Genomic DNA, 144,179 nt, shown 5'->3' with positions numbered 1-144,179 from the left:
TGCTTGTCTGCATGGAACAGCTTCAATCCACTTAGTAAAGTAGTCTGTAGCTGTTAGAATCCATCTATGTTGGCCTGAAGATGAAGGGTGAATCTCCCCAATGAAATCCAAGCCCCATTGTTGAAAAGGTCTCTCTGTTGCAATAGGCCTCAAGGGAAGTGGTAGTAACTTTCTCTTTCCCTCAAACACTTGACATTTATGACATGATGTGGTGAATTTCTTGACATCAGAGAAAACAGTGGGCCAATAATAACCAGCCCTCAAAATCTTATCCACAGTGGACTTCCAATACAAGTGTCCACCACAGTCACCTGCATGAAATTCTTTGGTGATTTTGTTAGCTTCATTTTCAATCAAGCAGTTTAACAGTATACCCTCATGGTTTTTCCAAAGCAAATTGCCATCCATGACACAAAATCTTGAAGCTTTCATTTTTAAGAACCTACATTTAGTTCTGGACAATCCTGGGGGAGCACACAGGTTTTGTAATACATAACATATATCAGAGTACCAAGGGGATTGTTCAAAGGCTACATTGATCTTTGGAGTCGCCAGCTCCGGTTTATTGTCCAGTTGGTTTATGTCTAAGGCTTGAAAGTTTGCTTCTGTCATTAGTTTGGCCAAACCTTGCCCTTTTATCAGTTTTGTAGGTTTTATCTCAATATCAAATTCCAAAATGTTGGCAATCCACTTTCCTCTTCTGCCCTCTAAATTTTCTTGAGTGAGAATGTCTTTAACAATGGGACTTGGCACATAAGCTATAACATGGGAATAAAGGATGTAAATCCTAAAGTCTTTAATGGCCTTAACCAAAGCATAAGCTTGCTTCTCCATGATCTGATATTTCAGAGGTGCATCTCTAAGAGCTCTACTAAAGAAAGCAATGGGCTTCTCATTTCCTTGGTCATCTTTCTGTAATAAAACAGCAGCAATAGTATGCTGGGAGGCAAAAGAGAAAATGATGAATTCTCTATCAAACTGAGGATTTGTTAAGACTGGGGTCTGGGTAAGGGCCAATTTTATACCTTCAAAGGCTTGATTTGCTTCAACTGTCCATTTCACTTTTGAATCCTTCTTTAGCATGTTATTCAGTAATCTGATCAGTTCTGCTAAGTTTGGGATAAACCGTCTCAAGAAATTGATCTTCCCCAAGAATGCTTGCAATTCTTTGATATTTCTTGGGTGAGGCATTTGTAAGATAGCTTGTATTCTATCTGGGTCAATTCTTATGCCATCCTTTGAAATGATGTGTCCTAACAGCTTACCTTCTTCCAAACCAAACAGGGATTTCTTGGGATTCAAGGAAATTCCATATTTCCTGCATGTTAAGAAGATCTGCCTTAGATGTTTCAAATGTTCTTGATCTGATTTTGAGAAAGGTGTGAGGTCATCTAAGTAAATGACTAGAAAGTCATGAATCTCCTTGGCAAAAGCAATATCCATTGCTCTTTGAAATGTTGCCCCTGCATTTTTCAATCCAAAAGGCATTTTTACATATTTGAAAGTTCCCCATGGGGTTGTAAATGCAGTTTTGTCTTGATCATCAGGGTGTACTAAGATTTGATTAAAACCTGAGAATCCATCAAGTAATGAGATCCTTGAGGCACCTACCACTCTTTGGAGGATGTGATCCATCTTAGGTAAGGGATAGTTATCTTTGAGGGATACTTGATTCAAGTTCCTAAGATCCACACAAAGCCTTATTTCACCAGTTTTCTTTCTTGTGGGTACCAAATTTGAAATCCAATCAGAAAACCTGATTGGTGCTATGATGCCAGCTTTGAACATCTTTTGCAGTTCCTTTTCAATTGAAGGGAGAAGCATGGGATTGATCCTTCTCAATTTCTGTTTGAATGGCTTTTGATTGGGCTTGAGAGGGATAGTATGCTGGATAACAGAGGTGTCATAGGATTTTAAATCCTCATAACCCCATGCAAAGACATCTTGAAACTCTTTGAAGAGGTCAATGTATTTGGGTTTTTGATCAGGAGGTAAGGATGCAGACAATTTTATTATTTTGGGCTTCTCAACAGTTCCAATGTTGCATTCTTCAATGGCAGAGTTAAGGGGCTGCATTTTCGGTTTCCTAGGGATGTCATTTGAGTCAAAGATATCCTCTAATGGAGTTAGGCCTGTTGGAAGAAAATTGTCCTTCAGCTCTATGATTTCAGCCTCTGTGGTAGCTATTTCTTCATAACTGATTTGTTGAATTTGTTGTATGTTCTCCTTGTTGAAAATGGTTGGATTTAGCATTTGTTTTGCTGTTTTGGGTGATATTGGGTGGTTAGTCTGTTCAAACTGTATTTGTGATTGACTTGCTCTTTCAAGTATTTGTGATTGACTTGCTCTTTCAAGTATTTGTGATTGACTTGCTCTTTCAGTGTCAATATTTAGTCGTGCAAATTCTTGTTGCAAGGTCAGGAAATTGTTTATTTGTGCATCATCTTCAAATACTTGCCAGTATTTGACATTGTTTGGGACAGAGGGTCTGTGTTTTACCTCAGCTGTAAAGCAATGATGGGGCTCAAAAGGCAGCTTGCAGGTACTTGCAAATGTGGCCAAACTGTGAGCATGAAGATTATGGGTTCTGGGAATCTTGGTAATGTGAAATTCAGTGAAGGACTGTAATAGTTCAGCAGCAGCAGATCTATAAGATCTCAATCTTTTGTCATTAGTAACGAAATTTCCCTTTACTTGTTGGATAACTAGGTCTGAGTCTCCTAGAATTGACACTTTTATGGCTTGTAAGGATTTTACTAGTTTGAGACCTAGTAAGAGAGCTTCATATTCTGCCATGTTATTAGTACACTTGAAATTCAGTCTATAGGCTCGGCCTTCTGCATGACTGTCTTGTTTATTATGTATCCAAACTCTAGCCCCTGCCCCTAATTTGTTGACTGACCCATCAAATTCAAGGAACCATAGGATATCTTGTTCTAGGGAGACTTCATGAGCTGGAATTGTAAGTTGAAGTCCTGGTTTGTCATCTGGTATGTTTTCTAGGACAATCTCATCACTTAATTGAATGTGCTTGATTAATAGAGCAGCAGCTGTGTTTAGTGATTGTTTAACTGTTGTTTCTGGGGTAGCATTATGTTCATTGGTGCCCTGCTCTTGTTTGGATGTCTTGGTTTCAACATCATTGTTTGAGAGACCTGTATTATTGAAGAGAATGTATGAGTCTATGTCTGAATGGACAACATATATGGGAAAGTTTTGAGGCTTTTCTTCACTGCTGACCATGTATTTCATTAGTGTTTCTCTGTATAGTCTTTTTGGTTGCCCAAAGACAGAGATGGTTGCATATGACATGTCTAGTTGTAGGGAACCTTGGAGTTTAGCCCCCCATGATCTTGATAACAACATCCCATATTTAGGTGGGATATCAGCAACCACAACATCCATGAGAATGGTTTTATTTGGGTACTGAACAAGGGACACACATAAGTCTTTGATCAAGCCTAGACACTTGACTTGGCTGGAGTCAAATGAAAATAGGTCCTTATATGGTCTTGTAATATCTAGATTCAACCTTTCCATGACTGATTTCGGCATCAGGTTATGAGAGGCACCTGAGTCAAACATTGCATTGTGTAGTATCTTATCATGAACATGTAAACTGACATAAAAAGGTAAGATACCTGCAACGGCTATTTTTCCATCAACTTCTGGACCGAAAAGCAATTCTGGGGTGTCATCTAACACATTTACATTATCTTTATTACGAGTTAGCTGAAGGGACTTCTTGATTTGTTGTCTATAAATGTCATGCTTGGCTAGTTCTGAAAGAGGAACAGCTACCTTCAATTTGCCAACTTCAGCTTCTAAGTCAAAGGGTTTTTCAGATTGGATTTTGGGGTTGTGGATGACAGTCTTTTCCTTGTTCACTAAGTCATCTTCTTGATTTTTATCTTGATCTGGAGGCCTGTCCTTCTTACTCATTTCTTGAGAAGTGTTGCTTGGATTGGGCTGCAAGGGTGATGTAGCTATAGGCTGCTGTTTTGAAGGCAATGGTTCAGTGATTTCTTCAACTGTCACCTCATCTGTAATTGGACCAGTTTTGTCACTTGTTTCTGTGACAATAGCTTCCTTAGGCTGTTGGTTATCCTTTGTTTTTTCAGGCTGTGTTACATTTATAGTTCTGCTTCTTAGCTTATATTGCTTATGAACTTCATAAACAGCTGTGTCATATCCTTGCTTAAAGTCAAATGACTCACCTGACCTGGTGTGGAATTGCTGAATGTCATCATCCTTATGATCCTCTTGACTTAGAAAAACTTGCTGCTCATCATTTAGGCCCATTAGGTTAATGTGGGTGTCATCTGTTTGCTCATTTGAAGTAGATGCCTCAGTATAGTTTTCCTGGAAAGGAGGTCTTATGTCTGGGTCAGAACCGGTCTTGCCAACGTTTGGGTTTTGATTTCTCCTAAAGTTTGGATTCCTGTTAGGGTTATTTTGTGGTGCTTCCCATGATGACTTTCTCTCAACTGATTCTACTCTGTCACCCAATCTCTTCATACCAGTGAGTATTGCATCCAGTTTTTGGTCAAAGGCTGAGGGTTCTTCCTTGAAGGTGGTTCTCTTTTCCAATCTTGCCCTGTTTCTTTTGGCAATCAGGTTAGCCTCTACTGTGACAGCAACCTTTTGAGCATCTTCAAGGGTTTCAGGGGCTCTTTCCTTCAATTGATATGCCATGTCAGGGTCAAAACCATCAGGAAATTTGTACAAGGCTAAATCAGGGGGGGGTCTTAAATTCTGTGGTATTGCGTTATATACATTGTTGAATCTTGCACAATACTCCAGGACAATCTCTTGGGGACCTCTTTTGATGGTATCATACTCACCAAGTATGTGCAAGGGATCTTTCTTCTTCTCCCATCTGTTAGTAAAGGCTTGATAAAGCTCATCAGGAGTTGTGATGGTATTTACAGTCAGGGATCTAAACCAAGTTCTTACATCCCCTGTGAGGCTCTGAACAAAGATTCTCATTCTCACATTGTCATTATCTATTTCATAGTTCTCAAAGTGGTCTTGCATCCTTCTAGCATGTTGAATTGCTGTGAAAGGGCCAATGGAGTCAAAATATGAGATCTTGGATTGGTAGTCTTGAGGTAAAGCTGGAGCATTAGCAGGTAACTGCAAGGGTGCATACCTATTGGCCATATTTGCAGGGTTTATGGGATTGATAGGGACAAATGGGATAACAGGGACGATTGGTACAACAGGGGTAGTGGGAAAGGTGGACCCTAGAGTGTTGGTCAAGGGAATATGTGCAGTGGATGAAGGTGTGAAAGGAGGGGTTTGAGATGTAGATGGTGAACTGGGGGAGACAGGGGTAGACCTAAATAGAACCTTGATTGGGGTTGGAACTAGTTCAAGGTGGGCTGTCTCGGGAGTCAAATCAGTAGGATTTTCCTGCCTTTGCTGCTTCCTAATGATTTTAGGGATTATATTAGGATTTTCAAAAACAGCTGGTGGATTTGGGTCAGGATTTGACCTAGTGTGTCTAGTTTCCCTTTTAGGAGCCAGCTTCTGAACCTCTTTTGGTATTTTCTAAGATATTTTTAGGATTGTTTTAAGGGACTGTTCAAGCTTTTAGAACCACTGTCTATGGACAGACAATGGTTTGAAAAATATGCTTGTCCCCAGTGGAGTCGCCAATTATGTTAACACCCAGGTTGTTCCCTATGACTCCCAAGGGAATATGGCCGGGGTAACCACTAACCAATCTTTGGATTACAGCTTCTAGCCAAGCTGTAATCAGAGAGGGCTCTCTCTTTAAGGTTTAGCTCTGTTTATGTATAAATTTTAGGCTAGCTATGATGTTCAAGATTTGTTTTTGTATTTGGTTGGAGAATGTTTCAGTCAGGATATGTATGCTCTCACTAGAATGTTATATGTCATTGGGCAATGGAGTCAGTGGTCCTTTAGTTGTTTGAGGTGCTGTGTAATACAGTAGTGATGCTGCAGAGCCAGATTAGTGTCTGAGGAACAACGTTTATAATAGTGATTGAGTGGGGTGTGTCCACTTTATGCAAGGCAATTAAGAATCTTGCAATAAACCGCTAAAGAAAGACAGTGAGAATGTTATTCTAGAAGCAATGAAGAATTTCTAGGTAACATTCAGACATATAGAATTAATAGACACATGAGCAATTAAGAATTCATGTCCATGGTTAATCCTGAAGACAAACATTTACAGCAGTAAAAATTGAGTACAAGGTGTAATAAGACAAATCCTGCACTATTCTTTTTCTTTACTGCTAGTTTAGTGCAACATAAGTATGATTTGATAAACATAAGAAAACAAGAATAGAGATTGAGGAAAACTTGTTATTTCATCAGACAGCACAGGAATTCTGCATCAGCACACAGGTCATCAGCAAGACATCAAACTTTCAGGAAATCACTGAGCTGATCCAGCCCTCTGTATTAAATGATTCTGAAAGTGTACAATACATTTGCCTCAGAGAGAAAATTACCAACCCCTTATGCGTTACTAAGGGGGGTATATATACAAAATTTACATGAAAAATATCAGAGAATGAGTTAATGTCTCATTTATGATATGCCAACTCCTGGAGCGTAATAGCTGAGGGAGTGAATGCCGCAATAACTCTTTAGTGCCTTTAGCTGTCAAAAATGGTCAGAAGAGATTGGCTTTATGGCTGTTGGAGTCGGCTGAGGATGCGCTGTCCAAAACTTGCATAATTTTTATCCTTTAGGCTAGCTGTCGTTGTTCCATGTGCTGAGTCACCTTTTAGCCGCCTTTAATGCTGACTTTGTCATGCTGTTTGCTTTGTAGTGACCTGGAGCTGGCAGTGGCCGAACAACTGAGGCTATCGTGGCAGAATTTGAAGCATTGCTTGCCACCAATCCTCCTTAGGCATTTGATGTCTCCGCATCTTTATCAAGGTCTCCTCGGCCTCTGTATATCTATAAAAGTTAGGAGGGGTTTCAAAAAGATGATTTACCTCATTCTCAATGAAGAACAGGCCTTCAAGTTTGTCATATAAGCTCTGTCCTGTGGGAGGTCCTGTTTGTTCTGATGTACTGCCAGATGCAGTGATCTGATTTTCAATGTAGGTTGCCATTCTGTTGGCAAATTGATCTCGGGAGATCAGTCTTCCTGCACCGCTTAGGAGGCTGGGCAGGCCTTTTGCTTGCAGCATTGCCATCTTAACTTTGTATTCCTCCACATCAGCTTGTATCTCATAGCACTTCCTCTCCACAGTTTGTACATAGTTCCTGAGAGTCAGTACCTTCTTGGCAGTGAGGACGGCCTCTGTTCTGTTGGGAATGCCTATAGCCACCAATTCCTCCCTTTCTTGCCTGTTCAGGAAGTCTATCATTCTGTTGGCCTGTTCAGGTCTGTCTCCCAGTAATGTTTTGGCCTTATGGATTTCTGCTTGTGCTTGGCCCATCAAGTCCATTTGCTCATGAATTGTTTTGATTGACCTCCATTGTTGAGTGATGGATTGGCCAATTTTGGCCCATAGGATCCTTTTTATGTCGGCCATGGCAGTCTCTAGATTCAGCTCTTTCTCTAAGGCCTTTATCTTGTCTTTTAGGGCCTTTATTTCTCTGCCCTGCTCTGCTACAGTTACTTTTGATTTGTCATACTTGGCATCCAGTTCTGCCAATTTTTCCTTGGCCTTCTTTATTTCATTTGCCTGGAGCTCCATTGCCTTGATGGCCTTTGTCAATTCTTCTACACTTGTGCTGGCATCTGGAGCTGTTGTTGTTCCTACTGCTTCTGTTGTGGGGGCCACTGCTGCCTCTGTAGTTGGTGCTGTTGTTGAAGTAGTTGGAGGAGCTTGGGATGTGGATTCTCCCTGTTTGTCTTGTAATGTCCCTTCAAGCTCTTTCTCCAAGTCAAGGACCCTCTGGTTTAGCTGCATTATGAGGTCCAGCTGGTCATTGATCTGCTTTTCTTTCTGTAGCTCTGCTGTCTGAGGATGCTCTGTAGGCTGCAGCTTTAACCTCTTTTTTAAGGCATTGAGGTCATCCTCCTTTTTCTTCATAAGGGCCCTTACACCCTTTGGATCCTTAGGATCATGCCCTAGGTCAACAATAATGTCCTCAAGTGACTTTATTCTGTTATCTTTGGCTAGGGAGGACATTCTCTCAAAATCCAACTGAGTGTTGGTATTTTTGAGTGACTCTTTCAGTTCATGGGCCATGGTTGCCTTCTCCACCAAGGTTGCATAGACCATTTCTCCAGTCTGTTTGTGGAGTTCAATCTGGTCCATGGGATGTATGTCTCTGGCTAGGACCTCCACCCTTGTCTTCACATAATCTACTGCTGATTTTGGATGGGGCACTTTAGGCTTGAAATGGCTGAGGAGCATTTTCTCCTCTTGAATGTCATATACCGACATTAGCCTTTCCTTTTGGGCTGGTGTTGCATCCATAAATTGTTTATAGACCTCTACCCTCAGCAGATCATTCTGAGCCTTTATTTGTTTGAAAGAAGCCTTAGTGCTCTTGGGCTTCTTGCTCTGCTGGGAAGAGGAGGACACCTCCAAACCAAGTTGTAAGCCTTGCTCCTGCTGAAAGGAGCTTGTACCTGTATGCTGACTGCCCTCCCTGTCTTTCCTTGCACTGTCCAAGACATCTTCAGTGATGTCTTCTACCTCTGGGGAGTCTGCTCTTTGCCTTTTGGCTTCTGGTTGCTGGGAGGATCCACTAAGAGGAGTGGACTCTTCTCTATCTCTTTTTGTACCCCTTTCCTCATGTGCTGGGGTCTGCAAAATTGGGGCAGTCAATGGGTCAGTTTGTGGGGGTGGAATTTGCATTTTTGGAGCTGCTGGTAGCTCAGTCTGTGGTAGGACAGTTTGCCCTTGCTGCTGTTCTGGTAGCTGCCCTTGTTGCTGCTCATGTTGCTGCTCATGTTGCTGCTCACCTGAAGGGGCAGGCTTTTCTTTCAATGTTTCTTCTTCAACACCCATTATCCCTTTCCCCTTGTCTGTAGCCGGTGCTGATGTAGAGGGTGCCTATGTGGCTGGTGCAGTCCTTGTGGCCGAGGTCCCTTCTCCTGCTGAGTGAGGCCGTTTGAAGGGTACCTGCTGCACAGAATCTAGGTCAAGAGTCTTTTCAAGTTCCTTGACATTCTTCGGCATTGTCTCTTCTTCAGTTAATTTTTCAATTAAAGTATCCTGCTGCCATTCTTGCTGGTTGGCATATTTTTCAATGTGGGGATATTTGCAATGCTTATAGCCTATTAGCCTGTACTTGACTCTCCTAGCAGTTATGAAGCCTTCAAGGTCATAAGGAACCCACCGAAAATTATATGATAGCTTGTATTTGTCTTTGAGGATGAGGTCAGCATCTTCCAATCCTTCTTTTTTATTCATGATGAAGGGGCCCAAGTGATGTTTGAACTTGAGATGGGCTTTCTTTCTGGAGCTGTGGAAATGGGTGAGGTCAGACTGAATCAACTGCCTATAATATTCCAAGGCAAATATCCTCATGGGTACATACTTTGGGAGTCTGTAAGGACAGAGTTCATAGCCATAGACTCTGATGACTGTGTGATCCTCATATAGGTACCAATCACCTATTTTATACTTCTTGGAAAGCTGCAGAGCTTTCTGTATCTCAGTTGATATTCTGGGAGGAGGGGACCTCATCAATAGGCAAGACACAGGGTATACAAATTGGTCAATAAATTCACAATAGGAGTAGGGTGAATTTGAGACATTGTGATAGACAGATGTCCAGAAGATCACCGATCTTCTTTCTCCTCTATAATCTAGCTTTTTGATGTAGCAAGGAAAAATCTCAGACCGATAATACATGAATAGGTGGTAAATATAGGCCGAGTACTTGAAGACACCTTGTCTGTCCACTTTGCTCAACTGATCATGAATATTGTTAGCAATGAACTTGGAAAAGTGATATTTGCGGGCAGGGGGTTGGCCTGGGCTGTAAACAGCTGGCAACACCAGCATTGTTGCATCCACATGCTCACTGGTTCTGTATCCCAACACATAAGCAATCATGTCTAGCAACAATCTGCCCACCTCAGTGAAAAAGACATCCAAGTAGGGAGGTGGCCCTGCAGGCTGGCATTCAGGTCTCATAAATGTCCTGGTGACCTTCTGAATCTCCTCACTAGTCATCTTGGCACCAGTGTCCAGCAGATAATTCATGGAAAATGGGAACAGCAGCTCAGTTTGATCAAAGTGGAGCATTTTATTGATGGTTTCAGGATTGATGTGAAAGAGGATGCTCCCAAATGGAGACTTAATAGCTCTTTGCTGCACATCATAGTTTTCAGCACAAAGGCGAATGACCTCAGGAAAAACATTGACAGAGGGGAGACAGTAGTATGGCAGATTTGATTCCCATATCCCATATGTGTCCTTGCCATTTAAATAGTCCTCTCTTAACTGCCTGTAGGTCTGCAAGAAGTCCCTGTTACCCACAAAGTCTTCAATGAGATAGTCTCTGTCAGCAAGAGGCAAGGACTCCAGGTCTTTGTTTGGTGGATTTAGTGGAGAAACACTGAGGGCTGAGGGTGCAGGGGCAGCCATTGTATAACCTGATTTTGAACAAGGTGAGTGCAATGGTTTGGAAGGTTGCTCAGAGCTTAAGTGATAGGCTCACTGGAGACAATGCTTGAAATATTCTTCACAGTGGAAAAGGCAGGCTTGGCAAGCTTGCTTCTGCAGTTTTTAGTAAATTCACAGGGATTGTGAATTGCTAGGGGTAAATTGCAGAGGGTATGTGAGGTCTACTTAGGAAAGCAGCTGCAGCTGGTCTACACCCGGCAAAAGGGAACAATGTCGGGCCCCTCGAGGACAAATTTAGAATTTTGGTCCGCGATTTAACTGTTTTAGTGTTGAATTATGGTTCTGGGGTAATGCAGGTTACCTTAGCTCACTTTTAGGTAGTAGACAGAGCTTGTATGGAATTTGACAAGTTCTTTAATGGTGAATTTACAGAGAAATGGTATGCATGGGCCAAATGGAAGAATTACGGTGAATACCTGGATAAAAACGCTTGAAAAGCCTGCGGGCCGAACTGTGGAGGCACACGGTAGCTGAGTTTATAAGCTCGGGCGGCACAAATTCGAATTTTGGAGGTTCAGGAACAATCTGGCGCGGAAGCAACAACAAGAGCTCTGTGTATTTTCGCTCGAAAATGACACAAAACGGCTATTTCGGGCGTTAATAACGGCAATTTTGGCAAAAACGGGTTATTGGCGCTTTTCCGCCAATGACGTCACGGCGGGCCCGGGTACGGAGGTGACGTGGACTGTGAGGTGGCGGCCAGAGTAGTAGACGCGGTGGCAGACAGATGCGGTGGCCGACCACGTGGAGGGCCACGGGCGCAGGGGTGGGAGATGGTCCGACGTCATGATGACGTGTAGGTGACGTAGGAGGGAAGGCGGTAACGGGGATGGTGGTAAGCGGTTTCCCCGCACCACCTTTGGGCAAAGGCGGTATCGGGGAGGGGGGCTCCGAACAACCCCGTCGCCTGCCACGCGTCCCTTGTACGGGGCGGAAAACCACCGTTCCCTGGACGCTAAAGGTCGGTAGATCCGAAACCGAAAATGCCCGCCCATCGTTGGATCGGGGGTGGCAGATGATGGACGGCTGGCGGGCCTTCCGACGGATCGTGCATGTTGGGGAGGGACCCGCCAGCATATTAAAATATTTGATTTAATATTTGGGCGGAGAACTTTAGGTTTAGTGCTTTTTGTGGGTTTTTCGGGGCAAGGGTTAATCCAAGGGGGGAAAAAGGGTTAAAAAGTGGGTTTTAAGCAGAGGGAAGGGGTTCTTGTGGAATTTATTGAACAGAGGTGAGGTGATGGCTTAGGGGGAGGCTGTTACTCCAACCTGAGGTCAGAGCAATCCCATGACAGGGTTGACCATAGTCCCTGGTGGACTAATGTCTCCCTTAACAAACTTATTTAGCTATAGTGCTAAAGGGAGGATATTTATACAATGCTGGGGATTTATACACCATGGTGTTACAATAGTAGGGGGAAGGGAAAAATAAGGGACTTAGATAATAGAAGTTAGGGGTTAATATGGATGGAAGAAGTGAATGAGGAGCGAAATCACTAAGTTTATGTGAAGATAACTTAGCTTAGGGAGTAGATCAAAATGAAAAGAATTTTAGACAAGAAATGTGGCTTATAAGGGAATAAGAAGCATCATAAAACCTCAAATTCTTCCATGAATGTCAACTGATGAAGGGATGTTAGTAATGAATCTGAAAGGGGAAAAATGGGAAGTTAGACATGCTCCTTTGCTTTGCTGCAACCTGATGGAGAAGAGGACCTTCTCAATCCATTGATATTCCTCTGTAACTATGCTATCAAACACTCATTTGAAAGGAATGATATTTCTGCAACCCCATCTGCTTACCCATCTATTTGCCTAGCATTTTTTGTTTCTTCATGGAGGGTGCACTTAGACTTGCAGACCCTTATTTGCCTTTTCTTTTCTCTTGGCCTTTTCTTTTGACTTCGTATCTAGAACTACCCTTATTGCTTCCAAGGTCCCAGATTAAGCAGTTGGAAACCTTAATTCTCTACCTAAGCTACTGGCCTGCCAAGATTAAACAGTTTGGACAGACTTCTTTCTCTATTCTACAACAGAAAATTGAAACATGGCATGATCCAGATTAGGCTTTTGGACCATCCATCAAAATTGAGTCAACATAAAGCTATATACACACAGTGTCTTCTCTTGGAAATATGGGATCTTTGCATCATCAAAGCAGAACATATTTGGAACTTTCTTTTCCAATCATGAAATATGAAACCTATTGGTATAGGTAGCTAACACCTTCCACAACCTACAAGTCTGACACCACAAAAATTGGAAGAAAAAAGAGCAAAATGGCTTTGTTACAGTTGTGATAGTAAATACACTAAAGGTCATAAGTGTGCCAAGAAGAAATTATTTTACATAGATTGTGAAGAGGAGGAAGGAAAGGAAAAAGAAACTTTAAAAGAAGAGGATATACACCAGGAACCAACCCTAGAGAAAGAAGAAATGAATCTGACCATATCTTGTAATGCATTGGCAGGAATTACCACTCCTCAAACTCTCAAGATAGAAGGACATATCAAGAAGAAAAGGGTAATAGTGTTGATTGATTTAGGTAGTACCCATAATTTTATTCATTATAAGATAGCCAAGGAATTGAATTGCTTCCTATATGCAGCACCAAAGTGTCAACTGATGGTTGAAAATGGAGGAACTATAAATTGCTCTAGAAAGTTCCATAATATCATGCTAACCATGGGGAAATATGTATTGAATAGTCCAATGTTTTCCATTCTAATGGGTGGTGTTGATGTTGTACTAGGAGTTCAATGATTGCAATCTTTGGGTACGACAGCTTTTAATTTTCAAGAACTTTTCTTGAATTTTTTTTTAGGAAGGAAAAGAAGTTGAATTAAGGGTATCATAGGGAAACCATGAAAGATAATCATCTCTAATGGCATGAAAAAACTTTTAAAGAAATAACAACGTGGCGTAATTTCACAATTATTCTCACTATAGGTTCAAACATCGAAATCATCTATTTCTCTCTCCAAAAAGCCTTGGACAATCATTACAATGTATTTGAGACTCCCAAAGGCCTCCCACCTATTTGTGATCACGATCATGCTATTCATTTGATTTCACGAAGTGTTCCTCCAAACATCATGCCTTACAGATATCCCTATGCCCAAAAGAGTGAAATTTTACATATGGTTGCAAAAATGTTAGAGGATGATATAATTCAACCTAGTCAAATTTATTTCTATGCTCTAGTAGTATTGGTGGACAAGAAGGATGGATCATGGTGCATGTGTCCGGATTATAGGGAGCTCAACAATCTCACTATTAAAGATAAATTTCCCATTCCTATCATTGATGAATTATATGGATGAATTACATGGAGAAATTTACTTCACCAAGTTGGATATTTGTTCAAGATATCATCAAATTAGAATGAAGACTGAAGACATTTTGAAAACAACATTTAGAACTCATGAGGGTCGTTATGAATTTTTGGTCCTACCTTTTGGCCTTACTAATGCACCTTCTACATTTCAAGATTTGATAAATTCCATTTTCAAACCCTTCCTTAGAAAATTTGTGTTAGCATTTTTGATGATATACTAATCTACAAAATGTCTTGGAAGGATTGTGTTCAACATGTTGACAGGGTGCTCAAATTATTGGAGGAGAAACAATTATATGCAAAAACCTCCAAATGTTTCTTTGGAGTACAGGAGGTGGAATATTTGGGTCATATTGTATCTCATGATGGTGTTAAGGTAGACCCTAACAAAATTAAAGCCATTAAGGAATGGAACATACTCACAACCATAAAGCATCTGCGAGGATTTCTCGAGTTTGTAGGTTTTAATCTTGTATGGAAATTACCTGCAAATGAATTTTAAAAAATTAGAAAATATACAATGGCAAGAAACACAAAATAAATACATAGATATTTTCCTCTAGATCCCAAAACCGGGACTACCAGATTGATTTTTCATTCTATTCCTTTCAATGTTACAACACATATATATACATGTTGAAGCATTCATAAACCCCAATGCATTAACCCTAGATTAGAAAATAATCGTAGTTCCCTTGACTGGATCTACAGGATACCATGGGCAGAAAACCATCATGGCCAAAACCATGTGCAAAAAACCATGCACAAAACCATAGGCAGGTCCACCCACCTAATATAGGGTCTAAAACAAAATTCTTTGGGCGTTGCCCCGGACCCTGTAGAGGGGGGCTACCATCCCCCCGCTACACCCGGCTAGTTGTGGAAATAATATAACACACACCCAACAAGGTTGACAAGGTATTATCACAAGTTTGTTAAGAATTATCAGAGAATAATAGCACCTCTAACAACATTACTGAAGAAAGATGCATTTTCTTGGACTCCGGAAGAAATTAAGGCCTTTAAACATCTTAAAGAGATAATGTGCCAAGCATCGGTATTAGATACACCAGACTTCACAAAAACCTTTATTATGGAATGTGCTGCTTCAGGAAATGGAATTGGTGTTGTTTTAATGCAAGAAGGGAGACCCATTGCTTTTGAAAACCTTCCATTCAAAGGAAAGTATTTACACAAACCAATTTATGAGAAGGAAATGTTGGCAATACTACATGCACTAAACCAATGGCGACCTTACCTAATGGGAATACACTTCAAGGTAAAAACAAATCATGATAGCCTTAAATACTTTTTGGAACAAATATTATCTTCAGAAGAGCAACAAAAATGTGTCACAAAGATGTTGGGTTATGACTTTGAAATCCTCTACAAAAAAGGGAAGCAAAATGTTGTTGCAGATTCACTCTCGAGAAAGGATGAGGATGTGGAAGCATTGCTTTGTGCCATTTCTATTATCCAACTAGATTAGATAACCGAAGCAATGGATGAATGGAAGAATGACGAAGAAGCGTGGACACTCATTCAAAAGTTGCAGCAAGATCCCAATACATCTGATATATTTAGCTGGAAAAACGATTCATTATGGTACAAAGACCACTTATATATTTGTAATAATTCCCAACTCAAACAAAATATTCTTTTGGAATTGCACACCTATCCCTTAGGAGGGCACTCAAGATTTTTAAAAACTTACCACTGTTAGAAAATTATATATTACGGAACAATGGAACACATAAAATATTGCAGAGATGTAAACACAGAAAACGCATAAAACAAGAGAGACACAGATATGCGTGGTTCACCCAGTTTGGGCTACGTCCATCCCGAACATCCAGTCCTTCCTTTCTATTATCCAGCAAAATCAAGAGACACAACCTACAGCAGATCCGCTGTAATATTATATGTTTTCTCTCACAGTCTCACCTTTATGCTTCTCACTCAGAGAATACACATATATTACACAGACTCAATACAATGCCCTCTTACAAAGAGAGGGGTTGCCTTCTAGGGCAAAAAACCCTAAACTAAACATAAGTTCTACTGTCAGATCATCTGCCTAATGAACAACCCAGATGGACTAGAAATTACTATACTTTTACAAGGCAATTTTACATTTGTTTTTAGCTTCGGGGGCGCTGTCCCCGAAACCCCCCGCCAGGGGGGGCTCCCCAAAGGTCGCAGCCGCCCCCCCTGGACCCCCCTGCAGTGAATATTTTACGGGCGGCGTTGCCGCCCCATTTCGAACTGGGGTCCAATGTGGTGATACCTTTGAATACTGAAGATAATCAGGCTCCACACCCAACAACCATAGGGTCAAGAAGGAATTTTTTTGGGATGGCATTAAATCTGATATTCACATGTTTGTGGCGGAATGTTTGATTTTCCAACAAAATAAAATTGAGACAATTAAGACCTTGGCTCTGTCATAACCTTTATCTATTCCAAGTCAATGTTGGGAGGAGATTTCAATGGATTTTATCACAGGTTTACCCATGTCTGAAGGAAAGAGTGTCATCATGGTGGTAATTGATAGACTTACCAATTATGCACACTTTTGTGCATTATCTAATCCATTTAGAACCAATACGATTGCTACTGCATTTATGGAAATAATTTAAAAGATACATTGGAACCCAAAGATTATTGTAAGCAACAGAGATCCCATTTTCACTGAAATTTTTGGACAAAATTATTTTCTTGTTTAGGTACTCAATTATCTCATAGCTCATCTTATCATCCTCAGTATAATGGGCAAACTGAGATAGTGAACGAATGCTTGGAAGGATATCTTTGTTACTTTGTATCTGATAAACAAACACAATGGGTCAAGTGGTTACCTCTGGTTGAATGGTGGTATAACACTTCCCTGCATGCTACAACAAAAATGACCCCATTTATGGCACTTTATGGATATCATCCACCGTCCATCATGTCATGTTTAAGGGAACATTCCAAGGTTCAAGCATTGGAATATCACATCAAGCATCAACAACAAGTTCTCCAACTCTTAAAGGATAACCTCACTTTGGCCTAGAATTTAATGAAACAAGAGGTAGATCAGCATCACAGTGAAAGAAGTTTTGATTTAGGCAACTGGGTATTTTTATGACTACAAGCATACAAACAAATGTCCCTCAAGCAAGCTAAGAAGCATAATAAATTATCACCAAAGTACTATGTTCCTTACAAGGTGTTGCAAAATATTGGTAATATGGCATACAAATTGGAGCTTCCTACATCTTCCTGAGTGCACCCATTTTTCCATGTTTCATGCTTAAAGAAGGTTATAGGTGACAAGCTCCTACTTCAAACAATATTTCCAAAACTTGACAAGGAAGGAAAAATCATATTGGAACCTGAAGACATCACGGAAAGGAGTACTCGACAATGATGAAATCGATTAATTTCAGAGTATCTCATATAGTGGAAGAACTTACCCACTGAAGATTCCACATGGGAGGATGAGAATTTTATACAGAAGCATCCATAACTACTCAAGCATTGAGTACAACACTTTCTTGAAGGAGAGGGGCATGTTAGGTTGCTATAACACTAATGTAGACCCTTATTGTTATTGTTAGTGTAGCCCCCTTATTGTTATTGTTGTGCCCATGTAGTCCCCATATTGTTATTATTCTGCCACATAGAAGCCCACTATTGTTATTATTGTGCCCTTACATTATTGTTTTGTTGGCTTTGATTATATTGTGACCCCTTAGGCTCCTATATATAAAAATGAGGTGTTTTTCATTTAAATCATCCAAGAATTGTTCATTTATGTGACATAAAGGAGGTTTCCCCCTCGAAGAGGCTATTTTTCAAGTCGTTGATCTATCTTTTATTCTGTTTTGTGAGTTGGTTGCATAACATACTCATGCATCAAAACTTAAAAAATTGAAAAGTTTTTTGTTTACTGAATTGTTTCTAAAGCTTGGATTAGGACATCCAAACTAGTAGATCCCCTTTAACTGTTAACATTGAGTGCTAGTATTGACTTCCTCATTAAGATCCTTCCCTGCAGTCCTTTGATTTTGTTCCTGAGAATCTTGTTGTTGACTTTGAGGTTCTTTTTCTTCTTACACCAATGGCATAGTTTTAACAACATATTGTCATCTTGAGCCCTCAAAATTTCATGTTTAATTTTACTGCTTCATTTTCTTCTGTGAGATGCCTATTCAATGTTTCCAACTCATCGATATCTTGCTTCTGAGTATCTACAATTCTTTGTTCTTCCTGAGGAATGGTGTTAGTCAAAGGGACTTATTCATGAAAATTATCCTCATATTTGGTTTAGAGAGGATAATTTACCTTGTTTTGTGCCCTTTGTTCCAATGTTTCCATGTAGTCGTAAATTTGTTGTTGGATAGGGTCAATTTATGGTGTTTTCCTGCCGAGTCTTGGAGCTTGATCAAATGAATATTATGTTGTTGCTTCTACTTCGACCTCATCTTCTTCTTCATGATTAACAGTGTATGGAGGATGTTGTCGTAGTTATTCATTTAAGCATTCAAAAATGTGCATACTCCTCTTCAATTTTGGCTCTAATTTTGTTGTTTCTTGTGTAAACTTTATCTTATTGCATGACCTCTGCATTTTCCCTTGTTCCTTATTCAATGTATTTGTTCCTTTGACTGCTCCTGGTTGCTTGATATTTGAATTTATTTCTTCCAACATTTTGTTTTTCATTTTTCTACTTAACTTTCTCAAAAACTGACTAAGGGGTGTGTTATCCTTCAACTCATTTGGTAGATTTTCCTTTGCTTCTGGCTTATTGACAGTCAAACCCTCTTCTTCATTGACTGGTTCAGGGTTAGGGTTTTGAACTTTCCCGTGCTGACTTCTTTTAGATTTTATCATTTCTTCCTCTTATGGAACTTCTATAAAATGATTTCGAACTGAAAATTTTTGTCAATTATCTCCCTTAGTTTTCAAATGAGCCTCAATAAGAATTTTGGTTAATGCATGATGATATAGGGAACTATCAAGATTTTTAGAGTCTCGTTGTATACTAGAAGCCATTTTCTTAAGACTACACAGTAGAAAATATGGTAAATTCAACTCGTTTCCTACAATGAAGTGCATCGAGAGTTAAGCATGATAGAAGAACATTGGGCCATGTCAAGCTTCAAAATTAAAAAAAAATTGAATGACTAACAAAAGATTTCTACACTTGGTTTTCAGTGTAGTTACAGATATTCCTTTCTTGAAGATAGAAGTATCCATACCTAGGTTTTGGAGGAAGAATTTCCATTATTTTTCTTTGATCTTCCTATTTTTGAATGAGCTTTCTCCATTTCTTGATAAGCTTGTTGCCTCTACCACTATCGATTCTGTAAGTATCAACTTGACATCCCCAATATCAGCCTCTACTCTATTGGTTTCCTGAGTGAATGCCCATGTAACTTACACCTCATATCCATTGATTTTTTCAAAAAAACCAAGCCATTCAATTTTCTGTAATTGATCCCAAACTCGTGCATATGCTTGAAGAAACTTAACTATGTTGGGCTCAAAACTAACGATGACACCCATGGTGAAAGGGAAATTTTGATCCTAAATTGAGTCTTACGACAAGGGTGAGATGGGGGCAATGAATGCCTTTGATAGTGAAGAAGTTGGAGGATTGATGATGGGGTAGAATGGTGAAAGGTTCAAAGTAAAAAAGGTTGCTCTTAGGGCGGTGTTTGATTCCCAATGGAATTATATCTCTTTCATAAATGATTTACCACGATTCGAAGACCCACTTCTATATGACCTTTAAAATAGCTATAATTTTGAATACAATGAAAAGATCTTGACGTGATGGATAGGGTTATGATTATATATAATGGAATAGGACTGTCATAAGGTTAGGAATAACTCATTTATGTAAAATTGTATCATTATCATTAAATAAGTTTACAAGTCTATCATTTCTAAATGAAAAATAATCTAACATTCTATATGCATAATTGTCACACAGACCTTTGATAATGATACTTTTTTTCTTTCTTATAGATCCAAAGTAATTTGGAGGGTTGATAATTCCATAGGTTCAAAGTATTTGCGAATTTCATATTGGCTATAAAATTTGAAACTAGCTGCAGAATGTCATAGGTTTTGTAGTTATTTTCTCAAAATCTTTATTGTTGTTGATGTAGTTGATCCTAATGATTCCTAAGAATACTTGGAGAAAGCCATGTCTCAAAGGCTTTATTAGACCTGGAAAAAATTATTAGAAGAAAAGGGACAAAATAAGACAAGGGGTTGTGAAAATCTAAACCGCCAAGAATTCTTCGTTTTCAGTTAAGATTTTCTGTATAGACATGCCAACATTGTTGGTTTTCATGTCTATACTTATTATTGTTGTTGTTATTATTATTATTATCATTATTTCTTATTTTTATTTGTTATTTTTCAATTTAAGGAAAGAAATTACCATCTAGTTGGAGAATGAAGAGAAGGGTCTACTTTTTCAACCAACTTGAAATCATAATTATTTTACAAATATTTAACAATTTTTTCTCTTATCAAGGGCTTATGTTATAGCTTTAATCTATGGCCCTTAAAGAATAAAGGTAATCTTTTCTTCATCAATAGTCTTGATTCTAACTACTCCATTCTCAAAGAAAATATACATGTCATAGGGACCAAGCCAGTGAGTTTGAAATTTTCCTTATAAATATTTGAATTTAGAGTAAAAAAGAAGAGCCCAGTCACCTGGCTTGAATTTCTTAACTTTAATGAATTTTTCATGCCATCTCAATCTTTGCTACTGGACTATGTTAGTTCTTTGGATAACATCTTGTCGGATCTCATCTAGTTGTGCTAACTGTTGTTTTTGAGCTTTAGATATATCAAGGCCCAACTTTATTGTTGTTATTAGAGTCTTTACTTAGAATTCAATTGGAAGTAAAACTTGCTTCCCATAGACAAGCTCATATGGTGCTTGTCCAATAGTATTTCTCAATGTAGTACGGTATGCCCAAAGAGCCTCTGGAAGCCTTTCTACATAATCTCTTATGTGCAAGTTTACACTCTTGGTTAGGATTGCTTCAAGTACCTTATTGGTATATTTCACTTGTCTATTGTCTTGTGGATGATATGGAGTAGACTTCCGATGTTTAATCTTATATTGCTCCATAATTTTCTACACCAACTTGGATGTGAATTAAGTACCTTGATCATTCACAATTTCCCTTGGGACACCAAATGAGTAAAAATATCCTCAAAGAAAAATGTAACTATAACATTTTCAATACAAAAGGAAGTGTTTTAGCTTCTACCAATTTTGTAACATAATCCATACAAATAAGTATATACCTTTTCTGTTTTAATGGATGATTGATTGGAACAACAAAATTTAGAGCCCACTTTTCTAAAGGCTCTACAAGTACTTGAGGTTGTACAGGCATCTCGTAAGATGGAATAGGTTTTCCCATTCTTTGGCAACTATCACATCTTTTGACATATTCCTTAGCATCTCTAAAAAGTGAAGGCCAATAATATCCGAAAAGAAGGACTTTGTAAGAAGTTCTTTTATCAGAAAAGTGTCCTCCACATGGTTCATCAAGGCAAGATTTTAATATCTTTGGTACTTCATCATCTCTAACACATCTCAGGAGGATCAGATTAGGTCCAGTTTAGTACAATTCTCCCTCTATCCATGAATAAGGTGCACCAGATTTTATGACTTTATGATTTTCTTTGGTTGATAATTGTGGAGGCAACTTTCTTGTGGCCAGATAGTTAGAAAAATATGCAAACCAAGGAGTTTTAGTAGACACTGCAAAAAGACATTCATTAGGAAAATTATCTTTCACTGGGTTATCATTATTCCATTCTGCACCCGGAAAAGGAAATCATCGACTGTGTTTTTCTTTCATGGTCTATTCAGAATGGTAATATTGAATTCCTGTAATAATAACAACCATCTAGTAATCTCGCAATTAGTAATCAGTTTATTCATTAAATATCTAATAGCAAAATGACTTGTATGAATGCAAGTTTCAGGACCAATGATATAGTATCAACTCTACAAGAGTCAAATTTTTACTTGTGTAATAAATGGCATAAGGAGTTATATCTTTTTCTCCCAACACAGCTCCTAAAGTTGTATCTGAAGCATCAATTGAAATATAAAAATGGAGAGACTAATTAGGTCCTCTTAAGATTGGTGCTTCAATAATTTTCATCTTCAATGATTCAAATGCTTTATGGCGGTCAAAATTCCAAACAAAATCACAGTGTTTTGTAAGAATTTTAAAGAGTGGAGAAGCTATTCTTGTAAAGTTTTCTATGAATCTTCTGTAATATCCTGTAAAACCAGGAAAAATTCTAGCATCTCTGTGACAAGTGGCAACCAAAATTTTAGAATTTACCTCTACTTTAGATGCATCCACCTTAATTCCATCACCTGAAATATGGTGGCCTAAAACAATTCCGTTATTAAACATCATAAAACATTTCTCATGACTTAATGAAAGATTTGCTTCCTTACATATAATGAGATTTTTTTCTAATTTTTCAAGGGCTTCTTCAAAAGTATTTCCATATATAGTGATATCATCCATGTAATCTTCTACAATCATGAATTATATCATAAAAAGATACCTAAAACTACTCTTTGAAATGTTGCAGGTACATTACATAACCCAAAAGGAAGTACCCTGTAAGCATATGTACCCCATGGGCATGTAAAGGTTGTTTTATCTTGATCTTCTGGTGCTAATTGCATTTGGTTATATCCACTGAAACCATCAAGAAATTAAAAGTATTTCTTCCCTAATAAGGTATCTAGTACTTGATCAATGAAAGGTAGTGTAAAGTGATATTTTAAAGTAGCCTTATTCAGTTCCCTATAATCAATGCACACTCTCCATTTTCCATTCTTCTTAGGAACAATCACTAAAGATGAGACCCATTAACTATCTGATATTGGATAAATGAAATTCACATTGAGTAATTTTTGTAGTTCCTCCTTAATAATTTCTCTCATTTTTGGATTCATCCTTCTTTAAGGTTGTACAACTAGCTTGGAATTTTCTTGAATGTAAATATGAGACATACATGATTTAGGATCAATTCCTTTCATATCAGTGTATTCCCATGCATATGAAGAAGAATGTTTTTGTAGCATCTTTATCAGTTGTCTCTTTTAAAATTCTTCCAATTTATTATTAATGTTTAATGTCTTACCTAGAAAAAAGTTTATCAAAGAATTGCCAAACTTTTCCATAGAATGCAAAGCTACTTTAGGTTAACGAGATGATAAATATTCAATATTACATTGCTCATGAAAACTTTGATCTTATTCACAATATGAAGAAGAATTATTATTATTCATCAAATTTATCAATTGATCCTCTTCATCTATTTGTGAAAGAGTAAATATTGGTTGAATGTCCTCGAAATATTCATTATCATCATCAATCCGTACTTCACTTTCTACTTCAATTATTGTTTTTGTAGGTGGATGCAATGTGAATCTCTTAGTAGAGCTACCATCAAGAATGTACATGTCACCAGATCTACAACTTATGAGCATCAATTGTAGCTAGCCAAGGTCTACTAAGGATATATGGATGGTCTCCTAGATTATTTTTTGGAGTTAAAATCATAAAATCAACAAGATACTCCCATGAATCTAAAGATACAGACACATCTTCTAATATACCATCTGGTTTGATAACATATCTATATGCTAACTGTAATAGGGTTGGGATATATTGAAGATTAGGAAGTTTTAATCGATCCATAGTTTGTTTGCTCATAATATTAATGGCTGCTCCTAAATCAATCAAAGTGCTTGGAATCTTAATACCATTGATGTGAATTTTTAGTATAGGGTTACCAAGATCTATATATTTTTGAATACTGGTTTCCCCATCATAATGTTTGCAATCTTTCCTACCAATTGAATCTTTGTAACATTTTTTTTCTTCCTGGTTTTTTAATGCACAACTCCTTTATTGTTTTTGCAAATATAGGTATTTCCTTTATAGCTTGGAGTAAAGGAATTTTGATGCAAATATTTGTCAATTCACCTAGCATATCATATCCAAGTAAAACAATTTGTCTTTCTATTCCCTTATCAATTTTGAGCCTTTCAAGAAAAGGAGGATTTTTTTGATAATTAGAAGGTTGTTCTACTAGAGGAATTGTATGAGTTGAATTTATTTGGTTGTCATTTAATTGTGTAGGAACATCTTCCTTTGGAGTATTTTCTTGATCAAGAGATGCCTCTTTTTCAAGAATTTTATCCTCTTTAAATTCTTGGATAACAAATGGTGGTGATTTCTTTTGAAAAACCCTACAATATCTATGTTGGATATCATTTAGACCTAGGGGGATATCAAGCAAGCTTGAAAGTTTTTACCCTCAACATTATAAATGGGTTGTTGAGCATTTTTATCTTTTGGATTCGGAAGTGGTTGAGCAGGTAGTTGATTGGATTTCTATGGGAATGGAGTGGATGGTAATGGAAGTGGTTGATTTGATGGTTGAGTTTGGAACTGTGTTTGAGTACGTTAAGGAGGATTGTTGGAATTGAGGATAGTGGGGATTTATACCGTAAGAGTTTTGCCAACCTTGTGCCCAAGATGGGTTTTGAGGTTGGGGTGGCCAAGGTTTCCAAGGCATGGATTTGAAAAATGGCACATCCAATTGCATTATTTGGCTCCTTAAACAAGTTCACTGGCTGAATAGAAATCTAAATCCTTCGAAGTAGAATTTGAATTCATGCAACATTCATCTTTTGCACCTATATAATCTTTATTCCCAAAATATTTGATCGACAAAAAGCAGCACACAATGCTTATTTTTCTTGAATATTTTAATGCACCCTTGGAGGAGGAAAGACAAGTCTTTGAAATAAATGGCCCATGAAGTTAAGGAGGAGTAATCTTCTTCCTTCAGATTCCCTGTTAGAGAATTGGAAGAGAATACCAAGTTGAAAAACATTCCACATTCAACCTTGCCAAATTTTCATGGTCTATCAAAAGAAGATCATGAAACCTTTCTCTTTGAGTTCAACGCGCTTTTTAGAAGCTACAGCTATGTCTCTAACGGGTAGAAATTTAAATTATTTCCTTCTACCCTTAAATGCACCACACTATGTTGGTTCATGGGCTTGGGTTAAGATAACATCAAGAGGCTACTAAAAATTATTTGTGATTTATTTTCTGCGCTGCGTGACCTAGCTCCCCAGAGCTTCTGCGCCGCGCCAGCGCTGCGCACGCCTGCTACAGAGCAGCTGCGGCCCTCCTGGCAGCCATGCCCAGCGATGGGGGTTCAGAACCCCCCCCCTCTCCCTCCTGAAGTCCTCGATTTTCAAAAAATGGTAGATGCATGCAGCAAACGTCCTCCCTCTGCACAACAACATAAATTTGTCAAGAAAAAAGACTGCATTCCCACGGTGGCCCTCCCTGAGGAAGAAACTTGTCGCTCTGCATTGAATCTAGCCGATAGAGGGCTCATTGGGCAGTTCACCGGCCTCTGGCCATCACCCAAATCTGTTGAAGACTGGATCAAGAGAAACTGGTCCCCTCTGGTCAAGGAAGGAATCAAATCATACTTTGTAGGTAAAGGCTTCTTTGTATTCATGTTTGAATCAGCAGAAGACCGGAGTCTCATCTTCAGGAACGGGCCATATTTCATGGGGCCGTAGGGCTTATATTTAAATAAATGGTCTCCAGATTTTGATCTGACCCAGGATGTTCCTACTGCGGTTCCAGTGTGGGTGCGGCTTCCCCATCTTCCCCTACACTGCTGGAGCCAAAAATCTCTCCAAATTATCGGCAACTCCCCTGGTAAATTCATTGATCAGGCCGTAAGGAAACATCAGTACTCCTGTGCCCGAATATGCGTGGAAGTAGATCTGGAAGAAGGATTACCTGAAGCAATAAAACTCACAGTTGCTGGATGGTCCCATATTCAAGAGTTGGATTACGAGCAGATCCCCTTTAAATGTAGACACTGCCATGGCTATGGACACTTTGCAAAATATTGCAAGAAAAAAGCTGAAGAGCAGAGTCACATCCCCAAGGGAGATCAATGGATCTCAGTCCAAAAAACTGGCCATGCAAAAGTAGTCGGGAAAGGATCCACAAAGGGGAATAACCAAGAAGAACCCAGCAATGATAATAGAACCCCTCAGGACCTGGACGAGATCCCAATCCCCAAAGGAACCTCTCCACCAGATCCCCCAGAAACTGATCTGACTACTCCAGCACAGGTCGAAGATCCACATGCAAATAAAGACAGAGGCGGAGCTGCCTTGTCTAGTTCTCCTTAGGGCAGCCCCTCCATGCCTTTGTATGCAGATATAACAAAGAATAAAAAAGTGCCAAAGCCCTCAAACTCCTCAGAGGATGAGACCCATGAGAGACCCTCAAAGAAAACAGGCAGGAAGACCCACAAAGCAGGCAGGGAGGAGGAGGCAGAATGCCAAAAATGCAAGGCAGCCAGTCCACAATAGAGATGATTATCGGTAGAAATACTAGAGGAAGATCCACCAAGGAAGGAATCCCAAATCCCTCGCCAGGTAAATAATGCGTATAGTCTCTTGGAACTGTAGAGGCCTAGGGACCTAACCAAAAATTGAAGTGGTCAAAGATCTGATGAAAATAGAGCCCTCAGATATCCTCTTGCTCCAAGAGACCAAAATCGAAGGGCAAGCCCTTATGGATATCAGCAAGTCTAATTGGAAGAAGAACGAAGGCATAGCAGTCAGCTCAAGGGGAACTTTGGGAGGTGTTGCAACTCTTTGGTCTGAAGATCAGTTCCATCTGTTGAACTCCCATGAGACCCAACATTGGATCTTCACTGAGCTCAAGCACCTCGAAAGTAAGTTAACTATAGCCTTATTCAATCTCTATGTTCCTGTCATTTATGCTGAAAAAATAGAATGCTGGAATACTCTCTCTGATTTCTTAGATCTCCACTCCCTAAACAACATCATCCTAGGAGGAGATCTCAACTTAGCCATGAATCCAAAGGAAAAAAGGGGGGGAAACAGTAGCAGAGATCAGCTGTTGCCTTTGGTAGAGGAATTAATGCAGCAGAGGGACCTGCTAGATTTTGCCCCGGTGAGAGGCAAATATACTTGGACCAATAATAGAATTGGGCCTGATCATATTGCTGCCCGGTTGGATAGATTTCTAATCCAAAGCTCCCTGCTGCTGGAAAACCTCCTTATCTCATAAAAAATTCTCCCCAAACTTTCCTCGGACCATAAGCCAATTCAACTCATTATGGCCCCTGAGGAAGACCTTGGCCCTATTCCCTTTAAATTCAGTCCTCTCTGGATTGAAAAAGCAGGTTTTCTGGACACTATCCAATCGGCTTGGGATATCCCCATCAACGGATCCCCAAGCTATGTGTGGGAGCAAAAATTAAAAGCCACCAAAAAAGCCTTAAAAGAGTGGCTAAGGAAACTCCCCAATCCCTCTTCTCAGCAGAGAAAAGATGAAGTTCAGCAGCTGGAAACTTTACAAATTGGAATGGAAGGTCTCCACATTACCCCTGAAATTTTAAACAAAGAGGCAGCTTATCAAAGAAATATCCATCAAGCATTCAGAAGGGAAGAAGAGTACTGGAGGCTCAAATCTCGCAGTCTATGGCTCAAGGCAGGAGATCGAAACACCTCATTCTTCCATCGCCAGTATAAAGCCCGCCTATCTCGAAACCACATCACTGAGATCAAGAATGAAGAAGGACAGATCTGCAACAAATTTGACCAAATTAAAACAGCAGCTGAAAACCATTTTAAAAACCTCTATGGTCCAGGGAATGAAGGCAGCATAGAAGACACTGAAGATCTCCTCTCCTATATTCCCCACCTCATCACCCATGAGGACAATCAGGCTTTACTGAAACCCTTATCTGAAGAAGAAATCATCAAGGTCATATGGGCAATGGAATCAGATAAGGCCCCTGGGCCAGACGGATTTACAATACACTTCTACAAAGTCTACTGGGACATCATCAAAACAGATCTGCTGAAAATGATACAAGGTTTTTTTGGAAAAGCCAAGGTTGGGGGAGGCATCAACTCCACCTTTCTTGCTTTAATTCCAAAAGAGGCTAACCCAGAAACTTTCGGCAGGTTTAGGCCCATCTCTCTATGCAACGCCTCCTACAAAATCTCGTCCAAAATCATTGCAAACATAATCAAACCCCTACTTGACAAACTAATATCCAGCTCCCAAGGGGGGTTCGTCAAAGGCAGACACATCTTGGACAACGTCATTCAAGTGCAGGAAGCTATCCACTCTAGCAAACAGAGGAAAGAGAAGGGGATGCTGATCAAGCTTGACATGGCTAATGCCTTCGATAGAGTCAACCACTCCTTTCTTCTCCAAGTTCTCCGATCCTTCGGCTTCCCTACTCAGTTTATCAATCTCATTAAAGCATGCATCTCAAACCCTTGGATAGCTCCCATGGTCAATGGCCGCCCAACATCCTTCTTCCAAGCCCATCGTGGACTAAGGCAAGGTTGTCCGCTCTCGCCTTTTCTGTATATACTCATGGCAGATACTCTCAGCAGGAAGCTGGCTGCAGAAATGAACACTGGTGGACTCCCAGGAATTCGAACTGCAAATGCTCTCAAGCCTATAAATCATGCTCTCTTTGCAGACGACTCCCTACTTCTAGGCGGAGCCTCTATTAGAATAGCAGCTAATTTCGACTCTGTTCTAAAAAGTTATTGCAGAGCCTCAGGAGCTGTGATAAATGACAGAAAGAGTTCGATCTATGGATGGAATGTAAGTCAACACAATCTCAACACCATAGCCCAGATTCTTGGTTTTGAGTGCTTCGCCCATTGGGACAGCATCAAATACCTCGGCTTACCTCTCACATCTGGAGTCAACAACAGATCTCTGTGGCATGGCATCATTAGCAAAATTAAAGACAAGATCACCTCCTGGGGAGGTTACTGGCTCACCAAGGGAGGAAAAATTATCTTACTTAAATATGTCTTATCTGCTCTCCCCATTTATCAAGCCTCTTTCCTTCTTGCTCCGAAACACATAATGGAGCAGATCTCTTGTCTCCTGAGAGACTTTCTCTGGAAAGGAGGTAGAGGCAATCACAGTAAATTGCATTTGGCAAACTGGGATCTTGTCAAGCGGCCAATATTGGACGGAGGTCTACAGATTAGAGACCCTGCTTTATCTAATCTGGCACTTGGATGCAAGCTCCTTTGGAAAATCTATTCAGACCCCACACATCCTGTCAGTGAAACGCTCACCTCCAAATATGCACAGGGGATCTCTCTCAGGCATCTATCAGCGAATAATACTCCCGCAGGCACACATACTTGGAATCTCTGTAGGAAATGTATCAGCAGCTTCAGGAATCACTTGTATCGCATACCTGGCAACGGGGAGAAAATCTTACTCTGGAAAGACCGCATTATGAACAACCCCCCTCTTAACTCCCACGAAGAAATTCGCGAGCTAAGAGAATGGCTCCACAGCGCAGGTATACGAAAGTTGAATGACATCTCCGCGTGGGACAGTAAAGGGAACTGGGTTGACTGGGTATTCCCTCCCGTGCCGGCGCAGCTCCACAATCATCTCGCACTGCTCAAAACGCTGCTCTCAAATGCAGCGCCGGTCCATCGCAACAACACAGACAGATGGGGGTGGGGTGACTCCGGATCTTATGCTTCAGCTTTGGGTTACATTGCCCTGCAGCCCAAAAAAGACAGACTTAGATCTCCAGCGTTATGGAAACAGGTTTGGAACACCAATGGGTTACCCAAAGTCAACTTCTTTTTTTGGATTCTTATGCAGAATAAACAGCTCACAGGGGACAATCTGTCAAAACGAAATATCGCTGGGCCACATAGATGCGTAATGTGCAGAAACTCTGGAGAAACAGCCTCTCATCTGTTCATTGATTGTGATTTTGCCAAAGAAGTTTGGAAATTAACTCTTCTTGGATTGCACGCCTCCCCTCCCCAGCACAGTTCCGTGGCAGATCTCTTTACTGATTGGTTTCAATGTTATCCTCATAATATCCCCAACAATTCACTCTGGTTTCACATTTGGCTCTCCATCCCCAAATTTGTATGTTGGGAAATCTGGCTTGCCCGGAATGACTCGATCTTCAACAACTCTACTCGCTCTCCTGCTAAATCTGCCTCTATTGCAAAAGCTTTTCTTCTTGAAACTATCCTCCTGCATTCCAAAAAATCAAACTCCTCCCTCCTCCCCACAGAAAAGGCATGGCTGAACCTTCATAGCCCTCATCCCAAAAGCAAAGCCCATTCCCTCCCCCTTCCCCTCCCCAATCCATCTTGGAAAATTAGAGAACCTGAAGCTTCCTTTCAAGCTTGGTGGAAGACCCAAAACACAACTTCAATCTTTTTCGACGGTGCCTCCAAGGGAAATCCTGGGGCTGCGGGAGCTGGAGGAGTCATCTACTTCTCAGACAATCCCAGAAAAGTTCGCTTTTGCTGGGGGCTTGGTATTCGCACAAACAATCAGGCAGAGCTCCTTGCTCTCACAAAAGCCTGCCAAATTGTCCATGATAAAGGCATCAAAGAATGCCAAGCATTCGGAGATTCCGAAATCCTCATTAAGAAGATCACCTCGGACGACCAGTTCAACAACGCCATTCTCAACAAGTCTCTGAAAAGGTTAAAGATAATTCTGCAAGATTTCACTTCCTTCAAAATATATCATATTCTCAGAAGTTTGAATAGTGAGGCGGATGAAATGGCAAACAAAGGATGTCTCTTAGCACCGGGAGCTCTCAACATCAATGATAAAAGCTCTATCCCATATTGTATTCCTTAATTCAAGCGCAAAATTGAACAAGAAGCATTTAGATGCAAGGAAAAGCTGTGTAAAGACGGTTGATTAGGCTTAGGCCCAACCATACTTCAAATAATAAATTATACCCGTTACAGTTAAAAAAAAAAGATTCAAGAAATGGGTGCAAATGAAAAATAAGTTCTTGTAGAAATAACATGATTACTGCTAGGACAAGGAATGAAGAGAAGAAGTTTTCTTAAAGATACAACATGAAGATGAAAGCCAACAAGACTATGTTGAGAGATTCCACTACAATTTGCAAAGAGCAAGGTAAATAACCTAGCTGTAGACTCAATTTGTGTCTTATTATTACGAGGGATGAGAGATGACTATATAGAGCTCCTCAAACTAATGAGCGGAGGAGATATCTCGTAGCAAAATTTTGATGAAATTATGGAACCTTGACAATGATATTCATAAGGAACCTATAAAGCTAGTAGAGGACCTTGAGATATTATGGCTAGGATCAATAGGATTGTTGGTGGAGGAATCACTAGAGAAAGACGTAACAACATGTTGGAGAACTTCAAAATTTATATATTAAGCACACTAAGCTCCCATATAGAAAACTTTTAGGTGAAGGAGGAGGAGGAGGAAAAAATAGCATTAGCAATCTTCTACCCAAAATTTAGAAGAAAGAAAGCACTAAATTAATGTCTATTAGGTTATATTGAAATTTTTTCCATATGTGAAAAAGAGCATCCTACAAGTAGCTTCTCATCTCTACTAAGATTGAAAGTTTTCTATCAAGAAGCATAAGAATCAGAAACAACTTTTTTTGTTGCACAAAAATGACTGAGACCACAAAAGCTGCAAGGTGTAATCCAAGATCCATCTCAAAATTTTGAATTCTTATTGGACTAACCCTTTTGTGCAATATTCCTCTCAACAACGGTGCTTACCTTCTCAATTGTGGATGGATTCTCCTCCTCCCCCTCATAAATTTTGGTAACAAGGGTGGATAAATCTTTCACATGGAGGCCTTCAATAGGTTATTATGCAACCACTTATGCATATCCTTCATTCTCCTCAAATGCAAGCATCTTCATCTACCCCTCCATGACTACAATAACCTACACAACACATAGTTAACCCCAATAATGGTAGGTTGGCTCAACTAGCACAAGTTTTAGGATTGCAACCTTTAGAACTTGCTCTATATCTTCTTTGGACTAATATGACATCCACCTTTGATCTAGGGAGACATTAACAAAATATAATCTTCCCATGCATATTGAAGATCTTAATGAGGAAGCTCAAAATTAAAAACTTCAGTGAGATTCATCTCCTAAATCTTTAATAGTCAAGCATGTAATTCATAAACTTCAAGAACTACCTTACCTTGAAAGACTAAATCAAGAAAAGCATATACCCCAACCATAATTTGATTTCTTGGGTGAGCTTAAGAATGTGTGTCAAGAACCTACTTTTCCAAGCTATTATAGACGTGCCAATTTACTCAAAAGTGGCGAGGTAATTATGTTTGAGGAGGCCTAAGAAGGAAATATCCCAAAATAGTTTATGTTATGAGAAAATTATTAGATCTTATGATGGGGTTGGGGGCTCATCAAAGCAAAATATTCCAATCCCATTATTGTCGTTGTCACAACGACCCTCCAAAATTTTTGCCTAAGTCAATTTTGGAGCCTACATGAACTGTCGTTTCAAGCCCCTTAGTGTTGCGTTGTTTGTTTTGTTATTCTTATGTTTTCTCCTAGTGTCACATCCTCCTAAGTCAATGTTTCCTAAGTGTCGTCACCTAACCCTTAGAAGCACTTGTGTTATCTAGCCCATGGTTAGGTGGACTTATGACTTTTCTTGACTTAGAAACTATCCTTTTCACCATGAACACACTCGGAAAGCACATGAAAAGTACACAAAAGCAAGGAAAAGGCATCTTCTAAGGTAAAAGTGCACTTCTAATTGACAAAGACACGCTCTTGTGTTGAGTGCACTCCTTCAGGTCAAAGAAGTGTGCACTCCTCCTTGCTATGCAAATGCATCCTCATTGAGCGCATCCTTCGTGTTGAAGACATGTGCCCTTCTTGAATGCATGCATGAGATTCTTGTTACATGTGGGCGCAGTCCTAGAAAATAGGAGCCCACATAACTTCCCTTAACTAACTCATTCATTGGTCGACAAGTGCCAATAATTCATGAAACTAATTTGCATGTCATTTCTTTTAAATAAACCCAGATAATCATTCATTTTAAAATCATTCTCATATGGGTTTGGCGCACATCTATGGATCAAGAAACTCTTTGTCGAGCTATGTTACAAGTAAGTCTTGCATGTTGAATCTATTGATTTCCATTCATGATTTCACTATCGATCTTGCTTTCCTTGTTCGCATTTCTTTATTTTTCAGTTTATTTACTAACATTTCCATTCAATATTGTTTCTACAAGTGTTAATTTGTCGTTGTATGCTAGAACTCTACACATTCCTCAACTTTTCACATTCTCACCATGATTGTGATAACATCCATAAAAGCTTGTAGATCCTTCTTCTTCTCATTTCTATCATGAAATATTACTGCCAGACTTGTTCTTAAGCCATCCTCAGGCAGAGCACACTTTTGGAACCCGAAGCTTGATCAACTTTGAAAATTGCACCTAGATTAGACTAATTTACCTCTTGAACGCACTCCTTCACCAAGAAGGACTACACCCTCCTTGAGTGCATGAGCACACCCTAAAGGCTTAAGTGATTTCCTTCATCCCTTCGTCCCTTAGAAGTGCACCGGTGTGCCCTCTCTCTCTCCTTGAGCACATAAGTGAACCATGAAGGCCCGAAACCTCATCCTTTGTCCCTTCGGAGTGCACCAGTGCACCCTTGATGTTTTTCCTTCTCTTGCTTGAGCACATGAGTGCACAATAAAGGCCAAAATGACCCTTGAGCCCCCTTCTGCTTTCAAAGTGCACCCTCCTTATCTGAATTTCTTACGCATGCAAGTGATTATGCATTATCATTCATATATTTACATTCTCAGTTACATCTAATGCCTCTCATTCATATAGTTACATTCTTAGTTACATCTAATGCCTCTCATTCATATATTTACATTCTCAGTTACATCTAATGTCTCTCATTCATATATTTAAATTCTCAGTTACATCTAATGCCTCTTTGAATATGATTTTTTGAGATATTGCTACATAGTTAGTTTCATAAAGCTAATATTTTCATCATGAATGTGTTGCTACGAACAGATGTTCGAGCTACAAGTATTGTCACTCTTTCATCATCTGTTGGAGCCATGCCTCTTGCTAAACGTAAAGTGGCCTCTAAAGAAGCTTTAGAGGCAAGCACTGAGGAAGTAGTTGAAGTAACAAAGCTAAACACTCTCATATATGCTAGCACATTGTGCTTCATTGATAAGTCTAAAAAGATCACATGAAGCGGCATAAAAGACACATTCATGAAGAAAAGGTTTCCTAATAACTTGGAGGACTTGGAGGACTTGGAAGTTTACATCATTATCAAGCAGTCTAAGATGCTTAGGATCGCATGCATATTCCCGGTCATCCCTTGTGTCAAAGTGATTGAGTGGATTATCACACACATGGATGACTCTCATCTCATGCTTCGTAGTGAAAGTGATGGTCAGATCACCACCTATTATGGAGAAGACATGCAGACTTACTACAAGATGCTTAGGCCCACCGAATATGCAAATAATGACTTCTACATCATATGGGTCGACCTCGACACAACTAACATTTCCAAATCTTGGTGTTGAGAGCCTGCTGAGTTTCGGCACTGCCCATCCATAGTTGATTAGACCAATACTCTCATAGATGTATATTAGTGTCTGATTCTTATGTGTTTTTGGTTGCATGGGAAGAAGAATGTTGAGGTGTTTGAGGAGAACTGGATATATATGCTCAATATGGTGGTAACCCGTGGTAAAGTTTTCAATTGGGCAGATATATTGTCATTTGAGTTGTAGTGTCATGCGGGGCAGGAAGAATCATGCCCCAAAATTCTATATGTTTGCATCTACTAGATGGAATCTATGCACAATATTAATTTCCAGGAATGTACTAGAACTGAACCCCTTAGGACAAGTTCCCAGTTTACTTTCACTACAGAGTGTTGTCAGAATCAAGTTTTAGAGGTGCATATGTCTGATTGGCTGAGCGCTTATTTTTCATATGATATTCAAGATTGATCCTCCTTGTATGATCGTTCAGGTCAAGGAGTCACTACGAGATATCGCAGATTACTTTGCAGCACCTAAGCTTATGTTGTGATATTTAACCAATAAGGAGGTCATGCAAGAAGTAGAAAATCAGTTGGATAAGGGACTGTCAAGAGTTCTTCACATGAGGAAGAAATCCCCTTGGCCCACCTTCCCTTTGAGGATCAGACTATATGATTTCAAGAGCCACAAGGCGGTAGCTACAAAAATACAAGAGTTGGACCACTCACAGTTCACAACTAAAGACTTTCACATATATTATCCTGAAAGTGTGTGCAGGCAACATTGTGAAATGATCGGTTTCAAATCAGGTATTCATTAATGTCCACAACAGAAAATGAGAAGGTGAAGAACTGGTATAATGTAGTTATAAAGACACACCCAACAATGGAAACTAATTCACCCCAAGATCCACCAACTCAAGACATGCAGGTGCAGGATGAAGAACAAATAACCCCTAAAGCATGGACAATAGCTCCTAAAAATACGATCATGTATGATTTGATAGGCGAGAGCAACAAAAAATGGTAATTTGATCCTTTGAACATGATAGTTACTCAAGCATAATAGGAGAGGAGAGAAGTAGAAGAAGAGGAGATTAGGAAGCAAGATGAGTTGCTTGAGAATCAATGATAATAAGAAGAAGAAAGGAGAAGAATAGAAGAGGAACAACAAAGGCAATCACAAGAGGAAGAAGAAACATAGAGATTGGAAGAAGAAAAGTTGACTCAAGAGATAGAAGAGGAAGAGTTGGAGGAAGAGGATACCATCCAACCCATGGATGATGAACCAAGTTCTCTAGAAGAACCTCCTCTCACAGGTGGTCATCTTCCATTTGGAGAAATGGGAATCACACCTCCACTGACAGACAAAGTCATGGACATGTGTAGTGTCACATTTGATAAGCTTAAGAAGAGGATCATGTAGCAGAGGCATAGATACTTCCCGAATGATCCTCATAATTCAGTCTCAGTTTTTATAGAAAAGGTGATAACTGCCAATACTAGAAGGAATATTAGGGCAATGATGGAGGAAAATGTTGTTTTTGCCACAACAACGCAGGACAACTCTGAATATTTGTTGAATAAGAATGAAATATTAAGGAGATAACTTGTTACATTGAAGCAATAGGCGAACATCTTGCGGTTGAGAATCAACGATTATCTTCATAGAGCTTTAACATTGTAGAATGACAATCAGACATGCAAGAGGAACTGGGACCAACGGAGGACACCGTGGCATGGATATATGATGATATGATACTTCTACATTAGGTGGTGACTCCTCTCATTGGCATTCAGAAGAAAGCACAAGAAGTGGTGAAACTCCTGAAAGTAGCAAACAGAGCAGTTGACCAACTTCAGGAGTGGACTGCCAAGTATCTGGATGCTCCGCAACATTTGGAAAGAAAAGACAAGATTGTCGTAGAGATAGACAGAGTTTAGTTGAGACTCCACCATCAGAATTATACGTGTCTTGGGGAACAATTTATTGGTACTATTGTTTCTTATAATTGAATGCACAATGGTTTCAAATCTCTAGGACGGAAACATGGGATGCCTTCAATAGGAACACTTGAAATAGTCAGAGAAAGAGAAATCATCTTCTAGGAGATCAAGCAATACATTGAATAGATCAAGCAAGCAACAAAACAGGAAGGCTTGGAGGTCACCAAAGACATTATTATACAATACACCATTGCACCAGTCAAATATCATATGAAAGTTTCATGGCTATGGAATAATGTACAGTCAAGCTCCAAGACCATATTGATGGAGGCACTGGAGGTGAAGATGCATTATGTAGGGGACTTGCCAGTTCAAGTCAAAGCCATCTCAATGGAGTTCAGAGCATGGCACACATACATTACAAATGAGCTCCATGAGGAAGCAAATGATTTGTCAATTTGATGAGACTTTGTCCCATTATCAATTTTGTCTTATATAGCCACCGTCTCATATGTAATTTTTCTTTTGTAATAAATGATATGTAATGAAATCAAAAAGACGTGTGGAATGTGAATAGCCACATATGGAATGTAATAAGTCATGTATAGAATATGAAAAGTCATAGGAGTTGAAGAGTCATGAGGAAGCTCAAAGGTCATTGTTATTTGTTATAAATAACTCCTCATAACTCAAGTGAAGGGCTTGGATTATTGGAGTCTTGCCTTGGCTTCTCTTGTAGTGCATAGGAGATAAATCATTCTTTAGAGAATCAAGTTATGGCTTCATGTTCCACTACTAGATATAGTGTTTCATTTATGTAACAATGTACTTGGGATCTTCCATTCTTAATCAAAATCTCTATGAGTCGACACTTCTTCATACATGTATCATAGATATAGTAGGACTATTCTTGTTATGTTTATGATATATGTTTCTTTAGTTACATACTAAGTTAATGAACTAATTCGTTGCTTAGATATGGTTATTATTGAATAAGTGTTATTATGCTTTCATGATTATTTTTTATTATGTGGACTAATTTGCAAGTAATCAACAAGCCTTTATCTTCCTTCTCATGTCCCCCTTTAGGATAGTACTACTACTTTTCTAACCGGAGGTTTGTTTTCCTTTTAGTAGTCATGGATGTTCCCTCGTGCACCTTACATTGGGTGTCTCACAAAGCTTACATACTTGCTTCCCTGAAGAGGTGTTGCGTTCTCTTGTGTGTTTGTAACCAAGGCATATCTTTGAAACCTTTCTGACAGTGGCCAAATCGTATAACCGAATGGGTTTCCTACACCAAATGGTGTAAGGTCTATTTGGGACTTCACATTAGGGAGATCCCCTTACATGTTGGAGACATCCAACACCGTCAACACCCGGTAGCCCAGTTTTTAACATGCATATCAATAATATTATTATTCCAAACACGTTAATCAACTTGGATGTTGAACATTAATGTTATGAAACAAGAAACCATGGAGGCCCTAGGACTCTTTAACCTTAGACAAACCCCCACTATGCTTCAACGCACTGATAGGTCAACAATTAAACTAAAAGGAATTATGGAGGAAATAATGATATATGTAGAATCATGCGAACATCTGGTTGAATTCATGGTTCTCTAGCCTAAATCCTCTTTATAAGGATACCTTCTAATCCTTGGGTGGTTATTTCTAGCCACTATAGATGCATATATCAGCTACAAATCTAAGAATGTGACAATCTCACATGGCACCTCCACTAAAAAATTGACCTTATATCCTCCCGTCAATCCTAGTGTATATTTTGAAACACCTTTATAGGTTGATGGGGAGGATAGTGACAAGGAAGAGGTGCTCATCAAGCGCTCGTTATCAACCAATATCTCGCCACTGGGGCTAAAATTAAGGACAATGAAATAGTGATTTCATTGCCTCATCCTCCTCGTCCTCGAGCACACATTCTCTTGACCGCATAATGCAACTTGATGTTTAGGCCTCTCTAGCATCAAAAAATGCTTCACCTCTTAAACACAAGACCTCGACTTAAGAAGACCAAGATTCAACTTCAGAGATAAGTGAAATCATCCCTAGAAAAACCTTAAAGATTGATCAATGGTTGATAGAAGAGCAAAAAGAATGATCAATTAATTGTTGTAAAAGCACAATGATTCTTTTTCTTGCCCTTATTTAGACATGAAGGGGATCCATCTTGAATTGTGTACACATCACATTTACATTAAGGAAGGAGCTCGACCCATTTGATAACCTCAACATAGGATGGACCCCACATTAAGAGACATAGTAAAAGAAAAGCTGCAAATGTTGCTCATGACTGGCTTTATCTACCCAATTTCTGATAGCCAATAGGTCTCCCCTATTTTCATAGTCCCAAAAAAGGATGGTAAGTGGAGGATCAATGTGAATTACAAATAACTAAATAAAACAACACACAAGGATCATTTCCTTCTCCATTCTTCGACCAAGTATTGGATACACTTGCAGAGAATAAGTACTTTCATTTCCTCGATGGATTTACAATTACAATAAAATCAAAAATCCTAAGGACCGGGATATAGCAACATTCACTTGTCCAGGGAGGACCTTTGCCTATCGAGTCTTGCCATATGGATTATGCAGTGCTCCAACTACCTTTCAAAGAGTGGCAATAAGAAGACTTTATGACATTATCCATGAGTGTGTTGAGGTATACATGGATGGTTTTACCACTTATGGCAATAAGTTTGATAAAGCCCTTGATAATCTAGAGAAAAATTTAATAAGGTGTAAGGAAAATAATGTTTCCCTCAATAATGCGAAGTGTGTGATGATGTTGACTGAAGACATTTTATTAGGGCATCATATATTAGCTAAAGGCATCCGACAAAGATTAAAATAATACTCAACCCACTCATTCCACAATCATAGTGAGAGTATGCAATTTCATAAGTCATGTTGGTTAATATTGTCACTTTATTGAAGACTTCTCACATATAGCTCATTTGATTTTTTCTTTACTTAACAAAAATGTCAAGTTTTTGTGGATAGTAAGCTTCACGCACGCCTTTAAGGAACTAAAGTCGAAAGTATTACAAGCTCTTATTTTGAGAGCACCTAAATGGTCCCTACTCTTTCATGTCTCTATAGATGCATCAGATATTGCCATTGGAGCTATTTTAGGAAAACAAGAAGAGAACAACCTGTATGTTATGTAATTCATCAACATAAATCACTCACTTATATAATTGAACTCCATAGTGATTGAAAAAGATTTTATTGTCATTATTCATGCAATAAATAAATTCAAACATTATATTATAGGATATCCAATAATCTTACATACTGATCATGTTGTTATTAAATACTTAATGAACAAACCAATCACTAATGACATAATTACCAGAGGGTTGCTTTTATTGCAAGAGTTTAATATTACCATATTAAATAAACATAGAAAGGATAATGTAGTGATTGATTTCCTTTATACATTAACATCTATCGAAAATGGTACCTTGGTATAAGATTCCTTTCCTTATGGACATATCTTTGCAATTTCCATTAACCCTCAATGGTTCACAAGCATTGCTAACTACTTTGTTCAAAGTAGACTTCCGCGTCACCTTACTCCAAAAGAGTGACAAAGGATTATAAAAGAAAGTGGGAGATTTTCATGGATCGATGACTATCTTTTCTACACAGGACTTGATTTGATTATCAAAAGATGTGTACGAGAATACAAGGTCTACAAGATATTGAAATCTTACCATGATAGCCCATGTGGGGGACCACTTTGCCAACAAAATAACAGGGTATATGGTATGCCATTATGGGTATTATGTCCCCTCTTGTAACATCCCTGGTGAAAATTCCATGTAAAAATATATAAATACCACGGATGATGGGACACGTATTCCAAGTTGAATGTTGAGAAAGACATCCTAGGGGGTGTTGATTTGTTGTTTATGGCTAAGGAAATTGGCAAAGGCAATGGCTAAGGCTTTGGAAAGGCAAAATGGCATTTTGGAACAATTATTTATGAAACTAATGGAAATTAGGAGAAAAGGAAGGTGAAAGGTCACACGTTGCATGTGAGGAGGAAAATAATGGAAAATGAAGAAAATAGAAGCCTCATTAATAAAAAGGCTTATGAGGATTAGTGGGCAAGGCTTGGTCATTGTAACCTTTTGTTAGTTGAGTTTTGGAGCTCTCTCATTACTCTCTCTCTCTCTCTCTTACTCTTGGACACTTAGAGTTTTCTTGGAGCATTTTGGAATTGGAGCAAGAAAGGAAAAGAAGGCAAGAGGAAACAACGATCAAGCAAGGAAAGGTAGGATCAAGCAGCTACAACAAGATTCATTACAGGTGTCAATTTGCATGTGTGTTTACATTGCTATATTTGGCATGCATGGCATTGCATGTGGTTATTTTCTATCATGGCATGGGTTTTTCCAGGTGTGATGGTGTTTTCAGCCTAGCCTTGCCATTTCCGGATAGCCATGGTGTGATGTGGTTCTCATGTTTTGGTTGAGTTGGATTGTCAGATAGATGTGAAGCTAAGTGGGGTGGTCTTTGAATGATAGAGCACATGGACTAGTGGTCCCTAAATCATACTATTGATCACGGTAAAGCCACTGGCCTAGTGACCCCTTAGCTAGATTGTGGGTTGCGATAAAGCCAGGATTGTGTTGCCTCAGTGGGCCTAGGAATCCTTGTCGTTGAATGGTAGGATATATGATAAAGCCAAAAGGTGGTTTGCTCTCCGTTGGGCCTAGTAATCCCGAGTTTGGGATATGCGGTAAAGACTGGAGAGTGGGTCTCAGTTTAGGGCCTAATGATCCAGGTTTGGATTGCGATAAAGCCTAAGAGACTAGGAGACAAGAAAATTCCTCATGGTGTAGGTGGATAATTACGGTGGCATCCATGCTTGTTTGGCCTAGTGATCAGGTGGTGATCACGGTAAAGCCTGGTATGGTGTGTTCATTGTGTTGGCGTAGTGATCCGGGATGGATTATGGTAAAGCATGGTTTCTATTGATGAGGGTGAGGTGGTTTAGCCTTGGTATGCCCCAGTTGGTTCTTTTTGTTTGAGTCCCACATTCAAGCTTGGAATATGGCACAGGGGTGAATGGTTGAAGAGAGATTTGGCTCAACCATTCTATGGTCCGATGGAACATGGTAGTGCCATCTCTGATTGGTTCATTGCATTCATTAATGAGAATTTCATTCCCTTTATTTCTATTTGCAAATGTATTGATGTATATGTGGAATTTGATGGATCATATGTTTATGGTAATTATATTCCTATTATTCTGGTTATATGTATATTTTATGACAACAACTATGTATGCCTCTTAACATGTTTTTACTTGTAAACGAATGCATAGTGTATCTATGGCCTAATAGATGATAATGCTACAAATGACATGAGGGAACAATGATTCATAGCGATTCTCAAATAAGTATGAGATCCCTACACTTAATTTTGTTGTTTACGCTTGTAGGTTACATATTGATGACTTGTTTGACAAAATGCCTTTCATGGCTAGTAGGGGTCTGGTTATGGACTTGTTCAGCTTATTGTGTTTGCATCATTGTTTCCCTATACTTTTACTAATTTCAAGCTATCACTTCATTCTAGGCAGTGGGTTGGGCTATGGGCTTGAAAAAGTGACTTAAATCCCAGAGTCTTTGGCACAAAACTGATAATTTTGGTCTTTGGTCACTAGCAGGCAAGCCTGTGAGAGCAACTTTAGGTTGTTGGTCGCTCCTATTCCCATAGCACGAGAATGACTATGGCCTAAAAGATCCAAAACAATACTAGGACCCAGGGATAGGCTGTCTGAGTGGTTGACTTGTCTCCTGAGGGTTATGTTAATGATGTTGGATGACTACGTGTGATGTTTCCATCGATTCCACTTCCTTAAAGTGACATTGGAGATCGAATCTGATCATAGTCGCCTCTCGTCTCATGTTTACCTAGGTTGGCATGGTTACTTAGGTGGATGTGGGAGGAGGGCATTACAAAGTGGTATCAGAGCATGTTTCACCCCTCAGACTAGATGGGTGGTGTGTGTTGGTCATGCATGCAAGTCAGTTGCATGTGTGTCTCTTACACTTGCATTTCATATGCTTGTTACATTTGTTTAATGTTGATCATGAGGATAATAAGGCTGTCATGAGGAACTTGATGATTGATTTCATGAAATGTATTTTTCATGAGTATGTGACTGGTTGCATATGGATTATATGTCACTTACATGTTTAGTTTAGGTCTCCTACTTACATCCTTGTATGTTAGCTTACATTCTTAAATATTTTGATTACTTTTATTAGTCTTGTAGGTTGATTACAAGAATTGATCGCTTATGCTTGACTACATGCATTCATGTGTATGTGTAGTTCATGTTATGCATTTCATATGCATGTGGGAATGCATACATTGGAGTAATGGTTGTTGCCATGCATGAAGTCATGGTTTGTGAAGTTTATATGGTCATGCATTGATGGATGGACTCTAGCTAGAAGGATGTGTATATGGTTTTATACTCATGTACTATATGTCTATATGCAATCATTATGCATGTATGGTATTGGTTATAGTTATGCATGAATAGTAGGTCAAACATGTCCTGCGAAGTCATGGTATGCAAGTTAGGGCATCATGGTGTTATTGGTTGTTATGATGCTAATATGTTGGATGAGATAGAGTGGGAGATGCAGATCATCATAACGAGGTTGTAGCATTAGACTTTGGGGTAAGAGAGGATCATCATATAGGTATTGCATGTTGACATGCAAGTATGCAAGTTAAGAATATTTATATGAATTAAGGTTATATACATTAGGTTTATGTACATGTCTTTTGATGCTATGGTTATATTCATGATAGATGTTAGTTGATTAGTGTAGTTATATGCACATGTGTTGGATAATCAAGAATGATAGTAACCTATGGTTTTATGCATTACTATTGTTGTTTTATGTTCAATAAATTGATGATTAGATTATATGTTGTTGATGAGCATGATATATAGCTTATTGTTGTTATATGCTACTAAATTGATGATTAGGTTTATTTCATTGAGATCTTGATGTTGTATTTTGGATTAGTCATATGCGTGATGGTTATGTTAATTACATTGAAGATTTTGATGTTATATGTATTGTGTTAACCTGGTTTTACCTATGGAGATGGTTATGGTTGCAATATTCATGTATGAGCCAACATATGTGATTTTTATGCATGAACAACAAATGCTTATGAGCTTATGATGTGAACATGTTAGTTAGTTACTATTGTGGATATCATGATTTATGTTTGAGTTGATATGTTATGAATTTGTATCGTGCTAACTTGGATTGATTGTGTAAACAAGATCGCCTCCCTTGAGATACATTAAGGTATGAGTTTGCTTATGTCGTATATTTGGTACTTGACTATTTGATTACGTTGTCTAGTTGATTTATTTAACATGGTATGGTTGCAAGTTGGTTGAGTGTTTGATGAATTGCATAATATGAGTATGTGTTCAAATGATATTGTTTTAAGATGGTTGTACTTATACATATGTGTTGAGACAGTTGATATGTACTTGAGTGTAGTAGTTGGCAGTTGTGGCGTTATGTCTAATGACTATGAGTTGGGATTATGAAATGATTGTTGGTCCTGCTAAATGTTGATTTCAAATTGATAGATTGTCTTGATATTTGGAACATGTGGTTGACATGTGTGAGAAGTTACAAGAATCATGTTGATATTACCCTAATAAGGTAATAGTGGATGTGTTTATATCACTAACAATCAAGTGATGTGACAATGCATAGTAACACTCAATTGCAGCAAGGAAAAGGTCAAAGAAAGGAATTGGGCAAGAATTCCTTTGGCTATGTTTGGAAATCCTAATTCCAAACGAATGAGTGCTTTGCCTACAGGAAGTCTTTTTAACCTTAATCTTGTCGAACATTATGTGGATACATGCTATATTCATGAACATGTACTTGACAGGTATATTAGTTATTCTTTAGTTACAGGTGGATCTGTCAAAAGATTGGAGTCCCTTGACAGATGGCATGGACGTGTTCAGCTACAAGGCAACATGCTTTGCACAACAAGATGAGGTAATTGGTGTATTGTTATGTTTATTTATGCACTAACAATTATGTGTTAATGATAACATGATGCAGGGAGTTGCATTGCAAGAGAGGTTGCCATGAAATCTTGAAGAAGGCTCAGGTTGAGCTTTCCTTGGGAACCATGGGGATTGAGTCATGGTGTTTATGGTTAGTCTTGTTCTTTTAGGCTTTTGCGATTGTTGTGCTTGATTTTAGATTTTGCGTCTGTATGGAGCATAGATATGCCACTTTATTACGGTGTCGTGTTCTTAGTGGTTTTCATGGTTTTCTTCTTGGTTGTTTCTTGGTATTGCCTTCTATGTTTTGAGTCTTGGGAATTGTTTAGGAAAGAGGAAAGTTGACGGAGCTCAGGGAAAGTTGTGCGGTACCCGACAGGTGATGTAAGACTCAGATGAAGCTCGGTGCATGAGTAAGCGCAACAGAAGGTAAGACTATGACAATTGATTGGACTGGTTGGGTCCATTATGCTAAATGGACGATGGGAGTACAGACATGAGAAGGGTGACCATAAAAGGTAAAGTAAATGGATCTGTGGTATTGGATGCCTTGGCTATGTTGGGCACTGTTGTTCTCAATGTCGTGCATGTTGAGCATGCATAAGGAATTTCTCTTAACCTTGACCTTGATATCTAGTAATTGTGTTATGATCATGATTATGCTGACATTTATATATGTATACATGTATGTGTGTATCTATGTAGTTGTCTGACAGGATGATGATTGTTTTATGCTAATGATTATATATGTATGTATGTATGTATCAATGTCATTGTCTGACAGGGTCATTAGGAATTGTCCTTGTGAAAGAATGATTGCTTATGCAAGCAAATGGCAGGAAGAGGTTCCTAGTATTATGAGGAATCAATTGGGAAGAGCAGTCATGAAAAATATATGAGGTCAGTATCATGTGGATATGAATTGATATTGTATGCTTGTATTATGCCTATGTTTATGTTATGACAGGTAATGTTGAGGGATACATCAATGAAATAAAGCAGTATGGTTGCAACATGTTTGGACAAGCATGGCTAAGACACTGAAAGCAAGGTTGCTTGGTAGAGTCAGTGTGGTTTCGAATGTGTGGTATTATTGTTGTGCATATGTCGTACATGTTGTACATGTTGCATCTGTGATGATTGTGCGCATGCAATATTGTGCATATGTAGTGTGTGTACATGTTGTTTATGCAATATTATGTACAAGGTGTTAGTATAGATAGTGTTGTATGAATGTTGCATATTCAGTGTTGGGTATAGATGGTGCTATGTACATGTTGGATATACGGTGTTGTGTACATATTATACTGTGTGCATGATGGATATGCGGTGTTGTATGCATATGGTGCTCTGCACGTGTTGGATATGTGGTGCTATGTACAAATGAGGCTATGTACATGTTGGATATGCAGTTCTATGTACGTGTGGTGTTACGTGCATGTTGTACATGTGGTGCTATGTACATATGGTGTGGTGTGCATGATAGTACAAGAGGTGTTGTGTACATGTTGTACAAGTGGCATTGTGTGCAGGTGGTGATGTGTACATGTCGTGCATGTGGCGTTGTGTACATGTGGTGTTGTGTACATGTCGTGTGTGTGGTACTGTGTAGATGTGGTATTGTGTACACATTGTACAGTGGTGCAGTGTACATATGGCGTTTTGTACATCTTGTGTAGGTGGTGCCATGTACATGTGATGATGTGCACACATTGTGCAAGTGGTGCTTGGTACATGTGGCACTGGTGTATGTGTGGGATTGAGTGCATGTCATACATGCTGTGCTACGGGCATGCAATACTATGTATGTGCATTGTGTAGTCACGATATCGTGACATGTGTATTCATTATGTTGTACTCTATGTGGGTACATGTATTTTGGGGCGTTGTACATCAGGTATAGATGTATGAGTTGTGTTGTATATCAGATGTATGTGCATGCATTTTGTGATGTTGCACATTGTGTGGATGTATGTCTTGTGATGTACATCGTACATGTATAAGTGTTGTGCTATGTCATACACCGGACGTAGGAGTATGTATTGTCTTATATTGTACACAGGGTGTGGGTGTATGTATGTATAGTGTTGTGTTGTACACTGGGTGTAGGTGTATGTGTTTTATGTCAGGTGTAGGTGCATGTATTGCTTGGTGTTGTATGCAGTGTGTGATGCACACTATGTGTATGTGCACATGGTTGAGGAGAAATTATTGGGTGATTGTCGGATGTGGAAACCAATCCGGAGTGCGTACAAGATAAAGACAATGGTAGAAGCTAAAGATAAGTATCAACAATTTATTTTAGTTTTATTATGCATGTGATTTATGATTATGGTATATAATGATTACATGTGTTCTATCAGGTATAGATGTATGAGTTGTGTTGTATATCAAATGTATGTGCATGCATTTTGTGATGTTGCACATTGTGTGGATGTATGTCTTGTGATGTACATCGTACATGTATAAGTGTTGTGCTATGTCATACACCGGACGTAGGAGTATGTATTGTCTTATATTGTACACAGGGTGTGGATGTATGTATGTATAGTGTTGTGTTGTACACTGGGTGTAGGTGTATGTGTTTTATGTCAGGTGTAGGTGCATGTATTGCATGGTGTTGTATGCAGTGTGTGATGCACACTATGTGTATGTGCACATGGTTGAGGAGAAATTATTGGGTGATTATCGGATGTGGAAACCAATCCGGAGTGTGTACAAGATAAAGACAATGGTAGAAGCTAAAGATAAGTATCAACAATTTATTTTAGTTTTATTATGCATGTCATTTATGATTATGGTATATAATGATTACATGTGTTCTATGATTTTGTTTATGATGGTTACATGTGATTTATTATTTTGATCTATGATGGTTGTGTTTCGAGCTCACTTGATGTGATATGTTATACATGATGATTCGGTCAAAGATGCTAGTTTGACTTGTTATGACAAGAAGCAAACAAGATTGCAAGTGTACCTTATTGACGAGCTACCAATGAGGTATGATTTGAGGTTATTTCAATATATTTGAATTTAATGGAAATTATGTGCGTCGAACATGAATGCATGAACATTCCCGGTTGGATAGTTGAAATCAACAGCAAGAATTGGCACCAACAACAAAAGAAATTCGAAAATGCAACAATATGTTGGTAGAGTACTTCATGAGCAGGGTCATTGTGGGACATTGGTACCAAATAATGCCCATTGATTTCCATGAGCATGCTATGGCCGGTGTGATGGTTGAAGCATGTATATGCCTTGGGTTTTGTATCCTCTAATGCGAGGAATCCTTCCCAAGGGATGGATCACCCGGGGTATGGGATTCTGGGGAACTTGGAAGGTGAGTTATTACACAGAAGGGGTGATCGAATTTCCCGAGGGACTATGTAGCAGAGAAGGGAAGGTCGCAGATATATTGGCTTTGATCATTAGCATTGCCAGATGGAATCAAATGCACATTGGGAGAGCGCCCTGGAACAATGAACCGATAACTGTTCACTGAGAGGACAAGTGGCGTAGGATTATAGTGCTAGACATTGGATGCAGATTTGAATTTGCTGCGGATTCTAGACTTCCTGAGAAGGAGGTGAATCCTGGTATTACTTTGAGGGAGGAAGTGTGAGCCTATGGATTCCCTTGTTGTGGATGCAGGCATCATATCCTTTTGTTTGCTGGTTGAAGTAAATGTGTATGTGCATATGTGGTTATTGTAAATACCGTAATGAGCTATGTTATTAGGCTCTAGTATGAAATATGGTTGTAATCTAGTCATGTTGTTTTGTTTTAGCAGATGATCATTATAAATACTGCAACGAACTATGTTATAAAACTCCATGGGCAGTATGTTTTGTTTTTAGTAGTTTTGTTGGTTATAGGTGTCATTGAACATCGAGGATGGTGTTCCCCCAAGGGGGAGGGTTCTGTAACAACCCTCGTGAAAATTCCATGTAAAAATATATAAATACTATGGATGATAGGACATGTATTCCAAGTTGAATGTTGGGCAGTACATCCCAGGGTGTGTTGATTTGGTTGTTTATGGCTAAAGAAATTGGCAAAGGAAATGGCTAAGGCTTTGGAAAGGCAAAATGGCATTTTAGCACAATTATTTATGAAAATAATGGAAATTAGGAGAAAAGGAAGGTGAAAGGTCACAGGTTGCATGTGAGGAGGAAAATGAAGGAAAATAATGGAAAATGAAGACAATAGAGGTCTCATTAATAAAAAGGCTTACGAGGATCAATGGGCAAGGCTTGGTCAGTGTAACCTTTTATCAGTTGAGTTTTGGAGCTCTCTCATTATTCTCTCTCTCTCTCTCTTACTCTTGGACACTTAGAGTTTTATTGGAGCATTTTGGCATTGGAGAAAAAAAGGCAATGAAGGCAAGAGGAAGCAAAGATCAAGTAGGGAAAGGCAGGATCAAGTAGTTACAATAGGATTCATTGCAGGTGTCGATTTGCATGTGTATTTTCCTTTCTAGATTTGGCATGCATGGCATTGCATGTGGTTCTTTTCTATCATGACATGGTTTTTTCAAGTGCGACAGTGTTTTCATCCTAGCCTTGCCATTTCCCGATAGACATGGTGTGACGGGATTCTCATGTTTTAGTTGAGCTGGATTGTCGGATGGATTCGAAGCTGAGTGGGGTGGATCTCTGAATGATAGAGCACATGGCCTAGTGGTCCCTGAACCGGATTGTGGATCACAGTAAAGCCACTAGCCTAGTGACCCTTGAGCCAGACTGTGGGTTGCGGTAAATCCAGGATTGTGTTACCTCGGTGGGCCTAGGAATCCTTGTTGGTGAATGACAGGATATACGGTAAATCCAAGAGGTGTTTTGCTCTCCATTGGGCCTAGTAATCCAGGGTTTGGGATACGTGGTAAAGCCTGGAGAATGGGTCTCAGTTTAGGGCCTAGTGATCTGGGGTTGGATTGCAGTAGAGCCTGAGAGACTGGGAGATAGGAAAATTCCACATGGTGTAGGTGGAGAAATTTGGTGGCATCCATGCTTGTTTGGCCTAGCGATCGGGTGGAGATCACGGTAAAACCTGTTATGATGTGTTCATTATGTTGGCCTAGTGAACCGAGATGGATTACGATAAATCCTAGTATTTATTGATGAGGGTGAGGTGGTTTAACCTTGGTATGCCCTAGTTGGTTCTTTTGGTTTGAGTCACACATTCATGTTTGGAATATGGCACGAGAGTGAATGGCTGAAGAGAGTTTTGGCTCAGCCATTCTATGGTCGAGTGGAACGTGATAGTCCCATCTCCGATTGGTTCATTGCATTCATTAATGAGAAATTCATTCCATTGATTTATATGTGCAAATGTATTGATGTATATGTGGATTTTGATGGCTGATATGTTTATGGTAATTATGTTCCTATTATGTTGGTTATATGTATATTTTATGACAGCAGTTATGTATGGCTCTTAGCATGTTTTTACTTGTAAATAAATGGATAATGTATCTATGGCCTAATAGATGATAATGCAGCAAATGACATGAGGGAACAATGGTTCATAGCAATTCTCAGATAAGTATGAGATCCCTACACTTAATTTTGTTGTTTACACCTATAGGTTACATGTTGATGACTTGTTTGATGAAATGCCTGTCATGGCTAGTAGGGGTCTGGTTATGGACTTGTTCAGCTTATTGCTTTTGCATCATTGTTTCCCTGTACTTTTATTGATTTCAAGCTACCACTTCATTATTGTGGCTTAAATCTCGGGATCGTTGTCATAGAACTGACAATTTTAGTCTCTGGTCGCTAGCAGGAAAGCCTGTGAGAGCAACTTTAGGTTGTTGTTCGCTCCCTTGCCCATAACATGGGAGTGACTATGGCCTAAGAGATCCAAAACAGTAGTGGGACCCAGGGATAGGCTGTCTGAGTGGCTGACTTGTCTCTTGAGGGTTATGTTGATGATGTTGGATGACTTTGTGTGATGTTTCCGTCGATTCCATTTCCTTAAGGTCACATAAAAGGTCGAATCTGATCATAGTAACCTCTCATATCATGTTTACCCCATTTGGCATGGTTACTTGGGTGGATGTGGGAGGAGGGTGTTACAACTCTTTTCAAAGATCCCGAGGAATATGTGAAGAGATGTGATAGTTTTCAATGCATGGGTAAACTAGTACAAATAAAGAGTATGCCATTGGAACCTCAAATGGTGTTGGAACACTTTGACCAATGGGCCATTAATTTTATGGGGCAAATAAACCCCACTTCCTATCGGAACTTCTATATCCTAGTCTACACAAGTTATGTTAGAAAATGGATGGAAGCTAAAGCTTTCCTCGCATCAATAAAATAGGCAATGGTGGAATTTCTACATGAAGAAATTTTCACAAGGTTCAAGATATCTTTAGACTTAGTGACCAATGGAAGAACTTAATTTACTTTAAGGCTTGTTGAGAAATTAATGAACACTTACAAGATCAATCACATCGAACAACACCATATCATCCATAGGCCAAAGGACAACTAGTAGGGACTAATAATATCCTTGAGGCCATCATCACTAATACTATGAAGCTACACCTCAAGGACTAGGCTAATCAAATCCCTAAAGCACTATGGGACTATAGAACAACTTGAAGAATTATTATTACATGTACTTCATATGAACTAGTGTATGGAAAGAGATTGCTTTTTCCTATTGAGATAGAGACCCAAACACTTAGGATAATGGTACAACTTGGATTGGACTTGTCAAAATCTTAGAAGCAAAGGCTCCTCTAGATCAATGAGTTAGATGAACTATGTTAGGCTTCCCTACATCAAATCACAGTGACACAACATCATAGGGTTAGGTGGCATGATAAGTTCATCAAAAAGAAGAAATTTAAAGCTAGAGACTAAACACTATTATTTGACTCCAAGTTTAAATACTTTAAATGAAAGTTATGTATCAAATGGCTTCCAGGCCACGTGAGATTGATACATTATATGATAATTGAGCCATTAATATTGATACTATTGATGAATAAATAACTCCTCTAATGGAAAATGGACATAGGCTTCACCAATGTCACCAACCCTTATCGAAATAGGACTTTTTTATGAAGATTACTAATGGATGGCCTGATAGTGATCTTAAAAAAAGGAGATATCCATGCAACGTGACTCATTCTTCCACCTTCATATATAGTAAATTAAAAAGAGAGAGAGAAAAAAAAGAGAGTTTATGTATGAAAACCCTTAGGGGCATACTTGAGTTCATGTCATGTGAAAACCAAGATCAAATATTGTTGCTGCAACTATGCCCAATGATGTTGCTACAACCCCAACATGATCTACGACTTCACACTCGTGTTGTAACTCCAATGAAAAGGTGAATCCAAGATATTTGTGGGGATGCTAGTGCAGTAAAGGTACAAGGGAGAGCCACTTACGACAAGTTAAGAAAGGTAAATTTCCCAAATAATTTTCATAATGTATGCCATTGATTGGCATTATTCGACTTGACCACTTAATTTAAAATCTCTCGCATTACTAATTCTACCACCAAAAATGACATAATCCTTGATCATGAAACCACTCTTTACATGATTGGAAATCCCCATTGTTGAACCATTCATTTTGTCTGCAACATTAGTAGTTTGAATCTTGAGAAGAAAGGAAACCATGGGAGGCTTCCTCAATTATACAGAACCTACAAAAGCCCTGTTGTTGCAAGCATATGATCATATTTGCGCAATATTTCAATAGGGGGGTTGGATTGGATATGTCTAGAGGTTACATGGACACAATGATGAAGTAACCCTTGAGTTTACTCCAAATTTCAAGCAAAATAGATTAGTTATAACAGGCACAATTTTGGAGGTTATAGAAGATATTTTGGTTGAGGTAATAAGGCTACCATAAATAGGTGAAAGATGGTATTGCAAGAAAAGATTAAAACCAAAAATCATGGAATAGTTTTTTGAGCCTAGGGAAGCCTTGATAAAGAAAGGAATGAATTCTGATATGAGGCCACTACCACACCCATGATAGGACTTAGCATTTCTTGTGTAGAGATATATTACTGTGAGGGACACCATGGAGTTGTGTACCTGTAACATCTTCGACTAATGAAAATGAAATTTTTTTCTCCTTAAAACTTTATAGACCATGACATTGTCAGTGAAAAATTAGGATGGCCTAAGGATGCCATTTTCAACCACGACTGATCTGGAGTAGATAATCATATTCTTTTTCATCCATCTCGATGCTTTTTAGAGTGGAAAAAGTGGAGGGATCATCTCTTAAGACCATTTTTACTAGGGGGACCTAGTTTGGAAAATTGGGCTTTGAAACCTTTTGTTTAATCGTCGTTAGGGGGGTCTGGGGGGGGGCGGGGACGAGAACACCCCCAAAGCTAAAAATAGATGAAAATTTTCCTTGTAAAATATTGTAATTTTGTAGTCAATCTTAGTCGTTGACTAGCTGTATGATCTGACGGTAGAAGTTATGTTAATTTAGGGTGTTTTGACCTAGAAGGAAACCCTCGGTTTATATGAGGAAATTGTAATGCGACTGTGTAGTATTATTCTGAGCAAGGAAGAGAGAGGAGAGTGTGTGAGAGCGAAGAGGAAATTAAAGTGGATTTGCAGTAGGTTGTATCTCTTCATTTTATTGGATAATATAAAGAAGGATTAGCTATTTCTCAGTGGACGTAGCCCAAGTTGGGTGAACCATGTATATCTGTCTCTCTCTTTTTTTATGCATTTTCTATGTTTATGTCTATGCAATATCTTATGTGTTCCATTACTCTATAATATACAATTTTTATAACAAAACTTTGGTGCTTTGGCACATCAAATTTTTTTCCTATTCTACACATAAAAACATTTCCAACAACGCAACAATTGCGTCAATGGGAGCTTGTATGTGAAATTTATGCCACTCAGAAGTTGACCTTCCTATTTTCACTACCATAATTTGAGAGGATGCCATGTTAGCCCCCATTATTCAGGAAAAAGGGACTAGCCACATGATTACGATGTAGAAGACTGTAGAAGAGTTTATATTGTAACTATAGTTAAGAGTTGAGGTAGTTAAACCTGCCCACTAGTAGGCTATTGGGTTGTGTTATAATCAAGCCACTAGGAGGAAAAGGGGTTCCATTCTTTCGATTGCATTTGTTCCATAGTTGATTAAAAATAGCCAAGAGTAATAGGAGATAGAGAACACACAGAGGATTTTTGCACTGTAGTAGCCCATGGGCCACAAGCATACTTCTCTGTATTCACAACCATATTTCATTCATAAAAAGAGAGCTGAGTGACCTCATCTTCTAGTTGGGTTTTTCTCCCAAAAGGGTTTTCCAGGTCATATCTTGCGTCCAATGTGTGTGCGAGATTTGATTTCATTGTTCTCTATTTTTTGTATAATTTTCAATTCACATGCATGCACTATTAACAATATTCTACATATCTAGAAATTTAAAAGGAAATAAAATTATAATAGTGTAAAATTTCATATTTTAAATATAATTTTATTAGATTTGGTGATGAACTATCCAGTGCAATATCCATGGCAGTTTACGGATCGACGACCTTACAAAATTATTGATGGAACGAGCCCTGAATTGAGAAGGCAAAGCACGAGAAGATATTATTCGAGCCCCTGTTGAAATCACAAATGTTGCAACTCCACCAATAGGACAAGTATAGGTTGTAACTCCACCTCGAGATGATAGTGTTGCAATTCTAAAAGTTACAATTGTTATCCTTCCCAAAGTTGCAGCTGGGGAAACATTGTTGCAACTCCCTTGGTCGTTCAGTACCCCTTTGTGCCTATCAAAGAAGAAATCCTTGAAGGCAACATTGTGATTCCATAGAATGAAAAAGAGGCCAACTTATTTTCCAATTCCCAAAAAAAAGAGAATCAGGTATAACCCCATGGCTTCAACTCAACAAATATAGCAAAACCACTTGTTGCAACATAATAAATATGTTGGGTTTGTGTTACATTAAATGCACAACTTATATGCACTACAAACATGGGGTGGGTGAGGGGGGTGGGCGCGGTTAGCCCCCTTGTGCGGGGTTCAGGGCAATGCTCCAAAATAATTTTTGGGGCTATTTTAACCATAGTTATGCACATCATTTTATGCATGGTGGTTTTTCCCATGGTTTTGTAGATTTGATCAAAGGAATTTTGGTTATATTATAATCCAAGCTTAATGGATTGGGGGTTCATGAATGCTACACCATGTATATAATGTATTGTAACATTGAAAGGAACATAATGAAAAGTCAATCTAGTTTTCCCGGTCTTAGGTTCTAGGAGAAATATATTTGTGTATATTTTCTATTCTTTCCATTGTATATTTTCTATTTTTTAAGAATTCGTTTGCAAGTATTAGCTGTACATGGTTAAAACCTTGAAACTAGCAAGAGTGGAAGGTGAAGGAGTAGCAACACAAGGAGACCTTTGCTGCTCCACAAGAACCAACAGGGATGTTTAAAGTAGAATCTCTTGCTAACACATAAGAACCAATAGGTGAGATGGGAGATGACCAGAATGTTGTTGACCTTATAGGTGATGAGAAGTTGAAGATAGAAACTCTTGCTCCAACACTAGAACCAACAAGAGAAGGTTTGGGGGAAGGACTTGTTGATGCCTTTGAAGTTTATTTAGAGGAGGAAGAAGAGAAAGAAATTGTTGTTCATGGAGAGATCATTGTTGCAACACCTAAATTCAGGAAGCTTAAGAAAGTAAGTACCTTGTGTTCTTTGCCATTATATTCATCTCTATTAAGAAGGGATAACATATAGAGATGGAAAACATGAAGCTTTAGGTTATTGTTAAAACATTAAGGGATGAGCCTAAGGAAACAAGGTCCTTTTAGAAGCTTGAATGTCTTACTCTCACAACATGGTTCCTCACTAAGGGAGAACCTCACACACAACCAAAGAGAAAACTTAGACCCCCAGGAAAGAAACACAAGGGATAATTGTCCAAAAAATGGAATTCATACATGACTTGATTAATATGACAACACAAATTGAGTAGAAAACATTGGAGGATAAGGACACACAAGCGGATACCCCATATGAGTGGGTGAAGGAAAAAGAATATGGAATCAATTGTTGGCCTCACATGAGGAGGGAGTGATGCCCATTAAGGAGCATAACCAAATTGTCAAGGGAATGAGATAAAGGTGGGTCAAATTACGTGAAACCCACTTGAATGAATGGGAGGAAACAAGAGAAGAAAATAAGTTATTTCAACTAGAGAAACAAGTCAACAGATTAGAAATAGAGAAAATACAACTTGGCTTGTTATTAGAATCAACTCTTAGTTGCAAAGCCCATTCTCCACATTACAACATGTTTTTGTAAGAAAAAATCATAATGTTTAAGAGAAAATCCATAATGACTAGTAAGACAATTGAAATCACAAGCCTCGCCACATTTTTGGAGTCATATTATGCATGTACCAATGAGGAGAAGACCCTCCTTTGGGAGCTTTACTAGCACGATGTTTTGTTATTTCATGATCCCATTTGGAACCCTAATCATTTTATGGGGAATGTATCATTGATAGCATTTGTATCCTACCTCAATAACCATGTTGCTTGGGTATCAACCCATAAACTTGCCCAAAATATTTTTTCTAGTAATATTTGGGTTAAGGAAGAGTACCACATGGCATTACAAATCCTTAAAATTCATCAACAATGGACTTGATCTCCCCGACATGCGAAATTCATAACCAAGAATAGACATGCAACCATCAAGCATTATAGGACACACATTGAAATAATGGAGAAACCAACCACAGAAGGATGTATGGAAAGGTGGAAGTTGTAACATTGCCATCTCACATTTACACCCTTTTACAAAACCTTCGAGTAAATGTGAAGTGGAGTGCCATTATGACATGACCTGACCTCCAAATTTCAGTTAAGGAAGTGGGGCCTACAAACTTAAACCTTCCTCAGGGGCTACAGATCACCCAGGAGCTAAACAACCACTCCAGGTGCCCAATCCTTAAGTTGGATTACTTTTCCACTCACTTGGGCCCACAACTGCATTGATGACAAGGATAGGGTGTGGTTATATCCCTCCAAATGCATGCACATGACTCCTTCCCTGCAATTATAGCCCAAAATCTCTAGTTCAGAGGGTATTGTCTCGAGATCTGAGCCATCTTTCTAGGCCAGCCTCCAAACCACTACCCAGAACTGCCTGTAACTTCTCAAAATGATAAATGACATAATGACCAAGCTATTCATACAAAACTTGAATACGAACTCAACCTAACCAGGCCTAACCATGAAAATCATTTCGTCAAACATATGGTGAACATGTGAGTTGCAAGTCATGAATGCATATATGATCTTAAGAGTTTGAACCTCATTTGAGAATCACCGAGAATGTCTATTTCCCTCTCTTAATAGTTGCAATAACACTTGTTAGCCCATGCACTCATCAATCGATCATTAGCATGTCAAATCATGAACAAGATCCAAAACTAGAGCACATCATAGAACCATGCTTGTAACCAGGATACAACTAGAACAAGAACCAAGACAATCTTCCATATAATCAACATAATAACAAGTACACATGCTCATTAATCACATCATGAAAATAACTCTTAAATACATATGCAAAGCCAACCAAGTCAAGGACTTCCACGTACCACTTGACCATAGATTGGGTTGAACCAAATCTTTCTTTCAACAAATCACCCTCATCCCATATTCCAAGCATGAATGTGGGATATCATGGAATAAACCAAGACATAAAAACCAAGGGAATCCAGAGGTTAAACCACCTCCACCCTCAAACTATAGCAATCTCGCCAAACTGGTCAAGAGATCACAAAACCAAAACAAGCTTGGATGCCTCATAATTCCTTCACCATACCTTGAGGATTTTTCATGTCTCCACCCACCTATAGAGGGGTTCCAGGAGAAAACCATCTCCACCCCCCATCCCTTAGGATTTTCCTGAGACCACCTCACCCAGTTCCAAAAACTTCTGGCATTCTAAAGCTCAACCAACAAATAAATCCTGTCACACCATGGCCATCCAAGAAATGGAAAGGCGAGGCTAAAACCACTATCAAACCAGGCAAAACCTATACCAATGAAAACAAATAAACCAAATGAACAAATGCATGTACCATGCATTTACACCTCAACTAGGAAATCACACATGTAACCTGTTACCTGCAAAATATTCTTGTTGAAGCTGTTGATCCAAACTTCTCCTTGCTTTACTTGCTTGTCCTTTTCCTTCATTTGCTTGTTTTCTTTCTTTCTCCTCTTGATGCTCTTCTCTCTCTCTTTCACACTTGACCCAAGTTAAAACTGACAAAAGCTATAAATTGATCCTCAAAAGCTTTTTTATCACTGAGGCCTCTATTTTCTTCATTTTCCTTCAAATTCCCTCTCATGCAAATTTGTGACCCTTCATATCCCTTTTCTCCTATTTTCCTTTATTTTCATAAATAAGTGCCAATTAATGCCACTTGCCTTTTCCAATGCCTTTGCTAATTTCCTTAGCCATAATAAACAAGAAGTGATGCCCACTATAGTGCTAGCCCAACATTCAACTTGGAATACGTGTCCCATTACCTTGGCCTTATTTTTCCTTTATTATCCTTTAGTACATGAACTTTTAACCTGGGGTTATTACAGAAGCAAGCGAGGGAGGACATTCAAAGAAAAGACCCCTTCAATCCAAACAATTTGAAGATAACATTGGAAAGAGTGCACAAATTCATTAAATGCATGGATAGTTGGGGAAATAATTGCATTAAAATTTCATCATTGAATGATATTGCTTCTAACTAAAGAATACAAGAAGGATTATAAGTTGATAAGAATGGAAGAATTGGCTCGCTACAGGGAAATCTAGGCAAGAGTATATTTTTGTGTAGATGAGGGAGGATAGGCTAATTACAACCTCTAAATAACCTCCATGGTACCCTCACGTTCCCAAAATGATACTGACTATTGGTTGTGTGAGGAAATACAAATGAGTTGGGCTCGGGAGAGATAAAGGGTACCCAAATTAGCATATTTTTAGCACCCATCTAATACCATTTTTTCCACCATTTTTCCCACTTTCTATCCTTTATTATTAACTTTTCCATCCATATTAATATATTTTCGGTCAAGGTATGAATATCCTTCTACGTGCCATTTTAATGCTTATTCTTATGCATTCTTCTAGAAATTGTTGCCTTTATGTACTAACAATGGCATACAAGATGCAAGGTTGCATAGGTACCACTTAACACGGGTGTCTCAACAGTGGTTGAAAATCCCTGTAGGTGTTTCAACTCTTTTTAGTTTCTTTAACTTTTTTTGCTTGAGAAAATTACAATTGTTGTAACTCTGATATGTAACCATAGTTGTTGCAACTCCAAGATGTGACTGCAAAGAGCTACAACTTCGGATCATTGTCATTGTTGTTGCGACTTTGGTGTTGCAATTCTTTTTGTTGCAACTTATGTTGTCCTTAATGTCGATGTTGAAACTTGAGTTGCCCCTACTAGTGTTGTTGCTACAACTCATTGTTTTTCCTATTGTTGCTACTCTGGCGATAATGTTGCAACTTTGCAGCTGTTGTGCTAGCGAGATGGTCTACCTTCTAGCCATTAGTTTTAGACCAGTTAGACAATTCACGAATGGTTTCTCATGTAGGAAGACAATAATAACAACTAGAAACCAAGAAAAAAGGATGACTTAACCACCACCAATCGAATATTTCAATTAAGACTCTTTATGCTCGTTTTTTGCCATTTTATGAGAAGATCAGTGTAATAAGATGAACTACCTGAATCTGATGGTTGTCTATCCACCTGCTTAATTTATTTAGATACAAAACAACTTGTATAAAAATCCTTCATTCTCCTTGAATTAGGTAACTAGTAACTTAGGATAAACTGAGAATTGGGAGAGAAGAACAAGTTATTGTACTTTCTAGATTTCTTGCAATTTAATTTCTTGTTTGCTCTAGTTCGAGTAATGGTGTGTTGGGCATTCACATTATGTTGTTTTCCTAACTAATGCATGAAAGGAGGCAAGGCCCCTTCTTAACCATGCACTATATGTATCCATAACATAGGCATAATTGCAATTTCTATTTATATCTATTTCTACATTTACTATGGTTTTCGTATTGTTCCAACTCCACATTACTAATGGTTGCAACTCCAATAAATTACATTGTTGCAACTATAAACTATAGGTCTATTGTTGCGGCTCAAGTGTTAACGTTGTTAGAAGACAAACAACTATAGGTATAAATTTTTCTTCGTAAATATATAAGATTTTATTCTTTTGAAAAAGAAAAAAAACTCAGGTGTTAATGTTACCTTCATTTAATCACCAATTCAATTAATCCCTCTAATGCCAAGAAAATAATGGCAATTCCTAAATATTAGAGCTCCATATTCCTTTAGTTAAAAATAAAAAGTGTAGAAGTGTTGGCCACAAAATAATTGAGTTAATTTCCTTTTTATTAAAGTTTCTTATTTTTTGAACCCAAATCCTGTAGTACTCAAAGATATCTTTCCAACGAGGTATCATATGCGCGAAACTGAGATCATATGACCAAGTTATGACCCGGGAAGTTGGATTCCCCACTAACCCCAACGGGGCCCACAAACTCTTGGTGCTTCATCTCCTAGGATTAGGGTTTTGGTTGTTTAGGGTTTTTTCCCTTGTTGTTCAATAATAAAAATGCCCTTGAGCCTCATTGTAACAAATTTTAGAGGCATGTAGTCGCCACATCTCTTCTCCAAGATAAACTATCATCACCCGAGCTAGTTTATTTTCATTCTATATATAAGTATATTTCAATTCTTTGATATTAATGAAATGAAGTTTTATTTTTGTTGCATCTTTGTGTTTATGTTTATATCTGTATTTTGTTGCATTCCTGCATAAGTCTGGATTAGTGGTATCAGAGCAGTCTTCTTTGTCTCTATTTTTCTTTGCATGTCCCCAACAAGGTCAGGGTATAAGGAGTTAGGGCTCGAACTAGTTGAACCTTTGCAAGACCAACCTCGTAAACCCCGATGACCTCCCATGGCGGAAGAAAAGAAAGACGATGGAGCAAGAGGACCTTTCAAATTATTTCTCGAGGAAGACCTCAAGTGATAGAGGAACGCGATCATGGATAACTTTTCCCAAATCCTTTGGTGACTACCCACAAGCGACACATCTTCATCCAACAACCACTCTGAAGGCACCACTCCATTTAAGCTACAAGTTAAATTTGACATTCCCATATTTGAAGGCCAGATAGATGCAAACTTCATAGATAGATGGTTAAATTTGTTGGAAGGATATTTTTCAGTTCATTTATTTTCCAATCAGGAAAATATTACTTTTGCACTCCTTAAAGTTGCCCCCCATGTCAAGGACTAGTGGGAAACCTACTGTGAACAAAAGGACAAGAGGGAATCCTCACTGTTTTCAGCTGCACCTACTTGGAATTTTTTTGAGACTCCATCAAGGAACAATATTACCCTTTCGAGAGCTATGAAGATAAATACATAAACTAGACCATGTTGCAGCAAGGAAGGGACCAAGATGTGCCAGAGTTCCCAAATATTTTTCATACCCTTCGTACAAAGTGGGGTATCAAAGATTATGAGTAGCATTTAGTAGTCAAGTACCGCAACTGTCTACACAAGTACATCCAGGATGAGATGGAGTTCCTGGAAATCTGCTCGCTTGGAACTGCCTATCGATACACTGTCAAGATCGAGATGAAATTTAAACAAAAGAAGTAAGACCTTGGATCTATGAATCTAAAGCAAGGAAAAGTGCCCCCAAACTGCAGAACAAAGGACAAAGCCAAGGCGGGGCTACCTAGGACAACTCGTTGAAGCCGCAAGCAAAGAACAACACCACGAAGACAAAGGACATAGGGAAATGGTGTGAGTTCCATAAGAGCCCCACTCACAACACAAGTGACTGTCGAGCAATGCAGTCACTGGTGGCCAAGATGAAGGCTTCCGAATTAGATGCATATTCTGACTCTGAGTCAAAAACTGACAAGGGGAATGACAATAGGAAGCATATTATTGATGTGGAGCCTAGTGCCATAGTTGTCACCACCAAGATCTAGAAGATTGACCTCGAATATCCAGAGGAGTAGGAGCGACTCTTCCACTCACATATGTGGGTGAAGGGTTCTCCTATGTAGTTCATTTTTGACAACAAGCGCCAAAATACCTCATTTCAGTAGAGGTCATGAAGCAGTTGGGCCTACCAACCATACTAGACTCGTATTCGTACACCATCAGATGGTTTCACCAAAGGAGATATCTCTGTGTCAACCAACAATGTCACCTTCCCTATAACATCAAGCCCTTTACATATGAGGTATTGTCTGATGTTGTTCCTCTTGAAGTTTGTGATGTATTATTAGGCCAACCATACTTGTGGAAGCATCATGTCGTGTATGAGTCTAGGCCTCACAATGTCATTATTTCTTTGGGAAATAAGTTATACAGGATACCAGAGGTAGCACCACCTACCACAATCTCTTTGATCCCTCAGAAGAAATGTAGTAAGATCATTTCCTAGGCCGGGAAATTTATCTTCTTTATGATTCACCATCAGGGAAAGAAGAAAACTATGGCCACATCCATAACCTCTAGATAGAGCTCCTCCACATGACAACAACAGATGGACAAGGTCGTGGAAGAGTACACAGACATCTTCACCTCACCCACTGGGGTACCCCTACACTATCAAGTCAAGCACTCCATCGATCTAACCCCGGGCACACGCTACCCAATGTACCGAGCTACCGATGCTCAGTTATGGAGAACGATGAAATTAAGAGGTAGATTCAGGAGTTGTTGTAGAAAGGGAACATCAGGCCAAGTTCATCACCCTATGGGAGCTTGATCGTGTTGGTACAAAAGACAAATGACACTTGGAGACTTTGTATTAACTATCGGGCGCTGAATAAGATCATTGTCCGGAATAGGTATCCAATCCCACAAATTGATGACCTTCTAGACCAGCTCAAGGGGGGAAAATATTTCGTGAAGATTGACTTGAAGTCCGATTATCACCACGTACCAATTGAACCCTCTGATGTGTGGAAGACTGCCTCCAAATCCAAGGAGGGCCTTTTCAAATGGTTGGTCATGCCTTTCTAGTTGATCAATGCCCCTGCAACCTTCATGCGACTGATGGACAACATCTTGTGACCCTTTAACAACTTGTTCATGGTAGTGTACTTGGATGACATCCTGATCTTCAACCAAAGTTGGGAAGAGCGCATACACCATATCTAACAGGTCCTCCAAACCTTGCGACAACAGAAACTATGTGCCAATTTGGAAAAATGCACTTTTGGTATGACCCAGGTTCAATATTTGGGGTACATCATTAATACTTGGGATGTACATGTGGAACCAACCAAGATACAAGTTATTTGATATTGGCCAGCCCTAGCCACTCTAACAGAGCTCCGCAACTTTCTAGGTCTTGCAAATTTCTGTCATAGGTTCATGTTGGGCTTCTCTCACAACACTTATCCTTTGAGTCAAGTCACCAAAGGCAGATCAAAAGCAAAGTTATTTTGGTTTGAATCTCAACAAAAGGCATTTGTCAAGTTGAAGCATCGCATCTGCTCTACACCAGTGCTCACATTACCAGACCTACAACAACCATTTGAAATTGATATAGAGACGTATGACTATGATATCGGTGCAATTTTTACCCAACAGGGGAATCTGGTGGCATATCACAGTGACACGCTTTCAAACATAGTCCAAAAGTATCCCACTTATGACAAAAAGATGTATTCTATTGTGCAAGCCTGCTGACAATGGAAGTATTACATTATGGGGAAGGAAACAGTCATCCATATAGACCACCAATCCCAACAGTTCATACAGACACAAGGGAAGTTGCAGAACAATCAACATCAGAAATGGTCCACATATCTGCAACAGTTCCAATTGAACATCAAGTATAAGAAGGGTAACATCAATATTGTTGCATACATATGGCATTAACCACCGTGCTCAACTCTTGTGGACATGAGACTTCGAGGTGGATGCATCTTTACAAGAGGGATCCAAAATTTGACAACACATATTAGATGCTCCTCGAAGGCAATAAATTTCCAAATTTTCACCTCCAAAGCACACTGTTATGCCACTTAGGACACCTCTGTGTTCCTACAAGCAAGCGTTCCAAGATAATTTGGGAGGTGCGCTACAGTCGAGTCATTAGACATTTCAGAGTAGAGAAAATAGTGACATTGCTGCAGAAGTATTTTTATTGGTCAAACCTTTGACAAGATGTTGGGAAGTACATCAGATCCTGCACTACATGTATCATTGCCAAACCAACAATTAAGAAGCAAGGTTTATATACTCCTCTACCTACTCCTAATCGCCTTGGGAATCCATCTCCATGGTATAAATGTCGGGCCTTCCTTCTACTAAGCATGACAATGACTGTGTGTCCGTGGTCGTCAACAGATTCTCTAAGATGTCCATTATGGCAGCTTGCAAGAAGAGTATCACAACATAAGCCACTACTAAGCTCTTGTTTGAACGAGTGTGGGTACATTTTGGGATCCCACAATATACTATCTCAGATCAGGACAACAGGTTCCTAAGTACATTTTGGTCAAACCTATGGTCGATGCTGGATACCAATCTCACTAAGTCCACAACCTTCCACCCCCAAACTGATGGCCAAATAGAGGTCGCCAACAGGATGATTGCACACATTTTGCGCATGTACAACTCGAAGCATCCACACAAATGGGATGAAAGCCCCCCTATGTTTAACAAAACCACAACAGAGATCTCCATAACTCAACTGGACACAACCCCTTTTAGGTGGGGTTGAGATTCCAACCACTATGTCCCATTGATGTGGTCATACCATTTGCAGCTACTCAACTAGATTTGGATCATGTCTAGTCCGAAGTTGACCGAACTAACAACTTCATTTAGCAAATTCAACACATATTCCAACAGGTCCATGACATATTGAATAGAGCCAATGCTAAGTACAAGAAATGTCATGACCAACATCGAGTGCCACACAAGTTCCAAGTGGGCAACAAAGTTCGGTTACATTTGCAGAAGGAGCACCTCGTTGGGCTCCACTGAAAGCTTCACCCGCTCTGATATGGCTTGTACACCATCACCAAGGTTGTAGGGGGACAATTACTTCAAGCTCAACATTTGACTATTCCTTGGTCTACACCCAATATTCAATATGGACCGGCTACAACCGTACTTTCCTCCATTATTGGACACATCCGTCGACATTGCTGAGCAGCTGAAACCAACATAGTTCAACCCAAGTTGCATCAAGAAGGGTGTCACTGATATGAACATGGACACACATATCAAGAACACTCTTCAGCAGAGGATCCAACTATATCGAGTTGTCAAATTAGTCCAACTCCTTCACAAGGGAAAGTGGTTTGCTAGGGACCAGGTTCAACATAAATTTCCTCACCTCATGGAGTATTTGCATGTAGTGGGGACCATTGATTCCTAAGCGGGGAGGATTGATCCATGTGGATATTGGTGGCCACCTGCCTATTCCACCTAGACTTCCAGTCGGATTTGTCTATTTCCTTGATTATAGCAGCATTTACTATTTTTAGCAGTTTTTCAGGTCTTAAACTTCATGAGTTGTTTTGAGCCCCTAAACGACGTTTTTTAGGTCTACAACAAGTCCAAAGCCATATGCAAGGGTATGCATCAAATCCTGTAGTACTCAGGGTGATCTTTCCAATGAGGTACCGTACCCACCAAACAAAGATCATATGACCAAGTTATGACCCGTGGAAGTTGGCTGCCCAACTAACCCTAACAGGGCCCACAAATTCTTGGTGTTTCATCTCTTGGGTTAGGGTTTTGGTTGTTTAGGGTTTTCCTTTGTTGTTCACTAATAAAAAGGCCCTTCAGCCTCATTGTAACACAGTTCATAGGCATGTAGCCACCACATATCTTCTCAGAGATAAGTTACCATCACCCGAGATAATTTATTTCCATTCTATATATAAGCATATTTCAGTTCTTTGATATTAATGAAATGAAGTTTTATTCTGCTGCATCTATGTGTTTATGTTTATATACATTTTGTTGTGTCATGAATAAGTCCGGATCAATTATTGAAATGAAAATTATAGTTAGAAGCATATGAAACGTGACATTAGAAATATGTAGAAAAACAATACTATAAAATGTATACTAATTAATACTAAAATGTTAAATGTTCCAAAAAGTAAGGATAATAAAACCACTCATACAAAACCATGGCCACTGTCATTCCCTAAAGCGATTTAATGAGTGGATCACTTGTAATTACAAATTCAGTCAATCATTAAATGAAAAATGTTTGATGAAAACATTATGAAACCATTTATCCACTAGAGGTAATATGCGCAAATTGGAAAAGCATGCCCTTGGACCAAAGAGGAGAACTAGTGATTATGTTTCTCCAAGACAAAATGGAGCATTGTTCGCTCAAACAAAAGGAGAACATCAGTGCTTTAAGAACACCAAACATATCAGATAAATAAGTTTGTGGACATGCACCTATTCACGGGCCTCTCAATTAGGAGCAGAATAAGGCCCATCTATCCTTTCCTAGGCATATTAGGCATATATTAAATCTCTCCTTCTACACTTAATAATGTTTTCTTAGCTTTAATAAGTTCTTAGGATGGTTTAGAGATAGTTACTTATTATGTGCCTAATATTATTTATTTTGCAGAATATTGAGCAAATTCTGAACATTCGCAAAATGAGAGAATTTAGGGACTTGCTCCCTGCCACGGGATGGACAAATAAATGAATATGATATTATTATGAAATCATTGAACAGATTTTGGAGCTCCATTTATTGAGAAAATCTGGGAATGTGTTCCTTGCTTTAGGAGAAGCCATACCTTAGTATTTAATGAAGACTCCTAATGTTGGGAACCAAATCCACCATTTGAGGGATTTTGGAGGGGAAAGTTGCCTCCTTTCAAGGAGGATGCTTCCCCATCAATTTGTATAAGTACCAATTCGAATTAGTCTATAGGAGCATGGATTTTTTGGTCTTCTCGTGAAGAAAACTTGTTATTTAGCAATTCTACTTTCATCTCCAACATGGATGTACTCGAATTTATTCTAATAGTGAAGTTTGGTTTCATTTTCAGCTTCTAAGATTTGGTTTTCTTCATAGGACTTTGAGTATCCTTGGGCTTGGCCATCCTAGGAGCCTCAAAGGCTTGTTGTGCAATTTCTCTATCTTCATTGCATTTCTTGTTCATTTACATATGTTATTCTTGCATTTCCTAGTTTTGCATTTTGTACTCATGCTTTATTTGTTGTAGGTTAGATTGGTCAAATTATTGAAGTAAGTTGTTTTGTAGGTCATTTATATAGGTATAAGTATGATGCATCCTTAGAATAGTTTTGCAAATTCACATTCATCATGAAGTTACTCGGATTGGTTTATTAATTCACAATTATAGAATTTTTAGTTTTAGTAATAGATTTCCGCTGAATTTATTAGCACGTGTTAATAAGCTTCTTTCGAGTTTATTCCACTTTGATTGAAGTCTAAAAATATCCAACTTAATAACAAAATTCACCCCATAGCATTTTTAGTTGATTATCTTAGCCATTTGGGTACTTAGATCAACTTACTAGTTCATTGTTACAGAATTTTTTGTTTTTAGTAGTAAAATGTTATTGATTTTTAACACTTGTTAATGAAGCTCTTTCAAGTTGATTCCACTTGGATTGAAGCCTAAAAACACTCAACTTAATAACAAAATTTACCCAACAACATTAGCATTTGATTATCTTAAGCATTTGGCAGGTTAACTTGAGAAACAGGCTTGCTCGAAATTTCCTGTAGCAACAGAGAGCTTCATGTAATAGTATGTTTTTTAGTTCTTTCCTTGCCTAGATTCACTCCAAATTCATGTTAGAACTAAATTTATGCCTTAGAATAACCCATGAATGCTCTAAGACCACTTTGGTTGAGCCGAGGCTTGGTTAGGTCGCCATTTAGCCTTGCTTCTTGAATGCTGATTTTTGCAACTAGTCTAAATTTCCTTTCTCGCAATTTACTTAAGCAAAGTATTATTTCTTTCCTGCAAGAGTAATCTAGGGCTTTCCTTTCTTGCAAAGTAGAATATATTTCCTTTACTGTCATTTCCTTTCTAGCAAGATAGATTATATTTGCTTTGTTGTCATTAGCTTATGTGTGCTTTCCTTTCTTGCAAATATAATAGACTTCCTTTATGTAATTTACTTTCTAACAGAAGTAGAAAATGTTTGCTTATTACTATTTACCTTTTGTATCTTAGGATATGCGACCTACACAGATCTTTGCTCATTTGAAGTTGTTTGATTTTTTTTTCACCTGCATCAAAGGGAATCATACTAGGAAGAGGAAGGTGTCTGCTACACATATGGTGTCAGCCCCTCTAAAGTTTATATGAACCCCAAATTGATAATCAAAGTTGGTAGCTTGGGAGTTTCCACATTCTTGTTGTAATATTGGGGCTCATCACCTATAAAAAAAATCTACCCTTTCTTAGTTGAACTTGCCCCTCATTTATCAATTATATATGATAATGTAAAACCCTAAAAAAATCCACCATTAACCTACAAAATAAAAGCAAAATCTTCATACTAAAAAAATAAAAATAAATTAATTAATAAATAAATAAAAATTGGCTAATAAGTAAGAAGGATAGTAATAAATGGAGAACCACATGAATAAAATCAATAATTAGGACAGAAGAAATAATGGAGATAGAAATAATGGAAATAGAGAAAAACGGTAACTTTTTTGCAATCCTCTTTTTCTTTCTTTTCATGAATAGCTATTTATAGTTCATCCTCTTGTAGAAGAACCTCTTTTTCCTCTTCACTCATGTGAACTATATAAATAAAATAATCATAACTTTTCCCTCTTTTTAAGAGTTCTATCATAAGTTTTGCAACTTATTTTTAAAAGATACAAATTATTTTTCAATATTTTGGTATATGAATTGGTGGTTCAAAAAGAAGCATTGATGCTTCTATACCAAAGAGAAAAAGTAATGTTTTTGTACTTGAGAGGAGCATTAGCGATTCCATATAAAAACACGACCATACTGAAATTTGACTACTTTGTGTCTTTGATCAATCATTCTTGGTAACACAATAGACCAAAACCATAAAATATCATTATAAAAATAAAATTATTTGAGAAACACATAGTTGATGTGAATATAGACTTTGATGTAAACATAAAAACACAATTGTATCACTATATTTTCCTTGGGAAAGTGTTTGTCGTTTTTGTTGGAGATTGTAACTAGATTCGGTCTTCATAATGGCTTTTGTAATAATGCCATTATATATTTTGTATAAAAAGAGAAAAATAATTTTTATTTAATGAAGTATGGGTTCATGCTCAAAGTCTAGGTCAAAGCATGTTCTTCATGCTTCTAGGGCTTGTCAAGTTAAAGTAATTTTCGTCATGCATTAGTCCTATTTGGACTTGTTGTAACAAAAGAAAATCATTATTTTTGAGTTTAGAATGTCATTTTGTCCTCTGAGACCAAGTTGGCCCTGCAAAGGATAAGTCAACATATAAGAGGCTTGTTCGACCTCTCGAGAAGACTGACTAATTTGGAGACATAACACAAGTTTGATTTGCAACAAGATAAGAAGGCAATCTAGAGCAAAACGTAAAGGAGGAAAGGAGAAGTCAAAGCAAAGGAAGAAGACCTAAAATTTGATCTTTTTTGCCCACACATGCGAGAGAATTAGGGTTTTTGTGTGAGTTGTAGGGTTGAGAGTTGCAAGTCCGAATTGCAGACCTAAAGCTACAGGGTCGAAGTTTTGATAGAAACATATTTTGGAGAGTTTGACCTTCGTTGACTTTGGTAGACATTGACTTGTTTGGAAGAGATCTTATTGGAGGGTTGGCTTGGTGTTTGGGAGGAATCTTGACTTTGGTCTTTGTGTCTTGGCAGTCTCATTTTTATTTGATTCTATAAGAAGAGAAGTATTCTTTCTAAGATTTCCCCTTGGAGGGATATTGCCTTGGCTTGGAGCCTATATCTTTTGTCTTTGTGATCTTCATGTTTTTGGTAATTTTGATGAAAAAGTGAATCTAAAAGTAATGAAAGGCCAACAAATATCATAATTAATTATCAAGTAAAGAAAATCAATTATAATCTATAAATACCTTGAATTTCCAATAGTTTTTTCAATGTGCATCTAAATAATGGTATAAATATTGGTGTTGTGGCACACACAGTTACACATTTTGATAGACTCTTCTATGTTATCTAGTAAGAGGAGATTTAACTTGTACACGACCAATATTGACGTGTGTTCGAAAAATATTTACAAATAGTGGTGTAAAAGTATTCTATTCAAATAATATTATTCATTTCTCTAGTAAAAAAAAATGATTAAAAAACATGCATAAAATGATGACATAGTTTATATCAATGCCTATATAAGTAAGTTAGTTTAAATACTATATATAATAATGATCTTTTTCAAATAAATATATATAAAAACGAATTAGTTTAAATAATATTATATAATAATAACCTAAAAAACAATATTAAAAATTTGTCAAAATCAAAACTTTAAAACTTTAAAATTATTAAATCACATTGAAATTTAAATCTACATCACTAAATCTAAATATATAATTCTAACCATTACATAACACATTGCCACCACACAACATGTAATATATAATTTTAAAAAATACAACCTTATTTATTTAAGTATAATAACAACCATAAAAATATATATATCAAATAAGATTTTATTCATCTCACTTTCACTTTCACTTTCTATATGACATAAAAGTAAAGGTTCTCATTTCATGCAAAAACTTCCATAATAAACTAGGAAAACTCCATCTCCTTAAGTTAATGTATCGCTCTCTAAATGAAACATGGTGTTTCACATAGATATGGTTGCCTTTTTACCTCTAAGAAATCTTTTATACACAATACGCACCTTTCCTTTTTTATTGAAAATTTTAGTTGTACCCACTTTACAAAATCATGATATTGTGTTTTGTACATTGCCCTAACGAAAGGGCTACCAGTGAGAATCTCCATATCAACTTAAGCATTTAATAAAATCTTTTCCACCATTTAAAGTCACACTCTCCCACACTGACTTCCTTGCTCATTCAAGTTATTTCACAACTCCACACACATTCATGCAACTCAAAAAAGTTTGTTATTATCCTCTATTCAAAGTCACACTCTGAGCACCCATGCGTGCCTTGATTTCTCTTTCACTGGTTATGCCTCTTTGTTCACGACCACACAAAAATCTACAACAACAAAAAATTACGCTCTCTCATCTACAACAACACACCACTCCTTTGTTCATTCGCTAACTGCCCAACCATTACAAGTCTTAATTACAATATCAAAATCTCCAACATTACAAGTCCTAATTACAATTACAAAATCTGAGGGTTAAAGAGTGGTGCTACATAGACATATTCAATGCATTGCCAAGATCAACTAATAATTGTTAATCACATTGGAGATTGGGGCTAGAGATTTAGCTCAATGTAAAGCTATAAAAGCAATGCTAGGGAGAAGGAGAAGATACACCATGCAGTAGCACAAGATTAAGAGAGGCTTCTCAGTGAATCTGTTGGGTCCAAAGAAGGGGCAGCAAGGAGATCCTAAAGATAGGAGTTTCTTCAACACCTGAGAGGCAGGAAATGAGCTCATAAGCCATTCACCCATGGTTAGTAGGTGGACGGAATCAAGCCAGCCATCCACTACCTAAGATTCTACTCATGACAAACCTGAGTGCTCATTTTTTTTTTTAGGCAAGTGGCAAAAATAGGGCTTTGGCTTTGTTGAATATGAATTTGAAAGCCTTGTTTCAAAGAAAAAGTTGAATAAATATTCATGGGAGATTTTGGTTACATGATAGTGATTTTATCGAATTTTGTACTATTAAAAATAAATTTAATTCAAAAATAGAAAGAATAATTTATTATTAGAGTTCACTAGAATTAATAAATTATATGTATATATTAATATAAGTCACATATGTTTAAATAGGTAAATATTTAATGGTGAAAATTAAAGAGTTTTTCATTATTAAGCAAAAATTAATTTTCGTGGGGACCACTTATCTTGAAAGCCATGAGGGCATTTTGAGATAGTGGTTTAATCTGTGGTTACACCCAAAGAGATTATATAAATGGTCTCGTGATCATACACACATAAGTGGATCAAAGGCCACCCCCATGTCCTTCTTTCAATAAGTACAACTCAAATGTGCATAATGGTTAAGGACATGTGTTTCATCCTCAAAAGTCACATGTTGAGAACCAATAGGGTGTAGATTCCGTGTTTCGTCCATTGTGACAAGGCTTGAGGGGTAGGCACCTCCTATAATTTGGTTGCCTAAATGATCATTAACATGATGTGTTTTTAGAACGTCTCAACCTTTATCAAGTCACAATTCTTACTAGTATTAGCTTGTGGGCTAGTAGTGCGAGCTTCAAATAATTTTACACAATAACATAAACAATATATGCTTTTACATGTGCTTAGATGGGATAGCAACAAATAAACACATCAATCACAGACAACATAATGGCTAGTTGTTTATGGTTGTAAAAATTTATTAACATTGATCCATATTTTTTTATAAACAACAAATAGAAATCACATAATTATTTATTTATTTTTAAAGCTTTATTTATAACTAATAATAAACTGAGTGAGTTAATAAGCGGATAGATTCAACTTTTACAATGAATTTATTTTTGTTTGGATGAGTCAAAGTTCCATTCTAATCCACACATTTTTTAATTTTTAATTTTTATTTTTTATCCAAGTCATCTTGAAATGGGTTCAACAATTTCCATTAACTAGGTGGAATTATATCTTCTCACAAAAATAACACTGGAATTGGGTAAGAAATTACACTAGAAAGAGGTTGAGTTGTCCACTTGTTAACATATTTCAATAACGAAAATTGACAAAATCATGTAACTATTAATAACCACTAGAATAATAATTAACATGCTTTTATTTGTTGTTCTAATATTATATTTTAAATTGAAAAATCCTTAATTGTTATAATGTGGCAAATACAATGTAACTGACGTTTAGTAGTTCAACTCTTAATTTGTTGTTGTTAATGCTGCTATGTATTCAATTAATTTCATGCTAGGCCATGTTTGATTCAAACCTAGAACTAAGTACACTATCTTATATCGTCTAATTTACTTGAAATGCTATCTATAAATATAAAAAAGCATAACCTGACTCTTTCCACAAATTTTTCCATAACACTATATATGATATAATTAACCTATACTATTAAAATTTAAAACAACTTTTCAATAATTACTTAGATCATTTAACATTTTATTATCAATCTTAAACAATCATAATATTAAAGAGGTTGACTTGTCCACTTATTAACATATCTCAATAATGAAAATTGACAAAATCATGTCGCTACCAAGAACCAATAGATTAGTAATTAACATGTTTTTATTTGTTGTTCTAATATTATATTTTAAATTGAATTTTTTTTAATTATTATAATGTGACAAATACAATGTAGTTGACGCTTAATATTTCAACTCTTAATCTATTGTTGTTAATGTTGTTACGTATTCAATTAATTCCATGCTAGTATGTGTCTGATTCAAACCTCTAGTTAAGTACACTATCTTATATCGTCTAATTTACTTGAAATGTTATCCATAAATATAAGAAAGCATCACACAACTTTTTCAACAAATTTTTCCAAAACAATATATATGATATAATTAAATTATAATATTAAAAAACAAATTTTCAATAATTACTTAGATCATTTAACATTTCATTATCAATTTTAAATAATCATAATATTCCTATTTTTCCAAAAAATACCATATTTCCTCTTAACTATCAAATATTTTTTTACTTTTGTTTTTATCTATAAAGTCTTAAATAGAGATGATCCAGTGCCATGTTAAAGCAATCTTTAATATAAAATCATTGATTCAATTCTCCGCCTCAATTAAAGTGATATATTAAACTTAACAAAAATACAATTTTACCAAAATTATAAAAAATAAATAAAAATACAATTTTTCATTTTTTTTTAAATAATTCTATTACTTTTTAAAATAAATATTTTATTTTTATTTTTTAAATTAATCTATTGATTTTTTAAATGCCAAAACTTTGATAAAAATACGGATCGAAATAAATACTACATGATGGAATATTTTCCCAACATACATACAAACAACCAAGCCAAAAAAGTCAATAGAAAATGCCGACCATGCACAATAAATATCGGCAGATTTAACTTTAGGGCGCCCACGTACCAATTTCCGAGACCCCTAATAATGAAGCTAAAAGTGTTGGTAGGCCACACACTTTCCTTTGTCAACATATATTTTCAACAAAATTTAAAGTCACATTTAAGTTGAGGAAAAAGATATTCATGTTCGCTCTTGTGTTGTTTTCATATTCATGAAGGTTTTTACTAGAGTAAGATAAAACGTCAAATTTGTATTTAAGGAAGGAAATGTAACAATTAATGATACTAACTAAATTTAGATCGAGATAGCAATCTTTTAATTAAAAACAAGACTGTGCTATTATTATATAAAATATAAAAATAATAAATATTTTAGAATTTTTTTTGTACCATTTTAAATTACATTTTAAAAATGTCTATATATTTTTAAATAATTATATTGAAATATTGTTAAGTAGAGTAGAGATTAGGTAGAGTGAAGATATAAAGAATTGGTTAAATTTGGTTATTATAATTTGATTTGGAGGATTTTATTTTATAAAGTTTTTAAGTTTCTAAACTTGTGGTATTTGGATAAAAAAAATTCTAGCCATGTTAAAGATTGACGTGGTCTAGATTGGATGCAATGTCTAAATAAATTTGATGACTTATATGCTCTTGGATCATGCTTGTTTGGATTATAAGCTAATCCTGCAAGTTAAAGACATGCTAGCAAACAAAAACAAAGAACAAAAAAAACGAGAGAAATATTTGATTGAATGACTTAAAATTTTATCGGTATGGTATGAATGACTTAAAATGAGTATTGTTGGGTCATTTTATAAAAGTAATGTTGCCAAGGTGGTAGATATAGTGGCTGCATAGTTGCCAAAACAGTAGAGGTGGTGGTGCTTACTGATGCCAAATATAAAAGGGCATAATTACAATTCCAATCTTAAACACTAAAAGCAAAGCCATACAACCAAGTGAAAAGCATTAAGAAGTGCCACCCCATTTAAAAAAAGAAAGGAAATTCTATCCATAATGCAATAAATTTAGGAAATAGTGAAAAAAACAGAAGACAAAGTTTCATTGTAAGTTAAAACCTTAAAATGGGTTGTGGGATTCTTGGAGGATATCACTGAGGGGGCAAGGCATGAACCCTAGTTGCATTCACCCTTGCTTTGTGCTTCCCCTTACCTTTTTGTCGCGACATCTTTTTGAAGGTGACTCAGTGGTGCTGGTTTGTGGTTCATTCAGTAGTGGGTGGTGCGTTTATGGGCATTGACGATTTCTCTTCAGTTGGTCTGTTCAGGGTTAGGCGTTGCCTGATTTCTCCCTCTCATCGTTCTTACATTTCTATGTGTTGGTGCTTCTAGTGTCGTCGGTGGAGAGGTGGATGTGGTTTCTCCTTATGCCCAACGACCCTGATTTGCTTGGCGGTTTCCTTCTTTGCAGTCACATGTATCGTTCTCACTGATCAATGCTTAAGGGATGTTGTCGTTCTTGTGGGTTACATAGTCGTCAAGGTCCATCCCTTGCTTTGTCTAAGGTTTCACCATGTAGTTTGTCCCTTTAGGGTTTCGATGACGGACCTTTTGGCCTTTCTTCTTAATGCTTTTTAGTTGAGGTTTTTTACCTTACACTGTTTGTATGCCGCTTATTATGGGATTCGTCTAAGGTTTTGAGATTTTCATTTGACGGCCTTGCTTGCTCATATTTTTGTTTTTTACAAGTCTCTAGCCTAGGGTTTTAGCCTCTTGGGTTTTATAGTGAATGCATTTTTTTGGTAAGTTCGAATAGTGAGGCTACATCATGGTCATGTCCAAGAATGATCTGAAATGTTGGGCAAACTTGTTAATTCTATGCAAGTTCCCTCATCAGTACTAAAAAAGTGTGTTTAGAATTGTCTCAAATTAACCATAATGTGAAGGATTATGTGTCAAGTATTGAGTGCCTTTTATGAGCAAATTATGAGATTAATTAGTTGTTTAAAACACATACACAACAAGTAAATTGAAGAGAAGTAAAACACAACAAACTCATAACACAAAGATGATAAAGGAGTTCACCCCTCTTGGGCTACATCTCATTGGACCTGCTTCAATGGCTAGGCCCTCTTTGGATTAATGGTCAATTCTCTGATTACATGCACCTGCAGTGCTCCAATGGCTTTGCAACCCACCCCATTGGATTCAGAAGACCCAAAAATGACCCTCCAAGCTCTGCAATTAGACTTTAGCTGATCTAGGCTTGACCTCCTCTCTGGTGGCCCTAGGCTTCCTTAAACTTCAACGTAGAAAAGTCACATACAAAAGTGCCTTTTTGCCTCTGTAACCTGTACCATTGTGTTAAGAGCATTCAAATAATCTAGGAATGACTATTTCTAAGCCAAAATTGATCGAAATGTGAAGAAGTTATGGTCTCTTCAGTTTTCCCTAGGAAAACTCCACCAAAACTAGAGCACTCCAGTTAACTCTGCCAAAAATGGAGGAATTATGATTTAGCGGACCCGCCAAAACAATCCCCAAGTTAAACTGCGGGTTAATTAATGGATAAGTATGGATTAATTAATGTTAATCATGTTTAATCTGTGTGGTTAGCGTTAATGTTGGCAGTCAATTTGTAGTGTTGGTCACATGCTAGCGGTTAGCTCCAAACCACCATGGTTTAAACTTTAAATAAAACTTGTGCTCCATGATTGTTAAGTCCGATGGTTGTGGTGTAGTAGATTCCCTGGCCTGCCCATAAATTTTACTCGACCTTTGAGAGGGCACGTGGCGGCCTCTGGGCTTGCCACGTGACCTTTGAGAGGGCACGTGGTGGCCTTTGGGCTTGCCACATGTCAGCCTCTCATTGGTCCACCAAATGCACTTTGACAAATTACGTGCCGCCACTTGTCAAAATTTGGTTAAGCCACCTGTGGGAATATTTTGGGAATAATCCAAGGAATAATCCTTGGAATATTCTTTTTGTTGACAGGGTTGTACAGATGCCTAGTCAGCATCCGAGTCACAAAATTTTGTCTGTTTGACGAAACAGACATCAAGCTCTAACTTTCTCATACAAACTCCGTTTTGAGTGAAACGAGTTGTGTTGGGATCGTATCATCAAGATGGATGTTGTCGTTAAGGTTTTGAGAGATTTCGAGCACTTTGATTTTTGAGCAAATTTTGCCCCTAATCTAAATTTCGATCAAAGAATAACACCCAAATAGGGCGGAGAATTGAACTAGTGGCTTATTATATAGGAGTGTCTTAACAATGCACCTGATCACCGTTTATCCAAGACCCTGTAGACAGATTGAATGTATTTTTTAAATGATGTTTCTTTAGGCATTTTTCTGTAGGCTTGCCTATTTCCTTTTGTTTTTTTTTGTTTTTGTTTTTGTTTTTTTTGTTTTGTTTTTTTTTCTCGAAGCTTGTTAGAGCCTCTCCAGGCTTTTCTTGCTGGTGAGGGTATCTTCCAGCGTTATTATGTTTCTTGTCAGTTAGGATATCTTCCCACATTGTTTATCTTTCTAGTCAAAGTATAATATGGCATGTTATCTTGCCAGTCAGGGCATCTCCCGATGTTGTTTATCTTATCGGTCATATTATCTTCCAGCATGTTATCTTGTTAGTCAGAGTATCTCTTGGCATTACTAGAATGATGAGTGGTTTGTCGTTGTTGGGCTATATTTGGTGCTCCCTATGGGGTTTCTGTAAGGGGCCTGCGCGCCCTGTATCTTGATATTAGTCATATGTAGTATAGGGATTATACTAGCACATATGTTATGTGGATGTTATAGGAAAATAAAAGAAAAAAGAAGAAAGAAAGAAAGAAAAGAAAAAGAAGAAGAAGAAGTAAAAACTTAAAACTTTAAAATTAATTATATATATTGAAACACTTTATATTTTCATAATGTCTTTAGAGTACATAGTTGGTACATCTAGTCATTGGGGATCCTCATTGCCTCCTGAGAATTCAAGAGAATCCACCATTTGTTCTTATCAGAGACATACAAAATACACAAAACTAGACATTTTGGTTAGACAATACAAAACATAGGTGGAATCCAAATATATGGGTAGACTTAAGAACCATTAAGATTTAGAAGAAGAACTGGGAGTTGCGATCCTCGCACTCGAACTGGGAGGAGCATTAGTATCAATGTCAGAATGGAAATTCTCTTCTACATGGGCTAGTCTTATATCAAGCCTATCTATGGGGAAATGTTGGTTCCTCAAGATCCTTTTAATATCCTCTAGTGCAACGAAAACATTGTACCTTTCCACTTGTTTATCTTTCAATACCAAGCTAAGTAACCAGTGTAACACCATAGAATCAAGGTATTGCTTTCTCTGTCCCCTGGTGTTACCATGGTTGGGAACTCAACAAGATACCTCATCAATTATCTTAGAGTTAGAGTAGGATTACTTCTCAGCACCCACCTTAGTTTCCAATTTTCCGATTTCACGTTGAGTCTTAGGCGAGATTGGATTTGTGTTGTTGAAATTGGTTTTTTTTTTAACTACATATAAGGGTTCAACACCCTCATAAACCCTTGAGGCACTTTGATTGTGATGAGATCATTGTCAAACTTGTGATTTCAATGACTCCTTATCGGATTATAAATAAATTAGATTGGAAAATAATCTGGAAAACTTTCTAAAAAGTCACACTTAAAGATTGCTTGATTAATATATGAGTTTAACAAACTCATTAATTTATGGATTTAATTTTAACAAATGTAATATAAATTAAATTTTATTTTGGTTTCATTTTTGAGTAAGGTGAAATATTAAATTTTATTATTAACTTATTAATTTAAAATTAATGTAAATTATTTAGAAAAAGAAAAAATAATTATAAAAATATTGTATAATTAAATTGTTGATCTTAGAGTATGATGTGTAATTGTTTTTATTTACCGTAGAGTTTGATTAATGTCCCAAAATTTAAAAAGATATCAAATTATTTCAAATGGTATGGTTTTGTTTTAACAACAAATAAATCTATATAATAATTAACACACCCATATAAATTAAATGGTTGGTAAATAAGAATATGCATTAATTCATAGTAGGTATCAAGACACTCACCTCATGATACATCTCACATCAACAAAATTAAAAACATCATAAAAATTTACTCAATGACAATTTATTATTATTAATTATAAAATGAATAAAGCATATATGTATGTATTTAAAAAAATACAACAAAATATAGTAAAGTAACAATAAATAATAAGAGTTCATTGAAACTTGTGCATATTTTTTTTTTCTCTGCAAATACTAACTTCTATTAACTGTAAGGCAAAATATTTTTACATAGCATCGAGGCTTGGAAGCACTCGACAGAACATAACTGCCCCTTTACAGACATAAGCTGGGGAAACCAGTTACAAAGATCAAGAAACCAGATAACAGACATAAAGAGAGACATGTGTTGCCGAGAAGGAGAACTGAGCCAGCACAGAAACACAAAAACATTGCAACCCAACATATAATGTGTCACCAAATTCCCATCTGGGAGCCAAAAAACAGTAGGACAATTGCATTGAAACTTGACCACGAGCCTGAAACAGAAGCCGAAACAAAAAGAGACAGTCCCAAGTGGCGCTACTTCTCCTTTGCCGGGTCATGGTTCTTCTTCTCAGCCAGACCTATATCACCAGTCTTCAGACCTTCATTGCCGCTCAAATCGCTGCCAGGGATTGCCATGGCATGGTCTGCCTCGCCATGAGTCCCGTCCTCAGCCGCAGGTCCTGTATCTTCAAGGGGAGGAAGATCTTTGAGAAAATCCTCTTGTTCAGGCTTCTCATTTTTCCAATTCTCCATGCTGTCTTTGTCCGAGGAATGCTCACTGCTTGGGGAAGGATCAGGGGCGATGCAGGCCAAAGGGGAGACTAGGTTTTCCTCTTCCGAGAGAATAATGGTGATGTGAGCAGTGACCAGGGGCCTATGCAAATTACTTTGGAATTTAAAGTGCGTGGTTTGGAAAGCACTGTTCGGGATAGGCTTACGACCAAAACTTACAGAAGGCCCAGCTTCATGGACGGGGGAGGGATTGAAGGGTTCCGGCGCAGTTTCCATGGCATGACCGACTGGAGGATGCAAGCGACTGTCACGACGCCCCCCTGAATGTTGCCTCTTGCCCGAGCGAACCATGATGACAGACAGGAGGTAGGGCGCAAATGGATTATGGACGGGATAACCAACAGGACGGAGACGATTGAGGCGAGAGGGAAGCCCAACAGAGCTTGCAACTGACAATGCAATATAACAGAACTTACAAACGACCACAAAACTTGCAGACAACAACACAATGCATGAATCCAGAATAGGGGAGAAATTACCCTTGATAGAGTTGGGTTCGAGATCGTGGCAGTGAACCAGAATTAAACCATCACCAACAGCCTTGGCAGACCAGGTTCCGTTACCGCGCGACTGAGCACAAGGCATGGTGAAAGAATGATGGAGCGACATGATTATAACAGAAGGAATGTTGCGTCGATCAACACAAAACATAAATGCAAATCCGCCAATTGATCCAACATTAATAACCCTTCCCTGCTCGCATGAGTTTACGTTCTGGGAAGCCATGCGGCTCTGCAGCTGGCAGTACCGGGCATTAATTCCTTGCATGGGGAACGGTAAGGTCGGTGATGCCACCCGGATCCGGGAGAAACTTTTGCATATTATAAATATCTTTTTATTAAATTTAAAAGCAAAAAGATCATAATTACATTTAAGATAAATCTCAACCTTCTATCTTAATTATTATTAAAAATATTGCATGAGTATTTTATGGAAATGAAATCCATGCAATCTCTCTAATAATAATAATAATTGATAATTAAATTAAAATCTAAAACTTTATTCCAAAATATATAATACTAGTATTGCCATATAAGTTAAATGACTAGTAAATGGGGACAACATGAAAATATTTACTTAAAAATTTAAAAAATTAATTAAGAATGGTTGAAATTAAAAAATCATAAAAATTGTCCGCATGTGGTAGCTCAAGTGGCAATGGCCATGGAAATGAAGTCTCACCGAACCAGAGATCCTCGGTTCAATTCTTGTGCTACCCTCAGAAATTCCCTGGAAATGGGGTGAATAACGGACATGTAAAGTGGCAATGGCCGTGGAAATGAAGTCTCATCGAACTAGAGATCCTCGGTTCAATTCTTGTGCTACCCTCGGAAATTCCCTGGAAATGGGGTGAATAACGGACATGTAAAAACTCGAAAATGAGAAGGTCCTACCAAGCTTACAAAAAAAAATCATAAAAAATAACTAAATTATAACTTTAATTTAAATTTATTATTATCATTAACTATAAAAATAATCAATATGACTCATGAGTTAAATATATATATTTAAAAAAACTTGTAACAAAATTTTTAGTCATAAATATTCATGGACATGTAAAAACTCGAAAATGAGAAGGTCCTACCAAGCTCACAAAAAAAAATCATAAAAATTAACTAAATTATAACTTTATTTTAAATTTATTATTATCATTAACTATAAAAATAATCAATATGACTCATGAGTTAAATATATATATTTAAAAAAACTTGTAACAAAATTTTTAGTCATAAATATTCATTCTCATTTTACCACGGAGATTCATAGATTTTCTTATGATATCATGGCTCAATACCATGACTTATCAATAATGAAATGATATTTTAAGGTTCACGAGACTAAAAATAGTCTATGAGACCATTAGTTCCCTATTTTTAGCTTTTTGCAGTTCAATCCTTTTCCGATTCAAATTGATGATGAGCTAGCCCAACCTTCCAACAATCCCCTAAAGATAATGCTAAGAAACTGGTGCTAACATGTTCTCATAACTTTATGAGATGTCTTTGAATGCACCACATTCGAAAATGAAATGTTTTTTCTGATTCGACGTGCAAAATGTACACACCCATTCTTCCCAAGCTTCTTTAGGCAACCTTTGACCTCCAAGAAATGAACTCTTTTTGTTGTAAATCACACTTAGGGTTGAATTCCTCAATGTAATATTTATTCTTTCTACCCAACTCTTTTCCCCATTTTTTTTAACAAAACTTCTCCATTACAAAATCCTTTAGCTCCTTGAGGTAGATATTCTATTTTTGCACCATGTTTAGTTTTGTTTCATCCATGTTTTTTTTCTTTCACTCATGTTTTCAAAAACCATAACTTGTTTCATATGACCTTTATTTTTGTTTTATATAACACTTATTTATATGCTATTTTTTAATTAATCAATTTAATTAAAAAGAAAAAATAACAACTATTTTTGAGAAAAATCTTTATCTTTAATATTTTAAAATATTCTATAAAAACAAATCATTAATCTCATACTTATCAATAATTAAATTAAAATAATAAAATCTAAATAATAAAATTAAAATAATAAAATCTAAAGATACCTTTTACGAATTTAAAAACAAAATTTTAACATCAAATAATACATTAAGAAAATAATATAAATTTAACCTACAAAATTTTAACATCAAATAAGACAGCATACAAGAATGTAAAATATCACCCCATTTTAATAAAGTCATTGCAATAAAGTTGGCAGTTAGGGTTTAAAATGAACACGTGGACCACCGAGTGAATAGGAGAGTGACATGGCATGCGTGGCGAGAGAATATGAAGAGAAACGAGGCATTGGAAGAAAATGGACGGTTTGGATGGGTTGTTTTGCAGGTTTCTCACCTGCGGCGCGCGTTTGGTTCGTTGGATGACAAAAAAACACATTCTAATTGTATTTATTCATCTCCCCTCCAAGGTAAGCCCGGTTTCCTTCTTACAATCCAGCGATCCATGCAAATCGTAACGCCTTTCAGTTCGATTCCTGGAGGCTTAACCCTGTTGCCCTCTATGGCCCCTGAAGCAGAGAGCAGCGGCAGCCATGGCAGACTTAGCGAGCTCCGTCACCAGCCAAGAAAGTCCTCACTCAGAAGATACGAACAATAACAGCCAAAACCAGGGTTCCAATGCCCGGGAGCAGGATCGATTCCTCCCCATTGCGAACATAAGCCGAATTATGAAGAAGGCAGTTCCTGCCAACGCCAAGATCGCAAAGGACGCCAAGGACACCGTCCAAGAATGCGTTTCCGAGTTCATCAGTTTCATTACCAGCGAGTAATCTTCCAACCTTCAAATCTCTTTGCAATTTGCCGTTGAAATTTTCCGACTTTCATGTCTGAAGCGAATCTCGTTGGATTTTTTTCCCCGACAGGGCCAGCGACAAGTGCCAGCGTGAAAAGCGGAAGACAATCAACGGAGACGATTTGTTATGGGCCATGGGTACTCTAGGGTTTGAGGACTACGTGGAGCCTCTCAAGCTTTACTTGCACAAATATAGAGAGGTACTTAGCTTCAACTGTGAATCATTTCTTCATTTTTTTTCAGTTCTGGTTTTAATGCTGGCTGCCAGTTGGAATCGAAAATTTGTGATAATTTTTTTTAATCTGATAAATAATTAATTCTTGATACTTGTATCGTGCACTAAATTTACTGTTTTTCTCTTAACCTATAAATTATTTTCGTTATCCGTACCAAAATTTTGTGAGGTGCACTATTGTGCTGCGTCTAATTGTTTTTCTTTTGGGTAAGCAAGCTTTCTATTCTATTACTGTAAGGCAGAAAATGTACATATTTACATGATCGGAGAAACTATAGACTCTGACATTCTTGGAAGACCCAGAGCAGCTCTGTGTAATATGACATAAAGAGCTAGAAGAGTTAGCAACTTAGCAGCAGTTCAGTAAACCAAAAAAAACCAAACAAAAGAAAGTTCTTGGTGCCTACCCAAAGGGAAATGAGGCAATACATGCAGATTCTAAATCAAGTTGTCTATGGCCAGCCTGCGATATAGGATACCAGGCTGGTCTTGCCTTCAAAATTAATAGGTAACTGTACTGGGCCATGGTATGGAAAGTCATACTGATTGAAAAGATAAAAACTAAACCATGGAGAACTGAATATTTGTAGAGGAGCAGTTGAGACCTCGATAGGGTTTCAGAGACATGGATTTCTTCGTGTTTTTTTTAGCTAACGAGGTGCATAAAGTGACCAGAAGAGATGACTGCTTCTCCAAATGGTTGAGGTGCTGGTGGAGCTCCAGGCAGTCCACACTCTGCATCATGGGCTTGGAGGGTGTGAGCCATAAAGGACTACACGGTCGAGTAAAGCTTGAGGGTGCACTGTAATTTAGTCTCCCGTTTTCTGTTGCTGCCGGGATCCCGAACTAATTTAGAAACCATGAATCCCACTTTCTCATCAGAATAACAGGCTCCCTCTTACTTAACCTCTTCCCCTGGAGTGCCAAGACATTGCTGAATGTCAGGCGGAGAAGAGCTGTGAAATGCTCTGGCTGCACTTTTGGCTGTTAGCTTTGCTTTGGTTGGGCGCATTGGAGCTTTCCCATAGGTGTTTTACGCTTTGGTTAGATGCATTGGAGCTATCCCACGTTGTTTTAAACTTTTAATCATGGAAGCCATTATCGACGGGCCATTTTGATATATGCACCCTTAAATGGTATAAAGATGAGCGGACTTTGTATATTTTGTCTCTAATGGTTTGGAATCATAGTTTGAAAACTTAATTGTTCTTTTTCATTAAAAATTAATTATTTTGTGTATTTTTTTAAAGACTGGTTCATTGAATCCTATGTGGTCTGGTTTGATAGGTGGACTAGTTCAAAACCCAATTCCATTTTTAAAAAATATGCATCTATTAGATGGACTATGGAGACATCAAACCAATTTTCAAGATCCACTCTAGGGCAAGTAAGAAAATGGCAGGAATGGTAAGTGGCAATTCTTGTTCTCTTTCCACTGCGATCACAAAAAATGAGATATGATGAATGTTAGAAGATACAATTACAGAAATTTTGCACTCACTAGCCCTATAGATGGATACTTTACCAACAAAGAAATAGTAGGAGGAAGTAGAAAAGGCATTAACTATCTTTTGCTGTAAATGCATAAGAAGGCACCACTATGCAAAAACCATGTCTTGTTTTTTTTTTTGGTGTGTTCAAACCAAAATCAAACTTGGATCAAAAGAAGGAAGAGAAGAAATAGAAGGGTATTGAAGAAGTAGCCGGTTTCTACCATCAGGGGGACTTCACCAGATACATTGCTCAGTATATTAAGAAAGAATGTAAGAGCAACATGACCATGAATAGTAGAAAAGGGAACAACAACACTAGAAAGTACAATTGCCAATGTTGTGCACAAATCTAAGTAGGGGGGTATGATGGGCCTTTGCAATGAGTACTTTAAGGCACTGTTTTAAAACCCGACCGAATCAACTCCGAAACAACCGAGTCAGACCGAGTTAAACGGTGACCGGGTCGACTCGGCGGGCAACTCGGTTCGGCCAGTCGGGTTACCTAGCCAGCCGAGTCGGATACTGACTTGGCCGGCTCGGTAGCAACCCAGCCGGCTCGGTGGGAGCGGCCATAAAGTGGATTTTTGTTGTTGTTGTTGTTGTTTCTCCAACTTGGGTTTTTGGGGACCCCAAAGCCCATTCTAATGTGCCTTTGGGTTCTTTGGGGTCCATTTCCCTCTCCCAAACCCTATAAAACCTACCCAACCCCTCTCATTTCCTCACAGCGATCTCATTGCATTTGATTGAGAACTTGTGAGGAGTTTGCGAAGAGTTTTGGAGTTTGTTTTTGGCGCATCAGTGAGGAGTCTTGGGCAAGCATTGGAGCAGGAGTGAGCAAGAGTGCAGAGTTTCTTGGGTAGCCATTGGAGCAGCATTGAGGAGTTGGTTTGTTGGAGCAACTTTGAGGAGGTAGTTTGTGCCTAGAGGTTTTTTTTTTCACTTCTAAAAATCCGTTTTTGCTTATTTATTTTTTTGTGCAAATCTGGAAATTGAAAAGAGTGTTTTTTGTGAAAGAAATGAACATTGATGCAATGCTATTTTTTTGGTTTTCATTTTCATATTTTTTTCTTTCATTTCCAAGTCAAAAAATGGCACCTAGATTGAAAGATGCTGCTTGGGCATATGTTGAAATGTTTGATAGTCAAATGGATTGCAAATTTTGCCATAGAAAAATTAAGGATGGTCCTGGGGGCATTAATAAGCTGAAAGAACACTTTGCAGGGATTAGAGGCCAAATTACTCCATGTGAATCACCACAAATTGGGGACATTAGGAAGGAGTTGTTAAATAGCTTTGAGAAGTTTAAAGAAGAAAAGGCTAGGCAAAAAGAAATAGAGGCTGAAATTGGGAGGAAGAGGAGTATACAAAAAATGATGGCTACCAACCCCCATTTTGATTTTGAGGGTTTTTTTTCTATCCCTTGTACTGATGCATCCAACCCCTTCCGATATGTTCCTCCCTCTTTTGAGTCTATTCAAGAAAGGGGTATGGGTAAAATGAAAAAGAAGGGTGATATGAATATCAAAAGTTATTTCACTATCACACCCTCCTCTCCATCAGATGCACATGGTCCTGAAGCTAGTAGAACTTTGCAGCCCATTTTAGATGACCATTGGAAGAAAGAATTAAGGGAGACTGCTTGTGATTACAGATGTAGATGGTGGTACGATGCTGATATCCCCTTCAATGCTTCCCGTTTACAATATTATGAGCCTATGTTTGATGCCATATTTGCTACTGGAAAAGGCTCCAAAGGCCCTACTATGCATGAGATAAGGGGGTATTGTTTGCAGACTAAGTCACCTGACACGGGGATTCGAGATTCGTAGGATACAAGGATTTGAGTGTCGGATTCGGACACGTTGACCCCCCGGAACAAGACACATAGGATTCGTATATATATATATATATATATATATATATATTAAAAATTAGATATTTCTTACACAAATTCTCATTAATGATACAAATTCATTGATTTCGAACATAGATCTTCATCTAGATGTTAGTTTTACTATTTAGAAAGTAAGTTAGTAACATTATAGCATGCATAATACATACAAAATTCAAATATCTGCATAAACCCTCACAAACCTCATAAACCCTCATAAACCCTCCCAAACCTCATAAACCCTCATAAACCCTCACAAACCTCATAAACCCTCATAAACCTCATAAACCCTCCATCATAAACCTCATAAACCCTCACTTTTTTGGGATTCGAATCCCAAAATCAGGACACGAAGTGTCCTAACGGGACACGACCAGGATTCGATGGTGTCCTGTTAGGACACGTGGTGTCCTGTTAGGACACATGGTGTCCCATTTTGGGATTCGAATTCCCATCGAATCGTGTCGGATTCGTGGGATTCAGACACGTGGCCTGTTTTGGACGAATCCGGTTTCATAGTTTGCAGAAAGAAATTTCCTCCATTAATGAGTATTTGAAAGATTTCAAAGACTCATGGGCAAGAACAGGATGTACCATCATGTCAGATGGATGGATTGATTAAAGGAACCGTACCATCATAAACTTTCTTATCTTCTGCCCACAAGGAACCATGTTTCTAAAATTAGTTGATGCATTTGATAGGGTGAAAGACAGACAATTGTTGCTTCAGCTATTGGATGAGGTTGTTGAAGAGGTGGGTGTGGCTAATGTTGTTCTCACAGATAATGCCTCTAACTATGTTCTTACTGGTAAATTGTTAGAGGAAAAACACAAAACCATATTTTGGACTCCATGTGCTGCACATTGCATAGACCTCATGCTGAAGGATATTGGCAAATTAGATTGGGTCAAAAACACTGTTGATCATGCCAAAAGCATAACAAAATTTATCTACAATCATCCATGGATTTTGAGCCTTATGAAGAGACACATAGGGGCAGGGATATTATTAGGCATGCGTTCACTAGATTTGTTACTCATTTTTTGACATGCAATCTATGCTTTCACAACATAGAAACTTGCAAAAGATATTTTCCAGTGATGAATGGAATCAAAGCTAGTGGTCTGTCAAACAGGAAGGCAAAGAATTGAAAAAGAAAGTTAATGAGGAAATATTTTGGAGAAAGGCAACAAAGATTGTGAAGGTTGCTGAGCCACTGGTTAAGGTGTTGCGGTTGGTGGATGGGAAAAGATTGGCTATGAGCTTCATTTATGAGGCTATGGATCAAGCAAAGGAGCAAATAAAGAGGGCATACAAGGATAAAGTGGCTAAGTATGTGCCCATTTGGGCAATCATTGATGAAAGATGGAACAATAAACTCCATCGTCCTATACATGTAGCTGGGTATTTTTTGAACCCACGGTATCATTATAAAGCTCAGGCGGTAGGAGCTTTGAGTGGGGAGGTTAGAGATGGATTGATTGACTGCATTGATTGCATGATCCCATTGGAGTGTGATCAGTTGGAGATACACCGACAAATCACAACCTTCAACAAAGCGACAGGTACCTTTGGGAGGAACCTAACAAAGATTGCAAGGGAAGCAAATGAGCCAGGTAAACAAAAATTTCAATTTTCAAATTCTTAATACTTATTTTGTTAAATTGTTTATAATTTGAAAGTTGGATATAATTTGTTGAGCTAACTCATTACACTACTATGTTTTTTGTAGCACAATGGTGGGAGGCTTTTGGTAGCCATTGTCCTCAATTACAGAAATTTGCAATTCGTATTTTGAGTCAAACTTACAGTGCTACTGGGTGTGAGCGCAATTGGTCTGTCTTTGAGAGGATTCACATGAAGAAGATAAACCGTTTGGATAAAAAACGATTAAATGATCTAATCTATGTCCAATACAACCTCTGGCTCAGATGCAACCAATTGTTGAACAAAAGACCTGATTCAGATCCCATTGTGTTGGAAGACATTGATCCAACATTAGATTGGGTAGTGGAGATTCATCCAGTAGAGTTTGATTCTGATGAAGATCTTGATTTGGATTTACGGGTGGATGCATCACTCAAACATAATGTTCAGTTGAATGTAGATCCACTTGTACCAGCCTCAGGGCCAGCCCCAAGTCCTCCAGTTGCAGGCGCTTCCTCTGCTCAACCACGACGGAAGCGCATATCTCGTCTATCTCAGCTTGCAGCTGCTGCACAACGTGCTAGTGCTACAACTTCTACAGTGGCAGTTGGAGATGATGATGAGGAGGAGCCATGGGTTTCCCTATCTGACTCAGTGGTGACTAGTGATGTTTCACAGTTTACTTTTGTTGTAGAGGCCATTTCTAGCCTCCTTGGTTATGTGTTTTTGTTTTGATCTCTATATCATCATCATGTATGTATTGGACAGTGCACTATGTGCCATTTTGATATAATGGATATATTCATGAGCCTACTTTGATCATATGTTGTCTTCTATCTATATTCTAAAGCTTTGTGTTTGGAAACATGAATGAAAATCTTTAAAATTATGTTTTATTTATAAAAAATAAAAATTTAATGTATTTATTACAACGACCGAGTCATTGAAATCAAATTGGCCGAGTCAATACCGAGTCGGAGTTTTAAAAACTGCTTTAAGGGCCCATCTACAATGCCATTTATTCCTAAAACATTTATTTTGACCTTGTTAATATGCATTTTGATATTTTACATGATAAATCATGAAGTCAAGTAGGTTGCTCATTGGTATGATCATGCTTATGTTTTTGGTACAATGGTGCATTGGATATGGCAGGATTTGCGACGAACCATTCACCAACAACCTTGTAAAGAACTTAAAGTCTTAAACTAAAAGCTGCCAATTGAAGATCCAATTTGCCGTCGTAGTTAACGCCAGAAAATGAACTCCTTCAAATTTCATATTTTTGAAGGAAATCAGCCCCACCTATCCAAGGGGATTGTTCTATGTTGCACTTATAAATTGAGGACTCAAATATCATAGGAGTTAGTTCATTTTTGTTGGATAAGTTGGTTTTAGCATCGAGACAATTTCAAACTTTGGAGGCATGTATTCTGTTTGGTCATGTTAATGAAGAAAGTTTTATGTTCACTTTATTGTTGGCGATCTTCTTAGTTTTGTGAGTACCTTTGAGGATGGGGCACCTAAAGAACTCCAACAAACCTTTTGTACTCTATTTACTTAGCCCTCTTTTCTGTTTTATCATCTGTTTGTAAATTGTTGTTATAGAATTTCCAGATTTGCATTTATTTACTTTCTTGTAGAAAGATAAATTACATGATATAACTCCTTTCTTGAGCACATGTATGATTGTTAAGACTTGTTTTAGGTTCTTCAAGCAATTTTCATGAGCATCAAACAATTTCATCTCTGTTTACAACTTTCTTTAATTAAGTAGTCAAGTTTCCTATAACAACACAAAGTTCCTTGTAATAGTGTGGAACTCTTCTTTTTAGCATATTTCTCCACAACAATGCACATTTTGTCTACAACATCACTAATAGCATCAGACGATGAGGTTCAACCAAAGGAAAATTATGATTTGGGTGGTCTTCCTCCAATGCTTGTTGTTAGTGTTTATGCTTTCATTGCATTTTGAATTATGCTTTTCACAATTTAGGTCAATAGTATTTTCTTTTACCTTCAATAGTGTCTTCAAGTTGAATTAGATATAATTGATAAAGTAGACTTTTGTTTCAATCATTGGTTGGTTTCCCTTGCAATTGAGTTAGATAGATTTTCAGTAGCACCCATGAATTGATTTCCCTTTACCCGAACTATCAAAGATAGATCTAGGGTGTCGTTTGGCCCTTCATTATCTATGATCATTAACATAGATAGTTACACTAAGGAAAAGAGAGTATGACTTGAACATATAATGCATAACACCTATGAATTTTTTACAAATCCTAGGTTCATGATTAAAGTTGGTAGCTATAGGATGGCAACATTCTTGTTGCAAATTTGAAGCCCCCCACCTATTGCATTTTGACCTCCACCTCCCTAATTGCATTGTTCATTTGGTGATATGATATATTTGCATCCTTCACCTACTAATGTATCAATTAATCTCAAAGCATGGTTCCTCATGGACAAGAAACAAACGATATCAGTTATATGACTTGCCTTCTATACAACCCTCTAACATAATGGTACATCATGTTTATGCCCATGATTGCATGTATTCTTTCAATTGTTCATGTTAAGTCTTTGACCTCTTATTGTAATATCGACCCTCAATTCATTATAATTACAAGCATTGAACCTCACACCATATAAAAATATGGCATCTATCATAGTGTAATAATGGGAAAGCATGCGACATACAATGCCATATGTATGATACCAAAATCTCCCAACATATTAGCAAGCAACCTTCTTTGCTTCCTTTTTCCATTGACTATCAATGGTAAGTAAGTTGAGAATTAAGTATCTGAGTTTGTTCTCTTTGCAATGAATGAGACTTTCCAATGCACTTGTCTTGGAAGATCCATATATCTAAAATGGGCCCCAATTCTAGTAGTGTAATTAGAGGAGGCTTCAAAATTCGTGTTTAAATTGCTATTTCCAGGTAACTCAAAAGTTCTCTTTGTCTTCCTTATAAGCCTTTACCTCTCTTAAATGATGCTACCATTAGTCATTGCCATTAGATGTTTTAGATCATCTAGCACACTTGAGAAACCTTTAAAATTCCATAAAAGTATGCTCCAAGTGGAATTCAAGCTTGTGGGCCCCTTGCTAAATTTTGTAGCTATGGTCGGTCTTCATAATTAATATTCTAGCCCTTGAAATATATGAAAAATAAATGAAAGACATGTTCTTCATGTCCATTTCAAAAGAAAGAATTTTTGAATTTTGAAATTTGGATTTTGGCTCCAAATGATCAAGTCAGCCCCATGCTAAAGAGACACCCATTTAGCCATCATGATCAATATATATATATACATCTACATCTACATCTACATATACATCTATATATACATATACATCTACATCTACATCTACATATGCATATACATACATATATATATAGATATATATAAACCAAAATTGTGGGCAGATTCAAGTTTTGATCAGATCAAAATTTCGAGTCAGGCAAGAGGCCGAATTCTTAGCAGACCAAGCATAATTGCTTGAAGAAAAGATTGACTTGTCCAAAAGGGCAATTTGACCAGGTGTGGCTAGGGCTATGCTACTAGTCAGTTTGACTTTATGACTTGATGTATCTTTGTTGAATTTAATGATTTTTCTAAGAAAAGGGTTGTTGGGTTTCCCCCCATGTGGGTTTTCCCAAGGTAAAATGCTTTGTGTTTCTTGTTTGGTTGTCTCTTTATGATCCTACTGTCATACTTGTGCTACCGTTGAAGATCTTTTGTGCAATTGCTTAATGATAAATGTGAATACAAGTGAATTTAAATGAATATCACTAGAAGTAATTATTAGTAAGAAGACTACAAAAAAATCAACATGGAATCAAAGTTATGGTTGAAGAGCAGCCTTAAAGGTATAAGGTCAAAAGGAAGCTAAGTTAGGGCTTTGTTTAGGCCAAGTTGAAGAAAAGATGCCATCGAAATACTATGCAATCTGTGCTTTAACAAAAGTTTGTCTAGGTTGTGAAAAGGAGCAGAAAATGAGACCTATCAAGCCTCAACCTAGTTTGCTGTGAAGGGCCGAAGTTGTTAAGGAGGTTGTGTAGAGATCTTTGAGGTAAGGTCAAACCCTAGTTTAATTTCAGAAGGACCAAGTCACCTCAAGAAGGCTGAAGTTTCATACCCCTCTTATGGAGCCGAGATTCATATTGCTGGATTCATTCTTGAGGTTTATTACATCGAGACAATATTTAGAGAAGGCCGAAGTATCTTAGTTGAAGATAGGATGCAAAGCATCAATTTGTTTCAATAGGCCGAGAAAGCCTCAGAGCATGTTACAGTAGGGCTGAAACTTAAACCTCAGGACCAATACATGTTGGAAATGTAACTAGGTTCGGTCTTCATAATTATCATTATCAATATATGTATGTCATGTAAAAGCAAAAAGAAGAAAACTATTTTTTATTATTTATTAGTCAAAGCATGTTCTTCATGCTATATGGTCATTTGAGTCAAAAAGAAAATTTATTGAGTCATTGAGTCAAAGTCCCATTTGGATTTTTTGGAAGAAAAGAAAAGAAATTTATTCTTGAGCCAAAGTGTCTTCACAAGACCAAGTCGGCCAACTCATAAGTTGTGTCTCTTCATATGATCAAACAACTATATATTGGCACCTGTGCACATTTTGGCGATCACTTCGATTTTTGTGCAAGAAGAAGAAAAAATTCAACGAAAATCAAAGGAGAGAGAGAATGAAGTCAAAGAAGAGAAAAATGAGTTGATTTGTTCTCTAATTTTGTTCACACGTGTGAGTTTTCTGAGGTAGATTCTGTGGTGTTGCAGGCCCGAAATTTCAGGAGATGACCAAATTTTTGAGTTTTGACTAGCATTAACTTCTGTTGACTATGATTTGTCGGAGATGGATTGAAGGAGGGTTGACTTGGGTCTTTGTGTTAGTGTTGGTCTTGGTCTTGGATCTTGGATATTTCACTTTGATATGATTCTATAAGAAGGGAGATTTTCTTAGGTTTTCCCCCTTGTGGGGTTTTTGCCCTACCTTGTAAAGCCTACATCTTTGTATTCTTTGTCTCATGTGATCTTCATGTTTGTATTTTGGTAATTGCTTGATGAAGAAGAGAACATAAAATTTAATAAGAAGCCAACAAACATTCACAAGTAATTATCAAGTTAGAGAAATCTACCCTAATCTACAAGCAACTAGATTTCTCAACATGGTATTAGAGCTAAGGTAAAGGGACGACAGATTGAAGGTCACATCTTGTTGGCTTATTTGAAGATATCATTATAGCAGTTACATTAAGGATAAAGAAGACGACTTGAAGCAGTAATCTAAGAAGGTTGATCTGAAGCTCTGTAACATATGTCCAAGAGAAAATCAAAGTTAAGGCTACTTCAGAAATGTCTGCTATTTGCAACTTGTTTCAAGGTCGAAATAAAGGATAAGAAGTAGCTTTATACCTTCGCTCAAGAACAATATGAATCTCTGTAATATAATCTCTATGGCTATACTAATATGAACTTCAAAATGAGAAAATTGCCAAGATCTGAGTTTGAGAAAATGATCCATAACATCTAAAGTATGTCATGTTGAAAATGTAACTAGTATCGATCTTCATAATTGTTATTTAGCTCATGACATAATGTAATTTTTATGTATTTGTTAAAAGAAAGAAAAATAAAATTATTGTTAAAGAAAAAATATTTTGTAAGCATGGGTTTCATGCTCATTTGATTATGTTTCTAGGTCAAAGCATCCATTGTGTGCTTCTAGGGTTGTGTCATGTGTCATAGTCTTTGTCATCATGTAATAGACCCTCTTGGGCTTTTTCGTATTATAGAAGAAATATTTTGATGTAATTTGGTCATGGAAACCTCCTCCACCAAGTCGGCTTGCCCTCTCTTCATGTCGGCCTCATTAAGGAGCTTCAACCTCTATATATAGTCGGGCATTCGACCTATTGTGAAGCCATCCATCCAAGATATTCGATCTGCAGTATCTATGTGAAGAAAGAAGTGCGAAAGGGCTAGAAAGGAAGGTCTTAACATTGCAAAAAGGAATAAGTCCAAGCAAAGAAGAGAAGGATAAAAAATCTACTATTATTTTGCCACACATGTGAAGAAATCTGAGACAAAAGAACGAAATTGTAGGGCCAAAGGTGTAGGCCGAATTTCAGAGTTGCAGAGAGGGACCGAGACTCTTCTTGACTTGTTTTGAAGAGCTGACTTGTGTTGACTTCTGAAGAAATTGGCTAGAGTTTGACTAATACTCTTGGGAGGCTGGCTTGGTGGATTGAACAAGGTCTTTGTCTTGGTCAAAGGCCCTTGGTTGTCTCATTTGATTTTGTTCTAGAAAAAGAGGAGAATTTTTGGGTTTTCCACTAGAAGAGGGGTTTTGCCCTGACTAAGAGCCTACATATTGTGTCCTTCTTGTTTTGATCTTCATGCACTTACGTTTTGGTAGTTGCTTGATGATAAGAAGATAAAAAGACATAAAAGAAGATAATAAGAATACTTAGATATCACAAGTAATTATCAAGATAAGAAAATCTTTTAGCCTTCATGATTTTCCAACATGGTATCAGAGCTAAGGTGAAGTAGAAGAAGGAAAAAGGCAACTTGAAGGTCAATTGCTTTCTTAAGGATTCAAGAAGAAGATTCAAGAAAGATCATAAGAAAAAGAGGAGTCCCATCATTTGAATTTTGAAGATCTATTTCATGTATTAGGAAGAATGTAGTTCTATAAAAGTCTTGATCTATCAATCTTGAAGAGATTTTCTTGTGGCTATAAATTTCGAGACTCCATCACAGAGTAACTAGATTACAAGTTTTTCGATGTAGTAAAGAAAATACTCCTAGGAAGGAAGCAAAGGGATCTACAATTTTGATGTAAGTCTGTGATCAAGGAACACTTATCTCTACAAAAGATATCTTTGTGATAAGACGGGAGAGTTATTTAGGGTATTTTACGCAGACTAGATTATTTGAGAAATTGTGTGGTATTGCAAGTTGAGTAAGAAGAAATTTGGGCTATGGAGCTATATTGTTGTTGCCATGTTAACTGGAGTTGAAAATTATAAAATTGTGGAAATTGCCGTTGAGCTGCCCAAATTAAGCTACATATGAATTTAGATGCCCATTGTTGTAATTGATTCATATGTGAAAGAAGTATTGAATTAAATGTATGGGAATGCTATAAAGCAAGGACCTGATATTTATGTGTGTGAGAAGTTGAGTAACCAATATTGAGAAAATCATGAAAGAGGAGCCACATTGTTTGATGGGTTGTGTTGTGGTGTTAAGATGAAAATGAACTATATGCTATGAGCTTGGTTTGGAACTGATCAAAGGGAAAGTGTTGCAAAGTAGAGGACGAGTTGTAGCCGTGTAAATAAGAGGTGTAGAGATTGTAAGTACGATCTGAATAAGGTATTGTTATGGGGTTGAATGATGCTGCAATTAATTTATCCATTTGAATACAAGAAATTTGTGATAGTTGCCATACTAGGACTTCTAAAGTCTTGGAATACCTTTGTAGTTGGGATTAGCAATTGAAAGGAATCTCCATCTTTTAATGAATTGTGAACTACTTGTACTCAAGAAGAAGCATCACATATGAAATGTTATAAATATCATAAGCTTGGCCACTTTAGAAGTCAATGCCTTGATAAACCTAAGTACAAGAAGAGAGAAAATAGACCAAGCTACAATTGCAGTTGATGGTGATACACCAAAGAAGGTTAAGACAAAGGACTCGGAGAGGGAGCTTCTAATTTCTCAAAAAGACAAGTATTCTTTGTTTCTTTCATTGCTTTGTTAATTTCCTCTACATATCTAGCTTTATATTTTTTGCTTGATTATAATCCTTTTCTTTGTATCTTTCTTGGAAGGAAAGATGGTAGGTATATTCTAGAAGAAGGCTAGATTCAAGAGGGAGACCCCAAAGGAAGGTTTGAACCATATAAGAAGCTTTGTTGCAGAGGGAGCCCTTCAATAGGAAGCCCTACAAGGTTTGTAAAGGAAGCAACTCAAGGTATGTTTAAAAGTGCAAGATTTGTAGCAAGTCTTTATCACATAAGAAGGTACGATTATTGTCTTTAAATTTGCTTTATATATATTACTCTCTCATATCTAGGGTTCTTGCTATAGGATCATGTTAAAATTGGCAACCAGGGCAAAACTTCATGTGGGTCATCTTATTCATGGCTAATAATATTTTTATTAGATTCCTCTCGTCGAGAGGTGTAGGATTGATATAAAGATCATCCAATTCCGATAAGTATTCATGGAGATATGAATTTATTTTGATTATGGAATTATTATCAAGCCGACCTACAACTCATGTAGGCTCAGAAGCCCAACAGTCGCATCTATTCACCCACCAACGTTGTGTATAAATATAAGAGGACTTTTCCTCATTTGGACTCACTCATCTCATCACATCTCTCTCTCTACTGCGCAGATATGAGTCTCTTCTCTACTGCGCTGAAATGGGTCTCTCGCTCATACATGTGAAGCCGGAAGCTGTTGAATTTGAAGCTGCAACTGCAGAAGTAAAGATTGACTTGCGTGGCCTAGAAGATATCCTCTTTGGAACTGCGTTGTAGGTTCATCTGAACCTCCTCTGAAAGCCGCAACTTTTGGTGGTGGAATGAAGTCAATCCAATGAACGGTTTGCAAGATATCGACTGCCCCAGTTTGAAGCCAGAAACTGCTGAAATTGAAGCTGCAACTGCAGAAGTAAAGATTGACTTGCGTGGCCTAGAAGATCTCCTCATCTGAACTACGCTATAGGTTCATCTGAACCTCCTCTGGAAGCCGAAACTTTTGGTGGTGGAATGAAGTCAATCCGATGAATGGTTTGCAAGATATCGACTGCCCTAGTTTGAAGCCGGAAACTACTGAAACTGAAGCTGCAACTGCAGAAGTAAAGATTGACTTGCGTGGCCTAGAAGATCTCCTCATCTGAACTACGCTATAGGTTCATCTGAACCTCCTCTGGAAGCCGAAACTTTTGGTGGTGGAATGAAGTCAATCTGACGGTCGGTTTGTGAGATATGGTCTGCCCTAGTATGATAATGAAGCCGCTAATGCTGATGCTACTGATCTAGGGTTTGCTACTGCTGATATGAATCAGATTTATTGTACTATTTCTCTCTGCTGAATTATTGAAGATAAAAGAAGATTTGATCAAAGGGTTTCCCCACACATTGTGGGGTTTGTCCCTGGCTAGCCGCCACATCTTGTGTCTCTTGTCTTGGCTTGTTTTCTGTCGATCGTTTAATGTTCTATCTGCACTTTACTTTATGTACATGTGATTGCTAATCGGTGGAATATAATAAGAAAAAGAAGTAAACTGTTATAAGCATAGAACATACCATAACTTAACATGGTATCAGAGCTGAGGTGAAGACAAAGCCCGAGCAAGAGCAAGAGCAATCATTGAAGAGAAGATTGGCAAGGCTATCCTAAAAGAACTATGGGGTCCTCAACACTCTTTCTTGTCGAAGACAAGCTCCGTGAGAAAGCTAATTATCACGGATGGAAGATGTCTATCGATCTAACCCTTGAAGATCAAGGAGTGCTGGACCATGTAAGAGGCAATATTGTTGAGCCTTCATCAAATGCATCTGCTGCTGCCTGGAACAAATGGAAAAATGGAGAAGTCAAAACAAAGAAGATCATCCGGGACTCTATCGACAAGCGCTTGGTGGCCTACATCTCTGATCTAGACACCTCCAAGGAAATCTACAACAGACTGGTGAGTTTATTTAAAGTTAATGATGCAAATCAAGTTTTGTTTCTTAGAAATAAGTTGAGGGAAATCAAGAAGGGTAAAGATGAAAGTATGCAAGCATACTTCTTAAGAATCACCGAGATCAAGAACGATCTCCTATCTATTGGGGAAACCATTACTGACAGAGAAATGGCACTCAGAACTCTCGGAGGATTACCATCTGAATGGTATGTGTTCAGGACTACTCTTCTGAACAATAATGTAATTCCTAGTTTCGAGGAATTAATGGCTAGATGCATTCAAGAACGAACAAGGGTAGAAGAGCAGGAAATGCCCTTGCCTAAAGGTCCTCCTGCTGCTTTTTCTTCTCATGCTAAGAAAAGAAATAATTCTGGGTCTAAATCGAAAAGAAAGGCTGGATTTAAGGGTGGAAGAAAAGGACGATGTTTCATTTGCAATAAAGCAGGTCACTATGCAAGGGAATGCCCTGATAGAAAGGACTCTCATCGTGACGATGATCAAAATCCCTCTCATGGTAATCGAAGGAATGGAAAATTCAACAACAAAGGAAAAAGGAATGCGGGAAATCAAGGAAGAGGGCAACCATTCAAGAAGGCTAGAAATTCCATGTATGAATCTAACACTGTTGACGATAAGCAGGCTGAATATTATCTACCAGCTGCTCTATCTACCTCCGCTCCTTCGGACTCAATGGGAATTTGGCTCATTGATAGTGGGGTGCCTCAAGACACTTCACTGGTTACAAAGAAGTACTCTATAATCTGGTAGAGAAAGAAACTAACCTGGAAATTGTCCTTGGAGATGACATGAAATACCCAGTGAAAGGTGTAGGCAATGTTTCTCTTAAACTGAATCAAGGTAATACGATTCACTTACAAGATGTATTATATGTACCTGATCTCAAAAAGAACCTAGTATCAATCTCGGCAATGGAAGACAAAGGCTATAAGGTAACCTTCAGCGATGGTAAGGTACGCATATGGAAAAATAATGTTAAAGATGCTTTCACTCTTGGGTTTCGAGTTGATTCTTTATATCAAGTCGGTGGAAGTCCGCTAGGTGTCATGTCTTGTGACACAACGCTTCAGTCCGAACTTTGGCATCGGAGGTTTGCCCACCTTCATTACAAAGCTCTACCCGATGTAAGACAGATGGTAACAGGGATGCCTGAATTCCAAGTAGAGAAAGAAGGTGTATGTCCGGGATGTGCGGAAGGAAAGCTCAAAAGGGGACCATTCCCTTCAAGTCAAAGCAAGACCTCCGATATATTACAACTAGTTCACTCAGACATATCAGGTATGATGCCTGTGAACTCCTTGGGAGGATACTCATATTATCTCACTTTTACAGATGACCATTCTCGAAAGACCTGTATATACTTCTTGAAAAAGAAGGATGAAGTGTTCCCTTGGTTCCGACACTTCAAAGCCTTAATCGAGAATCAAACCGAAAAGAAGATCAAGATCTTAAGAACTGACAATGGGACTGAATATGAATCTAATGAGTTCCATGATTTTTGTAAAGAGGCTGGCATCAAGAGGGAGACTACTACACCATATACTCCTGAACAAAATGGTGTGGCAGAAAGGAAGAACCGCACAATTATGGAAGCTGTCCGGGCCATGCTACATGATCAAAGTCTTCTAAGTTTCTATGGGCTGAAGCTGCAAACACTGTCGTATATGTACAAAATCGATGCCCTCATCAAGCATTGGGTTCCAAGACTCTTGAAGAAAAAATCACCGGTAAGAAACCTGATGTTTCTCATTTTAAAATTTTTGGAAGCCCTGTATACTTTCATGTGCCGAAAGAGAAAAGAAATAAATTGGGAGCATCTGGAAAGAAGGAAATTTTCGTGGGCTATGGTGAAAATACTAAAGGCTATAGAATCTATGTAGCCGGTCAAAGGGAAGTCATAATTAGTCATGATGTCACCTTTGACGAAGATATGGCTCTCAGCAAGGTGATCAATCTTCCGACTTTGAGGAGCTCTCAAGAAGCCGACACCAGGGAACCGAAAGAAAAGGATGATGAATCAATGCCTGATGTAGAAGAACCCATGGATCCGATTGATCCTCCTCCATATGAGCCTTCCTCTTCTAGGAAGAGGCCTTCATGGCTTAAGGGGTTACTTGATGATGCTGAAGGACATGCTGCACCCCGAGGAACCTTTCGTGAAAGTAAGAAACCTAATAGGTATCAAGGATACCTGACCATCATGAGCACGATCATACAAAATGAGCTTTCGTCATTCTCAGATGCCGTCAAGCATCAAGTATGGAAGGATGCTATGACCGAAGAATATGAGTCTATCATAAAGAATGATGTTTGGGAAGTAGTTCCCAGACCCCAGGACAAGACTGTTGTTACTTCCAAATGGCTTTACAAGATAAAGCATGCAGCAGATGGAAGCACGGAAAAGTATAAGGCTCGTTTTGTTGCTCGAGGTTTCTCCCAAAAGGAAGGTGTAGACTATGATGAGATATTTGCACCTGTTGCCAGATATACGACCATCCGCTCGATCATAGACCTTGCCGCTTCACAAGGATGGAACCTACATCAGATGGATGTCAAGACTGCGTTCTTGCATGGCTCGATCAAAGAAGAGGTCTACGTGGAGCAACCCGAAGGATTTGAGATTTATGATCGAAAATCTCATGTATGCAGGTTGAAGAAAGCTCTCTATGGGCTGAAGCAAGCTCCCCGAGCATGGTATGAGAGGATCGATAGCTACTTGATGAAGCTGGGATTCACTAGGAGTGAAGCCGATCCTAACCTTTACTTTAAGGTTGAAGATGACAAGCCTCTCATACTGGTGTTGTATGTGGATGACCTCTTTCTAACAGGTGCAGACCCTCTCATCCACAAATGTAAGAGGGAGTTGGCCTCTGAATTTGAAATGAAAGACCTAGGATTGATGCACTACTTCCTAGGACTTGAAGTGTGGCAAAAGCCAGGAGAAATTTTCCTATCTCAAGGAAAATATGTGGTGAAGATATTGGAAAGATTTGAAATGGTGGACTGCAAGCCTGTAACTACTCCGATGGAGCTTGACTTCAAGAAGTTAAGCGCTAGTGCTGCTGGACCTGTTTAACGAAATGCTACCGAGTATCGACAACTCGTCGGAGCATTAATGTTCTTAGTGAACTCCCGTCCAGATATATGCTTTGCAGTCAACACGTTGAGCCAGCATATGGTTGAACCCCACCACATACACTGGATTGGTGCCAAGAATCTGCTGAGATATCTTCGTGGCACTATCACTTATGGGTTAAGATACATTGCCAGAGATGTGAGACTATTTGGATACACAAATGCTGATTGGGCAGACAATGTGGAGGACCGTAAGAGCACTTCCGGGTGTTGTTTCTCCTTGGGATCTGCTTCGATATCCTGGATGAGCAGGAAACAAAAGTCGGTGGCTTTGAGCATCGCCGAAGCAGAGTATATTGCTGCTAGCATGGCTTCTTGTGAGGCAGTTTGGTTGCGAAAGCTCTTCAGTGAGTTGTTTGGATTCACATTGGATACCACTGTGATCCTTTGTGACAACCAAAGTGGGATTCGTTTGTCAGAGAATCCCGTATTCCATGATCGCTCCAAGCATATTGATATCAGATACCATTATATTCGAGATATGGTGCAACGGGGAGCTATAAGGCTCCATCATATCGGTACAGATGAACAGGTCGCCGACATTTTGACAAAACCCCTTGGGAAAGTAAAATTTCTGACTTTCCGTGAACAACTTGGAGTTGTTCAAAGACCCTCCAATGAGGGTCATGTATGATGCATTGGGCTCTGAGAGCTCCAGGGGGGTGCGGGGTGCTTCTTGGAGCAACATATGACCACAGGATTATTCACTATCCCCTGGTGGTATACATGTACACCCCGTGGCGACATTGTAGCAGGATTGATGTGTTCTCCTGTGAGGACAGGATTGATTAGTTCTCTTGTCGAGGCATCCTACCCATGCAGTCTGGGACTCATGGGAAGTACCTCTCATCTGATCAATGAGCAGGGAAATGAAGTTAGGGACCATAGTAGTACCGATGGACGCATCGTTGTAACTACCGTACTCCCTACGCTAGGATGACCTCCATTGATCTGGGATCAATGATACTGGTCTGGGACCAGTGGTAGGAGTTGTACAATACTATGACGCTGACTTCGGGTCGGTTGAGACTGGTCTGGGATCAGTGGTACATACTCTGAGACTGACTTTGAGTCAGTGGAGGATGATATTGGTCTGGGACCATTGGAGTTGTACTCACTATGACGCTGACTTTGGGTTGGTTGACACTGGTCTGGGACCAGTGGTACATACTCTGAGACTGACTTTGAGTTAGTATGATACATCCTCGATCATTTCTTCTTCTTCATAATTCGGACAAAAGCAGAGTAGAACAGAACAATGCAAGAGCAGAGCAGAACAGAACAAAACAGTACAGATCAGTGCAGGGTAGAACAAGACAAAGCAGAACAGGCAAAATAGAGCAGAGCAGGGCAAGGGTCAGGCTGTACAAGGCAGTGCATTTGATGGATGAATAGTAACGACCGATAGACAGATTGCAGATGAAGTTCTCCATGGTTGAGAGGGAGTGTTAAAATTGGCAACCAGGGCAAAACTTCATGTGCGTCATCTTATTCATGGCTAATAATATTTTTATTAGATTCCTTTCGTCGAGAGGTGTAGGATTGATATAAAGATCATCCAATTCCGATAAGTATTCATGGAGATATGAATTTATTTTGATTATGGAATTATTATCAAGCCGACCTACAACTCATGTAGGTTCAGAAGCCCAACAGTCGCATCTATTCACCCACCAACGTTGTGTATAAATATAAGAGGACTTTTCCTCATTTGGACTCACTCATCTCATCACATCTCTCTCTCTCTACTGCGCAGATATGAGTCTCTTCTCTACTGCGCTGAAATGGGTCTCTCTCTCACACATGTGAAGCCGGAAGCTGTTGAATTTGAAGCTGCAACTGCAGAAGTAAAGATTGACTTGCGTGGCCTAGAAGATATCCTCTTTGGAACTGCGCTGTAGGTTCATCTGAACCTCCTCTGAAAGCCGCAACTTTTGGTGGTGGAATGAAGTCAATCCGATGAACGGTTTGCAAGATATCGACTGCCCTAGTTTGAAGCCGGAAACTGCTGAAACTGAAGCTGCAACTGCAGAAGTAAAGATTGACTTGCGTGGCCTAGAAGATCTCCTCATCTGAACTACGCTATAGGTTCATCTGAACCTCCTCTAGAAGCCGAAACTTTTGGTGGTGGAATGAAGTCAATCCGATGAACGGTTTGCAAGATATCGACTGCCCTAGTTTGAAGCCGGAAACTACTGAAACTGAAGCTGCAACTGCAGAAGTAAAGATTGACTTGCGTGGCCTAGAAGATCTCCTCATCTGAACTACGCTATAGGTTCATCTGAACCTCCTCTGGAAGCCGAAACTTTTGTTGGTGGAATGAAGTCAATCCGACGGTCGGTTTGTGAGATATGGTCTGCCCTAGTATGATAATGAAGCCGCTAATGCTGATGCTACTGATCTAGGGTTTGCTACTGCTGATATGAATCAGATTTATTGTACTATTTCTCTCTGCTGAATTATTGAAGATAAAAGAAGATTTGATCAAAGGGTTCCCCACACATTGTGGGGTTTGTCCCTGGCTAGCCGCCACATCTTGTGTCTCTTGTCTTGGCTTGTTTTCTTTCGATCGTTTAATGTTCTATCTGCACTTTACTTTATGTACATGTGATTGCTAATCGGTGGAATATAATAAGAAAAAGAAGTAAACTGTTATAAGCATAGAACATACCATAACTTAACAGATCAATAAGGTTCTTATATTTTTAGGGTGTTTAATCTTTAGATTGATTCAACGCTTGTAATATCTATCTTTTGCTATTTGTTCAATTTGGTAAAACCCTGCCCTTTTGATTTTTTAGGGTTTATGATATCTAGGGCATACGATATAACCCTAGCTTTTTATTGTTTGTTAATGATGTCTAGGGTTTATGACAAACCCTAGTAGAGGTTGATATAAGATCCTAGTGTATGAAAATAAAACCCTAGATGTAAATGCTTCTGCTATGGTTGAAACCCTAACATGGTTTAGTTGTTGGATATGTAAGGTTTAATATTTAAGTTTTGATGATAATATCTAAGGTTTGTGACAAAACCCTAGCAAAGGTTGTTGTAAGAATCTAGGGCATTGCTTCCGCTATGATTGTGACCCTAACTAGGTTTAGGTTTTGAATATCTAAAGTTTAAATTCAAAGTTTTGATAACCTTAGATGCTAACACTAGATCGATAAAGTTAACTTCATGCTCTTGTGTATTTGTGCTTGGTTGTATTTGTTGAGATTTGCAGGCACATATATTGCAAGAGATTGTGAAGAGTTATGCCTACCTCATACTTGTTGATAATCTTATGGCGATAATGAACATGATGAAAAGAGGGATCTATAAGAACCTTGCTGACATTGAAGTTTACATTGATGATTGAAAGATGACCTTGTTGCCATATGAAGATAAAAGGAATAAAGTTGTGAAAAATCGAAGTTCTCCGATGATACGATGATGTAAAAGAAAGACCCTGTGTAACTAGAAGAATAAAGTTGTTGATCTCCCTCTGTTAAGAGGGACCTTGGATGAAGGAAAGCGTATATCCTCCATAGTTGGGAGGGAGGAAAGGATTCTTTCTTTCATGTGTCATGCAATCGTACGTCTAGTAAAGGACATGAGGAAAGAATGAGATCAAAGAATGGCTAAAGCACTACTAACGGTTACTCTTGTTTGATAAAGTTGTGAACAAAGACTCAGATGTTTTAAGAAGTGTTGAGGCTGAGTTTGGTGCTGCTTGAGAGGTTGGAAAAAGGAAGCTTTCGTCGAGGTTTGTTTGGATATTATGATGAATTAGGCAGCATCAGAATGGTTGAGGACCTTGGATTTTATGCTAGCATATTGATAATAAGAACCAATATATTGGAACTTTGATTCTGGTTGGGGTCGTGAGGCTACAATATGTTCTAATGGATGAACAAGTAGCTGGTGTGTTGATCTCTCCCTGAGAATTTTTTGATAAGCATGCTTGAATTGATTTGGTTGAGAGGCAAAGATGAGTACTTTACACTGTGTGCCTGTTTGATGATACTTGGGAGGACATCTTGGCCTGGTTGGTATTGAGTGTTGAAAGTTGTAACTAGTTTCAGTCTTCATAATTGTATTTGCCTCATGTAATTAGTGTTGTATTTGTCAAAGAGAGTTTTTTTTGTTTTTTGTTTTTGTTTTTTTTTTTGTTTTTTGTTTTTTTTAATTTTTTATTATTGTAAAAGAAAATTATTTATTTGAGAATGGGTTTCTTGCCCATGGTCATTAGTCCTAGGTCCAACACCCATTGAGTGCTCTAGGGATTTAGTCTTGAGTCAAAGTCAATGTAGTGATGTAAAAGACCCATTGGGCATTTGTATTACGGAAGAAAAATATTATTTGTATTATTAGAAAGGTCTAGAAGACCTCTAAGATTAGGTTGGCCAACCTCTACTCAAGTCGGCCTATTCTAGCCCAACAAAAGCCTATATAAAAAGGTGACTTTGACCTCAATTGGACACACACATAACACATGATCTCATGTATTGATCTGCGGCTAGAAGGACTATTTTGAAGGCTTTGAAGGAAGGATGAAGAGCAACGAAGGAATGGAGGATGCTACACATCTTAGATCTGTTTTTCTTATGCGAATTTTTCTGTAGAGACTAGAGTTTCCACAGGTTCAAATGGTGCAGGAGGTAGCAACAATCTTCGTTAAAGAAGTAAACTTCTTCTATGGTGGCTTGCCTGGTCTTGGAAGGTTCTTGTTTGGGTCTTAGTTCTTGGAAGTCTCCTTTGCAGAAGATTCTATAAGTTCTCTGGGTTTTCCCTAGTTGAGGGGTTTTTGCCTTTGCTTGGAGCCTATCTTTGGTGTTCTCTTGTTGCATTCATGATCTTCTCTGTTTGGCATTTGTCTTGATTATGAAAAGAACATAATAATGATAATAAATAATTAATGGAATGTCACAAGAAAATGTCAAGTTCATGAAAAATCAAATAATAGAAAACCTTAACTATTCTACCCTAGATTTCTCAACATGGTATCAGAGCTAGGGCTTTGAAGGGAAGGCAGAAAGAAGATCATTTTAGCTTCATTTCATCTTAAGGAAGGCATCTATCTAGAATTGAGCTTCTAGAGAAAGAAGATCAAAATTTTGGGCACTTTATCAAGCCCTAATCACTGTAACAAGACCATAAACTTACACAAGGAAAGCAAGGGCATAAGAAGCTCTGTTTTGGAGGATCGATAGGCTGATCTAGCATTCCAAAGAGGGTCTCACATCCTGGTAAAAGAGCGAGGGTATAAAGGGAATTTTCAAGGTCTGAGGCTTTCATCAAAAGATCCAAATTTCTGGAGCTCTATCTCTGGTGTGTATATTTAGATCAACGAATTTTAAGTTTCTGTAAGGCATCAAAGACCTATTTATTAGCTCTTCCAATAATCCTAGAAAATGGGCCAAGCCTTCTTAAATTTCTGAGCATATGGAAGCCCTAAAAGAGAGCTATCATTACCTTCTCAAAAGAGCCGAAGTTCTAATTAACAATCCTTATTAGAAGAGGACCGAGATCCTTGCTCCTCACCTGTGCATAAAAGAAGATCCAAGATCGAGTTTGTTAAGGATTTCATTGGCAAATCATTCTGAGCATAATTCTACCTACTTATATATAAAAGAAGAACCCTAGTCCGAATTGGTTGAAGAGGCATTAGGCCTAGTCATCTTGCTAAACAAAGTCTGAGTTGTAGGCCTAATTGGAAGAACATCTTAAAAGAAAGGAGCCGAGACCTCTTATAAGTGCATTTCAAAATCAAGAAGAGAATTATCAATCACCAAGAAAAAGAGTAGAGAATTCCTACTCTAGTTCTGTGCATTCCTATAGTGGTATAAGTAGTGACAATTCTGTGCATAAGAATACAATCTTTGGTAGTGAGAAGATCCATTGTTCTGAGCATGTAAATCTACATAAACCGAGTCTGATTAGTAAGAAAGAGAGCTGATCTTGGAAGCCTCCTTAATAATTGACATTTGAGGGCATATATGTACGACAATTGTTCTTAAGACCTACAACAACCTCTCCTCCTTCAAACTTTTGTCTTTATGAACATACGTTTTGATTGATCCAGTGCATATCAGTGTTTTGTGGAAAATCCCTATCCAAAAGGTCATATAGCAACATTGATAAAAGTAGTAAGAAGTCCTCGACTTAGGGTCTAGTTGACACGGAAAATCTACATAACAGTAATAGAAAGCCCTTGTCTTAAATAAGATCTCTAAGATCTGTCTCAACAAGAAAGAATAGTCTCCATGGAATCAGTGATAGAAGATCGCTTTGAAGTTTTGTTGTAGTCTCATAAAAGTCAAGGATAAAAGCATTACTGTTTAACTCATTAGAAGAAGCGTTCAACATCTTAACTCAAAGATGGAGGGAGTAGTACCTTTGTAAGTAGCTCATGACTTTGATTTCATAGGGAGTCTTCACTTTTGTAAAGATCATGGCATCCTAAAGCATGGCCTTGTAGCAGTCTCTATGATCATGGAGAACAAAGGTACACAACTGTAAGGTATGTATATTCTTTTGTTAAGGGTCTAACATGAAATGTTGTAGGGTTGGTCGATTATATATGGTTTGTTGTTGAAAGTTGATATTGGTATTGATATTTGGGTTTGAAAAACCCTAGATGGTACATATGAAACCATAGCTATATGGAAACCCTAACCCTATTTCACTTTTTCCCTCATAGAAACCCTAACCCTTGATTTCTAGGGACTGTGAGCAATCTAGAACATGTGACAAGTAGTGATTGAGAAGGATGATTAGTTGAATATGACATCTCGTCCCAAGATCTAGGGTTTGTACTTGAAAACCCTAGTATTCCATCGTCTAAGATCCCATGGAAGCCCTAAATTGTCAAGATTGACATCATGCTTTTGTTATCATATATTTTGCTTGGTTGTGTTTGTCAATAAGTGTTGCAAGTACATCATAAAGAAAGAAAAGGAAGATCCTATGGCAAGCACGATGAGAGGAGGGAACTATAAGGACCCTATAAATGGTAAACTTGGTAATCAAGTTGGATCCTTGGGCACTCTGATATAAAGATTCATGTATGAGAATATGGTTTCTTGATGAAAAAGATCGTCTAGAAAAATCTGTTATACGAAAGCCTGATGCATTGATAGTAGTCATTTAGCACATGATAGTAAAGAAGCTCGTGCAACAACTAGTTAGTGAGGGTCACTCAAAGATCCTCCATTGAATGACTTCATGGGAAAATTTCTTCACCTAGTGGAAAAAGGACCATGATGATATTGCAAACATTTTCTACTCTCTCAGATGTAGAGCAAGCTTCCTAGAAGTTTACAAGTACAACTGTAGCATGATGAAGCCTCATCGTCAAGATGGGGAGCATTTTGAAGAAGACTAGATGACCAATTGAAGTAAAAGGTATGTATGTTTTGAGATTCTCCCTTGATTTAGTTAACTCATGTTTTTAGTTTGTAGGAAAAGCAGGTTGCTGGCATATGTTTGTTCCTTTTTGGGCTCTTCCGGATGAAGACACGAGGATAGTGATCAACGTCTGATATGGTCTCGTAAAGTATGAAAAACCGTTGACTTGAGAGGGAACTGCAGAAGCTCTGACACAATGAGCCTAATATGAAGATGACTCCGCTTGTTTAGATGTTTGAAGGAAGACCATGATGAAGGATGTTGATGAAGACAAGACATGACATCTTGTGAAGAAGCTATCCGATGACTCAAATATTCGATATGTTTTTGCTACCTAAGAAGATGCATGAACTGAGTAGCTGAATTTGGAACTTGGTCTAAAGGGCTTGATGACATTGTAAACCTTGTTGATAAGAACGCTGACAAAAAAAGTAGCAGGTTGTAGATCGCTGATTGGTCATGTCTTGGAAGATCACTTTCTCGATGTTTAGATGGAGCGATATTAAAAGCTCTATGATGTTTGGTTTGTGAAAATGCAGTTGATGAAGATTGATGATATGAAAAGTGTTAAATTGGCAACTAGGGCAAAACTCCATGTGGGTCAGCTTATTTATGGCAGCTGATAATTTTATTGGATCCCTCTCGTCGAGAGGTGTAGGATTGATCCAAAGATCATTCGATTCCGATAAGTATTTATGGAGATATGAATTTATTGTGTTTATGTAATTATTATCAAGCCGACCAGCTCTTATGTAGGCTCTAGAAGCCAAAACGTCATGTCTATTCAACCTTACGCTTTTAGTATAAATAAGAGAGGATGTGAAGTCTTTTAGACACACTCTTCATGTGATCTCCTCCTCACCACGTCTTGGGTTTTTGGTGATGGAGAGACACACAAGAAGATATATTGGATGATGCCCCAGCTCATACGTGAAAGATGCCCTAGCTTACACACTGTTCAAGAAGCCCTAAACATCTGAACGCAGTCTTGTAATGAAATCACCTAGAGTATGAGAACACATTCTTACGCTGGAGATTATACTCAGTTCACACGCTGTCCATGATGGATTACACACTGTACATGATGAGGAACGCAGTCATGGAGACATTCATACGTATATAATTCAGACATCTTTGGGATCTCAGATGCCTCTGAAATAAAGAGCAACTATAGGATGAATGTCGGAACTCTGGTAATAAAGCCGCAGGAAGGGTAACGGTGGCACCACCGTCAAAATCCCACGCAGTCAATGAAGAAGCTGTTGTCATAACCGCAATCCAATATGGAAGAGGAGCCGCAGGCTTATGAAGATCTAAACGCAGTCAATGGGTCAAGTCAACAAGACCTGTTCATGCATCTAAACCTCGCACTCCTCTCTGCCATTCCACATTTGTGTATACGCTATACAGGTTTAAGTATAGTATGACAAAACTCACTTATAACCTAAGTAACCGCAGAAGCCGCAGTGAATGATGAAGCTGAGGGTAGCCGCAGTGATACAGGTAATTAGGCCGCAGGAAGGAACTGTTGTAGCCGCACCGCAGGTAGGAACTACTGTAGCTGCACTGTAGGAAGGAACTATTGTAGCCGCAATCTATGCATATAGATCTCAGTGGTTTCCCTGTGGCAGTTTAGATGTAATAAACCAGGAACTCAGATTGCACAATGAAAATTATGTTGGGTATCATCTCAGTCTCACATATGTATATGTCACTGTCTCGGCATAATCACAATGATGAAGCAGGTTTCAGTATGAATAAGTATCTCTGAGGCAGTCAAGATGATTAGAATCATAACAGCCTCAGCATGATGAAAGAAGCAGTGATCACCAAGTCAAGAAGAGTCAGTCTTGGCAAGGATTAGTGTCTAAGATCATGATCTCAAAATGACCTCATCATATATATGTATATGAACATAAATAGTAATGGGACTGCATGATGAAGTAAAGGGCAGCATGATTGGCAATGAGACTACATGCTGATGTATGAGGGCAGCATGATGATGGATAAGATCATGGACATGGGCAGCATGAGATCATGGAAATGAAGGGCAGCATGATGATGGATAAGATCATGGACATGAGCAACGTGATTAGTGAAGTATGGTGCAGTATGAGTGGTACAGCAAGAGAACCAGATGCAGCACGATGATAGGTGAAGTAGTCACCTTGGAGAATCAGTTGAAGCAGAATGTCTTCAACTGATATCATTGTTATAGAAGATGATCTATGCTTAGATTAGACAAGTCAAAGTGTTGACTTCTGTGTAATTGTACTTCTGTTGTAATTCTCTCTCTCTCTCTCTCTCTCTCTCTTTCTCTGCTGAACTTTGAAGATAAAAGAAGATTTGATCAAAGGGTTTCCCCACACATTGTGGGGTTTGTCCCTGGCTTGCGCCATATCTTGTGTCCTCTTGTCTTGGCTTGTCTTCTGCATATTATATTTATGTTCTATCTGCAGTTTATCACAATGCTGATGTGATTGCTAATTGTGAAAATTTAAATAAATTGCTCTAGCATAGAACATGCCAAAAATAACAAAAAGTGGTAACTAGTCCCTATGAGAAGTTGTGAAAGAAGATGGCTCCGTGATGTGCATAGAAGTTGAAGGAGGCCTACAAGCAGCTGATAGTACCATGATCTCCATGGAAGAATAGACAACTAATATTGGAAGCAAGTCCCTAGTTGAGAGGGAGCTTGGATACTTTCCTTTCATGAGTAAAGGAATGAGTAGATCATCCCTGGTTGAGAGAGAGAGATAGACACATCATTCTTGTCTTCACATTATGAAGAAAGAATGATGGATTGGGTAAGCATATGAATTCCGATACTCTTTGAGGATGAGGTAGGGCATCCAATATGTAAGAGTAGTCAAAGAGGAAATTCCTTGAGGATGTGTAAATCCAAGACAAGAATGGTCCTAAAAGGACATACCTTGTGAACATTTGGATGGGGTATGTGGCTCGAGAGACAATGATGGTGTCTAGAAATCATTGTCTCCCTAGCATTGTGCTCTAATCTAGTGGAGAGATAGAGCTGTTAGTCAAGGCCTTGCTATATGACAATGCTGGTTGATATGATGAGATGCACTGATATAAGCTATAAGAAGATAGCTTATGAGATGGCTTACCATTCCGACTCTTCTTATGAGAACTTTTCAAAGGAAGTATTGTCCATGTACTGGTAGACAATTATGAATAACTCCTTAGTTAAGAGGGAGTTTTGAAAGCTGTAACTTGTTGAAAGTTGTAACTAGTTTCAGTCTTCATAATTATATGGCTCATGTAATTATTGTTGTATTTGTCAAAGAAAAAAAGAGAATATTTTGTAAAAGAAGATTATTTATTTGACAATGGGTTTCTTGCCCATGGTCATTAGTCCTAGGTCCAACACCCATTGAGTGCTTTAGGGATTTAGTCTTGAGTCGAAGTCATTGTAATGATGTAAAAGACTCATTGGGCATTTGTATTACGGAAGAAAAATATTTTTTTGTATTATTAGAAAGGTCTAGAAGACCCGTAAGATTAGGTCGGCCAACCTCTACTCAAGTTGGCCTAGAGGTTTATTCTAGCCCAACGAAAGCCTATATAAATAGGTGACTTCGACTTCAATTGGACACACACATAACACATGATCTCATGTATTGATCTGCGACTAGAAGGACTAGTGCGAAGGCTTTGAAGGAAGGATGAAGACCAACGAAGGAATGGAGAATGCTACACATCTTAGATCTGTTTTTCTTTTGAATTTTTTTTTGTAGAGAATAGGGTTTCCATAGGTTCGAATGGTGCAGGTTGTAGCAATGATCTTTGTTAAAGAAGCAAACTTCTTCTATGGTGGTTGCCTTGGCCATGGAAGGTTCTTGTTTGGGTCTTAGGTCTTGGAAGTCTCTTGTGCAAAAGATTCTATAAGAAGAAGTTCTCTGGGTTTTCCATTGTTGAGGGGTTTTTGCCCTGGCTTGGAGCCTATCTCTGGTGTTCTCTTGTTGCATTCATGATCTTCCATGTTTGGCATTTGTCTCGATGATGAAAAGAACACAATAATGATAATAAATAATTAATGGAATGTCACAAGAAAATGTCAAGTTCATGAGAAATCAAATAATAGAAAACCCTAACTGTTCTGCCCTAGAGTTCTCAACATTGAGATCTCAGTTATTGTTTGGACTTGATGTCTAGATCTCAGTGTGGGAGGGTATCGTGGTCTTATGGAGCTTTGTTTTAGTGTTGACCTTGATGATACCTAGATCCCTATAAGGGTTGGTGTCTTGGCATGGAGTCCTAGATGGTATCTATATCCTATTGATTGGTACTAGGGATGTAGCTTGATGGTACCTATAGTGGCAAGTTGCCTTGATGACACCTTAGTCCTTGTTGAGTTAGTAGATCCTTGAATTAGTGTCTTGGAAATGACACTTGGATCCTTGAATTGGTGTCTTGGTGATGACACATGGATCCTTGTAATAGTGTCTTGACACTTGGATCTTTGATACCTTGGCAGTTTTGGCCTTGATGGTATCTAGCATTATGTATGCTATTGTACTCTTCTTGGAACACTTCAAATTGAGGTCATCCTTGTACTGATCGAATAATTATGAATACCTCCCTAGATAAGAGGGAGTGTTGAAAATGTAACTAGTATCAGTCTTCATAATTGTTGTTTCATGATATAATGTAATTCTTATGTATCTGTCAAAAGAAAAAAAAGAAAATTATTATAAAAGTAAAATTATTTTATAAGCATTGGTTTCATGCTCATTTGATTATGTTTCTTGGTCAAAGCATCCATTGTGTGCTTCTAGGGTTGTGTCATGTGTCATAGTCTTTGTCATCATGTAATAGACCCTCATTGGTCTTTTTGTATCAACGATGAATAAGCATCGGTTTCATGCTCATTTGATTATGTTTCTTGGTCAAAGCACCCATTGTGTGCTTCTAGGGTTGTGTCATGTGTCATAGTCTTTGTCATCATGTAATAGACCCTCATTGGGCTTTTTGTATCAATGAAGAATAATCATTTTGATGTAATTTGGTCGTGTAAACCTCCTCCACCAAATTGGCTTGCCCTCTCTTCATGTTGGCCTCATTAAGGAGGTTAAACCTCTATATGTAATGTTCCTTTTTCTAGTGTTCCTTATGACATGGATAGGATGGACTTTCAGAGTTGGGGGCAGACAGGTCACAGTTGCAAGTTGGTGTCATCAGCGGGCCCGGGGGCTTTTGGAGGGGTTTTGAGGAGTTTCTATGAGGTCCGATGACATTTGCTTGGTATATTCCATCATCCACACAGTTTGCCTTTCGTTCTAGTGCATTCCGACAACTTAAAAAAATAGAGTTATTATTGGGCCTGACTCAATTAATTACGCTTAAGGTGGCATTCTGGGAGGAATACTTGACAAAACGCCTTAGTGTAATAGCTCGTTGGAATCAAAACGAGAAGATCTACAGGATGGGATGGTTAGATGTGAGTTTTAGCGACATGAGGAGGCATGGTGGTCAATTTACCCTTTTCCCGCATTAAAAGGAATATTTTAATTGAAATAAAGAGGGAAAAGTGCTCCATGATTAAAATAATAATAAAATAGGAGGTTCTAGAGGGGTCCATCAGATCTATAAAGAGGAGGAGACCATTGGAGGACATCTTGGATTTGACATTACTTCTTGAATGAGAGGTTGAGAACCCAATTCTCTACATCATGGGTAGCCCTAGGACGGAAACCCTTGAGTGATTTGGTGAGAGTGGATAAAAACCCACCTCATCTCCTTGGTGGATTCAACCAGAGTTCACAGGTGCAGTGATTGATTTCAGTTTAGTTTTGGGAGGTCGATGCAGCATTGGAGCAGATTTGCCCGAGGCCAACTTTTCATCTCAGCTATATTGGTTAGATTTGCATGTAACCCAATTTATCTATCATAATAAAAGCTGAGATTATTTTCTGCTTATCGTGTTATGAAATTACATGCACTCTATTTTTTTTATAATATATTCTACATGGCAATCTTCTCTTAATAGAATGTTGATTTTACGGTGAAATTTTGGGTTGAGTGAATTTCTGCATAATTAGCATAATATCCCGTTTGGGACATTATAGTGGTATCAGAGCTGATCCTCCTGCCAGCCTGAGGGTTTTACTGCAGATCAACTTCAAAGGAATATCAAAGGTTTATTATTTTTGCATGCATTATTGGGCCTGGAAAGATTGCATCTGAAAAAAAGGTTGCCAAATTATTGTCCCATGAGCAAATTGTTTGGTGTGTATTAAGTATTCGACAATTGCTATTTCAAATCATCTGAGACCCAAATTTGTTTTTAGAGGCAAAAAATCAAAAGCTGTGGCGAATGTTTCTAGAGAAGCAAAAAAAAGGACAGTGAGCAAATCAAATGTAAAATTATAAAAAGGGCTACATTATTTGGAAGGCTTGGAATATTATTAATCTAAAAAAAAGGCCAAGTTCCGTCGCTGAGTGGGGCCAAGTCCAAAGTGCCGATGTGGATACTTAGTTGCAGAATGTCAAGGGTTCGAGGCTGAGTTTGTTTGTCTTTTAAAAGCCGAAAGCATATTTTCTTGGAAGGTCAAGATTATTTAATTAAGGAAGGGCTAAGTCCATTAGCGAGACAGTGGGTTGCATAAATAAAAAAATCAGCATGCCAAATTTTCATTGTGAGACAAGCCGAGCATGATGTTATTGAGCCAAGTTTAAATAAATACCCCGACGACGGTTGTTTCGATCCCTACATTGTAGCATTATCAATCCTCCATTCGTCGTGCATAAAATCTTGATGTGCTGGTTCCATATTCCCGCAATGAAGATCGTGTGATTTAGCACCTGTAACTGAGTGTGATCCTCATAAATTTGGGTAGGATGAAATTGTTGTACACTTGGGCGTGATTCGCAGGCCTAGACCCCGTCTAATTTGCTGACTGAGTGGGGACCCCAAGATCTTTGACTGAACTCGACATAGGGATCAACTAAGATCGAATTTGCCTATGGAGAGGGCCGAAATTATCTGTGCGTACGGGTCAACAAAAGAGAGACCAGTTTAATATAGGATGAGTTGTTCTGTTTATTGCCGATATGAGACTATTATGAGAGGGCCGTATCTTATCCCTGTTAAAGGGGTTGATCCTTGAGTCAACATACAGATTGAGTGACGATGCACTTGCTGGCGTGAATCAACATGAAGATTGACTGAGTGTTGAACAGAGGAATGCAGGTCTACTGTGCTGAGCATCGAACAACGTTGAATTGTTTGATTTGATTCCTGCCTTCGCACAAATTGTCTTGCTCTGGTGCCTACGTTGTGATAGTGCAATATGGAATTATACGATCAACTAGTAAGCATGTCTACAGGGATTTATGTGAGTGGATGTTATATGTTGAATTTGTTGAGCGAACCAACTTGTATTCTCAACTACTGGTGCGTGGGGCTGCGTGAATAAATTTCATCCAATTATACATGCCAACAACTGGGATTTCAATCTGGTGCATGGTGTGAATAAAAATTGCTTTCGTGAACAAATTTGTCTGGGTTGATTTGAGTGTCGACGACACCCTCTGCGAGTTGAAGTCTAGTGAACAGTGGATCATTTTTGTTGTGTTTGAAGCTGGTGAATGGAATGATGTGGCGATTTTTAGTTGTAGCGTGTTCTGATAACCAAGAAGAACAAGGGTCGAATCTCCTTTCTTACACACTGCACTAACCATCTTGTCAACACCCAGTGAAGAAACCACTGCTTATGAAAAGTATATGTGATAAATCTCCCCCACAATTTCTCATTCTTGTTAGACGTGCTATTCTGGTGATATTCTCTGTTCGGAAGCTGAATATATATTTGTGGTTGTGGGAGATATTTACTTCTTGGTCTGCGTGGGCGTATTCATATTGGAACCTGGGCCCACAACTCTTGAAAGGTACTGGAACTTCACTTTTACCACATTCTTAAAGGCTATATTTCTGAGCGATTTGGGCAAGAGAGGTATTTTCCTTGCTAAGTTTATTAATGGCACCAATATTATAATCTTGAAACTTCTTAGCCAACTTTGTATTTGTCATCTAGTGTATCATCTGAGACAATTCACATGCTACTTGTGAAAGTGTCACAAGTTAGATGCACTCTCTTGAGTTTTATGTAAAAAGAAATTCATATGCCATCATGAAGTGAGAAGCCTATGAATGAGTACTGCAGAGGGTATGTCTTTATTGTGTCCCTTTGATATAGTGTTGATAGTACATATGGTTGAGTAGGTTGCTAGGGGTTGCATGCATCTTGTCAGAAAAGAATGCTTGTGCTATGAGAGGTAATTGTATTTTGTTGAGCTATCAGTCAAAGTCGTGCATAAAATAGCTTGATGTGCTTGTCATTCTTCAGCTAAAAACATGGATCAAACCTTTATAAATTCCCTTAATAAACTAGCAGCAACAATCAATAAAACCTTTTCTAGGGCGATACTTACCTTACTACAACAAGACAGGCTCAAGAAGAGCATGAATTGGGATACAAATTTTTTAAACTTGGGACATATTTGAAACACATGAGGGTCACAGTGAAAGGCTGGATGCACTCCCTTTCGAAGTGAACCATTCGGAATGGAAGAAACTAATTTGGGCTCTAAAACCAGCTATGCTTGCTCTCATACAACACAAGTTCCTAGGGGAACTTTGTGAAGGGGTCAAACTCCCTGTTGCATCCTGTTTAGTAACTGTGAGGTTGACCGCACCTATACCTCTTTACAGTGATGACATAATGAGGAGAGTCTTCAGACTGATAGTAGAGACCTTTCGGGATTTGGATGAAAGTGAGGGTCCTACTTTTGGGAAGAAGCTTGAGATTCTAAAAGCCATGGCCCTGGTTAGAACTTATGACATTATGCTTGATTTGGGGTGTGATGACTTGATCCATCAGATGTTCCAATGTTTCTTTAACATTAAGAAACATCACCCTGACATGGTCAAAGCAAACATGTTGTCCATTTTTTCTTCAGTTATGGGAGATCATGATGCCATTTGTAAGGAGTTGCGGGCTAGATTGTTGACCATTTGGAGGAGAGAACAACGAGTTTCACCTATTGCTTATGAACTAGCCGAAAGGTTGGTTGAGCAAAACATTGGGCTGTTTAGGAGACAATTGACTAGGGAGGAGTTGCTCATGTTTGGTGGATCATGCATTAAGAATGCGCTGAAGAGAAGGGTCTCTGCTTCATTTGCCAGGGACCTTGGGGACCTGATCACTCATGCTTGAGTGACATTGAGGAGGTGGTAGAGGTTCCTTTTGACTTTCAAGGTGAGGATTCTTCTTTGGACGAGTCCATGGGTTCATATGAGGATGCCTTTGAGGAGCATGAGTCATGTGGAGTTGTTGATAGCAGGCCAGATTTATATTCGGGTGTGTATGGTGAGCAGTTAGTGGACCCTATGGGAGACATTTAGGATGATGAGTCACCAATGATGATTCAGCATGAACAACATATGGTGGAGCATGAGTCAGCTGAGGAGGAGGATGGGCACAGTATGCATGATGAGCCTTTTGGGGCAAGCTAGTTGGAGGTTCATATTGAGCCCGTGATGGAGGAGGATGAGCAACCACCCTTGGGGTCAGCCATTGATGAGGAGCAGATAGATGTACAAACAACTAGTAGGGTGGCAGTATTTGCAGACACTTGTCCTCAAGAGGTGTTGGAGGTTGAGAGGGTAGTTTTGCGAGAGGCTAGTTGACGACAGGAGCTGTTGGAGATGGTGGTGCATCCATCTTTGGACCTACCCATTGATGCAGTGCAGATAGGTGCAGTGGCAGCTGGTAGAGCTGTAGTATTTCCAGGCCAGAACCCTCTCTGTGAGTACATAGACATGGCTTGTAGCACATCTTGCCCACTTTTGCCTATTATAGAGAGAGGGGCAGGTTTCCTTAGACAGATCTTGTGGATTGACCAGATAGAGCATCCTGAGTTGAGCAGGGACCCATATCAGCCTAGTAGACTTGTTTCTTACACAGGTGTCCATGCATTGGATTGGCGAGAGATCATGAGCTGGTACCCTATTGATGGAGTATCATTTTTAGTCAGGAGCATTGCACTGCAGGAGCCCTTAGAGGTGAGGGATACTACATGCTTCAGTTGGCAGCAGGATGTAGGTTGGCCACTCATCAATATTTCAACACAGCATCAACATGGTGAGGTTGACCTTGGTCTATGCCAAGGGTTGGATTGGAGAGAGGTGATGAGTTGGTACGTGGTGGATGGAGCAACACTCATGGTTGGAGTTATAGCACAACAAGAGCCATGGAGCCTTGATACTTGTTCTTGGTGGCATTGGGATCCAGGAGGATTTGTTGATGATAGGTTCAGTCAAAGATTGGTCTGGGATTCAGGCATTGAGGGGTCTGTTCATGGTGGGTTGACACAGAGGCAGAGCGTCACCTAGTGGTTCGTATGGGATCCGGGCATTGGGTCTCAGTTGTGTTGGGCCACCAGATTGGTCCATAGGTTTGGATTGCTTGAGGGCAAGCAATCTTGGGGCGGGAGGATTTGTAATGTTCCTTTTTTTGGTGTTCCTTATGACATGGTTAGGATGGACTTTTAGAGTTGGGGGCAGACAAGTCACAGGTGCAGGTTGGTGTCATCAGTGGGCCCAGGGGCTTTTGGAGGGGTTTTGAGGAGTTTCTATGAGGTTCGATGGCATTCGCTTGGTATATTCCATCATCCACACAATTTGTCTTTTGTTCTGGTGCATTCCAAAAACTTTCAAAAAACAGAGTTATTATTGGGCCTGACTCAATTAATTACGCTTAAGGTGGCATTCCGGGAGGAATACTTGACAAAACACCTTAGTGTAATAGCTCGTTAGAAGCAGAACCAAAAAATCTAAAAGATGGGATGGTTAAATGTGAGTTTCAGTGACCTGAGGAGACATGGTGGCCAATTTACCCTTTTCTTGCATTAAAAGAATGTTTTAATTGAAATAAGAGGGAAAAGTGCTCCATGATTAAAATAATCATAAAATATGAGGTTCTAGAGGGGTCCATCAGATCTTTAAAAGAGGAGGAGACCATTGGAGGACATCTTTGATTTGGCATTACTTCTTGTATGAGAGGTTGAGAATTCGGTTCTTTACTTCATGGGTAGCCCCAGGATAGAAACCCTCGGGTGATTTTGGTGAGAGTGGACAGAAACCCACCTCATCTCCTTGGTGGATTCAACCAGAGTTCACAGGTGCAGTGATTGATTTCAGTTCAGTTTTGGGAGGCCGGTGCAACATTGGAGCAGATTTGTCGAGGCCAACTTTTCATCTCAGCTATATTGGTTGTATTTGCATGTAACCCAGTGTATCTATCATAATAAAAGCTGAGATTATTTTCTGCTTATTGTGTTATGAAATTGCATGCACTCTATCTATTATATTTTACATGGCAATCTTCTGTTAATAGAATGTTGATTTTACGGTGAAATTTTGGGTTGAGTAAATTTCTGCATAATTAGCATAATATTCTGTTTGGGAGATTACACTATATATAGTTGGGCATTCGACCTATTGTGAAGACTTCCATCCAAGAGATTCAATCTGCAATATCTATGTGAAGAAAGAAGTGTGAAATGGCTAGAAAGGAAGGTCTTAACATTGCAAAAAGGAAAAAGTCCAAGCGAAGAAGAGGACCAAAAATTTGCTATTATTATGCCACACATGTGAAGAAATCTGAGGCAGAAGAAAGAAATTGTAGGGCTGAAGGTGCAGGCCGAATTTCAGAGTTGCAGAGAGGGCTGATACTCTTTTTGACTTATTTTGAAGAGCTGACTTCTATTGACTTTTGAAGAAATTGGTTAGAGTTTGACTTCTTGGGAGGCTGACTCGGTGGATTGAAGGAGGTCTTTGTCTTGGTTGTCTCATTTGATTTGGTTCTAGAAGAAGAGAATATAATTTTTGGGTTTTCCCTCAGAAGAGGGGTTTTGCCTTGGCTGAGAGCCTACATACTATGTCCTTGTTGTTTTGACCTTCATGCATTTACGTTTCGGTAGTTGCTTGATGATAAGAAGATAAAAAGACATAAAAGACGATAGTAAGAATACTAAGATATCACAAGTAATTATCAAGATAAGAAAATCTCTCTGTCGTTATGATTTTCTAACATGTCAAATGGTCCAAAACAGAGTCTTTGCTAAGGAGAGTCGAGTCCCATGTTTATCTTCTATATGACAGCACAATGTTTACAATGGCAAACTAACAATCCAAAGCAATCAAGTTGCCTATTATATTGAAAGCAAACAATAGTTGTGTGAAATCAGTGGTCTGATTCTAAGTCAAAACGAAAGAGTTCAAAATCCAAATTGCATAAGTCGCATCTTAGTAAGGGATCCGAAACTCTGTGTGACACTGTGGTATGAGAAGCATCATGATATAAGAGTTTCCTTATGAAATCTAATAAGCTACGTCCTCCTCCAAGAACACTTACACATCAATCAAGTTATATATCTCTGAAATTTACAAAACATAAAGAAGGACAAAAAGACAAGGAAATACTCTGAAGCGTCCTCGTTCTAGTAAAAGGGAGAATTATTTGTATCTCTAAAAGCATCACAATTTGTTGAAGTATATAAGTAGTGTCAGGAAGGCTATAATACGAGCTTCAGGAACAAGCAATCACGATGACACCAAACAACCACACTTACCATACAAGATATCCAAGCCTTCCATAGCACTAAAGTTTAAAATATTCTCTGTAGTTTGTGGAGGAAGATGAAGAGTACTCAGTGAAGTTTGAAGCAATTTTTATTCTAGCTCAAGGTTGAAGGTCGAATTTATGAGAGTAATTTTTATAACAGAATCGAAGTTTTACTAACAACTAATGTAAATGAAGTTCTTCTCTAATCCAAGACTTTCACCAAGATTTGAGCTATCTAAGGCATCTGAATGTTCAAGGTTAAGAAATTTGAAGAAGTACATCTTGCTGTCTATGTGGCAAAGTTTGGAGGCACTAATTTCAAAAGAAGATTTCCTCTATACAATCTATACCAAGAACAAGGAAGAGTCTACTAAAACCATAACCCGAACCTATCTGAATCGTACTATGACAATACATTGAAATTTTTTCCAGGACACTATGATTATATGTGAACTCTCAAGGACAAAATTTATATAAAGGACTGAAGTGTGTCATAAGGCTCATCGTATGCATTGTAACCTGAAGTTAAAAAGGGACCATGCCTATGGAAGGAACCAAAAAAATTCTGTACGAGTGATGAAGCAAGTTTTATCTCTCGAAAGGACCAAGCCTCTCTAAGATATATCTTTGTGCAGGATTTCGTTTATGGAAGAAACCTAAATCATCACTAGAAGTCGAGACTCTGTGAAGCAATATTATATAGCAAGGGATGTGATTAAGAATTTGAAGCTATATGAAGCATAACTTTGTGACACTAGTATGAGTAGCAAATATACCATCAAGATTTATACTCGAGAGTAGGATGAATTACACCATGTAGCCGACTTGTTTGACATTGAAAATTATAGTTAAAAGGAATTGAATCTAAAAGAAGTCTCTGTGGTTTGTTGGCTGAAATTCTTAAGCATTTCTATTGAAGGAATTGATACATGACAACTGTAGACAAGACAAAGGATCAGATTTATGCAATGATAAGGTAAGACTGTAAAAGGTATGTATAAACCTTGTTCATTTGTAGTGAACTAATCTAATGATCTCTTGTATGATAGGAATACATCATAGAAGGGCCTATGTAGAGATCATTGACATGCCAACATTTGAAGTATCTTTTTGCATATGTAGACTAAGTTTTATGATCAAGGAATGTAATCTCATGCATAGAAAGGTTTTGCAGCTAACCCATTAGTATGCTTGTATAATTTTGCAATTCTTGAATAGCAGGTCTTGATGGCTATGGAGAGTCTATCAAAGGTTTGAGTCAGAAAACCTTAGGAATAGAAACCCTAACTAATTGTTTCCGTTGTAAAAAGAAAAACCTAGTTCTTGAGAATGATAGGAATGACATCATGCTGATGTGAGGAAAAGGATTGATGAAAAGGTCCAAGATTAAGAGGGAGTTGACTCTCTTTAAAAGGATAAGTATTCTATACCTACTTTCTTTAATTATTACTATTGCTATTTTGTCTATGCACTTTGCCTTTTGTTCTTTCATAGTCTTCTAACAAAGGTTGCAAGTCAAGATAAGATCTATCTAAGCTTGACTAACAAATGGAATATTTGGAAGAACGTAGCAAAGCACGAAGACAAGAAGAAAGTAGTTTGAAGTATGCATCAAAGGAAGTCAATTAGATGGCAACATGAAAGCAAGATTTACTAAAAGGAGAAGATGACAGGTCAATGACAAGACCCTTTGGCAAGAAGTTGAAAAGTTTTGATACTGTTGTATGTTAAAATTGGCAATTAGGGCCAAACTTCATGTGGCTCATCTTATTTATGGCAGCTGATATTTTTCTTGGATTCCTCTCGTCGAGAGGTGTAGGATTGATCTAAAGATCATCTGATTCCGACATGTATTCATGGAGATATGAATTTATTTGTGTTATGGGACAATTTGTCAAGGTCGGCCAACAACCAAATTGCCCCCACTTTTGCTCAACGTTTTAGTATAAAAAGAGGTGGCTCGCAAGGCATTTGTTATACACACTCTTGTGATCTCTCTTCACTTTGTTTTGGGTTTGATGAAGATGAGGTCTAGAGAGAGTGCCCTAGGTGATACGCTGCCTTAATAGGAGATGCCCTAGAAGCTGTGGAAGGTTTTACGCTGTCATGGAAGACAACCCTTATCTCAGCCACAAAGAAGCCCTAACACTGCCCTATGGAGAAGCCCTAACATAGTCTATGAAGAGGTCTAACACGCAGTCAAGAAGGGCAGTGGTGTAAGCCCTCAACGCAGCCTAGAAAAGGGTCTCTACCCTAGATGGATGCCCTAGACCCTAACGCAGTCTATGGAGGAACCTTAACGCAGTCTATGGAAGAATGAAAGCTCTGAAATTTCCCTACCCGCAGCAAGAGAGGGAGGCTCTAAGACAGCGTGGAGGAAGCCTGAGTTCCTCGATGGAGGCTGAGTTAACTGTTGGAGCAGTGGTTTGTTTTTGGGTCACTTTGGTGGAGGCCAAGAGGCTGTCTTGGATGTCGTAGACTGTAATTGAGGTCCGAAGGCATGAGGAGTTGTTTCGTGGGGTTAGAACCTTTGGAAAGGGCTACCATAGCAAGGGATAGGCTTGTTGTAGCAAGCCGTGGTCCCTCATACACCTACAGGTCTACGTTAAGGCCAACAAGGAGGGCGTAAGGCCTGGTTGTGATTGCTGGGGTATGACAAGCCAACGTGTGGTTTAGGAGTGCTAGAGAAGGGTGACTGTAGCCTTGGGACAAATGTTGCAATTGATGTGTGAGGGTTGGTAGGACTGTCATTGATGCCCTAACCAGTCCATGACCATATTGTGAATGCAGTCCAAACTGCTGTTAGAGTGCCCTTACCAGTCCAACAATGTGGCAAACAGAGAATCCCCTAATAGTGAATTGATGTGGTACAACAGTCATTGGTGCAACATAGTGCACAGTGATGGGTACAACAGTCATATGTTGAAATTTGGTACCGGAGGACAGGTGGTTCCCTTAGGCTTTGATCTTTGGCCTAGGGAAAAGTGTTCAAAAGAATTTAATTTTTTCTCCTAAAGTGACTTTATAATTTTATAAAGTTAAATCTAATTTAAAAGTGACTTTAAGTGATAAAGTTATTAAGTCTAATTTTAAAGTGACTTTTATAAAGTCAATGAAAAATTAGAAAGGAAAAGTGACTTTGGAAATAAATGACTAAGTGGGTCTTTATTAAAGTGGGGTGAATTAAAAAATAGAAAGTGAGATTTAAATGAGCATTTAATCTCAGCCATTGATCTAAATCTATTTCAGCCATTGGATTTAGAGATCACCCAAAAGTCACTTGGATCACCCAAAAGTCACTTGGAGTTATATTAAAGGAGGAAAAGGTCATTCATTCTTTCATGAGCAGATTGGGAGAAGGAGAGCAAGAGAGCAAGAGAGATTTCTGAGCAGGGAGGAGGAGACAGCAGCTTGGCACACATTCCAAGGCAGCAGTTGAGTAGATTTGTACAGCTGATTCAGCACATAGTGAAAGGCAGATTTTTGCACAAAAATCGAGGAGCAGTTTGCTGATTTTTCTGCACACAAAACGGAGGCCGTACAGCATTTATTGCTGTCCTGTTTGCTGTAATTTCCAGATTGCTGTGAGGCACGGGAAATGAGATAAGTTGTAAATTTGCTTGCTGATTTTTTGCTGAATAATTCTCACTGTAAAAAGACAATTTTCAGAAATAAAGAAGAGCTCTCAAACTGGTTTTCCCCAAGAGTTGTAGGGGGTTTTTCCAGGGTCACGTTGACAAAAAATATCAGTGTTTTAATGGCTGTTTTTGATTGCTGATTTTTAATTTTGCAATTTCCAGCATTCTGAAAAATTTCCAGAATTTGTGTTTTCAGCAATATTTATTTTTTTCAGTCTGTTAAATGTATGGATATGGGAATGGGCATTTAACTACATGGGAGAAATAAGGAGAAACTGAAAACCGGGGTGGGAAAACAGAAATTTCTACATGGTATCAGAGCTTGAGTGCTGAAGGGCAGTTTGGGACAGCAAAAGGAAAAATTACAGTTGCTGATTTTTCACTCAGAAAATTCCAGCAAGCTGATTTTTCATAAACAGCAGTTTTATCTTTACTACAGCAGTGCTATTTTTCAGTTTTAGGACAGCAGGATGTCATTGGGATTGAGGGTGGAGGATAGGCTGGATGGGCATATAAATTACAGCGTTTGGAAGGAGAGAATGCAGAGTATCTTTGAGGAGGCAGAAGTCTGGGATATCATGGTGCATACCGCACAGAACCCTGTTGTTGTGCCCACTGATGTTACTCAGTTGGCTGAGTATAAAAAGAAGAACAATAAGGGTAAGAGGCTGATTCTAGACGGAATCAAAGACCATTGCATTCCTCATGTGAGAGGAAAGAGCAATGCCCATGAGATGTGGACATCATTGTCCAATCTCTACCAGAGTACCAATGAGAACCGGAAGATGGTCCTGAAGGAGAAGCTGAAGAACATTAAGATGGGGAATGATAGTGCAGCTGGATATCTCACAAAGATTACCAATGTGAGAGATGAGTTGGCAGTGATTGGAGAGGCCATTCCATCCACTGAGTTGGTGCGTATTGCAGTGAATGGCCTCCCCCGTTCATGGTTGAACTTTGCTGATGGGGTTTGTGCACGTGAGACCCTTCCCACATGGGAGAGGTTTTGAGATGATTGCATTCAGACAGAGATCAGGAAAGGACAGCTTGGGGCAGCCAAGCCAGTTGAGCAGGATGAGGACGTAGCACTGGTGGCAGGAGGCAAGAAAGGCAAAGGGAAGAAGCAGGCTTCCACAAGCGGTGGTGGGGGCAAAGGCAAAGGTAAAGGTAAACAGGGTAACACACAGAAGGACTATTCCAAGGTGAAGTGTTGGAATTGTCAAAAGATGGGACACTATGCAGTTGTGTGTCCGGAGAAGAAGAAGAAGAAGGGGAAGAACCAGAACGTGGCAGCTTCAGCAGAGATTGAGGACTTTGCAGGTCGTTTTGACCGGGAGTTTGCGTTCACTACATGTGAGTCCTCTAGTGCAGGATCACCTGCTACACAGGTTCAAAGGGAGCATGCTTTTCCCTCGATTAGCGGAGCATCTACAGGTATCTGGTATGTGGACAGTGGGGCTTCACGTCACATGACAGGAGTCCGGGAGTACTTCTCAGAGCTTTCAGAGAGTGGCATCGATATTGAGGTAGTACTCGGTGATGACAGAGTTGTTAGAGCAGTCGGGGTGGGGACAGTGACATTTCAGAGGGAGTCCAAACCTCCCTTGAAGGTGTCAGAGGTTCTTTATGTGCCAGGGATGAGGAAGAACCTCATATCCGTCTCAGCTTTGGAGGACAGAGGATATGAGGTACTGTTCAGGGGAGGACAGGTGTTGATGTATCCCAGGGGCGCTCCAACTGATTCAGCTAGAGTGATAGGTGTACGCCATGCAAAGGTGTACAAGTTTGCATTTCAGCCCCTTTTGGCATTGAGCAGTAGTACCGACAACAGAGCTAGCAGTTCTGAGCTGTGTGAGATTTGGCACCGCAGGATGGGACATATGTATCATGGAGCCTTGAGGACATTGCGGGAGATCACTACAGGTGTGCCAGATTTCAGTACTGATCACTTTGATACTTGCAGAGGTTGTGCGATGGGCAAGTTTGCCAAATCCCCTTTTCCCAGCAGTGACAACAGAGCGACGGGGATACTTGATTTGATTCATTCCGATGTGAGCGGTCGGATGTCTCATGTTTCCTTGAGTGGATATGAGTATTATGTGTTATTCATTGATGATCACTCCAGGAGGACCTGGATTTATTTTTTGAAGACCAAGAGTGAGGTCTTCAAGCGGTTTCAGGAGTTCAGAGCTCTTGTGGAGACTCAGACAGGTCGAAAGATCAAGTCCTTGAGGTCGGACAATGGAGGAGAGTACACCCTTGGAGAGTTTGTTGACTATTGTGCGGAGGCAGGCATTAGGAGGGAGTTCACTGTTCCTTACAACCCACAGCAGAACGGAGTTGCGGAGAGGAAGAATAGATCCATCATAGGGGCTGCCAAAGCCATGTTACATGATCAGGGGTTGCCATTGTTCTTGTGGGCAGAGGCCTGCAACAAAGCTGTTTACTTGCAGAACAGGAGTCCGCATCGTGCCTTGGGGCACATGACTCCGGAGGAGGCTTTCTCTGGGAAGAAGCCTGATCTTGGTCATCTTCATATCTTTGGATGCATTACATACTCCTATATACCCAAGGAGAAGAGGACCAAACTAGAGCCCACCGCAGAGAAGGGTATCTTTGTGGGCTACAGTGAGACCTCAAAGGCCTTTCGGATTTACATTCCTGCACAGAGGAGAGTTGTTGTCAGACGGGATGTGAAGTTCGAGGAGGACAGGGCCTTTAGGAGGTCACGGGAGTTAGAGTATCTGGATCAGCCAGACCCTCAGCAGCAGTTGAGTCAGTCGCAGGGATCCAGTGGGCAGGGATCAGGAGGATCCGGAGGTACATCTATGAGGATGTCAGGTCCGTCAGTGAGCAGTGGCTCGCCGAGCCAGAGGGGTGGTGCTCCGGGCAGCATGCAGAGCAGTTCACTAGGGAGTCCACTGATGGACAGTTCACACGGTACCTCAGCTTCTACAGGTTCAGGTGCAGGCAGGAGGACAGCAGACAGACAGTCAGGAGTTCAGGCTACTGATGATGATGATGAGGAGGAGTTTCATTCTCCGGTGGGAGAAGTGCGCTCAGGGAAGAGGAAGCCCAAGTGGCTTCAGGACACCTTGAGAGATGCCACATCTGTTGCTGAGCCGAAGAGGCCGGTCAGAGAGAGTAGACCACCTGAGAGGTTTTGTAGCTATATGGCGATGGTTACCAGCATCCTTGACTCTGAGCCTTCTAGCTATGAGGAGGCAGCTAGCCAGCAGGTCTGGAGAGAGGCCATGCAGGAGGAGTATTCTTCTATCATGAAGAATGATGTTTGGGAGGTGGTGCCGAGGCCTGAGGGCAAATCCGTGGTTACTTCCAGATGGCTTTATAAGGTAAAGCATGCTTCAGATGGCAGCATTGAGAAATTCAAAGCGAGGTTTGTGGCTAGAGGGTTCTCCCAGGTAGAGGGAGTTGATTATGAGGAGACCTTCGCTCCCGTGGCTCGATATACTTCGATCCGCTCCATTATATCGATAGCAGCAGAGATGGGTTGGAAGATCCACCAGATGGATGTGAAGACTGCATTTCTCAATGGCTTCATACAGGAGGAGGTGTACATTGAGCAGCCACAGGGCTTTGAGGTGCATGGGAAGGAGTCCCATGTGTGCAGACTGAAGAAGGCCCTTTATGGCCTGAAGCAAGCTCCCAGAGCTTGGTACTCCAGGATAGATGCATACTTGCAGGGGATGGGTTTCACAAAGAGTGAGGCAGATCCGAACCTTTACTTTATTGTGATTGGTGAGGAGCCTCTCATTCTGGTGCTGTATGTGGATGACTTGATCATTAGAGGTGCAGAGAGACTCATAGAGCACTGCAAGAGAGATCTTGCGGCGGAGTTTGAGATGAAGGACATCGGCTTGATGCATTACTTTTTGGGTTTGGAGGTGTGGCAGGAGGAGGGGCATTTCTTCCTGGGGCAAGGGAAGTATATTGTGGACATCCTTAGCAGATTCCACATGGAGGATTGTAGACCCATGTCGACACCGATGATCACCAACTGGAAGAAGCTTCATGCTTCGGATTCCGAGTTGGTGGATCCCACATTGTATAGGCAGCTGATTGGTTCCTTGATGTATTTGGTCAACACTAGACTAGATATCTGTTTTGCAGTCAACACAATGAGTCAGTTTATGTGTGAGCCTAGGAAGGTTCACTGGGTGGCTGCAAAACACATTTTGCGGTACTTGCAGGGGACAGTGGATTATGGTCTGGACTACAGGCAGGGAGATGGAGTGAGATTGGCAGGGTACACTGATTCTGATTGGGCAGGTTGTGCTTCTGAGAGGAAGAGCACTTCAGGGTGTTGTTTTGGGTTGGGTTCAGCAGTAGTGTCATGGTTCAGCCGGAAGCAGCAGTCAGTAGCACTGAGTTCAGCGGAAGCAGAGTATATGGCAGCCAGTCTAGCTAGTTGTGAGGCTATCTGGCTTCGCAAGATGTTGTTTGGCTTATTTGGTCAGCCGTTGAGACCTTCAGTGATTTACTGTGATAATCAGAGTTGCATTAAACTCACGGAGAATCCAGTATTTCATGACAGGTCAAAGCATATCGGGATCATATATCATTTCATCAGAGACTATGTTTAGAAGGGAGCTGTGAAGCTTGAGTATATTTCCACTGATGAGCAGGTTGCAGATATTCTTACCAAAGCCTTACCACGGGGCAAGCATGTCTACTTCAGAGACAAGATGGGTGTGGTGAGGAACACCTTCCTCGGTAAGAGGGAGTGTTGAAATTTGGTACCGGAGGACAGGTGGTTCCCTTAGGCTTTGATCTTTGGCCTAGGGAAAAGTGTCCAAAAGAATTTAATTTTTTCTCCTAAAGTGACTTTATAATTTTATAAAGTTAAATCTAATTTAAAAGTGACTTTAAGTGATAAAGTTATTAAGTCTAATTTTAAAGTGACTTTTATAAAGTCAATGAAAAATTAGAAAGGAAAAGTGACTTTGGAAATAAATGACTAAGTGGGTCTTTATTAAAGTGGGGTGAATTAAAAAATAGAAAGTGAGATTTAAATGAGCATTTAATCTCAGCCATTGATCTAAATCTATTTCAGCCATTGGATTTAGAGATCACCCAAAAGTCACTTGGATCACCCAAAAGTCACTTGGAGTTATATTAAAGGAGGAAAAGGTCATTCATTCTTTCATGAGCAGATTGGGAGAAGGAGAGCAAGAGAGCAAGAGAGATTTCTGAGCAGGGAGGAGAAGGAGACAGCAGCTTGGCACACATTCCAAGGCAGCAGTTGAGCAGATTTGTACAGCTGATTCAGCACATAGTGAAAGGCAGATTTTTGCACAAAAATCGAGGAGCAGTTTGCTGATTTTTCTGCACACAAAACGGAGGCCGTACAACATTTATTGCTGTCCTGTTTGCTGTAATTTCCAGATTGCTGTGAGGCACGAGAAAGGAGATAAGTTGTAAATTTGCTTGCTGATTTTTTGCTGAATAATTCTCACTGTAAAAAGACAATTTTCAGAAATAAAGAAGAGCTCTCAAACTGGTTTTCCCCAAGAGTTGTAGGGGGTTTTTCCAGGGTCACGTTGACCAAAAATATCAGTGTTTTAATGTGTTTTAATGGCTGTTTTTGATTGCTGATTTTTAATTCTGCAATTTCCAGCATTCTGAAAAATTTCCAGAATTTGTGTTTTCAGCAATATTTTTTTTTTTTTCAGTTTGTTAAATGTATGGATATGGGAATGGGCATTTAACTACATGGGAGAAATAAGGAGAAACTGAAAACCGGGGTGGGAAAACAGAAATTTCTACATCATAGTGCAACATAGTGCACAATGATGGGTACAATAGTCATAGTGCATAGTGATGGGTACAACAGTCATTGTTGCAACATAGTGCACAATGATGGGTACAATAATCATAGTGCCGCATAGTGCACAGTGATGGGTACAACAGTCATAGTGCAACATAGTGCACAGTGATGGGTACAACAGTCATATTGATGCATAGTGCAGTATGATGCATGGTGCAACACAATGATGATGGACATGGTGCAACACAGTGATGATGGACATGGTATGATGGTGCAAGCATGGTGCAACACAGTGATGATGGACATGGTATGATGGTGCAACACAGTGATAGGTACAACAAGGTGATGGAATCACCTGTGTCCAGATCAACTACCTCATGTGACATCTTCGTAGAGAAGATCTCTGCTCCTATTTTGATAAGTCAAGATGCTGACTTATGATGTATATGTACTATCTCTCTCTTTGCTAAATTATTGAAGAACATATAAGAAGAATCGATCAAGGGTTTCCCCACATTGGGGTTTGTCCCTTGCTGGCGCTACATTTTGTGTCCTCTTGTCTTGGCCTGTCTTCTGCGATTTATGTTTATGTTCTATGTACATTTTACTATCATGCTAAATGTGATTGCTAATTTGGAATTAATATTGAGTTAATGTGAAAAATTGAAGTAAATTTCTCTCGGCATAGAACATACATAAAATTAACATGGTATCAGAGGTGAGGTGAAGACAAAGCCCAAGAAAGAGTCAAAGAGCAATCACCGAAGACAGTTGTAAAGGACAAAAGACTCAATGGGTTCCTCATCCCTCTTCAAATTCACCAAGGGTGAAGTCGAAGCAGAGAATAATATCCGAGTGGTGCAGCAGAAGCATCTGATGGCCTACCTAAAGATCACTTCAATGGGAAGTCTAGATCTAAGGGTGGAAGGAAAGGCAGATGCCTTGCTTGCAATAAGTTCGGCCATTATGCGAAGGAGTGTCCGAATGGTAGGGACACATCACTTGATGATGATAACAATCATTCTAGGGACATCTTCAATGATCGGAGGAATGACAGGTAATGCAGGTCATCAAGGAAATGGCCGACTCTTCAAAGAAAGCAAGGAACTCTAGGTATGAAGAATCAAATGTTGTTTCTGATAAGCTAAAGAAGTATTATCTTATATTGGCCCTCTCCACTACTTCTCCTCCAGACTCTTTGGGAATTTGGCTTATTGATTGTAGTGCTTCAAGGCACTTCATCGGATAGAAGGAAGCTCTCTCTAATTTGGTAGAGATGGAAACAATCGTGGGGATTATACTTGGAGTCAATGCCACCTATCCCGGAAAGGGTGTAGGGAATGTTACCCCTCAATTGAATGAGGGTAACATGATTCATTTACAAGAAGTTCTTTATGTACCTGATCTCAAGAAGAACCTGGTGTCCATTTCGGCAATGGAAGTCAAAGGTTTCAAGGTGGCATTCATCGATGGAAAGGTACGTGTTTGAAAATGGAATTTTCAAAGATGCTTTTTCAAGTTGCAAGAAGTCCATTGGGGACCATGTCGTGTGACACATCTCTTCAACGGCACCGGAGGTTTGCGCATCTTCATTATAAGGCCCTATTCGATGTGAGTTAGATGGTGAAGGGGATGCTTGAATTCAAGAAGAGCATGGAGGTACATGTTTGAGATGTACCGAAGGAAAATCTTACAAGGGGACCATTCCCCTCATGTGGCAATTCCATAGGTTTGGAACAACCCGAGGGGTTTGAGATTCATGTTCGGGAATCTCATGTATATAGGTGGAAGAAAGCTCTCCATGGCTCGAAGCAAGCACCCCGGGCTTGATATGAGAGGATTGACAACTATCTGATGAAGTTGAGATTCACTAGGAGTGATGCCGATCCAAGCCATTGCTTGAAGGTTGTGGATTATAGACCTCTCATACTGACACCTTGTGAGGACGACCTCTTTCTGACAGGTGCAGACCCTCTCCTTTGCAAAAGTAAGAGGGAGTTTGATTTTCGGATTTGGAATGGTGAACTGCAAGCCTGTGACTACCTCGATGAAGCCTAAAGTTAAGAAGTTATGCGATAGTGATGCTAGACCTGATTTGGGAAATGCCTCTGAGTTTCGTAAACTCATATTAGCATTGATGTTCTTGGTGAACTCCCCTCTGGATATATGTTTTGCTGTTAGCATGCTGAGCTCATATATGGTTGAGCCTCACTGGATTGGTGCAAAGAATCTTCTGAGATATCTTCGGGGCACAATCTCTCATGGATTGAGATACACTGCTGGAAATATGAAGTTGCATGATTATTGTGATGTTGATTAAGCAGGCAGTGTGGAGGATCGCAAGAGCACCTCTGAGTGTTGGTTCTCCATGGGTTTTGCTTTGATATCCTGGATGAGCAGGAAGCAAAAGTCGGTTGCTTTGAGCACTGTTGAGACCGAATTCATAGCTACGACTATGACCTCGTGTGAAGCTGCCTGGTTGTGGAAGCTCTTCAGTGAGCTGTTTGGACACAAGCTGGATACCATCGTGATCTTCTGTGACAACCAGAGGGGGATTTGATTGTTGAGGAATCTTGTGTTCTATGACCGCTTCAAGCATATAGACATTAGGTACCACTTGTGGAGGATCGCAAGAGCACTTCTGAGTGTTGGTTCTCCATGGGTTTTGCTTTGATATCCTGGATGAGCAGGAAGCAAAGGTCGGTTGCTTTGAGCATCGCTGAGACCGAATTCATAGCTACGAGTATGACCTCGTGGGAAGCTGCCTGGTTGTGGAAGCTCTTCAGTGAGCTGTTTGGACACAAGCTGGATACCATTGTGATCTTCTGTGACAACCAGAGGGGGATTTGATTGTTGAGGAATCTTGTGTTCTATGATCCCTTCAAGCATATAGACATCAGGTACCACTTTATCTAGGATATGGTACATCGAGGAGCAAGAAGGTTCCATTGCATTGGGACTGATGTGCAGGTCGTCGATATTCTGTCAAAGCCCCTGGTTAAGGCCAAATTCTTGACTTTCCGAGAACGACTAGGAGTCGTGGAGAGACTCTCTCCTAAGGGTCCTATATGATATGGACATTGAGCTCTAGGAGCTCTGGGGGGCTTGGGGGTACATCGTGGAGTGATGAGAAACCATAGGGTGAGTGGTTCAACCTTCCCCTAGTGGTCTGCTATGTAGGCAGGATGAGTGGTTCATCCTTCTCTTGTCGAGACACAGTCATAGGGTGAGTGGTTCAGCCTTCCCTTAGTGATTTGTTGTGTATAGGGTGAGTGGTTCAACGTTCCCCTGGGATACCCCTAGCGACATGTAGGCAGGATGAGTGGTTCATCCTTCTCATGCCGAGACATCCTACCCATGTAGTCTGGGACTCATGGGATGTACCTCTCATCTGGCCAATGAGTAGGGAAATGAGGATAGGGACCATAGTAGTACTGATGGACGCATCGTGTTACTACCGTACTCCCTATGCTAGGATGATATTGATCTGGGATCAATTGGAGCTGACTTCGGGTCAGTAAGAGTGGTATGATATACTCTCTTTATTTACAACTGATTTCGGATCAGTAAGAGTGGTATGACACACTCTCTTTATTGGAACTGACTTCAAGTCAGTAAGAGTGGTATGAGACACTCATTTATATGGGATTGACTTCGGGTCAGTAGAGGATGGTATGATACATGCTTGATCACTTCTTCTTCTTCTTAGTTCAGCAGAGCAGAGTAGAGCAATGCATGGCACTGATGGCAGAGATAGTACAGTCTAGCAAATGGGTTAGCAGATGGAGTTCTCCCTAGTTGAGAGGGAATGTTAAAATTGGCAACTAGGGCCAAACTCCATGTGGGTCATCTTATTTATGTCAGCTGATATTTTTCTTGGATTCCTCTTGTCGAGAGGTGTAGGATTGATCTAAAGATCATCCAATTACGACATGTATTCATGGAGATATGAATTTATTTGTGTTATGGGACAATTCATCAGGGTTGGCCAACAACCAAATTGCACCCACTTGTGCTCAACGTTTTAGTATAAAAAGAGGTGCCTTGCAAGTCATTTGTTACACATACTCTTGTGATCTCTCTTCATTCTGTTTTGGGTTTGATGAAGATGAAATCTAGAGAGAGTGCCCTAGGTGATATGCTGCCCTAATAGGAGATGCCCTAAAAGCTGTGGAAGGCTCTACGCTGTCATGGAGGACAACCCTTATCTTAGCCACAAAGAAGCCCTAACACTGCGCTATGGAGAAGCCTTAATATAGCCTATGAAGAGGTCTAATACACAGTCAACACGGGCAGTGGTGTAAGCCCTCAAAGTAGCCTAGAGAAGGGTCTCTACCCTCGATGGATGCCCTAGACCCTAATGCAGTCTATGGTCTATGGAAGAATGAAAGCTCTGAAATTGCCCTAGCCGCAGCAAGAGAGGGAGGCTCTAAGACAGCGTGGAGGAGGGCTTGAGTTCCTCGATGGAGGCTGAGTTAACTGCTGGAGCAGTGGTTTGTTTTTGGCTCTCTTTGGTGGAGGCCAAGAGGCTGTCTTGGATGTCGCAGACTGTTATTGAGAGCCGAAGGCATGAGGAGATGTTTCGTGGGGTTAGAACCCTTGGAAAGGGCTACCGTAGCAAGGGATAGGCTTGCTGTAGCAAGCCGCAATCCCTTATACACCTATAGGTCTACGTTAAGGCCAACAAGGAGGGCGTAAGGCCTGGTTGTGACTGCTGGGGTATGACAAGCCAACATGTGGTTTAGGAGTGCTGGAGAAGGGTGACGTAGCCTTGGGACAGATGTTGCAACTGATGTGTGAGGGCTGGTAGGATTGTCATTGATGTCCTAACCAGTCCATGACCATATTGTGAATGCTGTCCAAACTGCTGTTAGAGTGCCCTTAGCAGTCCAAAAATGCGGAAAATAGAGAATCCCCTAACAGTGAATTGATGTGGTACAACAATCATTGGTGTAGCATGGTGCACAGTGATGGGTACACCAGTCATAATGCAGCATAGTGCACAGTGATGGGTACAATAGTCATAGTGCAACATAGTGCACAGTGATGGGTACAACAGTCATAGTGCAGAATAGTGCACAGTGACGGGTACAACAGTGATTGGTGCAACATAGTGCACAGTGATGGGTACAACAGTCATTGGTTCAACATAGTGCACAGTGATGGGTATAGCAATCATAGTGCACAGTGATGGGTACAATAGTCATAGTGCATAGTGATGGGTACAACAATCATAGTGATGCATAGTGTAGTATGATGCATGGTGCAACACAGTAATGATGGACATGGTGATGGTGCAACACAGTGATGATGGACATGGTATGATGGTGCAACATGGTGCAACACAATGATAGGTACAACAAGGTGATGGAATCACTTGTGTCTAGATCAACTACCTCATTTGACATCTTCTTAAAGAAGATCTCTACTCTTATTTTGATAAGTCAAGATGCTGACTTCGGATGTATATGTACCATCTCTCTCTTTGTTGAATTATTGAAGAACATATAAGAAGAATTGATCAAGGGTTTCCCCACATTGGGGTTTGTCCCTAGCTGGTGCCACATCTTGTGTCCTCTTGTCTTGGCTTGTCTTCTGCGATTTATGCTTATGTTCTATCTGCATTTTACTATCATGTTAAATGTGATTGCTAATCTGGAATTGATATTGAGTTAATGTGAAAAATTGAAGTAGATTCCTCTCAACATAGAACATACCTAAAATTAACATTGTACCAACAACTGATTGGTTCGATCAGGATTGACAAAGAAATAGGAAGGTTGAAGCTTGTTATGATGTGATGCAGATAGGAGCCATGCAGCTACAACAAATCTCCACAAAAGAACATGTAGTAGATGCTTTGATGAGTACTTATGAGACAAGCTTAGGCTTGTTGTTGTTCCTTCCTGTTTGAGAGGGAGTAAGGGTTTCCTCCCTGGTTGAGAGTGGACACTGTATTCTTCATGTGTCATGCACTATGGTCAGGACTAACAACCGTAAGCCTAGTGAAGGCATTGGTAGGGAGAATGGTGGATTTGATAAGCATTTGGGGCCGATACTTCTTGGCGAAATGTATCCAAGATAGGAGTAGTCCCGAGGACTGATACTCTGAGGATAGGGCATCCAATATAAGAGTAGTCTTGAGGACCAATATTCTTTGAGGACGGGTGAAATCCAAGATAAGAATAGTCCTGCAAGGACATAGTTGGTGAACATTCAAATGGGGCATGTGGCTTGAGAGGCAGTGGTGGTGTCCAAATATAAACCTCCTAGCATTATGCTTTGATCTAGTGAGAGATAGAGCCTGTTAGTTAAGGCCTTGCTATGTTTGACAATGTTGGTTATGATGATGATGATGCTTATCAATCTGAATCCCTTCTTATGAAAATATTTCTATTTGAGAGTATCTTGTTGCGTCATTATGAATTCTGCCCTAGTTAAGAGGGAGTGTTGGAAATGTAACTAGGTTTGGTCTTCATAATTATCATTAACAATATATGTATTTCAAGTAAAAGCAAAAAGAAGAAAATGATTTTTTTTATTATTTATTAGTCAAAGCGTGTTCTTCATGCTTATAGGGTCCATTTGAGTCAAAAAGAAAATTTATTATGAGTCATTGAGTCAAAGTCCCATTTGGACATTTTGGAAGAAAATAAATCTATTCTTGAGTCAAAGTGTCTTCACAAGACCAAGTCGGCCCCCCAAATGGACAAGTTGGCTAGCCCATAAGTTGTCTCTTCATATGGTCAAACAACTATACATTGACACTTGTGCTCCATATTTTGGCACTTTCTTCGATTTCTATGCAAGAAGAAGAAAAATTTCAGTGAAAGTCAAAGGAGAGAGAGAACGAAGTCAAAGAACAAAAGCATGAGCTGATTTGTGCCCTATTTCTGTTTACACGTGCTAGTTTTTTGAGGTAGATTCTGTAGTGTTGCAGGTCCAAAATTTCAGGGGCTAAAATTTCAGGAGATGACTAGATTTCTGAGATTTGACCATTATTGACTTCTGTGGACTATGATTTGTTGGAGTTGGATTGAAGGAGGGTTGACTTGGGTCTATGTGGTAGTATTGGTCTTGGTCTTGGGTCTTGGATATCTCACTTTGATATGATTCTATAAGAAGAAGATTTTTCTTGGGTTTCCCCCTTGTGGGGTTTTTGCCCTGGCTCGGAGCCTACATCTATGTGTTCTTTGTCTCTTGTGATCTTCATGTTTTGTATTTTGGTAATTTCTGGATGAAGAAGAGAACATAAAATTTAATAAGAAGCCGACAAACATTCTCAAGTAATTATCAATTAAGAGAAATCTACCCTAATATACAAGCATCTAGATTTCGCAACAGTACAAAGGTCGAAGTTACCTTAGGAAGTTTCATGGGGTCGAGAGATCTTAGGTGGGCCAAGGAGTCTTTAAACCTAAAGGGATTTGAAAAGAAGCAGTTCAAAATACCTCTCTGCAAAACTAGCAAGTTGCCTCTTGTGCATAAGATTGTTTGCTCAGAATGAATTGTGGAAGGTCTTGTGCAGTGAAAGGAGTCTCTCTTAAGAAGAGAGTTATCTAATGTTTTATGATTGATGAAGTTGAAAGGTTGTTCAATATCTGGACTATTTCAAAATTGCTTATGGCTCAAGTATTGATAAGACAACACATGATATTTGTTTGGCTCATTCACAAATCAAGATTGCAAATCAATATACACTGTAATACTAGGATGTACGGATGATGAAGTATGAGGCCTAGGAATATAGAACTGTACCATATCAATCAAATAAAGAAGCCACAAAATATGAAATTTGATTCTTCCTTGAATCTTTGGAATGTGAGGTATGTATCATCATCGAGATTTTGTTCAAAGTTTTCCTTGGCAACATTCTTAGACTTCAATGATCACTTGTAATGATTAAATAGCCTTGTCAATGAAGACCAATTAGAGTTTTGGTTGAAAATTCTTTTATGATCTCTAGTTTGATAAAGTAAGGGTCAATCTAAGTATTCCTTGAAGGATGAAAATTCATTTGTACAAAATGTACTTTGAAAGATTGTGAACTTCTCAGACCAATGAACTGTATACACCTACAAATTTGTAGCATGTAAGCCACCTTTGTATTGGAAGATGCAATGATAATGAACCAGATGTGTTTGGTTGATCAGATGGACATTTCCTTTGAAAGTGCTGTCCTTGTACTACAGATTATGACTATATTAACTAAGATGTGATACAAAACTTTAATTTATGACAAAGTTCTCTAATGAAGCTCCTCTTCAAGTCAGAGGGAGTTAAGAAAGGATATTGAAGTGAACATAGGACTGCTTGGACAATTTGTTGCCATGATGATCTATCTAAAGAAAATCCTTTTGAAGTCACTTGTTAAGACATTATACATTGAATCCACTTGGCTCAAGTGTCTTGAATTCAATTTTGAAAAGGGGCATTCAAAATGCTAAAACGACCGAAGTTCCTCATTAGTCTTCGAGACTATGTTTCTCTTAAAGATCAGAGAAAAAATATTACTACTGTTACAATGTTTCTGAAGAAGCCATGGCACTTGACAGAATTGAAGATTGCCCTTACTAATTATTTTGAAGAAACCAAGATGCCTTGGTTAAAAAAGGCCAAGAGCAATCATCTCTGCGAACAAAATTCTATGGATAGAACTTGCTAATGACTCTGAAGAAAGTCTGGTTCTTGCTCATGCCTCTTGAAGTCTCTTCTCAATGAAGCGGCTAATTGGAATACTATTCCTTAATTCTACTTACAATATTTGTCCTTGATGATTGATAGAGGATGCTATTTCTTCTCTTTTGCTGATATCAAGATGAGACATCCTGAGAACATGATGGACTTCATTATGGAAAGGAGAACTTGCACATTTAAAAGTCTGTTGACTTGCAAAAGGTATAAAATGAGTATTGTAAAACTAGGGTTGATAAATTCTGGAAGACTAAAAGTCTTGGATGTGAAAACCCTAGGGTTTGTGGATAAAACCGTAGATCTAGACCTAGATTAATGTTTCCTCTGAAAGAAGAAACCTTAGCTTGTGCAAGGAAGGAATGACATCTTAATGAGGACGAGGTTGATAAATTTGCGAAGATGAATGCAAGAAGGCTAAGATCAAGAGGGAGCTGGAAAATTCCCCTCTATCCTCTAAAGATAAGTATCTTATATCTTTCTTCCTTGATTATTATTGTTATTGTTTTACTATTAGCTAGCCTCTTGTCTTTGTTTTCTCTTTGTTGGGTTCTAATTGTTCTTCCATGGTCACCTAGTGAGGATTGTGGGTACATAGTGAACGCTGCCAATGTTCTGGCAACATATGGGAGTAATGGAAGAACAAAGCAAAGCTTGTGACAAGAGAACTTTTTCAAAATCAGTGATTTGTGTTGAGAAATATAGTACTAGATGAGGTTTGAGCTCAGAGGGAGTAGGCAGATCAACAAGTTTGAAACTTGGTGGAACATTGTATATAAGAGAGAGAGAGATGGTTTATTTAGTCTAACATGTCTTGATTTCATTAATATTTTCCATATATGGCTGGAATTAACAGGATAAAAACTTGCAAATTGTTGCAATATTTTTTTTAACTGCATAACTGCTGGTAACAGAATGCCCGTTACAAGTGAAATTTAAATTAAAAATGATTACGTTGACTGCATGGTGGCATTTGCATGAAATTGCTTGTTTGTGTAAAATATCATCCAATTATATTTGTTGGATAATTTTTAAATAGTTAATAGTTATGGTTCTCTATGCCAGTATGTCTATGGCATATGCAATATGGTATTGATCAAAGAAAATTGATCACAGTGCTCTAATTGGTCCATTTCTAATAAGGGGTGATTTATTTATTTTCTTTTAGAATTTAATTCTCATTGTAAAGATTTATTAGAAGTTTATGTAGTTATTTTCCTTAGTCACTTAACAAATCACGATTTTTCAAAGGAGGTGGATGCCATATCTGCCTGGAATTAACTGGAAAAAAATGCAAATTGTTGCAGTAGTTTTTTTGACTGCATAACTGCTACAAACAGAATGCCCATTACAAGCTAAATGTAAATACAAAATTATTACATTGACTTGCATAATGACATTTGCAAGAATTGCTGGTATGTGCAAAATATGATCCATTCATCTTTGTTTAGTAGTTATGGATTCATTTGTTAAACAGTAAAAATTTATGCTTCTCTTTGGTAATATATCTATATGCAATATGGTATTGATCAAAGAAAAGTGATCACAATGCTCATCCTTGGTCCACTTCTAATCAGGGATGATTTATTTACGTCTTTATTCTTCCTTTTTTATTCTATTGTAAAGATCTATTAGAAGTTTGTGTAGTTTTATTTTTAAGGTTGTGACTAATACAGTGTTGTGGATCTTGTGTTTGCATGAAATTGATTCTACCTGCTGCCCATTTCAGGCGGAGGTGAGAATATCTCTTTTCTTGGTTTTGTTGCATATTTTCTTTAGGATTATTCACAGTACAAGTTATGTTCAACAAACTCAAAGTAATAACAGTATAAAAGTGTATAAGGAGTTGGTCTATCTAGTACTAAAAATTTGTTTAAGTCACTTGGTGTAATCTGTTGCGAATTGCTTTTATGGTCTTGATTTTCCTTTTGTTAGCAAATGTTTGTAAATTTATTATGTTATGGAGTTTCTCCATCTTTAAACATTATATGGAAAACTTGAACAGGGTGACAGCAAAGGAGCTGCTACTAGCAGATCTGGTGTGGGAGATCCTACTAAGAAAGATTCAAGTAATTTTGGAGCATTACCAAATATTAGGTAAAGCATATTCTGTTGCAAGTATTCATGACTTTAAAGGCACTGCTGAAAACATGGGTGCCTTTTAATTTAGTAAATGCCTCTTTTTGTACAAGGAATTGTTCAATTGATGTCCTCTCATCTGTAGGTGAATAAATTATGTTCGATAAACCAGGGATTGAACCATATTCAACAGGTAAGATTCAGCACTTAAATTGGTTTTGTTGCTGAGTTTTCCTGTTAACTAAGTCATTTTGTTGCTCAGTTTTTCTGTGAACTAATTGGTTTTGTTGCTGAGTTCTTTTAAATTATCCCGAGCTTGTATAGTCTTCCGCTATTGAAGTAACTAGTTTTCTTATTTTAAAGATAATAATTTTAAAATAAGTTTTTATCTATTTGTCATTTCAATTATTTTTGGGTCATTCCGAAGTCTTCTCAAACATGATTCTTCAAGACGGAAAATAAAGTTCTAAGATTTGGGTCTATGGTCAGGGTTGAGGAATACTTAGTGCTCATTAATGGCCTTTAAAGTGATTTTGATATGTTATTTACCTAACCACCATGTCCCTCTTAGGCATCAAGCTTCACGTGCTTGAGTGGCCACTTTAATATTAATATGGAAGGCCTATTACCGTTCAATCTAGCAGGGGTCCTAGGAGGAGTTCCAAAGGGGAAACTACTAGATCAAGTGGCAACAATGGGACAAGGACCCACTGTCACCTCAGTTGATGTCCCCTGCTCTTTACGGACTTTCACCAATGGGAGGAGTCCTGGTATAGGAAATCACAAGGAGGGATAAGTCAATGATAGGATAAGTAGTGATTCCCAAGGCCCATTCACAGGAGAGGCTCGGATAAGGGCTTGCTTTCTTTAGAGGCAAGGTGAAAGGGCTCTCCTAGAAAGGTTGATTTGGGAAAGTCAAGACCTAAGTGAAGATTGATCAATATGATGGCTATGCCTAGATCAACGCTTCCTGAGGAGAGGAGAATGATCTCTATTGTAGCTTTGGAAGATATTTTATCATATAGAGAATGGGACAACAAAGAGACCAAGGATACCTGTACAAGACCTATGGTTTAGGGTGATCTTCAACCAAATGCCAAGGTCAAGTAAATGGGAAGAGGAGAGATCAATAATAGATGAACCTCCTTTGAGTTTTCAAGCACAATAGACCCCTTGAAATGCTGCTAACCTAAGGAGATCTATATCCAAACGATTTTGAGACTAGGGCTTGTTGTTTCTCTAAAACTAGCCATGGGACGATCTTTAAATTTGGAGGGCAAGGAGAGGAGACACCAACGCAGTCCTCCTCCAACTCACACCTCAAATGGATGGCTCTAAAGAAAATCATTTGATGCCCTAGTCAGACCGTCTAGGGTTAGGGCAAAAATCAAAGAAAAGATAATAAAGGTTTTAGGGGTGATCAACAATGGATTATGGATTAGTGACTTGCTTGTTGGGAGAAATGGAGTCAAATGACTTTGACTAAAGCAACTTCAATGCTTCAAGGAGACCTTGAGGGATCTTGTTATCCTAATAAAATATGGCAAACGAAAACCCTCAAGAATTTATACTTCCAATACAATGTTAAGATGGAGTTTCAAGGACTTAATCATACAATTATTCCCCTAGGAATATTCACTTAATCTTTGTCGAATGAGTAGCACATGCGAAAGTCCCAACAATTTTCAATGATCAAAACACTTAACATTAATTAGGGCATATCCAATTACAACAAAAGAAATTCCATGCATTAGACATTTATTATAACAGAAATAAGCGTCATAAAGCACTTACAAAGCAAAGAAAGAGTATATCCATCCATCCAACATGCAAGTAGAAGCTCCAAGAAGAAGTGCGAAGTTAATCCAAACATCAAAATTCATTTAAGAGCCCCAAAATTCATCCAAATTGCAGGTCCGAGTTCTTTGGAAGAGACAAGGCCAAATCCAAGTGATGATGAGAGATCAAATGATTCTCTTTTACATTTATTTGATCCTCTAAGGGATTCAAATGACTAAACTAGGCCTAATAATGTCCCCTAATAATAAAATAATGTGCAAAATAACCCTACTTTGATGACAAGCTCACCAAATAGCTTCAAAATAAGAATATTTAGCCTCTCAAGAGGGCCAAAATGATAGAATAGTAGCAAGAAGGATCGTTGGAAGGCCAAATGAAATCCCTCATGTGCCATAATGAATAGTAGAGCTCCAATAACAGTGATGAAGGGGGTGGCCTCTTAATTTCCAACAAAATGACCTGTGGTGCTGCATACCTTGCCTCTACTCCTTGCTTGTTGCTCCTTTGCTTGCTGCTCTTGTGTTGTTCCTTTCCATCAATGACAACAATGCCAACAGGTGTCACCCGTAGGTGGTGGGTAACAGGGCCCAATGCCTTTAGTCACTTGAGCCTTTAGTTAGGGGTGTAGGTGCCCCCATTATTTCTTCATTATTTACTGTTATTGTTCTGTTTTCCATTTATGTTGTAGTAATGATTGTATTCAGTCATAGGGCTGCTACAAGATGGTATTAGAGCTTAGTGTAATTTTGCTCTCGTTGTGTTCATTGTTTATATTTTGAATTAAATAAAAAAAAGAAAAAAAGGGGAACGGTTCCTGAGGACAAGGTTCCAAGATTATGTGTCCAAGGAGGAGTTGGATAAAGCTTTTGTGAAGTTTGTAGATGAAATCACGCTGTTTTTGCTTTGTAAAATGAGTTCGCAAACCTAAACCAATGTCATATTGCAACCCATTCTTTTCAATTGAAAATGAAGAGGAGTAGCTAAACCCTTGGGGAATGAAGGGTAACACCCTTTCAAGGTTGTCATTGT

At 38.7% G+C, this 144,179-nt stretch overlaps 1 protein-coding gene across 3 annotated transcripts; it reads left to right on the top strand.

Moving 5' to 3' along the window:
* Window positions 1-82,412: 82,412 nt before the first annotated feature.
* Window positions 82,413-141,372, top strand: LOC149206532 (nuclear transcription factor Y subunit B-1-like). 3 transcript variants are annotated; one of them, XM_089395451.1, is made up of 5 exons: window positions 82,414-82,565; window positions 82,671-82,921; window positions 83,019-83,148; window positions 100,523-100,528; window positions 141,277-141,372. In XM_089395451.1, exons 1-5 carry the CDS (start codon window positions 82,455-82,457, stop codon window positions 141,370-141,372), a joined length of 594 nt encoding a protein of 197 aa, XP_089251577.1. In that variant the 5' UTR covers window positions 82,414-82,454. The 3 variants fall into 3 exon arrangements, with proteins under 3 accessions (XP_089251576.1, XP_089251577.1, XP_089251575.1); XM_089395450.1 differs by lacking the exons at window positions 100,523-100,528; window positions 141,277-141,372 and having other exon boundaries at window positions 82,413-82,565; window positions 82,674-82,921; window positions 83,019-83,280; XM_089395449.1 differs by lacking the exons at window positions 100,523-100,528; window positions 141,277-141,372 and having other exon boundaries at window positions 82,420-82,565; window positions 83,019-83,280.
* The last annotated feature ends 2,807 nt before the right edge of the window (window positions 141,373-144,179 follow it).

Source organism: Pinus tabuliformis, chromosome 1_2, assembly GCF_031772625.1.
Source record: "Pinus tabuliformis cultivar Carrire ecotype Pingquan chromosome 1_2, CPIR1, whole genome shotgun sequence".
NCBI lineage: Eukaryota > Viridiplantae > Streptophyta > Pinopsida > Pinales > Pinaceae > Pinus > Pinus tabuliformis.
The sequence above is the reverse complement of the archived record's forward strand: the minus strand, read 5'-3'. Positions and strand labels throughout refer to the sequence as shown.

Coding starts and splice junctions, on each gene's coding strand:
- LOC149206532 (XM_089395449.1), top strand. CDS start 82,455: ATGGACGGTTTGGATGGGTTGTTTTGCAGGTTTCTCACCTGCGGCGCG. Junction 82,566..82,670: donor TTATTCATCTCCCCTCCAAG/GTAAGCCCGGTT, acceptor TGGCCCCTGAAG/CAGAGAGCAGCGGCAGCCAT. Junction 82,922..83,018: donor ATCAGTTTCATTACCAGCGA/GTAATCTTCCAA, acceptor TTTCCCCGACAG/GGCCAGCGACAAGTGCCAGC.